This window comes from Phytophthora ramorum (assembly GCF_020800215.1).
Source record: "Phytophthora ramorum isolate Pr-102 chromosome Unknown Phyram_PR-102_s0002, whole genome shotgun sequence".
Lineage (NCBI taxonomy): Eukaryota > Oomycota > Peronosporomycetes > Peronosporales > Peronosporaceae > Phytophthora > Phytophthora ramorum.
The window spans coordinates 4,381,874-4,508,919 of NW_027150648.1; the positions used below are offsets into that span (position 1 = coordinate 4,381,874).

Here is a 127,046-nt window from a genome sequence, read left to right on the forward strand (position 1 = left end):
GGACTACAAAGTGCTACCAGGTGTAATGGGTCTGCTTAGACCCACTACTTAAGCTTACACGTGTGCGCACGTGTAGGAGGAAGCGTAGGAGTAAATTACTTAAGTTCAGTATACTTGTATCCACAAGTATACTTAAACCTAGATAAATGAACCAAACGGAAGCTTTGGTGGTAAATGAGAACTGTATTGATTGTAAATGGGGTTTCCTCCTAAAACTGATATTTCTAATGAGAGGTTCTGCCATTGGATGGCTGGCAGAACCCCTATCTATTGAATGACTCTCATTGGTAGAAAGGTGTTACTTTCTACCAGTCATATGCCTTTTGCTATGAATGTGGACCACCCTGTGGTGGTCACCTGAATGTGTGCCTTAGTGCATGTTGCACTAAGGTAGGAGGTGAACCGAATGTGTAGCCCCGCTACAGCACGACCACGGCGGATCAAGCGACGTTCAAGAGGAAGTCGCGTAAGGCGCTGGCGATCATCTGTCTCGCGATGGAGGACTCGCAGCTGCCGCTGGTTCGCTCGGCCAAGGACGCGCATGATGCATGGTCAAGACTGGAAGGACACTTCGAGAAGAAGAGTTTGGCCAACAAGCTCTTTCTTCGTCGGCGTTTCTTCACGACGATGATGGACGAAGGTGATGATGTGCTGGAGCACATCAACAAGCTCAAGACGCTGGCGGAGCAGCTCGACGCGGTTGGCGCTCCGGTCAGCGAGGACGACTTGGTGATCACGCTTCTGGGCAGTCTGAGCGAGTCGTACCAGTTCCTGATCACGGCGTTGGAGTCGAGAGCCGACTCGCTGTCGTGGGAACTCGTGACATCTCGGCTGCTGCATGAGGACATGAAGCGCAAGGAACAAGGTGGCGGTGGCGTCGACGGAGCCGCGCACGGCCAAGGTCAAGCGTTCATGACGAGAGACAACAAGCGCAAGGGCCGACCGGTGAAGAAGACCGGGGCGTGCCACAACTGCGGCAAACAAGGACATTGGATCGCGGAGTGTCCCTCGCGGGTCCAGAACGACGCTGAGCGATATCGGTCGCAGCGTGCGAACGTCGCGCAGGACGAAGAAGATCCTGGCGACTACCTTTTCTCGGTTGGTCGTACGAGCAGTGCCGCCAAGCCGAGTGACATGTGGCTGGTCGACTCGGGTGCGACGCAGCACATGACGAGTTCCAAGACGTACATGAGGAACTACAAGAAGATGGCTCCGGTGGACGTGCATCTCGCGGACGACGGTGTGGTTCAGGCGGTGGGGACCGGCGACATTGTCATGTCGATGAAGACGCCGCGCGGCATGAAGAAGGGTGTGCTCACGAATGTGTGGCATATCCCGAAGCTGTCGCGCAACCTGTTTTCGGTCGGCCGCTTCACCAAGGACGTCGGGCCAGTGACCTTCGAGAGCGACGGGTGCTTCGCGGACAACAAGGGTCTCAAGTGGCAGCTCGGCGCTCGTGAGGGCAAAGGGCTGTTCAAGCTGTGCATGACTCCGATGATGCCTGACGAGGCCAATGCGGCAAGTTCGAAGGATCGCCAAGGGGACACCACGTCGTACCTCTGGCACCTCCGACTTGGTCACATTGGCCATGGCGGTCTAGACGCCATCGTCAAGAAGAGCTACGGTGTTGGCATCGACATGACGTCGGTGAAGCAGTGGGAGCTGTGCGACGGGTGTGCACTCGGCAAGCAAACGCGAGTGAGCTACATGAAGTCGTCCCCGAACCGTGCGAAGCACGTGCTGGAGGTGGTTCACAGCGATGTGTGCGGCCCCATGCAGACGCCAACGTTTGGAGGCAAGCGCTACTTCGTCACGTTCATCGACGACAAGTCACACTTCTGCGTCGTGTATTTGCTGAGGAACAAGTCCGAGGTGGCTGCCAAGTTCGCGGAGTTTGTGGCGTTTGCTGAAACTCAGACCGGCAAGCGCGTGAAGACACTCCGGAACGACAACGGTGGCGAGTACACTTCCGGCGCGATGGCCAAGTTCTGTGCGGACCGTGGTATCGTGCAGAAGTTCACTCCGCCGTACACGCCTCAGCTGAATGGAGTCGCCGAGCGGATGAACCGGACGTTGGTGGAGTGTGCGCGCTGCATGCTGGAACATGCCGGATTGCCCAAGACGTATTGGGGTGAAGCGGTGATGACGGCTGCGTTCCTCCGTAATCGGTGTCCGACGCGCGCCATCAGCCACGACAAGTCTCCGCACCAAGTTTGGACGGGCAAGAAGCCGCTGCTGGCCAATCTCAAGGTCTTCGGTTGCCACGCGTATGTGCACGTGCCGAAGGCGAAGCGCACCAAGTTCGACGCTCGGTCGGTGCGCTGTCGGTTCCTGGGGTACTCGGAGCACGAGAAAGCGTATCGATTCGAAGAACTGGAGAGCAGTCGCGTGCTGGTGAGCCGCGACGCGCAGTTCATGGAGGACGTCTTCGACAGTGGGAGACGCGACTACCACCAGAGGGAGGTGGTGGTCATCCAAGATGAAGAGACGACGGATCAAGATTCGTCGCAGTCGGATGAAGACGATAACGAAGAAGAGGAAGAAGAGGAAGCTGCGCGGGACGAAGACTTCGGGCCCGGCAACAAGCGACACCCGCGGACACAGTCGCTGGAGGAAGTCACGGAGGTTCCAAGTGCCAAGCGGTATGCGTCGCAGAGTCGACACCAGACTCTGGACGAGATGTCGGCTGCGGCTCAAGAAAGTCAAGACTTCGAAGCTGCGTACGTCGTGGATTCAGTGGGAGAAATGCCGACCACGTTCAAGTCGGCGATGGAATCCAGCGACGCAGTCAAGTGGAAGGAGGCGTGCGACTCGGAGTGTGACTCGCTGCTCAAGAACGACACGTGGGATGTCGTACCACTGCCGAAGGGACGCAAGGCGATCGGCTGCAGATGGGTGTTTCGCGTGAAGGAGAACCAAGCTGGAGAGATTGAGCGGTTCAAGGCGCGACTGGTGGCCAAGGGGTTTTCGCAGAAGTACGGCATCGACTACGACGAGATCTTCGCACCCGTGGCCAAGTTCACGTCCATCCGGATCGTACTGAGTCTAGCTGCCAAGTACAGTCTCAAGCTGCACCAGATGGATGTCAAGACTGCGTTCCTCAACGGTGTGCTGGACGAAGACATCTACATGGCACAGCCGGATGGCTATGTGGACGAAGACCACCCGGACCACGTATGCAAGCTCAAGCGGTCGCTGTACGGACTGAAGCAGTCGCCGCGCATGTGGAACCAGACCATCGACGACTTCATGCTCAAGCTGGGGTTCAAGAAGTGCGAGTCCGATCACTGCGTCTACCTGAAGCGTGACGGCTAAGACATGATCTTCGTGGCGCTCTACGTTGACGACTTGGTCCTCGCCAGCAGCAGCGACAAGATGCTCCTCGACACCAAGCAGGCGCTCAGTCACCGCTTCGAGATGATGGACATGGGTCAGCTCAAGTACTTCCTCGGGATGGAGATCGAGCAAGACGTGGTGACTGGCAAGATGTCGATGCGGCAGACCAAGTTCGCCAAAGACATCCTGCAGAAGTTCAGCATGGACAAGAGCAACCCTGTCAAGACGCCACAGGATCCCGGTCTCAAGCTGACGAAGGCCATGTGCGAGGGCGGCTGCAAGCACGACGAGACCATGGTCAACGTGCCATACCGGAACGCGGTGGGATGCCTCATGTACCTCATGGTAGGCACTCGTCCGGACCTGGCTGCTGCAGTGGGAGTGCTGAGCCAGTTTGCTGCGGACCCGTGCCCGACACACTGGCAGGCGCTCAAGAGGGTGTTCAGGTACATTCAAGGTACCAAGACACACGGCATCGAATTTCAAGCAAGCTGCCACGATGGACTTCAAGGCTATTCGGATGCGGACTGGGCCGGCGACATCGAGTCAAGACGGAGCACAAGCGGCTACGCGTTCATGATGAACGGCGGATGCATCAGCTGGAGGAGCAAGAAACAGCGGACGGTGGCGCTGTCTTCAACGGAAGCAGAGTACATGGCGCTATCGGAGGCAACACAAGAGGCAGTGTGGCTCAAGGTGTTCCTGTGCGAGCTCGGCGAGATGGCAAGCGAAGAAGCGGTCAAGATCTACGAGGACAATCAAGGCTCCATCGCGTTGACCAAGAACCCGCAGTTCCACAAGCGCACCAAGCACATCGACATTCGCTACCACTTCGTGCGCGAGAAGGTGGAAGACGGTCAAGTATATTTCGACAACCGACATGCTGGCAGACATCATGACGAAGGCGATTACTGCGGTGCAGTTCCAAGTTCTTCGGACCAAGCTCGGGATCCAAGGTGCAATCGCTGTCGAGTCGAGTGGGAGTGTTGTCAAGAAGGCGCCTCGGGCAGCTGCCGTATACCGGTAGGATACCGGCATGACCTTCACTCAGTGGGACCGCAATCATTCCTGTGTTGACGGGACGCTGATGATGGGACGCGGGACACTGATGATGGGACGCTGTTTACGCTACGGGGATTACGGGACACGTGGGTACAAGACTGTGGGTACAAGATGGGCATCCACGTGGCAGTCGCTGATTGGCTGAAGCAACTCAGTATCCGGTAAGGAATCCAGTAGAGTGTATCCAGTAGAGAATCCAGTAGGCTTAGAGGTAGCAAGGGAGTTTGCGAACTAAGGACCTAAATCAATCACTTTGCATTTTGCCATCAACCGACCAAAGTCTTTTGGCCATGTGCTGCGTCGCACCCGAGTCGACCAGCCACATGTCACTCGGCTTGGCGGCACTGCTCGTACGACCAACCGAGAAAAGGTAGTCGCCAGGATCTTCTTCGTCCTGCGCGACGTTCGCACGCTGCGACCGATATCGCTCAGCGTCGTTCTGGACCCGCGAGGGACACTCCGCGATCCAATGTCCTTGTTTGCCGCAGTTATGGCACGCCCCGGTCTTCTTCACCGGACGTCCTTTGCGCTTGTTGTCTCTCGTCATGAACGCTTGACCTTGGCCGTGCGCGGCTCCGTCGACGCCGCTGCCACCTTGTTCCTTGCGCTTCATGTCCTCATGCAGCAGCCGAGATGTCACGAGTTCCCACGACAGCGAGTCGGCTCTCGACTCCAACGCCGTGATCAGGAACTGGTACGACTCGCTCAGACTGCCCAGAAGCGTGATCACCAAGTCGTCCTCGCTGACCGGAGCGCCAACCGCGTCGAGCTGCTCCGCCAGCGTCTTGAGCTTGCTGATGTGCTCCAGCACATCATCACCTTCGTCCATCATCGTCGTGAAGAAACGCCGACGAAGAAAGAGCTTGTTGGCCAAACTCTTCTTCTCGAAGTGTCCTTCCAGTCTTGACCATGCATCATGCGCGTCCTTGGCCGAGCGAACCAGCGGCAGCTGCGAGTCCTCCATCGCGAGACAGATGATCGCCAGCGCCTTACGCGACTTCCTCTTGAACGTCGCTTGATCCGCCGTGGTCATGCAGTGCTCCAGCTTCACTTCCCCACTCGTCACTTCCCACAGTTCGCGCTCCTCGAGCACCACCTGCATCTTGAACTTCCACGTGTGGAAATTGGTTCCCCACCAACGATGATGCCAACGTGCGCATCTCTTGTACGTACTCGTACAGCTCGCGCTTCCCTTGCTTACAGGCGAGGAAGCGGGAGCGCTGGCGGAACGCATCGTTCGCCGGGAGAAAAGCAGCGCGAAGCCGCTCGCACAACTGTTCCCAGGATGCAAAGCATCCAGGAGACGTCGTCTCCAGCGTGTACGCCCAATTCTTGGCACGACCGCTTAGGTTGGACAACGCGAACGCAACGCGAAGTCCCTGATCCGAGATGAGACCCGCCCTCATGGCGATCTCAACTTCTCGGATCCAGAAGTGAAGGTTTTCACCTTCCTTCCCTTCGAACGCAGGCACAGCCAGCCGCAAACGCTTCGGCTGGACCGGCTTCGGCTCGGCCACAGAGGCCTGCAGGTTTCCCTGCACGTGAGCAATGAGCTCACGCTCATACGTGTCGAACGCGTTCACGCGTTCGACTTGCTCCGCTGGCATCACCGACGCCAAGCCTCGGAAGACATCCCTCCCAAAGATGCCTCCCATCTTTCGAACGGGCTCGAACTGCGAGTCGTTCAAGTGAGGAAACTCACTTCGTTCCATAGTGGCTCAGGCTTTGAGACCACAGAGGATTCAGGTAGTCCAATCCTACCCGCGTAGGCGTGGATTGACTACAAGTGCTACCAAGTGTGACGGGGCACACAGCACCTTGCACAGAGGAAGTGCTAGAGAGCGTAAGCTCTCGGTGAACAACAAGTTCACGGTTCCCCGACTAAGGGAACCGACTACGACTTAGACGGTAGGTTTAAAGACTGAATATATTTTATAGGTGAGCCAAGCTTGATCCTTACAAACTCTAAGTCAACTATAGTAAAAGCTAAACAAGTGCCCAATGGTTGGCTCACCGCCAACCGGTACCACGTACCATGGGCACAAAAGAGAGACGTCCCGTCACTCTTTAGGTAACACGGGTACACTTCAGTGTACCCCGTTACATCCTCCCCCACTTATCTGAGAATCACACCTTATTCTCCAATCAGAAGGGAGAGAATTGGAACTCCCAAATTGGGAATTCCCGGGCGCAGCCACAGCACGGCTGGCGCGCCCTCTCGACAGTCACGCAGTGACTTGTGTCCGTGGCGGACACTGCGAGGTGCTTCCTTGCACAAAGGACAATGTCGGCCGCGAAGCCGACGTCCTTAGCAACTCGCGTTGCAGCGCTAGCAAGCGCTCAGTGCTTCGGCACGGGATGCTACTGCATCCAAACTTGCGGTGGTTCTCCTTGACTACCTGCAGTTCAGTTGGGAGGAGCCGTGGGCCCTCCCTGACCTTCGTGTGTGTTGTGTCTCCCGTGTGGGTCGACACCATCCCGGGCATCACATAGCCCAAGAGTGGAGGGAGCTCGCAGCTCACCTCCTGTCATGATAGCGGACCCGCATGGGCCACGCTAGTCATGGCTGAGCGCGTGAAGCATCGACGCCGTACACGCGCTCAGGTCATTCGTTGACCAAAGCACTAAGCATCGTGCTTCGTCGTAGTGATACGACGGCTGCCATTAGCAGCCTGCTCATCACTAAGAGCATTTCGGGTAGAGCATCAAGCTCCACCCCGCGTCTAGGTCGTCGTACCATAGACGCTTCGATGTCGGACATCGCCACCGAGGTACCTATCGGTACTTGAAGCATGGTGGGAGCTACATGCACTCTCTACCACCTTCACTCTGGTGCCGGCGATTGCTTCGTGCATCGCCAAGACCAGGGCACGGTCGGAGTGTGTGCAAGCCTGCACGACACTCGGTCTTTTCCAAGACCACGATGGCGTACGGGCCTGTGAGCCCATACGTCAGTGGTTCGCCGTGTACTACGGCTACCACTAGAACATTGAGATGTTCCGAGTGCGTGCAAGCATGCACGGCACTCATCACCACATGTGACCGCGTCGGCGTACGGGGCTGTGCTCAATGTACCACGGCTGCCTCAAGTGCCGCAAGCGTGCAGCACTGATGCTGTACAGTTGTTGGCTCATGCCAACAACAGCTTCCGTGAGGAAGCTAGTCTCTCTAGAGACTTGGGAGGAGAGGTATTTCCGAGCCCCTCCCCCTCTTACGATCGATCCCCTCCGGGGTGACCGAGTCAACCGCGGCTGGAATTCGTCCAGCCCGGGAACAGTTTGAGTCTGTGCGACTTGACGTGGGAACGATGTTACCCACGTCGGGTGAAGCCACCATGGGCCCACCTCTTCCGTGAATGGTGTGTGGAACTATGTTACCCAAGTAACCCGCGTCTTCCTCTTCAGTTAAGGTCTGGGCGACCGGGCACGATATACATTGCGCCAGGCACGACGTCAACCATGTGGCTCGTGCCGCGAATTTAAACACTGGGTTCTTCGGAACACAAGCGCAGCTTGCGCTTCGGCATACAAGGGTCAGCAATGCTGACACCTCGGCCTGTGGTAGCAGCTGATAACCGGCTGCACCATCGAGCCGACCGTGTGTCTAAGGAGCATAGCTCCGAGTCGGTCGTGGCGACTCCGGTCTAGTACGTGCCCAGACCCGACTGTAATGGGTCTGCTTAGACCCACTACTTAAGCTTACACGTGTGCGCACGTGTATGAGGAAGCGTAGGAGTAATTTACTTAAGTTCAGTATACTTGTATCCGCAAGTATACATAAACCTAGATAAATGGACCGAACGATAGCTTTGGTGCCAAATGAGAACTGTATTGATTGTAAATGGGGTTTCCTCCTAAAACTGATATTTCTAATGAGAGGTTCTACCATTGGATGGCTGGCAGAACCCCTATCTATTGAATGACTCTCATTGGTAGAAAGGTGTTACTTTCTACCAGTCATATGCCTTTTGCTATGAATGTGGACCACCCTGTGGAGTGGTCACCTGAATGTATTCCTTAGTGCATGTTGCACTAAGGTAGGAGGTGAACCGAATGTGTAGCCCCGCTACACCATCCCCCCGTTAGGATTTGACGTGCCGGTCTCGACACGTCAATCCGTATTTTCTTCGGGAGAACACGTGCTCATTGGGAATGAGCACGCCAACGACGTCTTCGTCCAAGACGCCGGCCGCTTCGGCAACAGCAAGTGCTGTCGTCGTCTCCAGGGCGACGACGGCCGCTGCCTCAGCCACGACCGCTTCTGGCATCGCCTCGACGGCGATGCCGACAAGCGCGGCAACAGAGAGTCGCCTCTCTGTTGCTGGATACCACTCGAGATGGCATGAGAAACATGCCATCCGAAACAAGACAGGCAAGATCATTGCTGTCGAAACCGGAGTGGGCATCTACTCTCCGGGTGGAGAGGGAGTTCCCCTCGACTACGGAAGCGAAGTCGAGGAGGGGGAACTCGAAGGAGACAAGGATACCTTGTCTCCGGGCCACACAGACCCCAATGTGGGTCTGCGTCGTCCACGCGAGGACGACCCGAACGCTTCGGGCTCGAAGCGTTCGCGCAGCGGCAGTGGAACACCGCTCGCTGCCGCTGGAGCCTTGACGACTCCGCGGGATGGAGATGACTCTGCTCCATCCGCTGTTGTTGCGGCCTCGCGCACTGAGCCAGTGCGCGAGCCGTGGATGCCGTCTCAGTCTGAGATCGGCAGCCGATTCGGTGCGACCGCGCCACCGAATCTGTACGCGCTGTACTCGTGCAACGCCATCGTTGACGATGACGTCGCGAAGCGATTACACTTTGATCCGTTAACGAATCAAAGGCGCGACTACTACATCGGGCTCTTCCATGAGCTTCGATGGTTTGCGAGCAAGAAGACTTCTCGCAGAAGCAAAGTGCCCGAGTGGCAGGCACTTTGTCAAAGTTGGAGTGCCTTTGTTGAAAACTTCAACAAGAACCCCGCTGGCTATCGCGACCGGATTAGCCAGGCGCGGGAGCGCTACGAGAAATTCTCGAAGCGTGGTAAACTTGAACGACTGCACCATGGTGCAGTCGGTATCGAACTTCCTTGCACAGTGCCTTACGACACTGCTTGTGAGTACTGCTACCCAGGAGCAGTACGCATCACCGAGCGGGACATTAACGGGTACACGTCCATGTGTGTACCTGACGACCTCAAGACCCTGCGCGCCAGTTTTCAGGCGCAGGCGTCTTCTAGTGCTGCGGATATTCGCAGCACTTATTCGAATGCTGTAGGCGACTACAGCGCTCGCCCAAGTTTTACGCCCTTCGGCGGAGGTGGCGGTGGCGGCCTTCGTACGCCGTCACCATTTCCGGAATGTCCTCCATCACGACATTCCGTGATTCCCATGTATCGTGTTGGGGAGGAAATCCTCTCCAACGAATTCGAAAATGAACCGGACCTCGGGTCTGGTTCCGATGACCAACAATTCGCTGGACGATCCAGCGAGTTGCCCCGCATGCGTCTCGCAACGGGGGTGGTGTGGTGGTGGTGATGGGGGGGGGGGGGGGGGGGGGGGGAGACGCCCCGGGTTTGGTCAACCAAACCTTGAGTCTCGCTTGGAGGCTGTTGAGCGTCTCCAAGCGTCGCAGTTCGCTGCTCTGCGTCAGGAGCTGAGCTTGTTAAAGGCTCAGCTCGCGGAGGTTGCGCAGACGACCTCGAACGTAAAGGTCGAGGTCGGGACGAGGCTCTCTGGCGCCTTGAAGCGCGTCGCCGCGCTCGAGGGCGCTTTGGCGAGTCACCAGACGTAGGTGACTCGTGCTGCACGTACGGCTTCAGTCGCCCAACGTAAAACGTTGGGTGCAAGCGCATGCTGGACGGTATGTCCAGTGTGTACGCGTTGCCATGCTTCGCCAACACGGTGAATGGCCCAATGAAGCGCGGAGCAAGCTTGCTCGCTCCGAAATCGGAAACTGCATGTTTAGCTAGGTTCTGCGTAGCTAACAGAACTAATGAACCAACTTTAAATTCATTTGTGTTTCCTCTGCTGGTATTATCGGCATTCAGCTTCTGTCGATCGACAGAAGCTGCTATTGCATCTTGGACAAACCGAATTACGGCTTGTCGACGCTGGACAAAGTCCATTGCATCCGAGCTGAACCCCTGGTTCAGTTCGTGCTCCTTGTTCGCAGCAGGCCCGGCCTGCGCGTGTTGTTCGTTGTCGCTTGAAGTGTCTACGCCCGTCGTAGACACTGTGTTGTCGTTGCCATGACTGCGCGCAGTAAATCGTCACAGCTGATACATTGCTCGCATCAGCGTGCTTATCCGGTTGTTTTGAATTAACCGGATATCCTCCCCCACTTACGGAAGGAGCTACCGCACCGAGTACGCTCGGTACGCGTGGGTGCCTCATGGCATTCACGTAGAACGGTGTGTGTCCTGTCGAGACATGCACCGAGTTGTTGATGGCGAACTCCGCCATCGATAAGCAGTCGCTCCATTGACGGAACGAGTGCGCGTAGCTCTTCATGGTGTCAACCAACACGCGGTTGACACGCTCTGTTTGTCCGTCGGTCTGCGGGTGACCCGCAGTCGACATGGACAACTGCGTCCCAAGAAGTGTAAACACTTCTTGCCAGAATCGCGCTGTGAAGCGCGGATCCCGATCCGACACGATGTCGAGTGGCATACCATGGTGTCGAAACACCATGTCGACAAACAGACATGCCGTCTGTTTGGCTGTCACCTCGGCTGGTACTGCAGCAAGATGCACCATCTTGCTGAAGCGGTCAACAAAGACCACAATACCAGTCCTCCGCTTGTTGTCTTGCGGAAGACCAAAACCAAAGTCCATTGAAATGGACTGCCAGCACTCCGACGGAGTCGGTAGTGATTGAAGCGGAGCCTGCGAGTTGGGCGCAGGCTTCACACGCTGGCATACCTCGCAAGCACGAACGTACTTGCGTACCCACTTGTACTGGTGACTCCAATAGAAGTCACGCGTGAGAAGCAAATATGTCTTCTCACGGCCAGGATGTCCCGATGTCGGGGCATCGTGGTACTCATACGTGATCTTGAGCTTCAGCTCATGATCATCCGGCACGACAATGCGATCTGCGTTGTCGTCGACTGCGCTGTAAAGCAGCAGACCATTGTGTACACGATAACGGTGTACACGGGCACGAAGGTGTTTGGCCAGCTTCTGACGAGACTTGTCAGAAGGTGTGGAGAAGTACTCCAACAACTGCTTCGCACCCGCATCATGTGCGTATGCGGCCTTCACGTCATCCAGCAAGGACGACGAGGGTGTAGGCGTCCTGACGACGCCAACTGCGTTGGCGTCGGCCTCTTGCTCCGCATAATCTGGTCGACGCGAAAGCGCGTCGGCCACGACATTCAACCTTCCAGGTTTGTACTCAACCTGGAAGTTGTATTCAGCAAAGAATGACAGCCACCGTGCCATTCTTTGTGATATGTGCGGCGACTTGATCGCCGTACGCAACGATGCGTGGTCGGTGTAGACCACGAATGGTCTACTCCCAAGTAGATACACTCGAAACTTTGCGAGTGCATACTTCATGGCAAGGAGTTCCTTGTCATGTACCGGGTAATTGCGCTCAGCTGGCTTCAGCTGACGCGATTGGTAGTAAACCACACGATCACGACCTTCGTGATCGAGTTGCATCAGTGCGCATCCGATCGCGAAATCGGATGCATCGCACACAACGTGGAATGGGCGATCTTGGTCGGCCACCGCCAAGATCGGCGCCTCAGTCAAGCCCTGCTTGACTGCTTCAAAGGCCTGCTGACAACCAGCAGTCCATTCCCATGCAGCCTCTTTCTTTAAGAGCTGCGACAGCGGGCGAATCTTGCCCGCGTAGTTGCTCACGTACTTGCACAAGTACGTGGCGAGTCCAAGGAACTGCCGCAGTTCCTTTACGTTTGAAGGCGTAGGCCATTCATTGATCACTCTGACCTTTCCTGGGTCAGGGCGTACGCCGTTCTTCCCCACGAGACACCCAAGTACGGGTATCTCGGTCGCCCCGAAGATACACTTCTTCAGGTTCGCGTAGAGCTTGTGCTTTCGCATGAGCTCAAGCAACTTGCGAAGATGCTCTGTATGCATCTCCACATCCGATTTCCCATTCACAGCCCGGCTGTGAATGAATACATCATCGAAATAGCTCGGTGCGAAGTCGCGCACCGAGCGCAACAAGTGCGTGACGCACCTGTTGAACGTCGCTGGGGCGTTCTTCAGCCCCTGCGACATCACGAGCCACTCCCAGAGCATGCCGCTCGGAGTGCTTACCGCTGTGAGAGGGATATTACTCTCAAGCATGAGGATCTGATAGAACCCGTCTCTCAGATCCAGAGTACTGAAGATAGTACTCGAGGTCATCGAATCGATGATCACATCTTTTCGAGGTATCGGCGGCTGCGCCGGTACCGTCGCGTCGTTCAGCTTGTTGTACGCATGAACGATGCGCCACCCGCCCTGTGGTTTCTTGACACAGAACGTAGGCGCGCTGTGCGGGGACTTTGATTCCCGCACTTGTCCTGCTTTGCGACGACTTTCAAAGAAGTCGTCGATTGCCTAGACTTGCTCACGCGGCAGTGGCCACTGTCGCGTGACGCAGTACTTCGTTCCCGGCACGAGATCAATCTCGTGCTGAACACCCTTGTCCTGCGGTAACTCCGCAGGAATGTCGTCCGGGAGTATATCCTTGTAGTCACGCAAGACCTTGTAAAAGGGGCTCGCCTTGAGCGAGTCCCAGCCTTGCTCGTCGAAGCGCTCCTTCTTCGAGGGCGCGAACGCCCTCAGCGATGAGGTGATTCAGCTCTTCTGATTCACACGTCATCCTCTCGACGTCCGAGAGGACGCAGATCCTCTCGATGCGTCCATCGTGCAGTTCGCGAGCGAAACGCTTCCAGCTTGTGACCGGGAGCGACATCAACTCCGACGCTAACGTCGGAGGATTATCCAGCCTCATCTTCTTGTATTGGAGACCAATACTTGTACGCGTCAAGACACTCAATGTCTCGACGGTCGTCTCCAACTCCTGTGTCTGCCCGGCAGACACTGCTTGTAGCGTCTCGGTCCCTGACCGAGACTTGCGCAGCTTTTCTTGCTTGCGCCGTTCACTTCTCGTGCGGAGCCCGGCTCCGCGAGTTTCTTCTTGTCCAGGCCCGGCCGTGGACAGTTGTTCCTTGTATTCGCCGGCGGGTTCTACCCGCGGGCGCACGCGTTCAAGCCCGGCTTGATCGCGCACCGCTTCGTCGTGCAGCCCGGCTGCATGCGAGCTCGCAAGCATTTTCGGTGCGGGACGTTTGCAACCGTTCGCACTGCTTGCAGCGTTGGCTCCCAGAGCCGACGCGCCTTCTTTACCTCTACGCCTAACGGCGGAGTGTCTTTCGACAAATTGTGTATCGACATTATCTGTCGACACGACCGCGTCGCCCCGGACGCTTCGAGACCCTCTCGAATCCGATTGAATCAGGCCCTGATGATTCGTTTCACATCTTCTTCCAACGACTCTCGCAGTCGTTGGCGTTCGCTTGGGGTGATCGGAGACAGCCGCATGCACCACGTGGTGCATGTGCTGCGCCGACAGGGCCATCGCTCTCTGTCGCGCTGCTGCTGCTCCCGAAGCGCACGATCGTGCGCTTCGTCCAGTCGATCACCGGATCATGCCGTGCAAGCCACGGCATGCCCAACACCATATCGTCCAGTTCCAGGACGATAAGCTCGTCGACGAACTCCTTCTCTTGATAAGAGAAGCGTACGCGTACGATACGCTTCTCGGTTCTAACAACGACACCCGTTGCTAGTCTCACTTCCAATAGACTTCGAGGTGTTTCTACCTCCTCGAAGTCAAGCCTTGGAAGGCTCTGCAGTCGAACAAAGTTGTTCGACGCACCACAGTCCACTAGAGCACGAAGAGACCTCTCTCTCTCTTCGAGCTTACCTTCAGGATGACAAGGTTCGGCTTGTCATCTTGCTTCTTGCAGTGAGATTGACTCTCACTGGGGGCAGCGATCTTCATTGCAGCGTGTCCGATGTCGACACGCTCGACCGCATCACCAGCAGGGCGCCCCGCGCCTGCTGGTCCCTTTAGTTTTTTGATTGCCCGTGACGATACCCAGTATCGCCACGACGGCTCCTCGCCGCGTGCACAGGTGCTGTGCATTCGCGGGCATAGTGATCGATGTTTCCGCAGCGGAAACAACGCACATTCGTTGATCCACGACGCTGCTGGGAACCAGCAGCTGTCGCACTCGAGAGGTCCATTGGTTCGGGACCTCCCGACGGCCTTACCACCGGTCGTGGCATCGGCCGTGGGGCGTTCACATGCAGTTTAGCCTGCCGTAGGCTAAACTCTTCTTGCATTGCGAGCGCAATTGCAGCCTCGAGAGTATTTGGATACTCTCGGAAGAGATAGGTCCTCACAGGCCCATCTCTAAGGCCCTTCATGAATGTGACGACCTTTGTCGCCTCGTCAATCGGGTTGGTCACGATGTTCGAGACCAAGTACCGTGCTCTTTGGGCGTAAGCATGCACGTCATGCTTGCCCTGTTGCAGATCGAGGAACTCCGCCCTCGATCGGAACTCGTTTTGCGGGGGCTCAAACGCTAGTTTGAGCTCCTCCTTGAACTCTTCGTACGTGCTAAAGCACGTAGGGTCTGTGAGTCGGCGTCCGTACGCCCAACTCCTCGCTCGTCCGCCAAGACATGACATGGCGAACGCAACCTTCGACAACGGGTCGACGATACGTCGAGCCGCAATGGCAGTGTCGACCTCGACAAGCCAACGGAGGAGAGGTTCGCCCTCTCTTCCAACATAGCTGCTTACGTGGAGTTTCAATGACTCCACGCGCGGTGTGGCCGATGGCGACACCGAAGTTCGAGCAGCGGTTTCACGCTGTTCCTTCACGATGAAACCCAGAGCAACACCGTGTTGCTCCGTCGGTGATAGCGTTCGCAACATCGTTGCTACCGCCGCTTCCCCAATGACTGTTGACAGTCGTTGGAGGGCCTCCCACTCTGGTTCCGACAGGTGGGGGCAGTCTGCACGCGCAACATGCGTTGCAGACGTGTTTGGGCTACCCACGGACATGTTACTGTCCGAGGGCAGGTTCTCAGCCCCGCGTTCGTATTCCATACGAACGTGTTAGTCGGTCGTTGGACGGACTACAAAGTGCTACCAGGTGTAATGGGTCTGCTTAGACCCACTACTTAAGCTTACACGTGTGCGCACGTGTATGAGGAAGCGTAGGAGTAATTTACTTAAGTTCAGTATACTTGTATCCGCAAGTATACTTAAACTAAGACAAAGGGACCGAACGATAGCTTTGGTGCCAAATGAGAACTGTATTGATTGTAAATGGGGTTTCCTCCTAAAACTGATATTTCTAATGAGAGGTTCTACCACTGGATGGCTGGCAGAACCCCTATCTATTGAATGACTCTCATTGGTAGAAAGGTGTTACTTTCTACCAGTCATATGCCTTTTGCTATGAATGTGGACCACCCTGTGGAGTGGTCACCTGAATGTATTCCTTAGTGCATGTTGCACTAAGGTAGGAGGTGAACCGAATGTGTAGCCCCGCTACACCGACTTTCGGCGGCGACGGTGTCGTCGGCGGTCATCAGGACGTGAAACTAAGTTACCCACTTCTTGGTGGCGGTGCCAAGAGTCTCATCGACTCCGTGTGGCACATTGTTACCCACACAGGAGGTGCTTATAGCAACCACAGCCCTGGCCATGGTCTCGACCGTCTTGGCCTCACGTGGGACTTGTTCTACTGGGGAGACTTGCATCCCCTGGCGCCGATTCAGTCGAGGTCTGCATGGCGCCACGATCAGGAGCGGTGGGTGCTGCTGGCGTTGCAGCTCCCCTCGCTGGACTATTAGTCCTGTCCACCGGCATTGCCTGTGGCGGTCCATTGCACGCAGTGTACGGCGTCTTAACATCTGTTGTAGCTGCAACTACTCCGACGACTTCTGTATGTCGGCGGACGCCATTGCGTCCTGGCAATCCTTTCGGATACCGCGTGTTCTGGCAGAGGTGGGGTCATGACTCACCAATGCTCTGCCAGAAGCTGGGTGCCGGTTAGCCTAGATGGCTTTCCGACACCAATTTCTTCAGGGTGCGTCCATGGCACGGCGCACCCAAGCGGACGCCGTACGTGTCCACGACCACGTACGGGTCGCAGCTGTTCAGGTATGTGAACCTGACAGCAAGGTCTATGCAGACCATTGCCGATGCTCCCTCACAGAGAGTTGGCAATCGCTCCGGCGGCGTACGAAAGCATTCGACGCCCCTGGAACTAAACGTTCCTAGGGATATTAACATCCCCGTACACTCACGTGTACTAACGGCAACCCAGCGTTGCCATCACCGATTCGAGACATAAAGTCTCTCGTAGGCTAAGCCTCCATGGTGTGCGCCACCCGCACACCCGTCACGGAGACTCAACTCTCTCCCCTCTGGGGAACCCGCCATTACTGGTGGCCGGAGTTCCCTCAGCACCTGGCCGCGGCTTGCGCCAGCGACCGTTAGGCCCTCGGGGTTTGAGGGATGGGTTCTTCCCCACCCCAGTCGAAGGACACACGCGTTGGTAGTGTCCTAGTCCGCCGCATTTATAGCAGCGGACCGAGCCAAGCTCAGCAGAGCTCAAGTCCATAGGCTCTGGCTCATTGTTCGCAACGACAAGTTGCGCAACAACCGGAGTACCAGCCTGCTTATGGCTGTACGCCTTCTGGAGGGCGATCTTAATCGCCTCCTCCATAGTGGATGCATGCACGTGGAATAACTGTGTGCGTGCGGGACCGACCTTCAGGCCGTCCACGAAGACCGTCGTCTTGACGTCGTCGGGCAGGGGGTTCCCCACCAACGATGATGCCAACGTGCGCATCTCTTGTACGTACTCGTACAGCTCGCGCTTCCCTTGCTTACAGGCGAGGAAGCGGGAGCGCTGGCGGAACGCATCGTTCGCCGGGAGAAAAGCAGCGCGAAGCCGCTCGCACAACTGTTCCCAGGATGCAAAGCATCCAGGAGACATCGTCTCCAGCGTGTACGCCCAATTCTTGGCACGACCGCTTAGGTTGGACAACGCGAACGCAACGCGAAGTCCCTGATCCGAGATGAGACCCGCCCTCATGGCGATCTCAACTTCTCGGATCCAGAAGTGAAGGTTTTCACCTTCCTTCCCTTCGAACGCAGGCACAGCCAGCCGCAAACGCTTCGGCTGGACCGGCTTCGGCTCGGCCACAGAGGCCTGCAGGTTTCCCTGCACGTGAGCAATGAGCTCACGCTCATACGTGTCGAACGCGTTCACGCGTTCGACTTGCTCCGCTGGCATCACCGACGCCAAGCCTCGGAAGACATCCCTCCCAAAGATGCCTCCCATCTTTCGAACGGGCTCGAACTGCGAGTCGTTCAAGTGAGGAAACTCACTTCGTTCCATAGTGGCTCAGGCTTTGAGACCACAGAGGATTCAGGTAGTCCAATCCTACCCGCGTAGGCGTGGATTGACTACAAGTGCTACCAAGTGTGACGGGGCACACAGCACCTTGCACAGAGGAAGTGCTAGAGAGCGTAAGCTCTCGGTGAACAACAAGTTCACGGTTCCCCGACTAAGGGAACCGACTACGACTTAGACGGTAGGTTTAAAGACTGAATATATTTTATAGGTGAGCCAAGCTTGATCCTTACAAACTCTAAGTCAACTATAGTAAAAGCTAAACAAGTGCCCAATGGTTGGCTCACCGCCAACCGGTACCACGTACCATGGGCACAAAAGAGAGACGTCCCGTCACTCTTTAGGTAACACGGGTACACGTCGGTGTACCCCGTTACATGGTAAACGTGATGCATGAGTTCAGGAGCCTCAGTAAGGCCACAAGGTACAGATTCGCGACAGGGGATTCTCAGAACCACAGCCTCTCCAAAGCTTATAATAAAGAAGAAAAGGCATAAATTATGTCGAGCCGACCTCCGATCCTCCACGTTGCTATTTAAATGGCTCGGAAAGTCGCAAAGTGGGCAAGTTATCCTGCAGTGTAGGATAAGTTGCCCACTTTCCGATTTCCGAGCCATTTAATACAGCCAAAAAGAAGATTTGGGCAAAAATTCGGCATCGTTTACCGCCAAAACCTGGATGGTGTGGTGTACGTAAACTAGTTTGGTACTTACTGCCACAGAACAAGGTGGGTTTATAACCGGACGGGAATGATGAAATAGCGGCCCCGAAACAGAGTTATTTTTAAACCCGAAACTGGGAGGCTTCTATGAAAAAGCGTCGCTTAACCCCCCACCTACTCGAACCGTGTTTGCAAAAAATATGACGGCCAACGAGACGGAGGTGCCGCAGGAGTCTGCCTCAACGCGTTCCCACTCCGATGAAGGCGCAAATATTCCCCAAGAATCTTGTAATCCTGCCGCCGAGGATGCCTCTTCGTCGTCTCCAACCTTCGCGTTCGCAGCATGGAAGGCGGGGCTCGAGTTAATGTTACGCCAAGAGAGCGATTCGTTGCACGAGAGCGTCCAGGCTTTACAGGGCGACTTTGACGACCGCTCCCAATTCGTCCGTGGAGATTTTGCGTGGCGAAAGCAGATCGCCGCTTTCCACGACCGACTACAGGACATTCTCACATCCCAACTCGGTGCGATGGTCGCCAACGTTAGCAAACATGCAACCCAGGTTGCTGAGAGCCTCGCGCAGACGCTGGCCAAGACGGAGCGAGACGGACAACGTGCTGTCCAGCAGCAAGAGCAGAAAGGGGAGACGGCGTTGCGTCGAGCGCGTACCGCGTTGGCCAAGGAGGTGGAACGGATAACACGACTAGAGAGGTGCCTGAGACTTGAAGAGGCCCGTCAGGCGGCTGCCACGCTAGCTGAACGAGAACGACAGCTTATAGCTGAGCACCACGCTCGAGAAAGCCATCTGCAAGCATTGTTGGGCGATATGCGGTCATCCAATGAGTCTCTAGATACCCTCAATTCCCAGCTACTTGAAGCACTTCGAACGTCACGCACGGAGCTGGCTCAATTACGTAACACTCTCGTTAGGTCAGTGTCTCGGCCAAAGCAGAGAAGCTCTAGCCTCGCACAGGGAGAAAGCAAGAATGCTGGCTCTGATACCGCAAGAAGGGGAGGGGGGGTCAAGACTGGGAAAAACAGCATTGTTAGCGGCCTGGAGTCGCTTCCATCAACAGCAAACGAGCTGCTACTAGTGCCTACGCTGCAGCAGTCATTGAGTGCAGCAACGCAAAGCGTGGCAAATCTAAAAAATCGTGTGAGTGAGCTCGAAAGCGCTCGTGACTGTGATAAGCTGCGACTGCGTGAGCTTCAACTCTCTCTGGCTCAGGCTGAGAGCGAAAAAGCAAAAGCTACGAAGTTGCTTGGAGAAGCCCGGTCGGCACTCATTGACAACGAAACCAAACTGGCTCAAGCTGCTGGTGAATGCGCGCGGCTACAAGACAAGCTTGACACATTACAAGCACTAGCGGAGGGAAGAGAGCAGACACTTGTTGATTCGCAAAGACTAGAAGATGCTACTCGTGATCGGCTAGCTGTGTTGACGAGTCGGGTCCAGCATATCCGTACCATCGAGGCGCGGCAGCGTGAATTTGAGCATGTAGTGGGTAAATGGAAAGAGGCACGCTATCGGAAGCAGGATAAAGAGGAATATGCCTCAGTATCAGACGATGGCGGAAGGAGTTTGGAGCGCATCGTGGAATGTTTTCTCCGGCAAGACACAAGCGATGGATCTCAAATCGTGGATTTCGTCGAGGCGCCGAAAGAACTCGAGGTTCGTCTGCGATACGAGTTTGAGAGACGATTTGGCGAGCAACTGAACCTGCGGGTGGGCCATGAAAGACGGCGCGTCCTTGAACGGCTGGAGCGCATATGTGCTGCCGAGGCAAAGGAGAGGCATGAAAGAGCACAACGTACACGCCAAAGTGTTGCTCATGTCAATAACCTGGAAAGCGACTTCACTCGTCTTAAGCGGTTGGTGAAAGCTGCCTACAATCAACTAGGCATTTGTGTTGGCGCGTGGTCTGAAACAGATTTGGACAGCCTTCGTGGGCAGCTGGATGCACTACAGAGCCAAGTGCAGGCACTTGAGCAAAAGTTGGAGGCGGCAGATAATAGAGCAGAGTCGCAGCGCGTATTGCTTGTGCGAGCTGAGCTGTCACAGCAGGAGAAGGATCTTCTTTTAGCGGAGCTCACTTCACGCTATCGGCACTTGCAAGCAACTCAACATGCATGGGGTACTCAGCAGCAGCAAAATGAACAGCAAGAACAAGCCCATTCGATGGAGCGCAAGCCTCTTACTGTTTACGGTATCCCGCAGCCACTGACACAAAAACCCAGATTGCACGCATTGATGCAACTCCCTACGAGATCAAGGCCAGCGTCAGCTGCGCCTTGTCTGGGTTCTGTAGAGCATCAGCCTCTTCGTCAAAATTCCCAGCCCCCACCAAGTCGGCTCGGTTCATATCTTGTTGGCAAAGACAAGTTGGAATGGCAGAACAAGCGCGATGGACGTGTTGAAGAAGTTGAAGAGCATGTTCGCAGTGTCCTGAAGTCAGCTTTAATGCGATCTGAGCTCGACGATACTGTGGGCTCCGATGGGGTAAGTTATCTGCTGGGTAATATTGTTAATGCTTTCCATGCTTTTGCTACTCCACTGATTCTTACCGTTTCACATTGGAAGGTCCTCGAAATCCTACATCGCCGTCGCCACCGCAAGTAAAACTCTAGATAGCCAGCGAGTGAAGTTTCTCAGTCAAAGTCATGTACGAGGCCCGCAACAGAATTTCGTGAAGGAGTAAGGCCAACTCAGGTCGGTTTATACGCAACTTGGTGATCTCCTTCCGAGTGAAGGCCGCAGTGAGCGTGTCAGATGCTGTCGACGTTGCGTCTAATACTCGCGGTTGCTCCAGCATGAAGTCCATGTCACCAAAAATGCAGCCCGGTCGAACTCGCCCCACAAGCTCCATTGGAGTGGTTTGCTGGTTTTCGCTCGCGGCTACAGCGATTGCAGGGGGTCGTAAGGTTGTGGGCTGGGCATGCTCCCATTTCGGTGAGTCTGACAATAGTGTTGCTTCACTCGAAATTGTCATCAACTCGACTGTACCTCGAAGAAGTACGTACCACGTGTCTGAGCTGTCCCCGACTCGGAAAAGCTGATTTTGCACATTCCATTCACTCAGCGAGAACAACTGAGCAAGCTCTTCCAAGTAACATAATGTTTCGGGATCGTCCTTTCGAATGTCCGGCAGGTATGCAGCAAATACTTGCGGTAGCGGTAAAGCTGGAGATCTCAGCGGCGAGAAGATCAAGTGCTGTCCCGATCGAATGGATCGCCGTTTTGCTGCTGATAGGATAAGCCGCTGCTCGCACCAGTCCAAAGCAAGATCTAGGTCTGATGTGACGTGACACTCACCATGCGAAGGCTCGTCGTTAGAATGCACCACCTCCTCCTGAGCTAGAGATGCGGGGAGCACGTCATTGGCCCGCAAAAGAAACTCCACGTCGGGCCTCATGCCGCAGTAGACTGCACAAACTTTACCAAAACTGAACGCTAGCTTGAGTGCCAAGAAGCAAGAGCGTGCTGCTGTAGCATCCATCCCGCTTACTTGAGAGAAATCGAGAACAACGAATCGTGTAGGTCGTCGGTCACGTTCAGCACATGGTTGTCCATGGAGATTTAAAAGGGAAGGGGGCATCGGGATATGACTTTCTTGAGTATATGCCGCAGGCCTTTCTTGCCTATTTGAGAGCAAAGGTACTCTTTCTGATTGCTCGTTCACTTCTTCTGGTAGTTGTCCACTGTTCGAGATATCGCTTTTGCCTGCATCTATCGGCAAACGGACGTAAACTGCACTTTTGACACAGTTTTGAATGCGCGTAGCCGACCCGAAGAAGATATGACCTTGTAGTTCGATAGTAACAATGGCATCTTGCTGACGCAAACTGCTGCTATCATCATCCGCTGTCAGCAGGTTTGCTCCATAAAGCAACGCATGCTGGTCAGCATTGCGAATAACATTACTGGTCTTGTGGACAATTCGAACGTTTTGAGCCTTGGCGTATTCCACGAGAAAGCTTGCTGCTGCTAGCATAATGCCTGAAGCTAACCCCAGCTGGACTCCAAAGAAGTTAAGAGAGCAGAATGTCCCGACCACGGTCATGTATTCAGCAAAAAGTAGTTTGTGGTAAACTCCCACCAGCCAAGTCTTGAGCAAGTCAATGCCAATAAATATCATGACAGCCCCGAAGAGGAATTTCGGCACAACTGCCATCAAAGACATGGGAGTCACAACAATGCCAAACTCGCATATTGCAAGGGTAACCCCAACTAGCCGAGTGATCCCAGGGAAGTAAGATTCAGCTGTTGCGCTGGGGCGAAAACGCGAAGTAAACAATGTCTGGCTGAAGATATAGGACCCGGTGTAGCCACCAGTGAGTCCACTCACAAGGTTGGACATACCAACGGTCTGCAGCTGTGCGTTGTAGTTCATGTTGCTGCTAGTTCCCATACAAATAGACGCGATATCCAGCGACGAGGCAAACGCAATCATCACGAACATGCTCAGCATGGTCAAAAACTGACCTGGCATAACACTCCAGTGGATGTGGTAAAAGTCAAACATCGAATACACATCCACTAATGTGACTCCAGCCCCATTGTCCTCAAGGAACCCCGCACCACGTGCATCATCTAAAGTATAGTTTGAAATCCATATCACAAAGAAAAAACTTGCTGGCAGTACCAAAATACAGCACGGGAAAACAGCAAAGTGTCGAAAGTGCGATGTCAGAATTGACAGCACGACTCCACCAAGCAAGCCTGGAGCTAGCAGCATCAATCTGTGTGGTGAGCTCAGAAGCACACCCCAACCATGCACGGTTGCAAGACTCACGCCAGTTGTCAGGGCAACCCCGCCCTTGACCATGAAGAAGCCCACGTAGGCCAAGTATCCGCCGATAACTGGCGTCGGTAGGTACTGCACAAGCGAAGCCAGCCGCGCTTTACCTGTGAGGATCAACCCGACGCCTACCAATATTGTGCTGATGCTCAAATGCACCAGAACAGTGGCGATCCGCTCTGCTAGCGGGACGTCAGGGTCCAACTCGGTCATTATGGACGAGGCCATACTGGCCAGGAAGATCATCCCTGTGTCTTGCACTTGTCCAATGGCGAAGGGGAGAGGGGACAGCGTCGTAATCACGAGTTGGTGCACCGTACTGGAGGCGAAGACGAGCTTGGTGAGCATGGGCAGGGCGTCGGCGAACTCGGGATGGCTGAAGATTATGGCCGCGAAGCCAATCATGACGGGGCACAGCACTACAGAGGGCAAGAGGTGGATCATTAGTGTTGCGTAGCTACCAAATAGGAGCAGGATTAGGGCAGACGTACCGATTGAGACGACGACACCTGCCAGTACGGCGTGGAGGACGCCCTGAAGCAGCAGCTGCATCCGTCCAAGGGCGAGGGGGCGTCTCGTGGCTCCTGGGGAGAAGGACAGTGCGTGCAGTACCGCATCTCCGTCGTCGTCGAAGCGTGGGCGGCCTCTATCCCCGTCAATCGTCACACGTCCGGGCGAGAAGGAAGGCTTCATGGCGCGCAGATTCGGGAATGAACGTCACTTCAACTTGCGACCAGACGCGTTTGTGGACCACACTAACCTTTGCTGTGTAATCTATTGTGTTGGACAGGTGACCCTTTGTAATTGGATATCTTATTTGACAAGTGACCCTTTGGGACACGTGGAGCTTCATTTGGCTTTTGATCCGACCAAGCAGAGATGGCCCCCACGAACCCGCGCATCATCGCCCTCTTCGACGTGGACGGCACGCTCACGGTCGCCCGCAAGACCGCGACACTCGAGATGCTGGCGCGCCTCAAGAAGCTGCGCGAGAGCATCACGATCGGCGTCGTGGGCGGCTCCGATCTGGTGAAGCAGAAGGAGCAGCTCGGCGAGGACGGTGTGTTGACACTCGGAGACTCCGTCGCTGGCCGTAGGACTGATGAGTTGATGTGCTGTTGCTGCAGTGACCGACAACTTTGACTACAGCTTCTCGGAGAATGGCCTGGTGGCGTTCCACAAGGGCAAGAAAGTGGGCGAGACGGTAAGTGGACAAGCAGAAACTTTGGAGATGCAGCGACTGACGGACAAAGCTACTACGCTACTGCTGACGACAGAACCTCAAGAGCCAGTACTCGAACGAGCAGCTCAACCGCCTCGTCAACTTCTCGCTGCACTACATCGCGGACCTGGACATTCCCGTGAAACGCGGCACGTTCGTGGAGTTCCGCATGGGCATGATCAACATCTCGCCCATTGGCCGCAACTGCTCGCAGGAGGAGCGTGACGACTTCGAGAAGTACGACCACATCCACAAGATCCGTGAGACCTTCGTGGAGAAGCTCCGTGCCGAGTTCCCCGAGTACAATCTGACTTTCTCCATTGGCGGACAGGTAAGAGGGAGCCGACTGCTTGGCCAGGAGTGTACTTGCCTGTTGACTAACGTGTCGCTGTGCTGCTGCCTATTTGTGACCACTGTCAACAGATCTCCTTCGACGTGTTCCCCACGGTAAGCAGCGCTACAACAGTATTTGTTTGACCATGAAGACTGACCAAAACAAAAATACGCTTTGCTTCGTGTTTTTCAGGGCTGGGACAAGACGTTCTGCCTGCGCTACCTTGACGCTAAGGACTACGATGAGATTCACTTCTTTGGCGACAAGACTCACAAGGTGACCATGGAGTTGTCAGACCTGTTTACGTTTGCTATTCCCCTATATCTCACTAGTCCTATCTGGCACACAGGGCGGCAACGACTTCGAGATCTACACGAGCGAGCGCACCATCGGCCACTCGGTCAAGAACCCGGAGGAGACCATCCAGATCCTGGACCAGCTCTTCCCCTAGAGGACTGTTTACGAGGCTTATGACGGGCTATGATACCCATATGCACAATTTGGCCATCACGCCGATAAGTTGCGTGTTTAATGCAAAGTATTAGCGCCTTGCCCGTTTCCCTTTACCTTCTTCATCTTCTTCAAGTAGTACGTCGTTGCCGAGAACTTTCGCCATGGGGTCTTCGCCTCGAGACTTGAGCAACTTGTAGGCCTCCATCTGCTCGGCGTTCACCTCGTAATTGCCCATGGAGTTGTACTTGCGCTTCTTGTCGTCCTGCTCCGCCTGCTTCTTCTTCTCCTTGGCCGCCTTTTTGATGGCCTTCTTGAGCTTTTTTTCATCTAGCTCAGGGGCAATATTCTCGCCGTACATTTCGCTGCGCTTGCTGATGACACCACCTGCTTGCGTGTCAGTCTGTCCAGGTTCAAGCTTCTCAGGCGCCTTAAGCATAGGCCGCTCCGCGTTGGCCGACTTGGCCTCTTCAAGTGCCTTCTTTCCGTCGTCGCCTGTGCAGTAGGACTTGCGGACCTTCGAGTGACAGCAGCCGTACCCCCAGGCCATTTCACTGCGGTCAAACCACGAGCCCCAAATGCTTGTATGGTTGTTCTCGAAAGAGTCCTCGACGTACTTGGAGCGCACAGGTGCTCGTTCACGGCCCTTGACGACGCGACCGTCGCGTGAATACTCCACGTAGTGCTCGCTCTGCGCCAGCAGAAGCTCCTTGGGTGGCGCCTCCAGGTGCTCTTGGCCACCATATTTATCTAGAATCTTGCGGCTCTTTTCCTTCTCCAGCGCGGCCTTCCTCTCTTCGTACTGCTTCTTGAGGAACTCGGCTTGCGAAGGGTTTGCAAGCGGATGGATATCTGTGCCCTTGGAGTAGGCCTCCCACGCGAAAAGCTGCGCAGACGCCAACTTCTGCGCGTCACCTGTGAAACGTGCCGTGTTGTCTCCAACGAAAGTCGTATCTTCAGGGTTTAGCTCCGGATTGGGGTTATCACGCATGGATCGCGTCTTGGGGTCGTAGTAGGCCGAGTTCGGGTTTAAGTTGCGCAGGTACTTGGCCGTGTCCTCCCGGATTCGCAAATTCCGCACCGTCGTCTTCATCTGCGCACCGCCCACACCTCCCTGGCGGGCCACACGGTCCGTAAACATGGGACCTTCGTCATGGTCACGGAACTCCTCGTCCTCCGACTCCATGTCCGACTCGTAGTCCGAGTCCGAGTCCGAGCCCGAGTTGCCTTCCCCCCTGTCCTTGGCTTTCCCGCGTGGTTTCTTCTTTTTATCCGCCGACTCCTTGAGCTTCTGGTTGATCTCTTCCGCGCGCTTATTCTTCCGGGCCTCGTCCACCTTCTCGTACCGCTCGATGGTCTTGGCGTGTTCCTTTGGGTCGTAGCCGAGCCATTGGTCGCGCTTGGCGTCGAACGCGAGCTTGCCGAATTTCTCAGAACGCACATCCACAACCACTTCATCACTCTGCAGGTCCTTGTTGGTCTTCCAGGCGCCGACTTTGCGCGGCCGTTCGACGCACTCGTTCGTCTTGTGGCTCATGGCGCCGCAGTTTTTGCATGCCCCTTTGCGCCACTTGCGCTGTCTGGCGGTGGTTGTGAGCTGCTTCCTGCCCTTGATATAGAGCTCGTCCGCTTCCTGGATGGATAGCAGGTGCGCCTGGTGCTGCAGCGTCTGGTGCTTGAGCGACGGCCCCGAGTCGCCCAGATACCACGGCCGTTTGCTGATGAACTCGGGGTTGTGCGGGTTGATGAGGTTGCCGTCCGCATCCTGCTCGGGCGGCAGCGTACCGTTCTTACGCGCTTCCTCGATCTCTTGCTTCTTCTTAAAGTCGCTGCTCGACAAGCGCTCTCCACCGGCCGACGCCATCTCCGCTGGTCCTGCTGCTTCCCCTTTTTGTATTGGAACCCGCCACTTCGTTTCCGATTGGCTGAAGCAAAATATTTCAACCAATCGAATGCCGTTTGACCAGTGCTCAGATTATCTCCACATGCGAATTTGCGTCGAAGAGGGAGAACGAGAGTGATTGTCACGTTCCACCGGCGATGATCTCGGAGGCGGCGCACGCCGAGTGCGTGCGGCTGCTGGAGCTGCTGACGAACCCGCGCGTGCAGGAGAGTTGGTCGTGGGTGTTCATGACGCCCGTGGAGATCCCTGGCTACGAGCGGGTGATCAAGCGCCCCATGGACCTGGGCACCATCAAGAAGAATTTGGGCGTCAAGCCGTCGCGCTGCCGCTTCAAGTCGCACGAGAAGTTCGCGAGGGACGTTCGACTAGTCTTCCAAAACGCGCTAGTTTATAACAAGGCCGACCAGGACGTCAAAGGGTCCGTTTACGCGGCGGCGCAGCATCTGCTGCGGGTCTTCGAGACGGCCTACGCCAAGGCCATCGAGAGCGTCTTCAAGGCGGACGATGAGGCCAAAGCGGCCCACCGAGAGGCTAAGAGGAAGGCCGACGGAGACGCAGAAGGTGCGGGCTCCTCCTCCTCCTCCTCGCATCATCACAACAGCCATCACAGCAGTAACAGTCACCGTCGAGAAGAAGGCGAGGAAGGCAGCAAGCACAGACACAAGCACAGCAAGAAGGAGAAAAAGTCTAAAAAGTCCAAGAAGAAGAGCAAGGACAGAGAGCACAGGCACTCGAGCTCCACCAGTGGCGAGAGCAAGAAGAAATCTCACCGCAGTGAGCACGAGAGCGGTGGCGTGTCTTCCAGTGATCTATTAACAAAGGAGACATCCAAGACTGTCGTGGCGGCCCCTAAGAGCGAGTCGTCCATGCCGACAGCTAGTTATGCAGCTATTCCACAGAGTAATAGTGTGGTTGTGAAGCGAGAGGTGGTGCAGAGCCTCTTGGCTCCTGGAGAAAAGATGTCGGACGCGGAGGTGACAGAATGCCTTTCGCTGTTGATGAAACTGGTCAAGTATAAGGAAGGAGCAATCAGTCCTGCTGCGCCGTTCCTACAGCCAGTGGACCTGACGCATTTCCCGGACTACCGCGTCAAAGTTCCGAACCGAATGCACCTGTATGGCGTCCAGAAGAAACTTCGTAGCGGGAGTTACGGTACCATTGATGCGTTTGCCTACGACATGCGGTTAATTTTTTCGAACTGCCTGGTGTACAACAGCGACGTGATTCTGAGCAAAGTGATGCGGAATCATGCCGTCACCCTTATGAAGCTCTTCGAGACCCAATTTGCTAAGATTGGCGGCACATGGCCAGGTATTTCAGAACGGTGGAAATGCCACCAGATCATCCATGAAATCCTTGCTCACCGCACGGATGGGCAGGAAACAGCGCAGTGGTTCAAATATCCAATTGAGTCGTACTATGATTCACCGGACCAAATTCCGTACAACTACTACAAAACGGTCAAGGATCCAATGGATATCGGCACAGTGTCGAGTAAGCTACATCTGGGGGAGTACAAGCACGTCTCAGAATTTACGGCGGGCATGAAATTGGTTTTTGACAACTGCATCCGGTACTGGAGGCCAGATCCCCAGGGACAGACGTACTGTGAGTCTGCGGAAACTTTGCTTCGCGTTTTGCACACACGAAGCGCTATATTTGCTTCTTCCGTAAGCAGTTCTTCGTCAAGAGAAAAACAACGATCCTTTTCGTCATCGTCGTCGAAGGTCAAGTCTGCCCCTGCTGCTACACACTCTTCCACTACACAACTGTCATCAGTTTCCGTGGCTAGTACATCTGGAGGGGAGCATGAGAAGATCAAGAAGAAGTCGTCGTCGTCGAAGTCATCCAAATCGTCAAAGCCATCAAAGACTCGGGAGGCCAGCGGAGGTTTGCCGGAAAAAGATATCTGCTTGGGTATAATGAAGCAGCTGCGAGGGCACAAGATGAAGGGTTTCCGTGGAATCGAAATCAAAACGGCTGGGCCCTTTTTGACTGCTGTCGATACAACCAAGTACCCGGATTACCTGACAATTGTCTCGGAGCCCATGGATTTCGCTAAAATCGAGCGCAAATTGAAAAGCGATCGGTACGGCAGTGTCGACGAGTTCAGTGCCGACGTCCACTTGATATTCTCGAATTGTCACAAGTACAACAGTGACCCGGTGGAAGGCGCCGACATCCGAGCGATGGCCACAAACCTGCGCAATTACTTTGTAGAGCTTTGCAACGAGAAGCTGGGTCCTTTGGACGGCATGGTAAATGGGCCGATTCAAACGCCAACCCACTCAGCCCAGGTCGCGTCAGCATCATCGTCTCTTGGTGTAACTCAACCCAAACCAGTGGCCCCAACATTAACGCGTGCGCCCGAAGCTAAAGTGCATAGTGCTGGAACGGGGTCTTTATCTCTCCACAAGCCAATGAAAAAATCCCCCGTCCCCTCTCCGACCAAGAGACCGGTGTCGTCTGCATCTGCGGCCGTGTCCAGTAGTGCTGTCTCCTCTCGTGACCTGAAAAGGGAAATGGAATCGTCTCGCAGTAGGGACTCCCTGAAGACAGAGCCTGTGGGCGCTTCAATAGCAATTCCAGTCGCTTCGCTGAAGCCCGTTGGTCAAGTGAAGGCAGTGCCTGTGCCAGTCGCCGCAGTCTCTTCATCTACGATGAGTAAAGAGTTGCCTCCTGCGAGTACTACCAACTTAGCAGGACTTACTCCTGAAGAAGCTAAGAGACTGCGCAAGGAGATGAAGGAAAAACGCAAAAAAGAGAAGAAGGAAAAAAAGGAGAAGAAAAAAAAGCGTGACAAGGATAAAAAGCGCGACAAGAAGGACAAGAAAGACCGGACCAAGGTTTCCGGCTCTGCTACTCAGGTACGCGCAGTGATGACGCCCATTTTGACATTTGGCTAACATTCCCGTGAATTGTGCATATTTTCAGGCTGCTGGATTGGTTGCCCAACCAGCTTCCACCCCATTGACTTCGCCTACCACAGTGTCAGCACACGCGCTGTCCCCAGCTGTCTCTGCTGCGGTTTCAACTCCCGCCACCAAGCCACCAGTACCTGCAAGTACAGCAGCAATCGCCTCGAAAAGAGGATTGGTGGAACCTCATCTTGCATCTAGCTCAATGTCGAGCAAAAAGAGCAAGAAACACAAGAAGTCGGACCTCAACTCCTGGGAGACTGCCTGTGACCGTGTTCTAAACCGTTTGAGCAAGATTGAGCAGGTGGGTAAGCTGCACTTCAACCACCCGCTGTTGGAGGTATTCCCGCATCTCGCAACTGAGTACAGGAGCCTGATTGCTGAGCCAATGGACTTGCGCACATTGCGCGAGCAGCTCCACGCACACTCGCTGAACCAGGCTGAGTTCCTGCGAAAAGGTCGGCTTATCTTCCAGAACGCAGTCAAATTCAATTGTGCTGAAGACCCGGCATCGATTCAGGTGCGCGGAATGTCTGCGCATTTGCTGTGGTACTTTGACTCGCTCTGCGCCGAGCTGCAGATTGTTCCAACGCCGGAAGTCTCAGAAGAGCAGAGTCGCTCAAAGCGCGATCAGTTGAGGCGTGAGCGGGCAGAATTCGTGAGCACAGTGCCAGTGGAGCTCAAGGCAAAGGAGTGCCAAAAACTGCTGCGGGTGCTAAACAGCCAGAAGCATGACAAGAACTGCTGGCCTTTCCGTAAGCCGGTGCGCGTTCTGTTTCCTGCATTGTCGCCGGACTACTTTGACATTATTAAGACGCCGATGGACTTGACAACTATTGCGGAGAAACTGAACGAATACGAGTACAAGATGCATGGCGAATTTATTCGGGACGTGCGGTTGACCTTCGAGAATGCAATGACCTACAACCGTGCGGACAAGGACCGCGAGGGATGGAGCGTGTATTCGGCAGCAGTGCACATGCTGGCTGTAGTGGATGACCTGTGGGGTGATGTAACGCTTGAGGTGACCGAGAAGACTCGGCGTCGTGAGCTGCTACGCAAGGAACGCATGAGCGAGTCGAAGCGGAAGCGCAGCGATACCTCGGAGGTAAGCGGCGAGCGCGAAAAAAAATCCCACAAGCACCACCACCACTCGTCCGCAGACAGCGATTCAGGACACAGGCACCACCACAAGCACCATCACAAGAGCGGCAAACAGCGATCAAGCGAGGGTGTCACTGCAGCTGGTTCGCACGGATCAAGCGGCGCTGCGCCTGCCCCAACTGCAACTGTTGTTACTGCAACCTCCGTGTCCGGGACGGTAGTTGTCGGTGGCGGAAATGGCTCGCGAGAAGATGCTGGTACTTTTGATGCGACGGCTACCCGGGTGAAATTGCAACTCATGCCCAGCAGACCGAACATGGAGCGCATGAACAAGCAAGAGCGCAAGGCTGAAGAGAAGCGGCGGAAGCGTGCACGACGCGAAGAGGAAATGGCGCGTACGGAGAAGAGGCGTCGCACTGCCGTTGCAGCTACGGACGATGCATTGCGTGAGGCTGAGATACGAAGTCGGCGCAAGCTGCAAAAGCTGGAGATGACCGAGGCAGTGCGTCTGCGCGAGGAACGCGAGCGTCGTGCAGCAGAAGAGGAGGCCGAGCATGCTCGTCGGGCACAGATGAAGTTGAACGCTGCTGCGTGGACTGGTGTGCTACTGCCAGCTGCAGGTGCTGCCAGCAAAAGAACAGGCTTTTGGGCGAAAAAGCACTCGAAGCTGCAAATATCCGTTGTTTTCCAGCCACCAGCTATCAACGCCTAAGCTTCGTGGCAGGCCGGCGTTTAATGCAAGAAAAAAATAACTATGTCCTGTCAAAAGAGTACAACTACATTGAATCCCAGCACTGCATTCGAAGCCTGGTAAAACAAGAAGGGGACGAAAGCAATTCCTATTAGTATGCATAGTTGCCGCTTTCTCCCACTGCCAAGCAACAACGAGGGGAAACGTCACATGTGTAAATAAAAAGCTTTAGGCTCGGCAGTCTTGCCACCTTCTCCAGTGCACCTTACCCACATCATCATTTTCGAGTTCTCACCTGAAAATCGAGTGCTCGGTGTTATGATTGCTGTCGTGATAGTATGAAAACGCTCATCATAAAGACGAAGAGACTGAAGCGTGCATCTCGTGAGCGTGGCAAGAATTGCTCTTCAACAACTGCCCAAACCGAGGCTTGGAGCATTGTCGCCTTCGTTGTGTAGTGTAAATTGTTGTGCGCTGTTTGGTTTGCTTCATCAACCAACGTGTTTCCCAGCCGGAATGAAACGAGAAGAGGCTCAGATTGACCCACGTGTTTCTTCTAACGCCCCAGTCGATTGCCATTGTTCGCTCATGTTTTCAGTTGTTTGTTGTCTCGCCCGAGGCTTTTGGCCGGCGGGTTCCTCGTGCGAGGCCTTGCCGGGTCTGTTTTGATTTTTGTGTTATCTTCATCTTCTTTTCCTCAGGAAAAATGCGGCAGCGAGCTAGCGAGAGAGCCATCAGTGTAAATCACTAGCTTGCTCGCCGCCTTGTCTCAATCAAGATCACGAGCCTTGTTTGTTTCCACTCCACTGTCCTTGCATCCCCACCCTTTTTCGTTCGTTTCTCCTCTTGTGCCTCTGTCCCACCGTCGTTTCAGCTAGTGCCGCTTATGGGTACTGCAGTCGTTGCTCTTGTTGGTTCCCGAAGTTCGGCTCGGCCATGAGGCCCGTTTCGATTCCTTGCCAGCCGTACTTGAAGTGGTAGACGTGCGGGCCTGGCGTCTCTTCCCCACCGCAAGTGTGGTAGGTGCCCTTGCACAGGCACGTCGGAGGTGGAGCCACCACTGCATAGTTGTCACTCGGAGAGCACGGCGACGGGCACGTCTCAAAGCCGTAGCTCTTTCCGAGCGGCGTGTTCATGCCAGTGGAATAGAAATCCACCAGATTGTCCGGGCGCAGGAGGCCGCAGACGAGGTGGCTCGGCACCACAACCTGCGACTGAATGAACAGCAGCTCCTCCGCCGGCACCTTGGCCCAGCGGTCCTTGGCCTGCGTGCTCGCGGCCTCCAGGTCGCACACGCCGTACGCCATGGCGTAGAGCCACGACTTGCACTCCCAGAGCACATTGGGGTCCAGCTGCAGGAACTGCGCCACGAACATGAAGTCCAGCGCCGGGTCCACGAGCAGCAGCGCGGCGCCCGCCAGCACACTGGGCCAGTACTCGATGGCCTGGTAGTCGAGCAGCGCGATGTCCACGAGCCGAATGGCGTTCACGAACAGCTCCTTGGTGCCCGACGGGTTGCGCGCCGGGTTGACAAAGTCCCCCATCGTGTCCAGCGGGCGCTGGTCGGCCGACCCGCCGGCCACCATGAACAGCAGCCACGCGTAGGGCGTCGTCGGGTGCAGGTTCCACTGCAGCTCCTGGCAATCATCACAAGACGGATACAAAAATTAGCCATCTGTGCACCATAAGAACACCATACGCTCTCTCCCTACAGCTACAACTACAGGTATAGCTACCTACCACAACGTAATCCACCTCGAGGCGCGCGAGATCGTCCGCCGCCAATTGGGTGCCGCCCCTCTCCGCCAAAAAGGCCACGAGGTCGGCGGCCTTGGGCGGATGCACCTCCTCGATCTTGGCGGCCATGAAGACGCAGGCGAGGCCCAGCACTCGCAGCTGCCGCTGCACGAGACGCGCGTCGTCCCATTGGTCCAGTGACGCGGCGGCGCGGCGCCTCAGCAGCACCTGCGCGTACTGGTGGGCGAAGTGCGCCGTCTGTCGCTGCAGCGCAAAGTGCGTCGAGACTTCGACGACCCAGCGCCACGTGAAGCCAAACTGCTCCAAGGCCGCCGGCTGCAGCCCCAGCACGTCTGCGGACGGGGGCGACGGCGGTTTGAGCGCGAGTTGGTGGTAGGACATCTCCTTCTGACGCATGCTCAGCACCGTCATGAGGTCGGGGTTCATGGCCGCTGGTGGCGGTTGTCTCTCTCCTCTGCGGGGTGATGCAGCGCCTTCCTCCGCTTCCGCTGCTTCCTCTTCGCTTCCTACCCTTGCGCTTCCCCCCGTCACTTCCACACTCTTTCGCCCGAACAAGCGGGAGGCCGACAAGAGAAAAGAAAGCCAGAAAAAAAGGTTAAGTGCGATTTTGGACCGGGTGTCGACCTGATTGCAACACCCAGCGCGATTGCTACTGCCGAGGTTGCTACATTTACTGGCGAGTCCGATGCCATCGACAGCACCTGGAGACTGGACTTGTGCTTGCTCTACGATATTAACGACTTCATTGAAACGTGCTGGTAAAACTGCAATGTGGGACTATTTGGGGTGCAATTTGCAAAGGTTCATCGAAACACAGCAAGCGAAAGCGTCTCTCTTGTATGCGAGGACCTGCATTGGTACACATTGCTGTACCTACACCTGCACACTGTAGGGGCACGCTGCAAGCAAGTCGAAGTCTGCAGCGGCCCGACTACACACATCAAAAATGGCGCCAAGTCTTTTTGGCGGCATGTCTCGAGCGAGCGTGCGATGCCGCCGCTGGACTCCGCGACCGAATGTTATCGCTCGCCTTGAACGAAGAGCTGGCGCTAACTCGATTCCAGCCCAATTCTCGTTGCCGTATTGTCGGCGAGCGACAAATAGACGCTTACCGACATACACTTGCACCCAACGAATTAGATAATCGACCAGAAGATCCAATTTCATGTCCACCACATATCGTATTCAATGTGCACCACACCATCTTCCATGTTGAGGTCTTCACTGCGACCGTAGCCCCCGACCACCAGCATGATCCTGCGGCAGGCACGGCGGCTCGCGCCCTCCGTCTGCGCCTTCGCCCGCGACGGATCCCTGCGTTACTGCAGCTCTTCTATCAAGAGCACCGCTTCCTCCAAACCCAATGACGGACTCGAAGAGCGCATCATCTCAGCGCTGGTGGTCAATCGACCAGGTGCAGTATTGACTTCCTGGACATATCTTCCCAATATATCTTCCCTATACATACGCGTTAACAACCCACGCAATGTATTGCAATATACTGCACAGGTACGCTGGCGCAGATCGCGGACGTGTTCGGCTACGCGGACCAGAACATCACAGGCCTCTGCGTGCGCTCCACCGTCGTGCCCGAGCTCTCACGCGTCACCATCTCGTGCTTCCTGCGCGACCGCGAGCTGCCGGCGCTCAAGAAACGACTGCGCGCGCTTGTGGCCGTCACCTTCTTCCACCTCACGACCGTCAACTTTTGCGTGGCCAACGAACAGCTCCTGCTGCGCTCGCAGCTGCTGCTGCAGATCCGACGAGACTCGCGCCGCCAACCGCAGCTGCTGCGGGTGCTGCATGAATTCGACGCCGATCTGGTCGTCCCGCATGATGAACAGGACGCAGCCAGCGACGATCCGCTCGTGGCCATGGATGACGAACACTTCGACGGGGACGAGGTCCCGCACTCACACAGCAGCGCAGCCTCCGCGACGCAGTTCTTGACGCTCGCCGATGAGCCGGACAAGATCATCCAGTTCTTGGGCGCTCTCACTGAGGCAGGCTTCCAGATCGTCGAGACGCAGACGTGCGGCCCCGTGTTCTTGGACACGTCGCACTCGACCCTGGACCCGGAGAGCATAGACTCGTTCCGCCGCAAGGTCGCGTCGGAAGTCGAGAATTTGCTGGTTGTACCTACAGATAACGAGTCGACCACTGCGGATCCTGCCAAAGTAACGAGTGAGATTCAAGGGGGTAGTGACCACGTGAGTGAAGGCACCGCATCTGTGCTGCGGCAAATGAACAAGAACGCGAACCCAAGCGCGATGAGCTCGGAGGTGGACCCACTAGATGCCGACGTCATGACGCCGCTGCCGCCTACCTCCACATTCCAGCTGCACACGAACGACCAAGGCTACTTTTCATCCAAGCGGTTGCGATTGCATGCCCGCATCGCACAGCAGCTGTACTCGTCCGCGCCGCAGGACTTGACCGTGCCCAAGTTTGTGCTTCTATTGGGCATCCCTGGGTCGGGCAAGTCTACCATGCTGAGCCATCTCGATCTCATGGGGCAGCTGACGCTGCAAGATTTCGTCAACTTCGACGTTGACGATGTCATCGCGCTACTGCCGGAGTTTTACCATGCCATGCTCAACGTGGGGCTGGGCAACGAGCCGGAAAGTCGCAGCGTCACCGACCCTGAAGCCGGTAAAGTCACCTCCAAGCTGCGAGCCAAGCTCTTGCCTGGTCCGCAGACGCGATACCAGCTTTGCCGCGACGAGGCCCGCTTCATCCTCAAGAAAAACCTTCACAGCGCCATCATGTCGCGCAAGAATATTATTCTACACGGCAGCGGCAAGAGCTTCACCAGTTACGCCCGCACCATTGATCAGGTGAAGGCAGCAGGCTTTGACGTTCACGTTGTCTGCTTAGATATCCCGGTAGTGGAGGCTTATAAGCGAGTTGACAAGCGCAGCAGCGGGTACGGCCGCGACGTTCCCCGATCGGTCATTGACGAAGCTTCGTCGTTGATCACACGCAATTTCCGTCGCCTGGCGAGCCGTGTGCCCAACGCACATCTTTTCGACAGCGCCAGGGTCCCACCGCGACTGGTCTGGAGTAAACAGCGCTCGGAGGTCGTCACGGAGCATCCGAAAGACAATGTACAGCGCAAGTATGGCATCGAGTAGACTTGATGGACTTGATGGACAGGGTCGACTATTTAATCAACGAGGCACCAAATAATGAACCTGTCTTGTGGCCGAAGAAGTCAAATCACGAAGCATGCAGCTCTGGCATGTGGTGTACTACTACGGGATTCATCAAGATCCTTACACTTCCAATGCAAACACGACAAGTATACGTTGACTCGTTAACAGATCTAGGTCGAGTACGGCGCAGGAGCAACAGATCCAGGAGCGGAGCCATCTTCCGGGGAAACAAACTGGATGGAGCGCACCTTGTACTGCATGCTCTTCTTCATCCCCGTCGAGCTGTCTTTCTGCCCAGTTTCCAAGTTCTTGCTGTATCCAGTGAAGCGATGGGACATACCCCGAGTGTCCCCCTTAGAGACGGCTATCTGCACTGGGGTCTGCTCAAGGCTGTTGTAGTTGTCGTTCTCGTAGGCGATCACGTCGAAGTCCTTCGCAGCCGACTTGAAGAGCATCAGCTCAGTGATCGCGTTCCGATACTTGTCGTCAACAGCAGGAACGTCCTCCGTGTAGCAGAGACCGTAGTTGTTGATAGGAAGAGTGGCGCCCAGGAGACACGCACGGCCAGCCTCCTCCACGTAGAGTTCTTGAACAGAGTGATCGGAAGAGAGATTGTAGCCCGTGTTCGCTACATCCGACGAGATCACCTCGACGTGTTGGTCGTAGGGCGCGTCGAACACTCGCACATTCACGACGAGATCGCAGCCCTTCCCGAACTTGATGCTTCCGATCGTACCCGGCGCGCTGATGGGATTGGCCTTGGTGCAGCTCTTGTCGCGCTTACCAACGCAGAAATTGGAGCCAGCGAAGTTCTTCTGCTCGTAGAAGCACACGGAGCAGTCCCCTGATACCTTCGGCATCACGTTGATCTTGCTGTAGAACTGCGTTCGCCAAGTCTGGTCGTTCGAGGCGGTAGCTGCAGCCGAGTAAATAGCGAGAACGCAGGTAGTGACGAGGCTGATGAAGCGAACCATGGCGGACGTGGAGCTGGGAAGACGACTGGACGCTCGGTATTTGCTGTGCAGTGCAGAGCAAATATAGTTGTGAATGAACCCACCCTCGCACGAAAACGCATACGCGACTGCCTCTCCCTTTACATGCTAAAGCTGGTCGCTCCCCCTGGAAGACACATGCGTTAATCATATGACCGACTCACGCTGTTCGAACCAGCCACACGTCATTCGATGGCTGAAAAGACAGCAACACCTGGAGCAGTGGCAAAATAATCATCAACATCCGATCGATATTGAGGTACAGCTTAGCGTCTCGGCAGAGGCCGCTGCTCACGTACACATATTCCTCCAAAATGCCTTGCCTCGACAGCTGCAGGGAGGTTGTGGTACGCAGGATTCGTGCTCTCTTTCGTGCAATCACGTTTGCCTCGAGCTGTACTGCTTCTTCAGGTTCTCGTAATGCTGGATCTCTGCGGGTGATACAGATGGTACAACCTGCGAAAGCGCACTCATGAAGTGTTCTTGGCTGACGGGCACTCGTAGCTCCTCAGGTGACAATCGATTAAGAAGGAGGCGGATTGTCATGGGGCTCGACGAGTAGCAGTCCTCCGCGTTGATTTCCTCTGAAACACCGCACACATTTCAGAACAGGTCAGTCAAACCACTTGCCGCCCCAAATTTACAAGTACGAAATTCATACCAAGTTGCTGGTCGAGAGCCTCGACTCGATCCTTGAGTGCAGCGGCTAGTGCGCTAGAGCTAAGCGCGTAGAAGTCAGCACCCGTAAAGTTGGTCGGGCAGTGCTCCACGACAGCTTCCAGGTCAGCGTCCTCTGCCAGCGCGAACTTTCTAGTCTGCGCCTTGAGAACCTTCAGCTGTGCCGATTTCTCGTTGCAAATGCCCAGGTACAGCAATCGGTCAAAGCGGCCCGGACGCAGCAGTCCCGTTTCCAGGAGATCCGGGCGGTTTGTGGCTCCAATCACAAAAACTTGGTCGTTGCCGCCGCCACTAAGTCCATCGATCTCAGTCAGTAGCTGCGAGACCACGCGATCCATGACACCTCCAGAGTCCGAACCACGCCCGCGCATCGGTGCAAGTGAATCGAGTTCATCGAAGAAGAGAATGCAAGGCCGGCAGCTGCGAGCCTTTGCAAAAACCTGCCGTACATTCTTCTCACTCTCTCCGATGTACATGTTCAGCAGTTCCGGTCCCTTTACACTCAGGAAGTTGAGGTTGCACTCGGTTGCAATAGCCTTAGCTAGCAGCGTCTTTCCCGTTCCAGGAGGCCCATACAACAAAATGCCGGATCGCTGACGTACACCACTAGCGAAAAGCTCCGGGTGCTTGATCGGTAACTGTACAACGTCTAGGATTTCGTCCTTCACATCTTCCAGGCCACCCACGTCTGTCCACTTCACATTCGGAATGGAGGCGTTGCCAATATTCGCTGACGATGCCTGTGCTTGCTGACTCTGGGCAGCTTCCTCCATGTCCTTTGCCGACACAGAGCATTGATGAGGGAGGTCATCAGAGTCTGCAAACACCAAGTCTTCTAAGGATTGCTCACTGGTGTCAGTCTCGTCACCGAGAATTCGTTCAATCGCAAGGCTTCCAGCATCTGCCAGCATCGCCGAAAGCTCTCCATACGTCCGACCCGCAGTCAGTTGGGCAACTTCCTTCAAGTCCACATCCTCACTCAATTCAATCGACGCTGCCATGTGCTGCAAGAACTCGAGTCGTTTGGGCTGGTCGGGTGCTTCGAGATGCATTTCATACAGAAAGCACTGGCGGATAAACTTGGGCACTTCATTCACGTCTTCTACACACGCGATCAACGGGATGCTGTGCTGGTTTTGACTGAGTGAGCGAATGCACTCGGAGAGGACGGCACCGATCCGCAACTCCGCCTCCTCGTTATCTTTTTCGACTGGGAAGAGGTGGCTGATATAAAGAAGGCATGGTGATAGTGCTTGGGCCTTGGAAACTTGATTCCGCACGTTCTCCAGCAAGTGAAGCTCCGACTGCCCTGTCAGTTCTGTGAACGGCACCTCCACAGTGACCACACCCAACTGCTTCGCCACTTGGTGGACGAGCGTTTTCTTGCCGACACCTCGAGCACCGCTGAGCAGCACGGATACCGGGATTTCACACATCTGAGCCGGGTACAGCACTTCGTACAGTTTCTGCTGGGTGGTCGATGACAGCGGCGAGTCAAACGGTGCAGCAGCTCCACGATATCTACTCTGCGCCATGAAGTGCTTGATCGTAGCTTCATCCGGGGACGGAGCGGACGTCGACGAGCCTTGCATGAGCTCCGTCGCATCCGACACAGTCAAGGCCAATGCATTTTTGTTGTCTCCGTCAATCTTCTCAACTCGGAAAAACAGGAGCGAAGTGTCGAGGTCCAACGTGGGGGGCATGAACTCCGTCACAGCCTCCGTAGGAACCCCGTCTTCTGGCAGCATACAGGCAGCAGGCACCTCCACGCACTTGTACGGCACGTAGTTGGCCTTGTACCGTTCGTTCTCCTTGGGGACGTGAGACTGCGTTGTCTCGCGCAGCTCCACGGCGAAAACATCTCCGGCTTGCAGCACTTTTGGTGTTGCAAAATAGGCTCGAATGGCGTCCAGCAGCCCATCTCGTTGCTGCATCAGAGCGTGTTGGCGACACGAAAGGCTCGACACCAAAAGGGGTGCAATCATTGCGTACGAAGCGGACGCAGGCTGCTCTTGGCGTTTGCGACGGAACGGCATGGAAGGCTGTACTGCAAGTCCCAGCTCTTGAGGCAACGCAGCACGAATAGACAACTATAACAACAAAACTTACTCCAGTAAGTATCCATGGAAATCACACGTCGTACTTGTCAACGCACCGATACAGCAACATGGCTGCCAGTGACCGAGTGCAACTGGATCCCGAGGTTGAAAGCCAAAAGCGGCGAGAGCGTCACGTCCCCCATCCCCACTTCGTCCAATTTCGCATTAGCGTCGGCAGCGGCAACTTGCTCTTGATCGCTTGAGTTCACTATGGCCTGCGGCAACAAACACAGTCTGGCGACGTGGCTGCGCTCCTGGAACTGGAGCGTCACGAACGAGTCGTGCACCACTCGCAGACGTCGAAGCAGCGACAGGTCGGATGTGACCACGAGCGTGAGCGCGTCGTCCGCAGAGCCCAGAGAAGAACCACCACGCGCACTCCACACATGCCCGTGAACAGTGTGCAGCTGCCTGCTAGAGCCGTCGTCGGCAGCGGAGGAAGCGAAGGACGAGAGCCACATGCGACCGTGGACACGAGTGAGCGAATGATGATACGCAAGCAGTTTGAAGCTCAAGGCGGCGGATGTTGCGCTATACGTGGACCACCTGACGAATGTTGCGCCATCTGTGCACCACTTCGATATTCTCATTTAAGTACGACTCGCCCTCGGTGAGAGATCTTCATACAAAAAATACAGACGACGATGAGCAAGCCGGCGGACAAGAAGACGGGCAAGGCGACGCAGGCGGAGAAGGCGCCGGTGCTCGTGGTAGTAACGGAGGAGGACGACGAGTTTGAGGAGTTCGAGGACGCGGACTGGAGCGCGCAGGCGGAGGAGAAGGAGGCGCACATCAAGCAGCAGTGGCAGGACGACTGGGACGTCGACGAGGCCGACGACGAGTTCTGCAACCAGCTGCGGAAGGAGCTGCAGAAGACCAAGTAGGCGACCGAGAAGCAACAGGACAAACATGGCTGCTGGGAACAGGTTGCAAGACACAAGACACACTACAACGGACGGGCTGCTGCATTGAACTAAGTCTCAGTAATAAAAGGCGCAATTCTCTTGGTCTGTCGTTGAGGTTTCTCTCTATTTCTACCCACACAAAAGCGCCCACGTTGCAGCTGCAACGTGTGCAGCCTATTCCTGCTTGTCCTTGAGGTGCGCAGGCACGTCCGGCTCGAAGAGCGCGTCACGCTTCCACTCGGGCACGTACTGCTTAAACTGGGCGGCCTCCCTTTCGTCATCCAGGTCGAAAAAGTCCTCGGGCTTGACATCGGGCAGGCTGCTGTCGCGCGGGCGGCGCGCGTGTTTGGCCTCCTTGGCGGCCTGCTCGACCTTGGCCTTGGCCGCGGGGTTGAGCAACAGCTGCGCTTGCTCAAGCGTCACGCGCGTATTCATAAGCTTGTCCACGGGGTCGCGCACCTTGAACGTCTGGAAGCGGATGATGGGGAAACTGTTCTTGAGCTTGGCCTCTAGCTCCTGCAACACGGCGGGCGACGTGTTGAACTGCTGCACCACGAGTTTCCCCTCGTAGTGGCGCTGCAGCGCGCCCCACCGACGGTCCTCGATGCCGTAGCCCAACCGCTTCTCACCGCGGTTCTCCGTGGCGCGGATCACGCCGCCCTGGGACGTGATGAGCGCCGCGCAGTCCTGGAACACGCGCGCCACATCCTTGGGCGGAGACTTGAGGTTCGTCAGCAGCACCTGCTTGTACAGCGGCATCTCGGCTTGGTATGTGAGGCGCACATTAGTCGGGCGGCGCCACCGATTACTTTTGGCCAATGGCAGGACAGTTGTGTGGCTAACATAAGCTAGTGTATGACACATCAGACTGATCTTGAAAGGGTGTTTTGAACAGGTTGCTGTCATGGGGCGCCGGGGCGTGCAGCAGCTCTCACCAGCGCAGTGGAGGGACGCGCTGGACCAGCAAATCCGCGAAAAAGAGCAGCAGCAGCGGCGGAGTGAGAGTGGAGAAGGAGATGCGCCGCTTGGAGCGCCGCAGAGGCGGTCGCAGAGCGCGCCGCAGCAGGAAGAAGGCGATGCGCAGCCGATTCGGAGCGTTCCAGAGTTTGAACGAGCTGCCACATGCAACGAAGGAGATGACGACAGTCAAATGGTGAGAGGGAGACGAAGGTTCCAGCAACTGCAGTCGAAGGACGAGTATCTCAAAGGGCTACAGGATCAGATCGAGGAGAAGAAGGTGCGTGGGTCAAAAACGGCGGATAGAGTCCACTGGTAATTGCTGCCGCTGTGTCTTGCTGTTTATGATGCAGCGACTAGCTCAAGAACAACTGGAGATGGAGCGGTCTCGACGACGGCGTGGGTCTAGGAGTGAAGAAGAGGATGCTGGTGGTCGGGGGTATCGTTGGGGAGAAGAGCATGGGGCACACAGCAACACTCGTGAGGAATCTGTGGCGGGTATTGAGCTGCACGATAGACTGGATGATGTGAAGTTGACGGCGGTGTCGAACCAGCATGAAGTCGATCCCCGTCAAGCCCCGGTGCTGAAAAATGAAGTAGCAGTCGACCCTGAGGCCATTTCGAAGATTGCGATTTTTTGCGAAGAGCTCAAGAAGCAGAACGAAGATGTAAAGCGGCAGCTGTTGGAGCAACACGCTGTCCTTGCTAGTCTGCATTCGACGCTTGCAACAGACGCTGACAGAAAGGGGCCTGTAGATGGATCTCGACGACGGAATTCAGCGTTGCCCGGCAGCGTAGAGCTGGATGGGAAACTACAAGCAAGTAATATGCCTGAGGCTTCAAGCATGAAGAAAGCCCAAGCTAAAGGTTTTGAAGTGAAGTCAGTCGCAGCATTGAAGACTGCTCCACGTCCGCGGCCGGCGCGAGGTGAAACTAAAATTCCTCTTCCATCCAAACGACCTCCGTTTTCGCTACGCTCTGCCGGCGTCAATATTGTCAAAGGTTTGATTCCTGAGAGTGCAACCCAGCCAATCTCACCTTTGAAGAGAGCGGAGGCGAAACTTGGTCCTGGTGAGCGTCGAGACAGCACTCGTACTGAGAAAAGTGCGATGCCGCTCGAATCCTCGCGTGAGGGCTTGGCCGAAGAAGAAATTATGAAATCCAGCCAAGTTAAAGCTAATCACTCCGAAAGTGGAGACGCTAGCGAATTTCAAGATCCATTCCCAGAGAGTGAAGCGAAGAGAGAAGTTTCACCGACGAGTTCAGAGAAGGAAATCCGTTCAAAGAGCAGTGGCGACTTGAATGAAGCCCGTGTCCGCGTGAATACGCAAGAGGAATGCAATGGCGTCGGAGATGAACGACCAATGGATGCCGAAAGCAAATTGGTACACAACTGGGAGACTGGCAGCGAGTTGCTGAATTGCACATCGATCTCCATACTCGACGGCCCAAGCTCGTTGATTCCACTCGATCGATCAGTAGCGCAACTTTTCTAGTCCAAAGGTAGTATCAAATGGCCCCTTTTTGACAGCCTTTCAAACTGAAGCCAGGACTTGTGGAAAACAAGCGATTTCGATTCTTCAAGCTTTGTGCAAGCAACGCTTTATCAGCCCTGTTGTTCGACCACAAACGTATCTGTGTGCGCAGCCCGTGCGCTTCCTACCCGCTGCGTGAAGGCATTGAAAATGCTGAGACTCCCGAACGGAAAACCAACATAACAAAGATCATGAAGGACTCACGATTGAAAATGTACACTGTGTCCGGGTCCTGCTCCATTCCTCGCCAGCTCGTTGCGTCAGACATGAGCTAGAATCCGAGTCGCACAGTTGAGTGATCAACTCCCATGTTTCATTAGACCAATTTGGTGCGTGAGTCCCTGTCCTTCATCATCATCAGAATATTTTGCAGCAGCTCGTCGTCGCTTTCAACATCCCAAACCTGAGTACTTGCTTCGGCCATGCGCATTTCGAGAGCAACCAAGTGAAACTCCGTGTTTGCCGTCGCCACAAGTATTTCCTTTGGTTTCCGCCTAGCAGATTGTATCATCTTGCTTTTGTGCGTACCCAACTCGATGGAGAGGCTACGGATGAAGCAACGGTAAATCCAAATTCACTCGGTTTTACCGTGCTGCCCTTACACGAGCACATTGCTTCACTTCAGGGGCCCGTGAATAATGTTTTGTGCGTAGAGAACTTGCAAGCCTGCGGCAAAACTATACGAACATTTGCCAGAACAGCGATTAAGGCCTAAGAAATCCCGTTTACCGCGTCCTCGAGTATATCCTCGAACACATACACGTACATCTGGGAGCTGCCGATTTGGAAGTGCACGGCACCGTACATCCTCAGAATATGCGTCGTGGGGATCACTGGATTCTGCAGCAGACCGTTCCAGAGCTGGGTGAGGCTGGCTTGTCAGCGGACTCACGCTGTCGTGAAGGGCGTGCATTTGTTTACACGCAAGCGTGCAGAGTTGACCGCACTCCGGGTTGTGGTCGTATCGTCGGCGGAGATCTGAGGCTGTTTCGAAGAGGAGGAAGGTCAAGATTTACATGTTAACGAACATGACGAAGTACTCGTGTCCTTAATTTCGCAACTGCCCGCCGGTAGAACGTGATACCATGAGTCGCATCAGCTTCTGTTGCTAGGTTAAGTTTCCCAACACAGTCCATGTACAGATCATGCGGGCTCTGATAGCTTTCAATCGCCATGCAAATTGCGCACGACACCAGAGCATTCCCGCATGCCTTGAATACGAGTGAACCATTTCCATCAAGCACTCGATGCATAATACAACGTTGAACTTGCAGAAGAGCGTATTATCGCCGACCTCGACTTGAACTGCGCGAACTCCTCCTCCTTCTCCTCCTCGCACTTTCACGGTCTCGACTGCTGCCCCGACTGCGACTTCGACTGTCACTGCGGCCCACATGTCGTCGTTTTGACCTGGATCTGTTACTACTTGTGGCTCTCATCTCCGATCTCGACCTTGACCTCGACCGGCGCCTGCTGTGACGGTACTCCCCTCTACTTCTGCTTCTCGATCTCCTGTCACGTCGGACCGACGGTCGGTGCTCTCTCTCACCCAACCGACGTCTTTCCCCGCTCCTGCTTCTAGTATCTCGACGTCGTCCTCTCGACTCCTCCGACCTTCCACGCCGTCTAGAGCTGCAATCCTTCCTCTCCATACATGAACTAACAGTCCGCACTGCATCTGCATCTTCATCCTTCACTGCATGTCTGTCCCCTGCCTGTTCTTGATGCTTGCTGTCCTTGTCCTCCGCCATTTGCACGCGTACGGCCTTGCCCAGGATTTCCATGACCCCATCTTCTCCACAGGCCTCTACGGCTCGCTGCGCCGCGTCACGAGCCGCGAATCGCACGAACGCGAAGCCTGGAGGCTGCACGAAAGCGTCAGAACCGCCCCTCAATCAGGATCCACACTGTCGACCGTACTTTGCGCGCGATCCAGACGCTATGGATCGTCCCGAAGCGTGCGAACTTGCTCGTGAGATGCCGCTCCTTGGCCTTGGGCAGCAGGTTCCCCACGTACACCCTGCAGGCCTCCTCCGTCGCCTCCAGCACCTGCTCCTCGCCGCCCATCCGATCACTGTCCGTGATTACGATACAGTACACTGTTAATACCGTCTTATAAGTCGTTAAAGCCAGGGGAATGTAATCGACCATCATTCCCTGTCTGGCGAGAAAGTCCCTCTTTCACATTCTCGATTCCTCACTGAAAATGGCGGACCTGCAGAAGGACGTGGAGGCGCTGGATCGCGTGCTGTTCCGCCTGGCGAGCGTGGATGACGAGCGCATGTTACAGGTGCTGCAGTCGCTACTGCCGCAGCTGCTTCGGCTCTTCCCGCGCTCGCTGGTCACTCCACTGGAGATTCAGCTGAAGGACAAGGTGCAGATCTTTTCTTATTTGTTTGTATGAGTAAAACGTTTTTTAACATTTTTATGTCAGATTTTACAAGTGGTTTCGCATATCAAGACGCGCCTACAGGCACTGACGTGCCCTGCACTTCCCCTGGACGCGCTGTGCCAAGTGCTGCAGACGCCGGAGCTCTCCGTCTTCTCGTACAACCTCGCGCTGCTCTTCGTGGGTGAGAAACACGTGTTTGTTGTTGCTTTCGACAGGTTTATTCGCTTATTTATTCTTGCTTTTTCCTGCGTGCAGAGCTGGGCTTTGGTGCGGCGTCAACGGAGCAGCAGACGACTGTGCTGGCTGCAGTCGCCAAGAAACTCTCGAGCTTCTCGGCTCCGCAGCAGGATACTTTCTTTAGGCTGCTGGTGTGTGCGCTGCCTGTCAGTGTTGCTGCTGTTTTTCCGAGCAAAAAGGATGCAGCGGAGGGAGAACAAGACACTGAGGGGTCGGCCTTGCTGAGTGGAGATAACCCGGAGAAGGACTACCAGGATGACGCCAATGTGGAAGCGGTGCTGGATTTTTTACTGGACCTGGTGCTGTATGAACTCCCGTCGTCGACAACTTCTGACGCGACGATGTACGGTCTGATGAAAACACGAGTGGAGCGACTGCAAAGAGTGAAGGTATCCGAGTTGAAGCGTGAAGCGCTTTACGAACGCCAGTTGGATGCCTTGAAGCTTGTAAAGGAAATGGAGATTCCGACGAAGTGCAAGATCCCAGTCTACCTCGCGGGCAGTGCGTCTGTTCACCACGCTGTGAAAGCATTTTGTGACGAGCAGTTGTCGCGTGTGATCAAGTATGAGGAAGAAGAGTTGGAGGACCCCGACGTGATGCGCCGAGTGATGACATTGATCCTTGGCAGTCAAGTCGCGCAAAGCTCTGGAGCTTTTGAGGGTGTCGACGTGATTTTGCTGGCTAATCGGTCACGTTTAGCTGATGCAAGTATACTCCAGGCACTAACACTCCTTTCGGCTTCAAAAGCAGCAACGAATGTGCTTCCAATGATGCTCCAACTATTATGCCAGTTGATGTTTGGCACTGAGGCTTCACGACCACCGAATGTTGCGAACAAGATTAAGTTGGCAAGCGTGCGGCTATGTGAGTGGACATTTCACCATTGCCAGCTAGTGTTGCTTGATGGTCTGCTCGGACCTGTACTATTCCCAACACTGCTGCGCTTACTGATGAACCCGCACGCCGAAAGCGAAGCATCCAGCGCAGAGTTTGTTCGCGAGTTCCGCCAGGGTGTGTACGAGTCACTGTCGTTGCTTGCAGCCCGCGCACCCGCACTGGTTGCAGCATCAGAGCAGGCTTTCCAGGTACTGCTTGTGCGTTGTCTTGCGGAAGAAGAGCAACGAACTGGTGCTGGGGCTAACGCTCTCAAGGCGTTTACGTCATTTGCAACCGCGTACGCTACCGCGGCTACTGCTGAAGTTCGTTCGAAAATACACCAAGAGCTTGTCGCATTGCTCAATGGCTCGAAGCTTTTCGATCCCAGTAAAAAGTATATGCGCGTACAAGCTGCAATTGCTGCTTGGTGTGCTGAATTATTGACGACGTCCGTGCCTAATGGAAATGACGATATCACCATGCGTTTTGCTCTGCTCCGCCTGGGGGGAGTTTCTGACGAAGACACCCGGCGCTTGTCGGATAAAGCATTGTTTGCAAAACCTTTGCCATCCACGGGTGCGCTGGCAAACAGCCTGCAATCCAATTTCTCACGCAAGGACCTGAAGAAAAGCATGCATGATATCGGGGCAGCCGAAAGCTGTGTTCGTTTCTGTGCCGAAGTTATGAAGGCTTCTCGAGAGAACAATAACCAAGGTAATGTCAATGATCGAAGATGTGTCGTGGAGTATATACTGCAGACACTGTTGGATCCAATGGGGGGGAAAGAATCTCCTACGGCAAAGACAATGTCGGTCTACGAGGCGGCAGCAAGTGCACTCGTGGAAGTGTGTGCATTTGACGTGGAAAGTGTGAGCACTATGCTGGCTCCTAATGTGAAGAAGCTTTACAGTGCAGTGGCTGTTAGCCAAAGCCGCACCTTTCTGTCCGACATTGCAACGATTGTGCTGTACACATGCAACTCCGGAGTGCTCTCTGCCAGCGAAGTTGTGTCAAACTTCGTCGAGGTTGGGCTGAACAAACTTGATATGATCAACGTATCAGAAAAGGAAGCATTGGGTGCGCAATACATTCTTGGTAGTGCTTTAAGCTACCTTGATGACAATGCAGTCAATGGGAATTCCATCTCGAACGAGGAGATGCAACAGGTTTTGCTGTGTTTTCAGAAGATGACTGCATTTTTCGAGGTCAAGGTGAAGCACGGCTCAAACTTTGCAGCGTATCCCAGAAGTGAAGTTGCTCAAAACGAGCAGGTTGCGCTGCTACGTAGTGTGATGGATGGTATTGGTCTGACTGGCACGCTAAAAAACTTTATGCGAAGCTCTGCGACTACGAGTGCAAGTGAGTGGAGTCGTCTAAAGGTGAAGGCACTTGGAGGTTTGCGACACGTCGTTGAGTGGAAGCTGAAGGCCGACCACTTCGACGATCAACTGAGTCCCAAGTTGGCAACGCTTAAACGAGTGGCGATCGAGAATCTAGGCAGGGCAGTATCTGGTCTACCTGGTAGTGGCTTATCTTCTGAGGTATCAAAAAGCCTTGAAGAGGCTTTGAACACTCTCCTTGAGCTCGGAGATGCAACTGATACCGAACTGCAGTTTGACATTGGTGAAGTGCTTGTCGCACTTGGAAACCACGACTCCGATGAAGAGTTCGCGATTGAACGCGAGATCAAATATTGTGATTTCAATGAGAATCGCGGAGCTGCCATTTTCGAGCGCGTGTTGGCGGATTATGCTGGATCTCGACAGCCTAAAGTGCGTCGTAACGCCACAATATGGCTCCTGTGCATGTGTGCGGCAGGCTTAGCATCATCTTCCGCAGGCGTATCGTCGCCTTTTAAGTCGTGGGCAAGTGTGCTGGGATCTCCTGTCTATTCAAAATCGCTGTTGGAGGTGCACGAGTTTTTCGTGACCATGCTGAATGATGCGGATGAAGTGGCAAAGGAGAGTGCGGTCAAAGGACTCGCTTATCTGCGACTGCGTGCACCGACTGACGAAATGGGCGTCCAGTTTAGCGACAGCTTATTCCGTCGGCTGCGATGCTTTCGTGCTTTCGCGTCTACACCTGATTCCGCCGATGACAACGGAAGTGACCCAAATAACGACGGATCAAGCGAAACAGCGACTACTGCAACTGCATCTTCGTCGTCCTCACCAAGCACTACCGTTGAGAATGCTGCCTATCGTGAGGTCAGTAACGTTGCGGCAGACGTTGGCGATCCAGAGCTCATGTACGCGCTGCTATACCTGAGCACTGCTGACACGATTTGGGGCTCGTTAGCGTCGTCGTGTGCGTCAGTCACAATATCGCCCCAGGCTCGATCACGCGTGTTTTCTTTCGTTGCAATGGATAAACAGTTCCGCGCTTCGATCGTCGACAAAGCCGGTAGCCAATGGATGGCTGAAGACTACTCCAACAAAACGAAGCTGGTACCGTGGCTGTTTCTACTCAAGTTCCATTCTAACAGCAAGGTAGCAGCAGTTATGGGCAACTTGTGGGAGTTTGCCAAAGGGAACTCCGCCGCTGCCGCGACAGCGAAAGGAGAAAAATCTTTGTTACGACAAAATTGGACTCTCCTGTTCGAATTTGCTCTGGCTCGGCTTGAAAACGCTAGAAATTTTAAGTATCGTGAAGCTGCATGCCTTGCGATTCTTGACCTCCTCAATGGCGCCGAGGCTGATGACGTTCGGGAAGATTTCTTACGACTCTGGAAGACGGCATCACGTGCAGTTGACGACGTCATGGAGGCAGTTGCATTGTCAGGAGTGAAGCTTTACCGCTATCTAGGCGAGCTGAGCTTGCGTGTAGCTGCAAACGACGCGGTGTGCCGTTCTCAATTGCTGGAGTTTTTGATTGAGGATGGAATCGTTAGCAAAAACACTATCTGCCGTGCACTGAGCATTGACGTTTTGCTGCGCCTTGTCAAAACATTGAAGGCGGATGACATGCAGGACCGGTTGGCACCGCTGGTACTCAAGCTGCTGGAGTATTTGTCTTCACTGGAAATGCCAGAGTTACAGTACGCGCAATTTCACGTGGAAAAGAAGGATCAACTTGAGCGCTTACGCGTATCAATAAGCCAGACAGGACCTGTGGGTCAGCTTCTGGAGTTGGCAACAGCCCGGCTTAAAGAGCTCGCCGGCTCGGCAGGTTGCGTAACAGTAGTCACTGAGCTCGTTCGCGGTGTAGCCAATCTGTTGAAGTTTGGTGTGGGTCTCAACACACGAGTTGGTACTGCCAATTTCGTGGTAACTCTTGCAGGTGAGCTGCCCTTCGAGCTCCGTAAGTGCAACGGCGCGGAATTGTTACTGCGCCGTGTACTCATTCCTTACGTCGGTGCGAAGACCTCGGCGGAAAATGACCAATACGGCGACGAAGAGAGCCGATACGGTGGTGTGAACGGAAGTACTTCGGCGGAGGGATCTGGTTCAGTTGTAGGAGCGACGTCAGGTTTGGCGGATGGGCTAGTCATTCAGAGCTACTGCCGGGCTGCTGCCTACTTGTGTCCTCTGGTGGATGCACCTACGGTTCGTGAGTATGTCCGGTCTGGCATCTTCGCTTTTAATGCCTTCAGCAAAGCCGCGAGCAAGACTGCTAGCCTTTCTTCTTCTCCCCAGAGCAACAGTGATGAAGAACCCAGCAGTCAAGAGGAAGATGGCTCCCGACCGAAAACACTTCAAATTTATACAAGTCGCTTCTTGCTGATCAGCGCACTGGCAACGAAGGAGTTAGTCAAGAAGGTGCCACCGATTGCAGATGCGGGCACAGTGGTGAGCGATGATCTGCGGAACACCTGGTACTGCACGCACGTTTTCCCTGCAGCATTTATCGGCCAGTTCGCTGCCACTGCTGCCCTCAACAGTTCGTGGACGGCTGTATTGGACGAGTTACCCCCAACGGTGCTGTACGCCTCAAGCTCGTTGGATGCTGTACTCCACGCTATCGCGCTACTGTTGGCACATCCTGCATGGGATACGCGCCACCAGGCAGCGCGTGCTTTGCAAGCCATCTTCGCGAGTGCCACATACCGTTCAAAATTGTCACCGGAGCAGATAGCACGTATCTGGCAGGAACTACTGAATGCTGTACCAGGTCGCCTATGGAAGGGCAAAGGTGTCATTTTGGAGTCTATCGTGGCGCTGGCAACTGTGAAAGTGGAGTCGACGGGTACTAATACCGATGACGAGTGGATGCACAAATTGTCGTTGCTTCTTGTTGACGAATGTGGGCGAGCTTGGAAGAACCAGGATTTAGCGTACCTCGAAAGCGCGATCGTAAATCTGGGGAAGTTTTCAGCTCTCCTGCCAGCCGAGCAAAACGAGTTGCGTGCTTCCAATGTTTGTTCTCTGCGAAGTTCGTTTGCTAAGTGGATGATCCAGAACGAAACCGAGTCACCCGAGGCTTCGAAAGCGACGTTGCCTCCACTGCTCATCAAGTGTATTTTCGAGGCGCTAGCACTAATATGGCCTCCCTTGGCACCAGGCGAAGAAACAGCAAGCGGTGCCAATGATGCGGCAGTGGAAACTATGTTGTGGCTGTGCGCGAGTGTGGATTCGCCGCACTTGGCTGCCTGGAGTATCCGCAAAGCCATTTTCCAGACTCTGGCAGCTGTCGTGGGTCGTGCCCCAGTCCATTCACTCACCGGAAACAGCAGCAGCGGCGTCGTAGAGCGCGTCATTGAGAGCTGCTGTGGCTCGTTTGGTGTGGCTGACGGAAAGTACTCGATGGTCCGAGTGGCTGCAGCTGGAGCTCTTGCAGCGCTGCTTCAGCGAGCAGGGGACGACCCGGACATATCATTGAGGCTGGTCGTGCAGCGTGAACGGGTGTCGGTTGCGATGCAGACACTGTTGGCGAGCGAAGAAGCATCAGAGCAGCAAGCGGCTTTCAATGTGAAGACACAACTGGTGCAGATGCCTTAAGAGGTCGAAGACGTTAGAAAATAAACTACGGGATAGTTTGTACCCGTGCATCATCATGCGCTCGCAGTTAACCTTAGCTGGAGACTCTGGCAGCAGCACAGGATGCATGCCATTCTCGGGATCATGTAAAATGTGCACCTGCGAAGCATCGTTTCACACCGAGATTCAATGCTTTTTCTTCTTCTTCTCCTTCGTCGTGCTCTTTTTCTCCTTCGTTTGCTCAGGCAGACCTGCGTCCGCTTCGCCTATTGGGTAACAAAAGTTTGGTCGTGCCGACCACGGGAACACTTTGAGGAGGTCAGCAACTAAGCTGTGCATCCACAACATACATTATTGTTAGTACTGAGCTGGTTTCCATCCATCCAAGGTTACAGCCCAGGAGCACACATACCTCACGGCTTTTTTACGGAAGCTTTTGTTCTTCCGCATTACCAGTCGAACCAGATGTAGCAATTCCTCGAGCTGTTTGCACTCTTTTCGGGTAATTCCAACACCTTTGACTAGTCCCGATAGCATTCGCAGGTTGTTGTTACACTGACCAGCCCCACAATCTTTAAGAACCGGGGTTTTAGTCACGGCGGCTGCTGCAAAAAACTTTGTGGTCGCCTCGAGCAGGGGCTGAAAGTACCTCTGCTTCTTTTGCCGCGGGTTGGAAGTATCACCCCGTAATTTACTCAAAACCTGAGCCCCCGACTTGGTGAGTGCATGGAGTTCGTGAGCGTTCTCGCATCCTGGGACTGTCGAGGAGGAGTCCAGCATCGGTGGAATTGACGCGAAATCCAATGTCGGAACGAAAGACGACGCAGTCATCTCTTCCAGCCACTCGCCCAGAGCTTTGATCCTCAAGTTCTGCGCCGTGCTTTCTTTAAACGCAGCTATGCGGTTATCCATCTCATCCAGGAGCAGACCGAGCTTCGGGTCATCTCGTGGCTGCCAGTCGTCGAACTTGTCCGTTGTGAAAATTCTCTTCACTAAACTCGCGAATTCTTTATGAGCCGTGACACTATACCCGCCAGTCGGGATGGCTTGAATCTCCCACAACGTCTGCTCCAATTTATCTCGCACAGTTTGTGCGTCTTCCTCTGGAATCTTCCTCCTCACCGCTGGCGTCGGGGACTGCGACAAGTCCAGCGCCGCCGCCTTGCGCTTTTTGCGACTCTTTGGCGGCGACACCTCCACCACTTCTGGCTCGTCGTCATCATCGTCTTCGTCGGATGGCAGTTCGTACTCCGAGGCAGTGGAGGACGCCGCGTCTGGCGATGGTTTCGTCCCCGAATGAGGAACAGCAGCTGCAACTGAAGCGGCTACAGGGCCCGACGTTGCAGATGCCATAGTATGGTGCAGGATCCGCAGCAACGGGCCGATTTGGTTGCAGGAATCGCCCAGGTGGCGGAAAGACGCTTGCACCTGCTCCGACGCGTTGAGCACCAGCGTCTTGTGCAGCTCACGCGACGCCTGCGCCACTTTCACCGCCCGTTGCAGCGCGACCACCACATCTTGGACTCGGCTGTTGGCCTTCTGCAACTCGTCCAGCACGGCGGCCTCGCAATGCTGTCGCAGCTCGGCGTCGTTCAGCCGCGACAGAATGGCGTCCATTGGTTTGGACGATTCTGTAGATGCGTCATTTGCCGAATTTTGGAAATATTTTCCGAATTTCGGGAAAGACCGAATTTCGGGGCTCGAACGGATATTGCGTGTTGAAATCCACCGAGGACGAGAGAATCAAGGCTACTGCTCACGAGGGAAGCAAGGCGAGGCCGATACTCAAGCGATGGAGACTTGATTGTATGAGAGACTATCAAGTTGATCCAAGGGCTTGCCTTTCGCCAAGTGAGTGAGTCAGCCGGGAAAGACCTGCACCTTAGAGGATACTTGTGCTTCAGCAGCTTGAAAAGCTCGCCATGAAAGCGTCAAACTTGGCATGCTGAGAGCAGATTCTATTTCCGAGAATGAATGTCTGGAAGGCGCGTGCTCGTTGCAGACCGCTTCTGGACTTCCTGTTTGTCGGTGCTCCACATGCAGGTTCAAGCGTGCAGCGACACTCTGCAGCACCCTTGCGAATCCACGGTGCTGCTGCTGGTTGCACTGCTTGGAGACTCCATTGAGGCAACACGGCGAGTAAAAGCTCTGCGACCTGGCCCCGGGGTAATCTGCGTTTTGGTGATTACGCCGCGTCGATTCGGCCCGGCTCTGTCCGCGCACCGCAACTGCGTCTTTCTCTGGCGTCCCCACTCATCACGTTGCACACGAACGCCACCGAGACTCTTGGGGAGCGAGCGGCCTGTATTGCAGCTTGCCTTATATCTGCCTTGCACACTGAGGTGCTGCTGGAGGCGGCAAGCACCCAATGCAGCATTACACTGATGGCGCTGATGGCGCCCGCTGTTTTCCGGATCGCTGGCGGCTGTCGAGCTGTCACCACAGCCGACCACACATCATCCTCGCGGCGACCGCTCTTGTTGCATGTACTCCAAGGCGAACCTATTTGACACTTGCGGCCGCGGCCGATGCAACATGTCTCGGTGTTTCACATGGCCGGCGGGCGTGTTTCCTGCGAGCATTCCGTCAAACGCGGCGCAACCGGAGAATCCACGCTGGGAGAATGATGGCGGGCGGCGGTGATCCATCAAGCAAACGCTGCCCGCCGGGAGCAAATCGTCTGCAGTCTCCGCTTGCAGGCCGCGCACGAGACTCGCACACCACGAGTCCGCCCAAGCAAGTCGCCGCTTGGGTTGACACCGCGAGTCATCTTTCGGCGACGCAACTCTAGCGAAAGCGTGATAGCCGGGGCAGCCCATCACCCCGAGCGTCGATTACGTAGCGACCCACCACACGCCGGAGCTCATTCCGCAATTCGCGCCGCCAGGTTCAAGCCCATGAGTCCCGCCTTGAAGCGCAAGCAGCCCAGCTCCGCCGCGCGCAAGCTGCGCAAGTCCTGCTCGTTGCCCACGTGCACGAGTCCGCCTGGAACCTGCATGCACTGCACCTGCGATGGGCGCTGTGGCCGGCACCCCGCGGGCCTGTGCGGGGGCCGCCGAGAGGGCTCCGGCCGCGGTTGCAAGCGCGAGGGCTGCACGCGCGACGATCGCTGCCTGCACAGTAACCGCGCCACTTGCTGCCACTGCCGCAACCTCGTGTCGTCTTCTGGGAGAGCCGCCAAGCGGCCGCGCGTGACGGTGCCGCTCGCGCTCACGCAGTCGCGCGTTCAGCTACTCCCCGTGGCCCCGACTAGCAAACCACAGCCGCAGATGGCGTCGAGCGACGAGATGCTGGAAGCCGAGCTGCGCGCGTTCCTGCAGGATGCCAACCTGGGCGGAGACCTGTCGCTCTGCGAGTTCAAGGAGTGGGCGTCCAGACGCCAATACTGCAACTTAGTGGTGCTCGTGTGTGGCACGCAGTTCAACCTGCACAAACATCCGATGCTGCTCGAGAGTCACAAGCTGCACCAGATGGCGCGCCAGATATCGGCCGACGAGAGCAACTTCGGGGGAGCTGTACCAGTGCTGGAGCTGCCGGCGTTCCCCGGAGGCGCCGAAATGTTCGAGACGCTGGCTATTTACTGCTACACGGGGGAGATCTCCTTCTCACTGGCCAACCTCGCGGCCATGAACTGCGCCATTGAGTTCTTAGAGATGCGCGACGATATCCGACTGAGCGCCAAACGGTTTCTCGACCAGCACTTAAGCGAAGGCTTGAGCGGCTTGCTGCAGGTAGTCAACGCGGCGCAGACGCTCGCGCAGGCACAGCCCGAGCTCTTCCACTCTGCGTGTGGAGCTCTGATAGAAACATGCCTTGCGGCGTTGGTGGAGCGAGGCGAGACGCTGGACGTAGACGCCATGCTGCAGCTATTCACATTACCCAGCGAGCTGTTCGTGGAGCTCACGCAGCGGATGATTTCCGCCAAGCCGCGGATATCCGTCCGAACCACGTCAGAGATCGCAACCGAGCTGTGCGTACAAGCGAAGCTGGCGCAGCTGCACCGAGACGCGCAGCGCAGCCTCAGTCCGAGCCACTGCAACCGCGTTCTGGCGGAACAGTGCGTGCAGCTGCTGCAGGGCGCGTCTGTTGAGGCGGTCGAGTCCATCAAGGCGGAGGAAGCGGAGACCTGCGAGGAGCCGCTGGACCTGACCATGCTGTTTACGAGCGACGTCAAGTCGGACAAGATGATCATCAAGCTCATGGACGACGACCTGCCAGTGCCCACCGGCAGCCCACGAGTCGATGCGTCCATCTGCTTCGCCGAAGACAGCTTTCGCTTCGGTACCCACACACTGCCAGAAACCTTCGTCGTGTAGCTGCCGTCGCCAATTTACCAGCCTTCATATCGTTTTTCGCGTAGTGTCCACAGCCTCGCCCCCCAGTCGAGCGGCGCGGCTCAATAACTCTAAAACTGAACTTTGGTCGTCAACCTGCTTGCACATTCAGCAAGTTGCCTTTTGCATGCGACGAGGGCATAGTGAAAGGCAAAGAGCACGACCGCTTCAACCACCGCGCCAAGTTTGCGACTAGCAAAGTGGAATATCGACCAATCATAATATCGTATTGATTATTTCGGCCAATTGCAGCAGAGATACGCTGCTTCCACTGTTTCTGTCATCTCCGTCTTTCTGGGACGTAATACACACTCACATTTGCCCAGCTGAGCCCTGTCCCACAATAAATACTGCGGTACCTCCATGAGCCCACTTCTCGATTCGCCACGCAAGACTCAAGACGCGATGGCCGCCACTGCAACCTCCGCCAAGGCCACGCCCTCGTCCACGTGGATCGGCTACGTGGCCATGGTGCTGCTGGCCATGCAGTTCGGTCTGCAGCCCATCCTGTACAAGGAGTTCGCTGGCCATGTCAAGAACCGCTCGGTGCTCGTGATCGCCTGCGAGGGGTGCAAACTGCTGCTCTCACTGCTCTCGCTGCTGTCCTCGGGCGCGCTGGGCCGCGTCGTCAAGACGTGGAGTCTGCACGACAGCCTCATGGCCTCGGGTCTGCCCGCTTGCACCTACGCCGTGCAGAACGTGCTCATCCAGGTGGCGTACCAGCACCTGCCGTCCATCGTGTTCAACCTCATCAACCAGACCAAGCTGCTGTCCGCCGCGCTTTTCCTCTACTTCCTCATGGGCACGCGCTTCTCGCTGCAGCAGTGTCTGGCCATGCTGCTGCTGCTGAGCGCCGCCGTGCTGCTCTCGCTCGCCAAAGACGGCGGCGCCGATGACTCAGCCGCTCCCGCCATCTCTGTCGAGCTCGGTCTCGTGCCCGTGCTGTTGGCCTCACTGCTATCAGGCCTCGGCTCTGCGCTCACGCAGCGCTCCATGCAGCAGCACAAACGTGATGCCGCCCTCGTCACCATGGAGCTGTCGGTCTACGGCAGCCTCTTCCTCATGCTGCCGGCCATTTGGTCCACCATCGTCAAGACGCCCGTGTCTGAGTCGCCTGCTGCTAACGCCCTCGCCAACATGGACAAGGTCTTCGAGGGCTGCGACTACTACACGATCATCCCCGTGGTGAGCAATGCTCTGGGCGGCCTGCTCGTCGGCACCGTCACCAAGCACGTGGGCGGCGTGCTCAAGTCGTTTGCGCTCATCTGCGGTATCGCCTTCACGGCCTTCGTCGAGAGCGTCGTGTACGGCGCGGTGCTGCCCAACGAGGTGTTTATCGCCGCTGGCCTCGTAGCCACGAGCATGGCCATCTACTCCAGCTTCCCGTATGTGAACAAGGAGGTCAAGACCAAGACCGAGTAAACTGTAGCAGCAAGTTAATGACGCCGACTGTAGCGACGAGCTTGCCTCCTGTCGGCTGTATAACAATGCAATACATCCTGGTTTGCCTAGATCACGAGATCACGGGCCTGGATCTGTTTTCAGTGGTTGTGTTAGGGTGACGCTGTCATTGTAGACACCTACAACTGCTGGGCACACTTGAGACTAGACAGCAGCTACCCACTGCCTCCACATTCAAACTGACCCCCTGCCTGTACAAGCTAACCTGGAAACCCTTCTACTTGGACAACACGTCGAGCGACACGATCAAACCTCTGGAGCACGTGTCTATCGGCACGATCATCGACACGGGACTGCTTCTAGGTGTGGTGCATGCTTTGACAGGCACAAACCACTTGAGTGCTCTCACTGTACTGAGCGCAGGGTCCTCTTGGCGTTAGTGTCAACTCGGAATGTGCTGGGGCTGCGGCCACTCGACCGGATTGATCGTCGTGACTGTGGTCTTCCTCGCAGCCAGCCAAGAACTGGACGTGGACGACTGCGATTTTCTGCTCGACCAAGCGCAACGTTGGCGATCGCAGTACTGCTCAGCCTCGCCACTCACTACCTGATTGTCCGCAGCATAATTCGGCAGTGCCCTGCTGTGGACCTTGACCACCACCTCCAAAGTTGCGTGCAGCGAGTCATTAGTACCGACCCCGGAATTTGAAATCGTCTCGATCGATTACGGAGAGGTGGCTGCCTATCTCATGCCATTATGCGCCTCCTCCATCGTACTAGTGAGCGTCTTCACGGCGCTTTATGGCAGCGCTATCCAGGTGCTTGTGGCACACCAGGCTCGGGCAGCTTTACCGTTGACCACGGCCTGTGGTTCTCAGGAGAAGTTCTCCTGCACTCAAGGACAAATCGTGATCGGTCCAACTTGAAGCTCGAGAGGCGTCATCGCGTCATTCGCCAATCAGAGGGTGTTAAACAATTACCTCTATGATTACATAACATGTAATTTAAATTAATATCAATATAAACATACCCACATGACTCTTACAACAAATAAATAGTGTAGAGAGCGGAAACGAACAATATCGCTATAATTGTATCTACGCCTATCCACTATCAGATATCATAGCGTACGTGCGTGTCAAAGGGCGAGCGTCCCTCATACCAAGATCCTCCCCCCATGGGCGCCGCAGACACCGTTGCCGCGCTGGAAGGCGCCTCGCTGCCTGGCATCGTGGCCACGGGTCTGCTGCTCGGCCTGGTGCACGTGCTCACGGGGCCCGACCACCTGAGCGCGCTCATCGTGCTGAGCGCCGGGTCTTCGTGGCGCTCGTGTCAGTTGGGCATGCGCTGGGGATGCGGCCACTCGACCGGATTGATCGTCGTGACTGCGTGCTTCCTGGCGCTCAACCAGCGGCTGGACGTGGACACTTTCGGCAGCTACTGCGATTTCATGGTGGGTTTCCTCATGATCGGCCTCGGTCTCTGGAGTCTGCGCTACTACTGGCTGTTAAAGCGCAAGCTGCAACATGTTAAGGGACCGGCTGGAGAGATGACCCCGTTGCAACTGGAAGCAGATGTCCAGGAGGACAGCGACTCAGAAGTGCAAAAGATATTGCAGCACCACCATCTGGACCACAAAGGTCCTACAGCGTCCACCGAGACAATTCCACACAAGAAAACGTGCTGCTTCGGCCTCATCACGGCCGACATCAAGAACCCGCACACGCAGAAGCTAACAGCCTTCGCCTACGGGACGGCCCACGGCCTCGCGGGCACGGGTGGCGTGTTAGGCGTGCTGCCAGCGGTCATCCTGAACGACTGGGCCAAGTCGTCCGCCTACCTCGGTGCCTTCTGCGTCTCCTCCATCTTCACCATGGGCGGTTTCGCGGCGCTGTACGGGGAGGTCACGGGTCGCATGAGTCGCTTCTCCGATTCGTCGCTCGTGCGCGTCGGCATCTTCTCGTCCTGCGTGTCGCTCTGCGTGGGCGTCATGTGGGTCATCCTCGTCTCGACCGGCACCTTAGACGAGGTCTTCGGATGAAGATCAAGGCTGGTTGCAATACTGAACGACGCGGTAATACAGTGAGTGTTCAAGGTTACTACGTGTATCCCTAATCGTCTGCTTTGATCTGCTTATTCATCTCCAAACACGTGATTCAGTACGCCCGTAGCTTGAAGTGTTATCCACGTGATCCCTACGACTATCGAGAGCGTGGACGATGCTATAGCAACATTGAAAGCTGCAGTAGGAGAGCGCGCTCTCCCTCCACGCTGTGTTAATTCCCCGTAAAGTGCAGCGAAGGACCCCATCGACAAGATGGAACTCCCGCAAAAGAATCCGAGATACATCAACGCCCTGAGAGTGTCCTTCTGCATGGCAAGCGTAGGTAGCACTGCCAATAAACAGCCAGGCCCAGCTGCTCCATGCACGATCCCGACGCCTATGCTGGCTGCTGCCGTTGCCGTGAGCGGCATTTTCGCACTTGGATCGCTCGGTGCTTGCAGCAAAACGTAGGAGGCGTCTTGGCACTGCACTTGACTCCAGAGAGATGTAGGCGACGAGGCCAAATGCCGAGGACTAGTAGGCTTTTGGGCCTCATTGTAGTCCTTGTAAGCACTGAGCATCGTCCAGACTCCAAGCAGCACGAGACAAACACCTGTGAGGTATTTGCAAGCGGCACTGAAGCTGCCGTTTGGCGCCAACGCGTGGCCCACCACGAATACACAGATCAGCGCGACCGCCAAAATGCCAAGTGAATGGCCACAACCCCACTGTGCGCCGAGTACAAATGCCTGTCGCCATGTTTTCCCATTGGAAAGAGCCACCAACGCTCCCAGGTGGTCCGGCCCTGCAGTAATCGTCACAACGGGGTTAATCTAGCAGCAGATTGGGAAGTATTATGACCTTGTGCATACCTGAAAGCACGTGAACGATGCCGAGTGAGGTGGCTGTGAGAGCAACTTGCCACATTGAGCGGTGCAGCAGACTCGACGCGTCGTGCTCCATGGTGTTCAGGCCGGAATGAAGATATGCTGGTAAAACGACTCTTCATCAGCGAACATGCTTGCTGGAATTCGTATTGGTTATTTTGTCAGTGTATGTCTGAGGAAGAGGTAACGATTGATACTAACACGCTGATCCTCAAACGGCGCTGGCGAGCAGACTTTGTAGTTGTTGCAGGTATCGTGCCCTTGGTTCGGCGTTGACAATGTCTATTCCCCAAAGATGGCGGACATTTGGCCTGTCGCCTGTAGTCCGATCCAGGCAACGCCGACGATGAACGAGAAGAAGGCCGAGATAATGCCGATTCGGAACTCCATTACCAACGAATTCCCGCCAAGGCGACCTGTGACTTCGCCGTAGAGAGCCGCGAAGACGCCCATGATGAAGATCGAGGCAACACAGAAGGAGCCCAGGTAGGCGACAGACTTCAGCCAGTCGTTCAGCACCACAGCGGGTAGCACACCCAGGATACCACCGGGTCCAGCAAACCCGTGAATGATTCCAACAAGTAGAGCCATGATCTGCGCACACAAGAAACTGCGTTAGTCTAGCCCAGAAGCATCAAGCATACTGGCTCAAGCTGGCACGAACCTTTTGCGTCGCTGGGTTCTCGAAGCTCATGTTTTGGCAACACGTCCAGCTCTTGGGGTGCATTTTCGAGGGGTTTACCGGCTCAACCCCGTGAGATGTCAACATTCTTGCAGCATCTTGCGATGATCCATCGTCGGATTTGAGCAGCAGGTGAAAGGAAGAAGACGGTGAAGCCAACACGTCTCCATGCTCTTTCGTCGACGAATTTGGCGACGTCGTAACCTGTGGTGCAGCATCAGGAGACGCTACACTCGAAAATCTAGTCTGCGAAATCGGCACGAGCTCCACCAAATTGGTGGGCGTGGCACCTGCACTGCTTCCCTCTGCATGTCCACCCTCTCTTCCTTCCCCGCTCTCCAGCGACTGCACGCCTTCCTTCAGCTGCGTCTGGTACTTTTCACGCACGTGAACGCCCGTCCAAACACCCAACGCGATCATGAAAAAGCCCACGACGTAGTTGAGGTAACCGCCCACCGCGTCCAGGTCCACCGTCTGCCCTGCCGCGAAGAAGATGAGCGCCATGACAATGAGGCCAATGGAGTGGCCGCAGCCCCACCGGATGCCCAATGCGAATGCCCTCCACGAGGAGCCTGTGGTCATGGCAGCCAACGCACTCAAGTGGTCCGGCCCTGCAGAAGAAGAGCTCAGTTTACAGCTTTTTAGTCCTTTGCGAGGTTATGCGCTTACCTGTGAGAACATGCACCACACCCAGGAGCAGCCCCGTGGAGATGATTTTGCCCAGCGACGCGCCCGACAGACTGCTGTGCTCCTCACTAAGCCACCGAGTCGTGGACTCCATCGTTGTTATCTCAAAATGGCAGCGGATTTGACTAATTGGTGATTAATTCCTACAAAAGCCAAGACAAGTAATCAGCCAATGAGACGGCGGCAGCGCATCAGTGCTGGCTCTCGAGCCGGTTCATGTTGAAGTGAACGTGTGGTGCATATTCAAGGGCTGAGACGGAGCAAGATCTGTATTGACCATGCGCCATAGTCTTCGGAATGGCAACGAGCTGCAGAGGGGTAAGAACAAGTTGGTGCCCCACTGCATGGACAGTGTTGCTCACAGTGACCGACCACAAGAGCCTAGCAAAGCCTTGCTTCTCCGATTATTAACCGATCTTAAAGACAATCGTACGAGGTAAACGGATACATGGTACTCAGGAATGGAAAAATGCAACACTTACCTCTCTCAGCCAGAACTAGGCTCCGGTGGCAGGCAATAGGACCAGTTTGGCGATCAGGTTGACTGCTTCACCCATATCCGGACGGTCTTCGATGTCCACAGCAATGAGCCGACTGATCACGTTCCATTCCTCGTCATCGAATGTTTTATCGGGCTGCTCGTAGGGCGCTCCACTAAGAACCCTCTCCATCACTTCATCATCATCGTAATATCCAAATGGTGGGACCTGCGTCTTCGCTTCGATCATGCACATTCCCATTGAGTACACATCGGACTTGTACCTGGGCAGCGCGTCGTTCGCTTCAACCAATTTTTCACGGGGTTTCCAACGCACTGATTCTGCTGCAAACTGTTGAGTCTGGTTACTATAGCCCGCAGAGATGGTTCTGATGCGAGAACAGTCAAAGTCCGAGATCTTCGGCGTATTGTTTTCTCCAATCAAGATATTTCCGCTCTTAAGGCCGTCGTGAACGATGTGGTGCTCATGGAGAACCTGAAGACCTTGCGCCACTTGCAGAAACATGCTCCAGAACATATCCTGGTTCTCCAGTTCGCTGAAGAATTGAAAGATGTTGCCACCAGGAGCATTTTCACACACAAAGAACGGTTGTCTAGCACGATGGCAGCCGCCGTGAAGCTGAATTATGTTGGGGTGCCTTGGGAGCTCGTACCAGAGCTGCAGCTGTCTCAGAAACGCCAACTCTGAGTCGATACTCCGATCAAACATTGACTTGATAACGACGTCCTGGATGGTTCCGTCACGACGGCGCCATGTGCCATAGTCTACGGTGCCGTAGGTTCCAGCACCAACGAGCCCACCCTCATTCACTTCCACGTCTCTCTCAGGAATGAACCACCGGAAGATGGACAGGATATTATCTGTCTGTCCTTGAATACCGGCCACCGTTTCTGAGGTGATAACACGAGCCTCGAGGTCAAGAGCGACTCGCAGGCGCTCCAATGTCGCCCGCTTGAGATCTGGCAGTGGTCCGGGTGTGTTTCCTTCCAGCCACGTGTACATCTCCAGCATTGCCGTCGTCACCTTTTGTTCGCTCGCCATATCTCGGATCAACATGCGAGCAGCAGTACCCGTGACCAGGGATTCGAGTTGTTGGGCCTGAACCTCACACCCATGACTCCAATCGGCCATCCATTGGTCGTTTGCAGCATATTCAATACCCACGCAGATGGCGTCCAGCCTCGAGTTGAGCTCTCGAAACGTGTAGGCGATCGTGTCAGCGCCAGCGAGACGCTCCAATAAAGGCTGCCGGCGTAGGAGCTTCATGAACCTTTTGAGGAGCTCACAGTATTTGTTCTTCCACTGGTCATCATGCACTGCGACGGCGTGATGGCAAGCGTTGAGTCGATCGAGGAAGCCTTCGAAAAAGACGCTGCACTCAGGTTTGCGCGGGAACCTCGGGGGGCATGCGGCCAGCACCTGGCGACTCGATGGTGAGCCGGGAATCGTCGTCACGGGGAAGCTTGGGTCATCAATAACAGCGTCTTCCATCTTGACCAGTGAGGACTGGGGGCTTCTTGGAGCAGGTGTGGGGCGCCAGGCAAAAGCGAAAGTGAGGTGAGGAGTCGCTCTGCAAGTGGAAACTGTAGCCATTTCAAGGATCTTGTTGAAGAGCAAGCGGATGGGAACAATACAGACGAGCCTTGGGTTCGCTTTGGAAATCGTCTGGTCTCAAATAGTGACGACACATGGGTGTCTTGCCGCAGGACGCAGGACAACGACCAAGGCCATGAACGTTGACAGCTCGCCTGGTATCACTACGGGAGCTGCATCTTGGATTGTGGTGAGGTGGACGCTGGTGGTGCGCTGGAAATCGTCTGAACGCAAATGATCCACGCGATGGCTACGCAAGGCCTCGTGTCTTGCACTTCCACCATTTTGGTCCCGCACGTACCGCAATGTACCCACCGCACGACCAAACTATAAATCAGGCGATCTTTAGTTCATTCCTGCTTCCTCCAAGCCTCCACTACCAAGACCGCTAGGCCAATGTCGAGTGAAGGCTTCCCCATCGTCGGCCTCAAGGACAGTCCTCCGAGCCTCAAGACGCTCTCGGACCTAACCACCCGCTGCCGCCGCATGCCCGAGAACGAGCAGCTCTGTCGCCAAGTGCTGAAGCGTCTGCAGTTCCTGCACGAGTCCGTGACGCCTCTGGACGCCGCTGACCCACGCAAAGCCAAGTACTGCGACGTGGTCGTGCACTTCGTCAAGCAACTGCGTCGCAAGCCTCTGCTGCTGCGTCTCGCCAGTAGCGAGTCCATCGTCGCCTCCATCCGCGAGCTGCAGCTCAAGCTCAGCGACGTCGCCCAAGGCCTCGGCGTGGCTGAACAGCACGAGATGCTCCAGTGGGAGCAGCAATGGGACAGCGACCGCAAGGAGCAATTGGGCAAACTGGACCAATTGGTCTCGAGCGCGTCCGAGCGGATGCTCGTGAACGAGTTCCGAGGCGACAAGAAGGTGCAGGAGGCGCTCATGACGCTCAACAGCGGCATCAACTGGAAGGGCCAGTCGCCCGAGATGCTCGAGCTCAAGAAGGCCACGTTCAGCCGCGTGCTCCAGCACTCGAACCAGGAAGGGCTGCACATGTTCAGCTGGTTCATCCCCATCGACGACGTGGAGTTTGAAGACGAGGCCATTGGCGCCAGAGGGACCTTTGGAGAGGTGTGCAGAGGCACGTGGCTGCACAATGGGGAACGCACGGAGGTGGTGGTCAAGAGGCTGTTCCCAGAGACGTCCAGCGACTCGGACGACGCGTTCCTGCGCCAACTGGAGCTCTGGGGGAGTCTCCCGGACCACGAGCACATCTTGAAGCTCTACGGAGGCTCCCACGTTAGCAAACCGCAGTTCTACGTGTGCGAGAACGCCCACAATGGCAATTTGTCTGATTTCCTCGAGGAAGACACGCACAGCGTCATGTTCTGGAGACTGTTCGAGCAGGTGGCGCTCGGACTCAAGTTCCTGCACGACCAGAAGACGGTTCATGGCGGTCTCAAGTGTGGCAACATCCTCGTGGGCGCCGACAACACGGCGAAGCTGGCGGACTTTGGGTTTAGCACTGTGCGAACGCTGTCGGCAGGTTTGAGTGGCAATGCAGACAAGGCCAACTCCAAGTCGGTGCGCTGGAAACCGAGGGAGGTGCTGGCGGAGACTGGCGTGAACGCGCCGCGCTTCGCGTCGGATATTTACTCGCTCGCCATGTGTATGATCGAGGCGAAGACGCACGAGGTGCCCTACGGAATGGACGACGACGCGGAGGCTATGGAGAAGATCATGAAGGGCGAGAGCCACCCGCGTCCTGACGAGGTGTCGGAGGCCGAGTGGGCTTTCATTTGCCGTCTGTGCAGTCCGGACTTCACGCAACGCCCAACGCTTGACGAGGTGCTGACGGAGCTGACTGCGTTCGCTGAAGAAGAGGAGCGACAGCACCCGATGGCGAGCCTCGCGTAGACTGGTGTAGTGGTCGGAGATTGTAAGTTCTCAGGATAAAGAGGCTTTGTTTGGTTTTGTGTTAATGCTGGAGGAAGGTACTATGGATCGCCTTCCGCAGAGGCTTACGAAGGCGACGTCGTTGCCTCTCATGAGCCTAACACGGTGGGCAGTCTCGAGGGCAAGTCACTGCGCTGTACGGCACCGGTGGTATCTTCTGCAGCTCATTTATTTCCAGATAGTTTTCCCGTCATTTTGTGTTGTCCATCCGAAGAATCACTTTCAGTTTGGCCTTAATCCGAGATCTTCCGTCCACTCACGGAGAGCTGTCGAACATGGAGGGAGCTCCAGGAGAGTCCCCAAGCTTTCCCGTGACGACGATTCCCGGCTCACCATCGAGTCGCCAGGTGCTGGCCGCATGCCCCCCGAGGTTCCCGCGCAAACCTGAGTGCAGCATCTTTTTCGAAGGCTTCCTCGATCGACTCAACGCTTGCCATGACGCTGTCGCAGTGCACGACGACCAGTGGAAGAACAAATACTGTGAGCTCCTCAAAAGGTTCATGAAGCTCCTACGCCAGCAGCCTTTATTGGAGCGTCTCGCTGGCGCTGACACGATCGCCTACACGGTTCGAGAGCTTAACTCGAGGCTGGACGTCATCTGCGTGGGTATTGAGTATGCTACAACAGACCAATGGATGGCCGATTGGAGCCATGGGTGCGAGGTTCAGGCTCAACAACTCGAATCCCTGGTCACGGGTACTGCTGCTCGCATGTTGATCCGAGACATGGAGAGTGAAGAAAAGGTGACGATGGCCATGCTGAAGATGTACACGTCGCTGGAAGGAAACACACCCGGACCTCTCGCAGATCTCAAGCGGGCGACATTGGAGCGACTTCGAGTCGCTCTTGACCTCGAGGCTCGTGTTATCACCTCAGAAACGGTGGCCGGTATTCAAGGACAGCCAGATAATATCCTGTCCATCTTCCGGTGGTTCATTCCTGAGAGAGACGTGGAAGTGAATGAGGGTGGGCTCATTGGTGCTGGAACCTACGGCACCGTAGACTATGGCACATGGCGCCGTCGTGACGGAACCATCCAGGACGTCGTTGTAAAGTCAATGTTTGATCGGAGTATCGACTCAGAGTTGGCGTTTCTGAGGCAGCTGCAGCTCTTGTACGAGCTCCCAAGGCACCCAAACATAATTCAGCTTCACGGTGGCTGCCATCGTGCTGGGTAGCGGTTCTTTGTTTGTGAAAATGCTCCAGGTGGCAACATCTTTCAATTCTTCAGCAAACCGGAGAACGAAGATATGTTCTGGGGAATGTTTCTGCAAGTGGCGCAGGGTCTTCAGGTTCTCCATGACAACCACATCGTTCACGACGGCCTTACGAGCGGAAATATCTTGATCGGAGAAAATAATACGCCGAAGATCTCGGACTTTGACTGTTCTCGCATCAGAACCATCTCTGCGGGCTATAGTAAGCAGCCTCAACAATCTGCAGCAGAATCCGTACGCTGGAAACCCCGTGAAAGACTGGTTGAATCGAATAACTCGCTGCCCAGGTACAAGTCCGATGTGTACGCACTGGGAATGTGCATGATCGAAGCGAAGACGCAGGCATTACCATTTGGAATGTACGATGATGATGAAGTCATGGAGATGGTTCTTAGTGGAGTGCCCTACGAGCAGCCCTATGAAATATGTGACGACGAGTGGAGTGTGATCAGTCGACTCATTGCTGTGGACATCGAAGATCGCCCAGACATTGGTGAGGTGATTCTGATGATCCGTAAGTTATGTGAACCTGAGCTTAGCTTTCCGATCGAAAAGCTCGTGGGATGTCCACCCAGCCGGAAAGTTCTTGCCAGCTTGTACACGAAGTCTGAACGTGTACCTGAAAGCGAAAAGCTGTGTCTCCAGATGCTAGAACGGCTCCAGTTTTTGCACGATGCAGTATCTCCTCTGCCTGCAACTGATGGGGGAAAGCAGCAGTACGTCGACGTAATTATTCGGTTCTTGGAGCTGATCAGCGTTAAACCGCTATTGGTTCGACTTGGACGCTGTGAAACGTTTTGTGCAACGATTCATCACTTGCACGTGATACTGACAGAGATCGGAGAGGGCCTTGGGTTGGGCAACGAAGCTGCCATGACGAAGTGGAGTAAGGAATGGGATAGTGACTGTGCGGATCAACGTGCCAAACTAGTGCAATTGGTGACCACCGCGTCAGATCGATCACTTGTGCATGAATTGCATGCCCGCGATGAGAAGCAGGTTCACCAAGCACTCATGGTGCTGAAAACCAGCACGAAAGAGACTGGACAGTCGACTGAGATCTCGCAACTCAAGAAGACAACACTAGAGCGTGTATTGGCCTTCACAAACGAAGCCGGCCTCCGCATGTTTGACTGGTTTATTGACGTTGATGATATCAAATACAGCGATACGAGTAACGTCATTGGGACTGGTGGCAGCTTCGGTGATGCGAGTCTTGGCACTTGGTTTCGTGACGGCCAACCCATCAAAGTAGTGGTGAAGCATCTTTTCCCGGAGCTCGCGAGTACGTCTGACAAAGCTTTCTTTGAGCAGTTGGAGCTCTGGTGGCGATTGCCGCGCAACGAACACATTTTGGAGCTATACGGTGGCTCACATGTGAGTAGACCACCGTTATTTGTGAATGAATACGCGCCAAACGGCAACTTGCGGGAGGTTTTGGGCGACGGAAAACACCAGGGACGGTTTTGGCCCTTGTTTCTGCAAGTAGCGAAAGGTTTGAAGTTTCTGCACCAGCATGGCATTGTACACGGAGGTTTAAAGTGCAGCAACATTCTCGTTGACGCAAAACAAAAAGCAAAGATTGGCGACTTTGGCTTCCGTAACGTTCTTGCTGCGAGCGTCAATTGTAAAGGAGGACGCGCGAGTTTGACGTCGGTTCGGTGGAAACCTGTAGAGGTGATCGTGGCGTCTGGCAATGAGCAGCCTAAGGTCGAGTCCGATATCTATTCGCTGGGTATGTGCATAATTGAAGCGATGATCCAAGCGGTGCCGTTTGGTAACCTTGGTGATGACAAGGTTTCAGACCTTATAACTGCTGGGAAACAGCATCCCCGACCTGATGCGGCAACCGACAAAGCTTGGGAACTCATCAGTCGAATGTGCGCCTCAAATATTCGCGATAGACCTACAATTCGAGAGGTGATTGCTGAAATTATTGATCTCAGTTTTGTGCGAGATGAAACTGGAGCTGATAAGAAGCGTGGAGTAGATGTATTGTCGATTGCTAAGCAGTGCGTCGACTGTGGTGAATCTCGCGTTGCCTCTGAACGATTTTGTCGTCAGTGTGGCTTTTATCTCAGCGACCGCAACCAACCACCAGCCCACGAACCCAAACTTTGTTACTTGAGCAGGCCTAAATATCGTCACGATCGAATTGCTCATGCGTGGTGTAAAGCGTTTGAGACTGCTGTGGCATTGCAGAACGTACACGACCTGGGCATTTTTCACGGGAATTTGAAACCGACTAACATTTGGATTGGAAACGATGGAAGGGCTAAGCTTTCTGGATTTGAACTGAGTGGCAGAGTGGATAGAGTGGACTCCTACAAGACCCAGACCATTGATGAAGCGTTTCGATGGCAAGCACCACAAATCCTCTCTGGAGAGAAGGCGTCACTGAGAACTGATCTGTACTCACTTGGGATGTGCATCATTACAATGGTCAGTTTCGGACCTCCTTGGGGTATGACCACGAGTGATTCAGGAATCAAAGAAAAGGTTCTCAGTGAGCAAGAATTACCTCCTCGTGCTGCAGGGTTCACCGATGAACAATGGAAATTGGTCACTGATATGATCTCGCAGGAGGATGTGACAATAGGAGATGTGGTTCGGAAGCTTAAGGCACATGTTCACGAAGGCCCAGCCCCTGAGTGGATCGTTTCGCAGAGTGACGTTGTCGTCACAGATGAAGGTTTTAGTCGATCTTCCTTTTTTCTCGTCACAAGGGTTCACTACTGGGAGCGAGGGTAGCTGTTGAAAAGCTGCAGGCTCCGTTTGATTCTCTCGAGCGAAGCTCTCAGACTGTCGTAGAACTGTGGTTTCGGCTTCGACACCCTAACATACTTCAGCTGTTTGGTGCAGTGGAGGGATCAACCCCGCGGATGTTTGTTTGTGAATACGCAGCTGAAGGCGAACTGACTACGTTTTTAAAACGTCCTACACCCCCTAACGTGGTATGGAGGAAACTTTTGGAGGTAGCGTACGCGCTACGGTATATGCACGTGTGCGGCATCAGTCATGGAGAAGTGACTAGCCAAAACATTTTCGTAACTGCTAAGGGAGTGGCCAAGCTGTCGGGGTTTGCTTTGAGTTGCCCACTACGGAAACCGGAGACAGAACGTGACGAGGATGACTTCGATACTACCTGGGTACCTCCAAGTTATGTTTGTGAGCACCATAGAACATTTGCTTCCGACGTTTTCTGGTTTGGAAAGTTGATTATTGATGCAGTGACTGGACACTTACAATCGACGGATGGACAGAACAACTGTGATATCTGCACAACTATCGATCCAACCCAGAAATCTTCATTTACGAGCGTTGAATGGGAGCTCGTTTCAGACATGTGCTGCTGTGATCCGAAAGTTCGTATCACTATGGCGCAAGTTGTGGATCGCCTCGCTCAACTTGTCGCAGTCAATGAAGTTATCGGTACAAGTCTCACATCCTTCGAGGAAAAGGGTCAACGGCAACAAAAACTACTTGATCACTTACTTGAATTAAAGATGTTCGATATTGAAAGCACGCAACGAGATGAAGATGGCCCATGGTGCACAGTGGAGGACGTGCTCATCCACCAAAAACCTCTGATCTGTGAAAAGCCAATAGAGCATTATGCTATTGCCGCTGCGAAGGAGCTGGAACACGGGAACCCCATTGAACGCTACGATTCGAGCTCAATAGCGAACGATGTGGTAGAGGGTTTTCCAGGATTCCTAAGCGGGTTGGTGCTCAATTCGAGTACGGGCGCTAATCACGGAATGTTTGGAAATGTACAGCAAGGTATGTGGCTTGGCGCCCCAGTTGCAGTCAAAACACTCAACAAGATCGGGCTTGGTGAAGTCCAGGAATTTTTTGAAGAGGTCAATATCTGGAACAGCCTCCGACATCCAAACATTGTCAACCTTTTCGGCGCATGCTTGCATGGATACTTTGTTTTTGTGTCTGACTTCGCCAATGGTGGACAGCTGAATACGTACTTGGAGAAGGCTAGAAACCGCTCTCAAGTGTGGGAACTGCTACATGACGCTGCTCTTGGGCTTCAGTGGCTTCACCTCCGTGGCATTGTGCATGCGAACTTGAAATGTAACAATATCGTTGTGGACGAAGGTGGTCACGCCAAACTGATCGACTTTGGGCTGAGCCTCCTTGCCAGCTGCAAAGCAATGAGGTATGGTGGGGCTGTATCCTGGCGGGCACCCGAGACCCTAACGGCCGCAGTACGTACGTTCGCATCTGATGTGTACTCGTTTGGGATGTGCATTGTTGAAGCCTTGAGTGGTAGGGCTACACCATGGGGAGGTTCAGATGTCAACTTCATCCGGCGTCAAGTAAAGGCTGGTGTGTTGCCCTCAAGACCAACATGTTTTACACTGAGTCAATGGGAACTTGTGAAGCGCATGTGCTGTCTCGAACCAGAAAGTCGACTCAAGATCAACGATGTTGTCAAAGTGTTAAGCTTCTTCGCCAATCGATATCTGCATGCTGACGGCCAAGATCTGAAACACCTCGTAGATGGTTGGGTGCGAGAGGGGGCAATCAAAGACATGAGAGAGCACGAGCAAATGTGTCTACACACTTTCGACCGCCTGCACGAACTTCATCAAACATTTTTCGATACTGATGTAGACCGAGATCAGTTCACCAAAGAGCGTTTCAAGTGCAAGTTCGATGACATCAAGGAGCGTTTCTCGAGGTTTCTGTTAAGCCACACGGGGTTAACTTTCGTCACCAGACTGGCAAACAACCGTACGGTGGTTGAGCAATTCGCCAGCTTTCATAAAGACATTCGTGAACTGAAGGTGGTGATTCTACCTGCTGGAGATGGAGACGAACCAACCGTGCAAGAATGGGAAAATGACCGTCGAACAAGTTTGGACCAGTTCAAGTCTCTCGCTGACAACGATGAGGTTCTGAAGGCGGAGCGGTTTTGCCACGAGGGTTTGGCCAAGCTGAAGATTGAAGTGGACTACCACGCGACCAGATACATAACAGACGAAGTAGCAGAGCAACACTATCAGTTGATGCAAGCAACACTCGATAGACTCACGAGTTGGCCAGGTGTGAAGATTCCTGCGATCCCCCACTGGTTCATCCCGAGAGATGACGTAGACTTTGATGCGGACAAGCCATTTGGGCACGGATCGTACGGCTCAGCTCATCGTAGTACGTGGTCACCGGGAATCACCGGCGACAAAACCAATAGAGTGGTAATCAAGTGTGTGAACGCCAGCAGTAAGGATTTCTGCAAGGAGGTGGACGTTTTGCAGCGCCTCGACCACCCACACGTACTCAAAGTGTATGGTGGGTGCCATGTTGAGTCACCCATTTTCTTCGTGTGTGACGACGCGACCCAAGGCAGCTTCCAAGCGCTCTTCAAGAAGGACAAGAGTCACTTGTGGCGGATGTTCCACCAGGCAGCACTCGGACTCGAATTCCTTCACTCCGAGAAGGTGGTGCATGGAAATCTCAAGTGCAGCAATCTGCTCTTGGGCAGCGACAACAAGGCGAAGCTGTGCGACTTTGGCTTCTCTTACTTGCGTAACCCGTCAGTGGGGTCAAGTGGCAAGCTTCACAGAGAGGCTATTCGCTGGATGGCACCGGAGTGTCTGCCTTCGCCAGATAAGGACTCGAATATGCTAATCAACCCGTGCTTCGCGTCGGATGTGTACTCGCTGGGCATGTGTATCATCGAAGCGTTCCTGGGGGATCCTCCGTACGGAAGTCACGACGTTCACACGATCCGAACGCTGATGCTAGAGCCGTATCCACGTCCTCCTGGTAGGACGGAGGACGAGTGGGAACTAGTCGAGAAGCTTGTGCACCCAGACGCGTCGAAGCGCATGTCGCTGGATGATGCAATTGCGAGCCTGAAGATGTTTGCAGACCGAGAAGAGGTGTCACGAGCTGCAGGAGGAGCAGCTACTGAGGAAAGTAAGGTTGGTGTCTGTGGTGACTGTGATACATCCAAGACCGAGCCAAATGAGCAAGAAATGCAACCAGCGCCGCAGCAGCATAGCTACTCTGGATGCGATGAGAATGATCCACCAAACACTGATCCCCCTTTGCCTGAGGCAGTTCTTCCTTGAAGAAGTTGAAGACAAACTGGAATAGGAACACGGCAAATCTTTCAACAGTCTTAACCCTTAGGACCGATTATTATCGTCAATATTGCTTTCTGTACGATGTCGAATTCGCATGAACATGAGAAATTCATTGCATCTAGACACCTGCAAATTGTGGTGAACGTGCCAAACCTACAGCAACGTGGCGTGTTCAATGCTCTCATCCGTTTCTAGTTTTCCAGCTCCGTCCGTTCGCGGCACCCAGTGGGTCGGCCGTTTCTCGCTAGTTGCCGTTTGTGGACGGTAGGTCGCACCGCTGCATTTGTGCGTCGCCACCGAGCTGCTCGTTCGCATCTCCGTCGGCTTTGGGCTTGGTCCGTCAGTCCCATGGGCAAGAAGCAGACGCCGGGGTCGACGCCCCATTTGCGCACTTTCAACCTTTCCACGGTGGTGACCAACCAGAACGAGACCCCGTGGGCTGCAGACGAGCACCAGCGATTCCTGTTGGCGCTGGAGCAATTCGGAGGCGGCCAATGCCTCAGCGTCGGTGACGCGTGGAGATCCATCGCCACTGCGGTGGGGACTCGAGACACCGCGCAGGTGGTGCACCACGCACGGCTGTACTTCGCCCAGATCCAGCAGGTGAACGCTCACAAGCGACAGGAGCGCCAGTTCATGCAGAGTGTGGACCAACGCTGGACGTCCGAGGAAGACGCCGCGTTCGAGAGCATGTTGGCCGCCTTCAGCACGTCTTCGGTCTGTTACCCGTGGGAAGTGATGGCGTCTCGACTGCCAGGCAAGAGCCCAGTGGACCTGAAAGAGCGGTACCAGAAACTCTGCTACGACGTGGCTCGCATCGAGAGCGGCCAGCATGTCACCATGCATCTAGGACAGTTCCCTCGTCACCCGGGACTCCCCTTGTCGACCAAGGCGGCAGCGATCGGAGAGAGTGGACGGTTGGCATCACAAATGACCTCCCCACGGGTACTCGACAGTGTGGTGACGCTTACACCTGCGGAGGAGCAACTTCTCGTGGACGCGATGGCTGAAGTGTTCGTGCCGCCTGAAGCTCCTGCGGACTTGCTGGCCGGGATTGCGTCGGCTGTGGCTGCTTTCACCAGCTCGAACGGGAGACTGCCACCGCAGCGCACACGCCCGCTTTTCACGAAAGACCAGGCACTCGAGGTGCTGAATGGCTTGCTGGCGGCTCAGCAGACAGACCCGCAGGTCGTTCTGGAGACGCTGGCAGTTGAGCTTCGACTCCATCCACGAGCGCTCAACGTCTCCGCTGGAGTTTCCTTCAGCGCAAGAGCCACGAACGAGACGGCCGAGCCCAACTTGCATCTGCTGGCAACCACCGGTTTGACGTTCGGGATGTTGCCGTCGCCGCTTGGGTCTGAGCTCGGTCTCCCGTTCGAAGGCGCAGGCATAACCCCGAGATACTTGGCTGGACTTGGTCTTTTGTCACCGTCATCTGCACTGGGCCAAGCAAAGAATACAAGGGACGGCGATACTGCGTTGCCATCGCTCACTCCTGGAGGGCAGCGTAAAAGTAACAACGGGAGCTCTTGAGGCTCACGTTCGAAGTGCAAAATGTACAAAGTTACGTGCTAGATTCCTTGTTAACGCTCTGATGGGGACGAGAACCTTATCCCAACAACTAGCAACATGATTTCACCTTCGTGGCCATCTCTGTGTTTATCTTGCTGTTTTGCCAGCCTAACTCCACAGTCCCAGCTTCTTCGCTTGCTGCTGGAACTCCTCGATAGTAGTGAGAGAAATCGACTTCGATTGGGCTTCTAGCAGCTCTGCGTCAGGATCAAAACGCGATTCCTTCTCCTTCTTGGCTCGATTCATCGCAGCCCTCTTCTTCTGCTGCTTGGCATTGAGCGACATTGTGATCTTTGCATCGTCAAGCCAGTGTCGAGGTGGTGCGGCTCCGTACAGTCCAGCTGCAGATACGGCCGCGACGAGTGCAGCACGAGAATTGATGCTACTGTCGTGAACGCCGAGTGATGAAGGCAGCGAACAAGTAGACGTTGAAGCCGTGAGGCTTGTCAACTGCGACGGAGGTTTGGATACTGCTGCTGGTTGAGCGGCTGCTGAATTGTCGATGCTGCGAACATATTCCTGTTGCTCAGTGCCACCAGCAGTTGGGGCAGCCTTTGTTAAACACGGCGATGACTGAGACCCAAGCATCGCAAGCTTCTGCACACTGCCGTCCTTCCCCAACTTTCGGGTCGCCGCGTTTCTGAATTTCCTTGCGGCTTGAACGGCATGCGTCTTTCGTGCGACCACGTGAGAAAGAGGCGAAAGCGTGCAGTTTGGCGCCTTAGAGTGGTGCTCAGTCAAACGCGCCAAGTCACTGTGGGTTTGATTGCTCTTTGACGCGTCAAAAGTATCCGTCTGAGGACCATCCTCTTGATTCCCCGAGTGTTCATCAGCTCGAGTCTCAGCCCAAGCATTCTCCTCGTCTCCTTCCCGCTCGTCTGTCTCGGTCATCAACGCAAGACTCTCCTCCGGGTCGACCTTGTCAAAGAATCGGGTCTCCATATATTCTCGTGCGCCTTCATCAGGTACTGTTGACTTGGTGGGGGCGTTTTCACTGTCACTGCGGACTGGCGCGCCGTTGTTTGAGGGTTTCTCGGCACTCAGCCTGGTCGAGGCGCCAACCAGGTCGGCTGCAATCGTAGGCAAATGCGGAGGCGGGGGCGTACTCGCAGCAAGCTCCGCCTCGAGCTTTTGCTCGTCAATGGAGCTGTCCGTCGTGATCTCGATCGTGTAGTTGGGGAGGACAGCAAATTGTTTGTGTCTTTCGCCAGTCACGAGAGGAGGCCGACCTACTTGGGCAGGTTGCTGCTTACTGCCACGTCTCGATGCCGGTGGCGCGTGCGCCGACCCTGGGCTTGAGAGTGTGAAATCTACTGACAGGTTCAACAAGACCGAAACTGCGCCAGACTCGACTTTCGGCGACGGTCCCGACAAATTGGACAGCGCCAGAGTACAGTGCTCACGAATCATTTCACTCTCGAGTTTGGCGAGCTGAATCAGCGCAGGCATGGCGCCTTCCTCGACCATTTTGACAGAATTCGTCTCTTCCGGTACAGTTGTGAGGTTGCAGAGCGCTCCAGCGCAGCATTGGAGAGTGTTCAACGCGTCGATTTTCGCTGCGCGATACGACTCATTGACCAGCATCGGCGTGACTCCCAGATCGACTAACTGCTTGCGATACTCAGGCACAGAAGAGAGCGCCCACAAACTTGCACAGCAACGCCATCGAGTCTCAGGAAGCTGCTCGTCACTCATAAGCGCTCCGATGGAAGCGAGAGCGCTGCTCTCCACCAGGAATTGCGACGGTATGGGCGTCGGAGTGGACGAACATCTTTTTCCTGGGGTGAGAGCGCCCCTAACGTGCTCCAGCTCGATTGTAGGCACGAATGCGATGCTGCAGAGAGCATCTGCACAATCCAGAGAGGAGTTCACATCGTTGTTTGCAACGACATGGTGCACGAGGTTGCAGAATAACTCAAGGATTGGGGCCGGCTGTTGAGCCACTGCTGAAGCGAAACCCGTGATGTGGCTCAGCTGACGGAACAGAATGCAAACCAGCGCAACAAACTCTTCGTCGCTTGCGAGGTGCGACTCCATCACTGGAAGGCCGTCGCTGCTGGTGCTTTTGCGACTCGAAGTGAGAATTCCGTTCAAGTACACGACAACATTCTCCTTTAGCATGATCTCCAAGAGCTCCTCGCTGTGGGTCAAGCAGCAGAGAGTGAGTACGCAGGTCTTAATGGCTTGAGACGAGTACGATAAGAGGTCGTCCTTCTCATCCTCGCTCACGCTTGCGTGAATTTGTAGCATTTGAGTGAGTGCGCGAGGGATATCGGAGGCCTGCAAGAACCGACGAGTATCTTCATGCCACCCCAACCAGCATAGCGTCGCCGCAGCATACACTGCACATTCAGACGCGTCACAGTCCGCTTTAGCCGCATGAAGGTCTAGGAACTTCAGTAGTGTTGCCAAATTCGAAGAGGCTACCACAGCCATGCGGCTATCCTCGCTCTTTGCCAGAGTAAAGAACACAAGAGCAAGCGTCTTCTCTGAGCAGTGGCTGTGTGAGGGGTGGTGGTGGTGTTCGTGGGATTCAGAGTAGTAATCTTCATACATTGAGATCCGATGAAGCGCGTCCAAGATGCCCGTTTGAACGCTCAGCAGCCGTGAATTCTCATAGAACACGAGTTCTCCGAGTAATTTTTCATGCAAAGAAGCCAATCGCCTCTCCTCCGGGTCCAATTCGTACGTCATGAGCTGGAAAAGCGCTAGAAGTGAGGACCTCTCTGCACACAGCGCGTTCCGCCCAACGGGGTGGTTCAACAGTTTACCAAAGATAATAGTCACGAGTGTTGCCACTTGCTTCGAGGCCAATGCAGCATACGCCGACAGGATCTTCACCAGCCCCTCTTTGACCATGTGCTTCATGGTCTCGGCATTCAGAAGATTCAACACTGCGCGGATGCACGTCTCTTTCGTGGAAACACTGACGGCTCGAACCATGCTGATCATCATCAATACACCCACCGCACCTTCTCCAGCAAGCGCAGCTTCATTCCCACGGATGCACGACAAGTTGCACAGTACCTTAGCGCAGTCACGTTGGCTGTCTTCACTGTACGAGTTACTGAGAACGGAGACAATCGCGACCGTGCCGGCAGATGCCAACGTTTCTCGGATATCTGGTTCGACGGACAAGTTGGCTAGCGTGATAGCACAGCAACGTTGGATGACTGCGTCTTCTTTGATTTTCGCGAGCGTGGCTAGCACGGATATCACGCCCATGCGAACCAGCGCCGTACAGCAGCTCGGGTGGCACGATACACTAGCCAATACATGGCAACAGGACGCTTTGCTCTCTTGGTCATGGGACTCCACACACGTTGTCAGGACCATTTCGATGGCGCCCACTTCAACCATGATGAGTGAGCACTGCTCATCTCGACACAGGAGACTTAGGCAGGAGCAACAAAACCGCTCCACGATGACGTTCGCGTGCTCCAGTACTAGGATCCTCGTCACACACTGCACCACTTCGGCGTTGCAAACGTGAGCTGCGGTGTGTGGGTCTGCGGCCAAGCAAGCAAATGCCGCGGTACATCGAGCGCGAATCTCACTCAGAAGACCCGCGGACTGAAGACTGCCTGGGTCTGTGCTAGCAGCTTCACCCGCGTTGACTTCATCGATGCTGGTCAAGAAGAGAAGCGCTGGGATCACTCCTGCGTCAGACACTGCGACTCGGGTCGAAGCTTTCTCGCAAAGTCCATGCAGTGCCTTTGAGAAGAGGTTTCGCGTCTCGTACGACTGCGCTGGTGCCATACTCAGTTGAATGAGGGCAGTAATTGCCCCAGCCGTGACAATATCCGCTGCTGCCTTCTGCACACTGAGAAGATTGCACAATGCGAGCGTACACATTTGCTTAGCATCGTCCCCAGTGGATCGTCTTGACAGAGTGGACAGGGTATTGACGGCATCTCTCTCGACCAATTTCACGCGTGAGTCCTCGCAGCACGACACGTTGTAGAGTGTACGAGCACACACTTGCAGGAGATCCTCCTCCTTGGCTGCCTCAGAAGTACATGCAGAGCTGTCTCTCAAGGTTTCATCTTGGCCGACGTCACGATACAGTGCGTTGACAAGCAGTAACAGTCCCTCTAATACCATCCGAATCGCATTCCCTGGATCTTTGCTCAGGTTCCAGAGCGTGATTCCAATCAGACACTTGGTCGTGATAGCGCTTGACGCCCCCGCCAGCGCCACTAAGGTGCCCATGCAGCCTTTCGCAACCATTTCATTCCTGCACGTCGGTAGTCTCGACAGATTCAGTAAAATATGCGCTAGCAGCTCCTGTATCAACGGGATATTTGGATGAAGCAATGACGCGATGGCACTGACAATGCCTTCCTCCATAAGACGCAGCCGAGTTCGCTTCAGATTGGATAAGTTGCACAAGGCCTTGGCGGTGATATCGTCGTACTCCTCCTCCGTTCTACCAGGATAACCTGAATTGCTGCTTCCGTTTCGAGTCGTCGTGAGAGCAATGAACGCTTTGAGCACGCTCTCGATCTTGTGGTAGGACTGCGAGACACACGTAAGGTTGAAGAGCGCACAACGGCAAATGTGCGACACCTTCTCGTGCTCATTGATCAGCGTTGTGAGGGCACTCACAGCGCCATCCTCCACAAGAAGATCCTCCACTCCTTGTAACGAGCAGAGGTTGCACAGCGTGATGGCACACGCCGTCCGAATCGTCTTGTCTTCCATGTCGTTTACGATCTCTGCGACTGTCTTGGCTGCTCCCTGCTGCACAATCACACGACGCAGCTCGCAGAGATGAGATAAATTCATCAATGCAGTGACGCAATTCAGTCGAGTCGTGTTGTCTCCATCCTTACACAGCCGTATCAGAGCCTCCACGACATTCTCCTGCACCATCAACCGCGCGTTATCCGGGTTAAAGCTCCAATTGCTCAGCGTTAGGGAGCACCGTTGCTGCTGTTTCCGCTGCACGCTGGTCAGTGTGGATCCTAGGTCGGCATCGTCTTCACTTGGACTTGCGATCACAATCGTCGAGCCTGTACGACGAGAAATACTCATCTTACTACCAAGGTTTCCAGTTGCAACTGCAAATGCATCCGAGACTCCATCTTTCAGCACACTTCGACCTTCGGCTCGACCAAGCTCCCCCCAGGGCAGACTGAATTCAATCTTCTTGCTTCTCAGGTCCTCGCTAGACATCACCGCCTGCAAACTTCGCTTCATGCGGGACATATAGAGCATGCCATCGATGTACTCGCCACGCGTTCCGAACATGTCACCAGCGTACGGTTTGAACGCTTGGGACGAATACTCGGCACCGATACGCTTCCGTCCGTTCTTCCGTATCAGCTGAGCGGTCTTTGTCGTCGCGGAGAACGCCGCAGCAGTTGGCACTGCTGCCTGCGCTGGGGGTGATGGAGTTTGACTGTGGAGACTGAAGACAGAGTTGAGTCTAGCAGACGGATTTCGGTTGGTTCGGCTACTTGGCAAAAGATTGGCAGAGATACTGGTAGACGCAGGAGGAGGAGTGAGAAGCTGCTGCTGTGGAGGCTCCGGGTTTCCAACTAGCCGCTTTGCTGCTTTATCCGCGTACTCCATCGCAAACTCGTTGGTACCATAGAAGTTTGGGATCATCTCGGTTGGTGAAACAGCGATGCTGCTCTCCACTAGCAATCGGAACACTCGATCTCGATCCCGTGCGTAACCTGCTGGTGCATTGGACGATGCCGTGGACTTTTTCTTCGTTGCAGGTGGAGGCTTCATTGGACTCCCAGCGACAGGTGAAGCTTTTACGCGACTTCCATTCTTCCCTGCTAAACCTGTGAACGGGGGCTCGCCGTCTACTGATGATGAAAAACTTGCTCTGCCAACGACGTAGGAAGGTGCAGCAGCTTGAAGGTCTGCAGCAAGACGAGCCTTTTCACGATTCCAGAGCGCCGTGAGGTCCATGGGAGTGCCACCACCGTCTGCTCCTCCACCGCTTGAGGTAAAGGAAAGTGTACGTGCAGCAATAATAGAGACTTGAGACTGGTCACGGCAGCCTTGGGGTAACGGTTGCCCCCACTAGCCGAGCATCAATAAATCCTAGAAATTCGATAGTTGTTCATGACAGCGCGAATTCGTGCTTGGGGTACTTCATGTGGTCTTAAGCTCAGCAAAAGGCACGCTTTTGGTACAAAACAACTCTGACCTCGATCGATTTATTGCTGTGAATCTCGGCGGCTTGCAGAGTTGCCTCACGGAACGAAGAACTTGAGCTTGAGCTGCTCAATTTCTTGTCATCACGGGCTAGTGAACATTCCAGTTATGCAAGTGGTGCAGAGTTTGAAGCGCAAACATGAAAATGAGGAGAAACGTAGCCAGTTGGGTTGGCAGCCCCAACGGTGTCATCCAAGTGCCTCTACAGTTGAAAGTAAGAAAGCGGATCTTCCAGAAGGGAAGTATGCGCGTTGGAGAGAGCAGTGAAGCTGGTCATTTTCGAATTTGACGCCAACCTACACACTGTCCACGGTCGACCAGAATTTGCGAGCCCTCGATCCGAAGGCAGTTGAGCACTACCTCTTGGATGCCTCTCGGCGTGAGGACGACTTGGGCTTTCAGGTATGCGAGGCGTCGGTCGAGGAATGGCTCGAGTACCGCACCAGCCACCTTGGCGGACCGCGTAGCTTGACATGGAATAATGGGGCAAGCTACATGGTGGAACCAGATTCAAGTGCACAATCGGGTGTCATCTCGGTGCTGTGGATGATGATGTTGGTCTTCACAGACACCTTAAGCCGCCATTTTCAGTTTGCTGACGACGACTACCATGACCGCGCTGAGGTTTTGCATCCCGACGAGCCTGGCATCAGATTTCACCACTCCCCACCAATTGTTTTTGATCCCACCGGCTTCTAGCAGCCGGACGTGGTTTTCGATTTGCCGATCATCTTTTCCCACATGTATCAAAGCTTTCGAGTTGGAAGGCGTATTCGCTTGTCCAGTACTAAGCTTGTCGTGCCTTTCGTTAATGTAGTTGTGGCTTGAAGCCACAGCTTTTCTTGTTGTTTTGGCTCACTATCGAAAAGCATTTCGCAGTGTTTCCTTTAGACTTCAAAACGGATTGCGCGCGCGGCATACGCGCCATCCCCTTTCAAAAATTGATTTTAACATTAGCATTCGATAACCAATAACCTTCATTATCGCATACTCTCCTTGAACCCAGCCAACCGTGAAAACACTTCATAATCGATTCCAATATGATAACAAATACAATGAATCTACCCCGATGTCAAAACACTTTCTGTATTACTGTACTACTGTCGCACCAGTGTTAGACCGCCACTATCGCTCTTGCGTCCTAGAGCTCCAGTGCCGATTCCTTCCTAGTCATGTCTTCCCTGACGCCGGAGCCGCTGGGCTCGTCGCTGCCCCCTCGCAACTCGCACGCCATCTCCGTGTCCATGCCCGACTGGGCGCATGTCGTGGGCTACGAAGAGGCGCTCCCGGAGGTGCTGGACGCCATGGCCTGTGGCTATCCGCGCTTCTTCCGCCACCCGCTGGTGGTGGCGCTGTCCGGCGTCATCCAGTCTCAGAGGTTCCCCGAGGACGACGTCGACCTATGGGAAATAGTACCCGTCCCCACTTCCGCCGTGGCTGAGCGCTTGCGCCACTTCCTCGTGGACAGCAACCAAGCAACTGTCACACCTGATCAAGTCTCCGTGCATGTAATCAAAGAGGTCGTGCACGTCGTGCGCTTCCCACGCCGCCTCAGCGCCACGGCCAAGCAGTTCTGGCAGCACTCGGGGGAGATCGTGTCCTCTCGACACGCGGAGAAGCTGCTGCAGTTGCTACAGACCGAGCAAGTGCAGGCGCCCGCTCTGGGGCAGACAAACAACCATTTGGCGCTCAAAAGGCGCGTTTCCGAGCTGTACCTGCCGTCTGCAGACCCTACCAAGGTCGCACTGTACCCTACGGGTATGGGTGCCATCTTCTCTTGTGTGAGAATGCTGCAGAAGCTTCGTGGAGCCGAGTGCAAGAGCATTTTGGTGGGGTTCCCCTATGTGGACACCCTCAAGATTCTGTCCCGGAAAGAGTGGTGTCCTCAGGGGGTGCACTTCTTCCCCGCGTGCGGGGACAAGCAGATGCAGGAGGTGGAGGCCATCGTGGCCCAGGAGAAGGTGCTCGCCATCTTCACCGAGTTCCCGGGCAACCCGCTGCTGTCCATGCCGGACCTCAAGAGGCTGGCCAAGTGTGCCCACGACAATGGCACAGTGCTGGTGGTGGACGACACGGTCGGGTCCTACAATGTCAACACGATGCAGCATGGCTGCGCCGACCTGGTGGCCACGAGCCTGTCCAAGATTTTCGGTGGCAAGGGCGACGTGATGGGCGGCAGCGTGGTGCTGAACCCGGAGGGGCCCAAGGCCAAGGAGCTGGAGGCCCTTTTCGACCCGGAAGAAGACTCGTTCATCGTGGAGGATGACGTTGAAGTTCTGTTGGAGCAGTCGGAGGACCTGGCGGAGCGTCTTGCCAAGACGAACGTGACCACTGCCGATATCGTTCAGAGACTGCTGAAGCACCCGATGGTCAAGGAGGTGTTCTATCCTACGCTTGGCGACGCCAAGAACCTGTACGACCCGTTTCTGAACCCGTCCGAGTCGACTGACCAGCCTCGCTACGGCCCGCTGCTGTCTATTCTGCTGCCTGGTGGACTGGAGCCGGCCAAGGCTTTCTACAACGCGCTGAAGATTGCCAAAGGCCCCAGTCTCGGCACGAACTTCACTCTGAGTTGTCCGTATACGCTGCTTGCACACTACGGCGAGCTGGATTTCGTCGAGTCTTGTGGCGTCGACCGTAACCTGATTCGCATTTCCATCGGCCAGGAGGATCCTGGAGTGATTTGGGCGGACTTTGAACAGGCTTTTGCCGCCGCTAGCGTCTTCATCACGCCTGAAACGTCCGCGTCCAAGTAGGTAGACCAAAACCAAGTCACGAAGCTGCACGGCCTGCGCCGAGCGAACTATTGCTGCCGCCGGTATATCTACTGTCTTTGATGCAGCAAGATGCACTGCCGGTAGACCAAGACCGCTTCCCGCATGGCTCGCATATTTTTAGTGGTATGGGATGAACGCTATTTTGATGTGCTTGGGAGCTAAGTGACTGAATTGTAATTCGTTCTAGACGACTCGAGGTGTTGTGCTGCTAGCGCGGCGAGCTTGGGAGACTGGCAGTGCTCATATTTCATTTCTCGCTCTGGTTTCACCTGTTGATTGTCCAGCGTTCGAGCGTGAGCTATGAGCCCAGCGATCTCGACTGCGTCGTCCTGGTCCTCAATGCAATCGAGAGTCACAACGCCAAGATCGACGTCTCGAGGTCAGGCTGCGTGGTACGAGGATGAGGGGGACGTCAGTGTCAGCGCAAGCAGCAGCCGCTACAGAGTGTTGGATGAAGACCAGAAGAAGCGAGAGGTATGTGCAAACTTTCTAGCGGCATACATTTGAACTAACCTTCCCTGCTCTTGCAGACTGAGGACGTGGACCGTCTTATCAACGACCTCAAGGCTCAGCGCCGATGTCGCTCTACAAACAGCCGAGTAAGGAAATCTTCAAGCAGACAAGAGGCACCAGTGGTCCCGATTCGAAGTGGTTCTCCACGACTGAAGGACAAGTCAGAACGACTGAAGCTTTCTCAGCGTGGCAGTGGTCGACACTCGTTTGAGGATGATGTTGGCGGAGGTGACGAGCTGTTACCTGGGGATGAGCAGAATCCTGATGCTGTCTCGCAGTCTTTCCAGGACCAGGTTTTGAATGAGCTTCGTAAATTGAAGGAAGCTCAGCGTTTCGAGTTCGAAGCTCTTGAAAGACTGCAACGCGAGAAAGATGAGGCTGAGCGGAAAGCTCGTCACCTGGAACAACAGCTACGGCAGCAGCAGCGCCAGCTTTCTCATCGAGAGGGTAAATCTTCTCTCGGATCTGGTACAACGCGCAGGATAAAGACACGCCAAGAGGTTATCCTCGCCAATGATGCTTCTGACGAAGAGAACAACGATGAAATTTACTCAAGCGAGAACAGAAATTCTGGCGACGCGTGTGAGCAGAGCGAGTTAGAAACAGAGCGGGGGGATCATGAGCTCATCGATTGGGACGACGTGACAAAGTCCCCACCGCCGTATTTCACGACAGCGTCACCTGCGGTAAGTCCCTTACTGTGGAATCAGCTGACAGTGAAGAGCTCTGACCTTTAAGGTGCATTTGACCACGTAGACATCACCGTTCAAGCGCAGCTCGGGCTGGCCAGCATGGACAGGTGACGAATCGCTGCCGCCAGGACCTGCATCAGACCCGCTAGGTAGCTTTCGATTGCTTACTTCTCGTTCGACTCGGATATCTCACTCTACTTTTGCAAACAGAATCGGAGCCAGCCGAACCACTTCGTCATCGATCTCGCTCTCGAAGCAAGCTCGAACCGACCTCACTGTCCAGGTCACGGTCCAACAGTGCCATGTCATCTCATGTTCGACGCCTAAGTCAAAGCAGATCACGCAGTCCGTCGGCAACAAGAACGAATCGCAGTGCTCAAGACAGTCAAGAATTGCGACGCTCTTGCGCGTTCTTTGAGGACAAGGCCCGCGCACAAGCTGAGGCTGAACAACGTTCAAAAGAATCAGCCGAACGCCTCGAACGAGCTTGTCGGGCTGCTCCACCCCAAAAACTTTTAGAACGGCAAGCTTTAGCAGATGAGCGGAGGTCGCAGCAGCTAAGAGAGCTGGACAAGACGAACGCTGAGCTAGCACGTGAAAAAAGAGCCAAGCCGCGCGAAGTACCAGTAGCTACGTACCTGTCAGCGGGCGATGCCGAAGCGGCCGAGCAGAAACGCAAAGAGCGGATCCGTCAGCGTGCCCAGGAAATGGTGCAAGCTGCAGAGATGCCATCAAGAATGGCGATGGCGACCAAGAAAGCTACAGCTGACGCTACTCCGGCTGGCGAGGGTTGGTCGGAGGTTGATCACATGTCCGTGAAGCTGAAGAAGAAGCTGAGGCAAGCAGCAGAGGAAGAAGCCAAGAGACGTCAGCACCGACCGAAGCCCGTGCCCAACTTTGACCAGCTTCACTCGCAATGGGATGCTGCCCTGAAGAAGCGGATGGAACTTGCGAGGCGCAACCAGCACGAAGAGGACAGTGTGAACAACGACGACGAGGCCCCGTCGAAGAAGAGAAGCGCCGAGTTTTTCACTTCACGAGCAGACAAACTGGCCGAACTACGTGAACAGAAGGAAGCGCGCAAGCTGCGCCTGCAGGCCAAGGAAGAAGCGATCCAGCAGCATGCAAAACGAGCTCAAGAGAAGCTACTGACGCGCGCTCGTGCCTCCCTCGGAACGGATGTGGGAAGTCAAAGGAAGCCTACCAAGTCGGAAGCACTCCGAGCACAGAAACTCATGGCGGAGACTACCAAACAACAGAAGGAGCGCCTTCGCGAAGAGCGTGACGCTGATGCTCGGGAGCGGCGACGCGAAGAGGCTACTCGTCGTGTCCGCGCGCAGGTTAATCGATCGGAGAATGTCCGTCGTGACAACTTCGCAGGCACCTTCGTGGACTTGAAAGATCTGGATGCCGTCGCCAAGGAAAAGGCTCGCGAGCAGCGGCAGCAGTTCAAGGAGGCGATCGCACGCAACAAAGAGAAACTGTTGGTGGCTGCTGCGGCTCGTCCGAGTCTCATGGAGCGATTCACGACTGGAGTGAAGCGTGAAACCCACCGTCGCGCCGCTCTCGAAGCTGTCGTCAAGACTGTCTTCCAGAAAGACCTGTCTGCTCTGAAAGGCGTCCTCACCGACGATGAACAGGAGCTCGCTCGCGAAATGGTGGCCGCCGACGAAGCCAAGAGCGACAAGAACAGCGAGGACGACTAACGTAGTTACAAATGCATTTATCTCCAGCACGCACCTCTATCGTGAATATGCCCTCAGTCGATCAGACTCTTGAGGAAGTCGTAGGTAGCGAACTGCACGCCCATATTGGGCATGGCTCTCACCAAAGTGGGGGTCAGTCCTCGGTAATACACTGTCCACCCCTCGTTCCTCGCCAGCTTGACATAGCAGTCCCACGCGCTCCTGTACTGTCTAGTGACACCGCCTGCTCCCTGCATCTGCAGCCGCCTCCTGACTGTGTCGTTCGGGTACGTGAAGATGGTGGCGAGCACTCCGGCGCCTCCGCCACATAGAATTTTGCCTGCAAAATCCGCCTTGGGGTCCACATCCTGCGGCAGCAGCGACGTCAACATGTCGTAGGACCCGAACTTGATTCCTTCGTAAGGGAGCGCGCCGAACAACGTGGGGCCGATCCCTCGGAAGAGTGCACGAGGCCCCTCCTCTTTGAAGGTCCTCATAAAGGTGTGGACGATGCCGCTGTACACCAAGTTGTCTCCAATTTGGCCCGAGACCCGCGTGCGGATGAGGTCCAGCGGGTACGTGATGACGGAGGCCGTGAAGCCCGAGAGGGACCCGGCCACGAACGGCCCCCAAGCCGGGAGTTGGTTCTGTCCCTCAGGGTCCATGGAGCGGAAGAGGTCCTTGTAGAAGTCCGAGAAGGCGAAGAGTACAGCTTTGTGGGGCACCACGCGCACACAGGCGGCCATGTTCCCTCGCCAGAAGCCGACAACTCCCTCGCTTACGAAGATGCTGCGCGTGGTCTGCAGCATCCCCACGCTCTCCCCGGTTTGGCACACGATCTTGACGCGCTCGAAGGGAGCCACGACGGTCTTGGCCACGATGCCAGCGCCGCCCCCCGCGGCCATTTGCTTGAGCTGCTTAGAGTTCCATTGCGGCGCGTACGAGGACGACACGGCCATACCGACAATGGGGGAGTGAGCTTTTGTGTACACCACACCGAAGGTCTACAATCGAACGATAATATCGGCTTTGGAAAATCTGGTTTATATAATACCTTCTATTCTGTCTCTATTGTCAAATACGATGAGGAAATAATGCTTCACTCGTGGCGAAGTCGACGTGCGTCCTTGCCGCCGAATGTGCGTTTCCACCACTTTCCGACGCGCTGGACGAGGCCGTTGCCGTCGTACGTGGTCACGGTGACCATTTTGCCTTCGGTAGTCGCGGCTCCGTTGGGCGGCACTGCGTTTCCACCTATTGACCGTACGGCCACTGCAGCCCTTCCACCTCCGATGCGTTCTTCGGGGTGGTTGGACGGCTCGAGTGTGTTGAGGTTGAGTGGCTGCACGGTGCGGATATTCTCCGTCGCGGCGCTCGACGTCTTGACGCCGCATTTACTGGCGGACGAGAAGTTGCTGGTAGCCAGTAGAACCACCGTGATGACCAGAATGAACTGGCAGAATCGCATTTTGCTTGACAAAGTGATGTTGGTCGATGGATGCAATTTGTGGAATGGCATCGTGGACGAAAGCTTTTCGCAGGCATTGACGAGCGATGTGGAGCCATTCGTCTCCTACGTTTTTGGTTCGTCACACAAGAGGGCCTTGATTGGATGGCGGACTGCTACGCTACGTCAAAATACAGCTAAGCAATCGTAAGCAATCCCCGAGTGATTGGCTGCGAGACTCGTTAAACCTGTTCCGCGCACGCAGGACCCGGTTCTGAACCAGGCTTGTCACATTTGATTATCTTATGATTATCCTAGATCAGGTGACGCTCGGCTCGTCGAATTTTGCGAGTTTACAAACGAAAGTCAGCATCAAGTCAAATGAAAGTGTGCTCCAACGCAAGGCGGTGCTGTCATTCCGAGCCAGGGTTCCTTCAGGGGCGGATTTCGATGAGTGAGTACACCAAAGATTTCCGAACACGGGGAAAAGACTATGCAGAAGAGTCTTTTGCGCTTTTGAAGCTGTAAGGAAGTTTCTTCCGAAGTGTATGCATAATAATCCTACTCGCATTGGGAGCCCAGCCACCCCAAACATTGTCATTTTTTGAGAGCTTCCTTATTGACCACGGCTGTTTGACACCACTTTAAGGCAAAAGCAAAACACTTTTATTAATATCTATGCAAATGCTTTTAGAGAGCGATACGTGACAACCTCGGCATCCACACTTACAACAACCTGCTTTGCAATACCGAAGTGGAGCACTATTCCGACATACAAAGTTGAGCAAACTAGGTAACATCAACAGACGAGGATTCCTTAAGTATATCTGGCCTCCTATTGATTGAATTGAAGAGCCTGCAACTCACGGGCGACTCTCCCCCTGCCATTGACCTTTCCTTCAGCAAGGTTCTGTGCCAGCTCCATATCATCAAAGGGTTTCACTAAAATGACATAAGACACCTTTTTCCCGTTTTAGTTATCTTCGCTACTCATTTTTCAATACCAAATACTTCAAATATCGAGGTTTTCGTGATCCATCTTTTTCAGATAGGAGATCCAAGTGTTCCACATTGAGCTCTCGAACACTTTTGTTCCTTTCCTTAATCAGTTTATTAATAAGCCGCAACACATCGCTAGTCGATCACCCATTCTTGAACTGTTGCGCCTCCGATTTTGGACAATCGACCTCTTTTTGTGCCATCAACTTCGAAGCTGTCAATATGGGGCCTTCAGAGCATCGTTCCCGTCTAGTAGTAGTAAGTTTGAAAGCGTTGCCCACAGTTATATCATCACCCTCCCAATTATTCAACTGGCGAAACCACTTTCGCCAGAATTTCCTCGTCGCAGCGTGTCGTCAAATTTACTAGCATGAACTCGATTTTCGATTTCGAAGTGAGGTACTAGATTAATGTCATTTAGTTTCGCCTAACGCCACCTAGTGTCTACTTCTACGGGTACTGATTCAATGATTGTACGTTGGAGACCCAAGTGCTCCTCAACATTGGGTTGATCAAAATAACATCCTTGTTTAGTAGGAGAAAGTTGGCACCATCGCCTGCTGCTTTGCACCCCTTCAAACTGATTTTATTGGCGTCTCTCTCCGTTGTAACCAACATCTTCGCCAAGCCTACCTTATCGTATTCAGAGTCAAAAAGGTTTTGTCTGGGTTCTCCTTTTTTACCTTCGACATGTATGAGATCCACGTCTTCAACACGGGCTCTCAAAAAGTTTGTCTCTCGCCTCGTTCAATATTAGAAGATCAAAACCATCGCCCGCCGGTTGCTTTAACTTTCTCAGTACCTGTAGTTCTTGGAACCTGCCGGCCAAGGTTCTCACGTGAGAGTACTTCTTTGCTGAAGCATATATGATTGCTAATTACGGTTCGTCAGAGTTGAGATGATTGCGAGTTAACCAGCTATGAGTTTGGTTTTGGCCACACAATCTGCGAGTTACGGGAAAAGCTAGCCTTGAGCACTATCAAGTCTACATTTGCAACTGGCTTATCTCAACCGGGCGCGTGTGCTGCTGACTCAGAAGCTAAGAGCCATCTTGGTCTTTGCCGCGTATATTACTTGGAGTAGTAGATTTATAACACTCCACTTCATTGAACCCATTATTCCCCGAAGGGCATCCTACAGGAATGTAGCCTACAGAGTCCGAAAGGGCTAATGCCTGAGCCGGCTATCACCATGTAACCTTCCCCACCTCCAGATAGGCACACGGCGACACTAGAAGGCGTTTCTGCTACGTCTTGTCTTGAAGCAAACTTGGACTGTGCTCAGCCTCGTCATGCAGGTCGCGTGACGTGACATCCGTTGAGCAGCTCTCGAGTCGACGCAGCATTCTCCTCGAGCATCACGTCCACGTTGGGAGGTCCGTCAAGAATAGCATTTTTAAGTGTGGCGGGTAGCTCCTCAGCAGTGAACAACGGGATGTTGGGACTCCTTCAGCGATCTTCTTCTTCTTCTTCTTCCTCCTCCTCCGCCTCCTCGCCTCCGCGGAGGACGGCGCTTACGCGACACTGGAGTTTGGAGACTGGACGAGTGTGCCTGACGGAGCGAAATGAAAAGTGAGAGCTTGCTGGAGCAGTGAAGCGCTGCCAGGGAAGTCTCGGGGAGTACCCAACAACGCCTTCAAGAACACCTTCGAATTGGCTGCAGACGCTGGGTCCATCAGAGCAATGTTGAAGGGCGTATATACTGCTGGACAATGCGTGCGGCCAGCAATGGCTAGATAGCAATGGTTAGACTTGAGAGAGCTGCACGGGCAAACCTTCCCAATGACTGGACTGGGCAGTCCCTCGTTAGTGCTTTATACTTCCCTACACGTTGTGAAACAGACAAAGTTCATCACATGAGAACAATACCCGACGTATCGGATTTCTGCTTCTGTCGTACACTCTGACATCGGGGAATGAGGGGGAGGGGGGTAAAGTCATGCAGTTGAGCATGCATATTTTTATAAAGTCGAAACCTTGCGCTGTCGATAGCAGGGCTGTCACTCTACTAGTACGATGTAGTACTTCGTCGTAGTATCTATTCGTGCTGTTTGAAGTAGAAGTCAACATCAGAGTAAAATGGTAGTTTGCATCTTACGAGTGATGTAATGCCCATATCCCAGATCTACCAAAGCGGTCTCACTTCTCGCTGCACTCCCAGCCAAGCATTTTTATTATTCCACTCGGAGCCATGCCAATACATGTAACCTATTAAAATCAACGTAGTCGAGTATCACTTTTGTGCTCCTCCTATCAAACTAGTTTTCCTTAGACCGACATATCAGTGGGGGTCATTCCAGCAGCGAGCCACTGCTTGAACTGTAGATCCTGCAATTGAGTGATAACCTTCGTTGTGACTTCACTAGTCGCTTTTTGTTTTGCAAAGCCAATCATCCGGGCCAGTTTTATGTCGCCGTCAAAACGCGTCCGGAGTTTTCTTGTCGAGCTTCGTCACGTACGAAAGCCACCCGGACTCTCCAAGAATTTCTGTCCTTCTTTGTCCAGCTTCAGCAGCTTGAAAACGTCGTCTCCATTTTCCCTTAACTTTGCCACAGCTCTTCCTCCAACTTCCTGTCAATCTCCTTCGTACGGTCCTATTTGTTGGCTGCGGTAACCATCTTCGCCACACCTTCATCACCACCGTAGTGCTTTTTCAGCACCACGAACATCAATTTGTCCGCGTTCTCTTTGTCCAGTTTAGTCAAATAGGCCATCCAGACTCTCAGCATTGGATTCTCAAGAACGTTGCCCCCGTCCTTGTTCGATAGCAGAAGCTTGAAAACATCGTCTGCTGTCTTCCCGTCACTCCGCCAATTTATCAACAGTACCTCCTCCAACTTCCGGGCAAGGCGAGACGTTTTATCGTCCTGCTGTGCCGCAATCAAAATCTTCGCTAAGGATGGCTCGTCGTAATATGTCAAGAGCTTGACCAAAATCATGCCATACGGGTCCTTACTCTGCCATCGGACGTAAGAGATCCAAGTCCTCAACATCGGGCTCTGAAGGAGTTTTTCACCATCCTTGTTCAGTTTCAGTAGCGTGAAAATGTCGTCGACTGTCTTGCCTTCCCTCAGCCATCTGTTCAGCAGCAGCAGCTCCAGTTTGTCTGCCATGACAATAGTGCTTGCACTATTCTTCGCACCTACAATCATCTTTGCGAGAACTTCGTTGCTGTACAGTTTCTTGAGGGACGAAAATATAACCTCGCCCGGGTTCTCCTTATTCAGCTGAGTAACGTAAGACATCCAAACAGGAGCCAGCGGGGTTTCAAACAGGTTTTCGCCTTTGCCATTCAGCTTCAGAAGCTTGAAAATATCGTCTCCCGTTTTGCCAGCGCTCTCCCAGTTCTGCAGCTGGGCCTTTTGTAGCTGAATAGCAACAATTCTCGATTTGAGGTCCTGCTTCGCCGTAACAAGCAACGCCGCCAGAGCCTCATCACCGTAATGACCCACCAGCGCGGAAGCCATCGACGTTGGAGCTTTCTCGGGGTTCTTCTTGAAGTTCTTGGCCACCGTGGTCGCCCACTTCTCAAACTGCGCGCTTTGAAAGAGTTTGTCGCCGGTTCCCTCAACCTGGAGGCTCTTGAACAACTTGTTTGTGGTCGCTTGATTGTTCGACGTCAACTTGTTCTTTGCAGCTTGAGCCATCTTCTTCGCAAACTCGTTGAAGACTCTCTCTTCAGAGTCGTCGTCGTCTTTCGTTGCCTCCAAGAAAGTCCTCAAGCTACGATAGCCTTGGAAGCCACGTAGTTGATGCCCTTGGGCACGATCCAACGTTTTTGGTTTGGCGACGTTCGACTCCGATGCCACCGAGACAGCGCCGACGCATGTCAGTAGAGCGAAAATGGCCAAGAGTATCGCGCAGCGACTGCGCGAACAGGGGCTGAACTTGGCCATCATGCTGGAAGCTGGTCCAGCGAAGTTCGAAGCAAATTGAGGAATGAACAGCTACAGTGCCACTAAGCTTCGAGCGCGACTTGCTTGTTAACAATTACGACCAATTTGTTACCGAGGAAATGCGATAAACACCAGCAGAAATCGGACTTTTCACCGCATGAAGGGGGATGGTCATAGTACCAACTAAGGCGAGCTCAGTCTCAACAAAGCTCATCGCGTTTGTCAGGAGGCATTCCGTGTCCATTTGATACATCCACCATGAATGTATCCCGAATGCGTGGAAATACTGAGAAGCTCAGGTCAAAGTACATGTACTTTGACGTACTAGGGTGAGAAATATGGTAGGTTGGCCTGGCTTCACATGTGGCTTCCCAATCTCACAATCCGATCCGGTACAACAGCAATATGTACATGTTAATCACACGTACAGGACATGCATGTAGGTAGGTTACAGGTAACCTACCTACTGGATCGGATTGTGCGATCGGAGTTTCTGGCTTGTTATCTCAGGATCGGACAATGCTCGCAGCTTTGCATACGTGATTCGAAACGAACTGTCAACGTGATTCAAGACGCCACATCACTCCACGTCACGTGAACATTCCCGACTGCGTCTAGATTCTACGGTAATGACTGCTTCGGAGTTGGGGGAGGGGGGTTAAATCACCAATAATCCGTTTTGAGGTAAATTCGCACCAGCAACAGTTTTTTGTTCGCACATACACAAACTGTACTGCAGTCACTACAGTTTGCAAACTGTGTAGTGCATAGCAACATGTATGTGGAGTTAGGAGGCTCTCATCGGTGCATTATAGAGCTTGCCCTCGGCTCGCATGATCCAACCAATGGCGGGCTGACAAGGACTTATGCACTGCTACCAGTCATCTCAATTCAGCTCTGGGTTGCACGCACTCCTTCTTCATTTCCCAATTGTGAAGCTGCCGACAACTTCCCCCATTGCACCACCAGTATTATAGTAGTGATTGCATCGTAGCTGATGTTTAAAATTGTAGGAGGCACAAACAGACTACCACGTTTGCAAGCACCCCTTACTGTTAGTTTAGTGTGTAGTAAAAATCACAAACTGTCTGCGGAGTACACAACCTGTTTGGTTGATGACAAATAAATCCGGATCTCGGATAAACCAGTTCGTCCGTAGCGATAAGTGAACAGAACAAAATCATTGCAAAGCACAATAGTCCCTTCGCAAAGATCTGAATGAAAATTGATTTGTTTAATATAAAAAGCCGAACTCCATGCTCCTCAAACGCTCTCACGTACTGAGATCGCGTCCTAGGTTTTCTTGTTGAGCTTCTTCTCATATCAAATCAATGTATTGGAGTGTACCGTCAATCGTTCTGGGTTGGCGAGGGGCCTCCGCTGGGATCGAAGCTGAGGACGGTTTATTTTGCAGTTTATCTATGATAGGAGCACGGGTAATGGATTGGACGTAATGCTTAGGGAATGAAGATTCAAGAAAGTATACTTCAAATGGATCAGGATAATCGACCCAGCTTCTTAACACCTCTCTGTGGTGATTCCCCATCTGTATTGCGGTTTTAAGCATTGACCTTACCGACATTGAGCGTGTAATATTCACTGTATGCGAGTAAAATCTTTACGTCAGTCGAATCGATGAGAACGAAAGTGAACTCCTTGGTGATAGAATCAGGTGTAACTCCTTGCTTCAGCCATTTCTTGAACTGCAACGCCTGCAACTTGCCAGCAAGTGTCTCCGCGCCTTCAGCCTTTATTAGGGAAGCCTGGTACTTCGCGTCAGCCAGCATTCTTGCGAGCCCCGCACCAGTGAACTGTTTCTCTAATTCCAAGATGACGATAAATTCATCTGGTTTCTTGCTGAACTGGTTCAGCCTAGTCACATACGAGATCCATGTCCTCAAATCCACGGTGCTAAACATCTTTTTGCCGCTGTTGCGTAGTTTGAGCAGCTTGAAAATATCGTCAGCGGTTTTTCCTTGGTTTCGCCAAATCTCTTCTTGTAGCTTGGATGGTGTACTTGCGCTAGACTTCAACATGAAGTAAGATACCCAAGTGTCGAACATCGGGCTCTGAAGGAGTTTTTCACCTTCCTTGTTCAGTTTGAATAACTTGAAAATGTCATCGATAGTTTTGCCTTCACTCATCCATTTGCTCAGCAGCACCTGCTCCAATTTCTTTGCCGTGGCACCAACGTTTGCACTATTCTTCGCCCCTCCAATCATCTTCGCGAGAACGTCGTCGCTGTACAGTTTCTTGAGGGATGAAAATTAACCTCGTCCGAGTTCTGCGCATTCAGCTTGGTCATGTAAGATATCCAAGTGGCAGCCACCGGGCTTTCAAACAGCTTTTCTCCTTTGTCATTCAGCTTCAGAAGATCGAAAACATCGTCTCCAGTTTTGCCAGCGCTCTCCCAGTTCTGCAGTTGTGCATTTTCCAGCTTAGTAGCAACAGTTCTCGATTGGTAGTTCTGCTTCGCCGTAACAAGCAACGCCGCCAGAGCTTCATCGCCGTAATGATTCGCCAACGTGGAAAACATCGACGTTGGAGCTTTCTCGGGGTTCTTCTTGAAGTTCTTGGCCACCGTGGTCGCCCACTTCTCAAACTGCGCGCTTTGAAAGAGTTTGTCGCCGGTTCCCTCAACCTGGAGGCTCTTGAACAACTTGTTTGTGGTCGCTTGGTTGTTCGACGTCAACTTGTTCTTTGCAGCTTGAATCATCTTCTTCGCAAACTCGTTGGAGACTCTCTCCTCAGAGTCGTCGTCTTTCGTTATCTCCACGAAAGTCCTCAAGCTACGATAGCCTTGGAAGCCACGTAGTTGATGCCCTTGGGCACGATCCAACATTTTTGGTTTGATGACGTTCGACTCCGATGCCACCGAGACAGCGCCGACGCATGTCAGTAGAGCGAAAATGGCCAGGAGTATCGCGCAGCGACTGCGCGAACAGGGGCTGAACTTGGCCATCATGCTGGAAGCTGGTCCAGCGAAGTTCGAAGCAAATTGAGGAATGAACAGCTACAGTGCCACTAAGCTTCGAGCGCGACTTGCTTGTTAACAATTACGACCAATTTGTTACCGAGGAAATGCGATAAACACCAGCAGAAATCGAAACGCAACAGCGCATCATGCCTGCCTGACTCAGGCCGACTCAGACCCTGAGGAGGCATTGCGACCATAGCCGATTCACCAACTGATTGCACAAGTTGAGTAGGTACGACTCAACCTACATGTAGGCTGAATTTCACAGTAATTTCATAAAAACTCCAATCCTCCAATCTGGTCTGGTCGGTTGGGTAGGTAGGTTACCTACCAGATCGGATTGAAGCTTCTGGCTTGTTATCGCAGGATTGGACATCGCAATCGGATTGGTGGAACGAACTGGATTCAAGTCACCGTCACACCACATCACACGTGAGCATTGCCAACTGTAGAATACTGTATACCAATAGAGGTTTTTAGTTGTTGGACTACCAACAGGTCTGGAGCAACGAAAAGCCGCAAAGTCCGTGGATAAATTACCACTCGATGTAATGATGCGATCAAATGCTACGCCATTATAAAGGGTGGGGTATTGTTGTTCCAAATGATGGTAAGTGGCCTTCTATTTGCTGTTATTGTGTGTGTTTTCCCCTACAGAAGCCTTTTGATAATATAACAGACGTGACCTGGTGTCATTCGTCTGTCTTGGTGGGGCTGAATCTGGTAGCTACAGCGTTTTTTCGTTGTACAATGGAGCACCAGCAAAACACGACCTGGAAGCAGTTCGGACAACAACGCGCGTTGTTTGGAACAACAATCCAATCCAAAATACCCTCAGTGCAAATCCAGACACAACTTCAACCACTGAAGATGAGCCCTGAATTTGGCGCTAATTGCGAGATAGTTACCACAAGAAACCGGGTCAAATTTCTTATTGGGTCTCGCTTTCGTTTTCCTTGTTGAGTAGGGTACATGTTTTCAACGAACAGTTGCCCATATTATAATTGTATGACTGTGCTCATAAATATCTAGAGCTGTCTAGTTCCTGTTCCTGGACTAACTCGGGACAAAAAACGAGATGATCCAAAATTATACGCCTCCGGATCTAGATCTTTCTTCTCGGCGTGGGGCCCAAATGGAGAGAGGAAGCTCACTTAATTTGAAAGTCATGCAGTTCAATACGAAGACCACGATACGAAGCTCTAGGACTCGTTACTATGCTCTTCGTGACTGTAGATGACGGAGCAGCACGGGTACATATTAATAGGATCAGGAACAAGCAGCACTATCCTGCAGTATAGCTGGATAATTACTCAAGTCGCACCAATTGACAAAAGGTACGAAAGAGGTGCTCCGTCACGACAGCATACCTGCAACACTTCAGATCCGCATCCAAGACGAGCTGTTGAAAACTAGCAGCGACAATGAGCCACAGAAAGGATTATCAATAAGGCAAAGTCTCCAGCGATACCAGGACTCTATAGTTACTTAGATAGAGGGCCTCTTAACCTCCCCCCAGTATCGCTGGCTATAAACGAAAAACATTGCTGGGCTAAAGCGCTTGATAGCTCCATAGCAAAATCGCACACGCACATGTCGAAACAGCAGGCGCTTGTGTGGAATGCACATCTGGGACCTAGAAAGTTGAAGAGAAAAAGAAAGCTGAGAAGCCAGGAAGGGGCTTAGGAGCTGAGATATCAGGTCACTGTACGACAATGGGCTTGAACCCGTTGTCTAGTAAATGTTGGTAGGAGCCGATGAGGTAGGGCTCTAACGTTCAATGCATTTAGTCTTCATTTTGAATCGCCACACGTACGAGTGCGCCTGGAACCGGTACAGGTTCCAACAGGGTTATGAGCCCAAAGCACGGGAGGTCATCGGATTCCATGATGTCGAAGCCGATGAAGTACACCAGCGATGGAGTGCCCAAGAATTGGGACGGCAAGGATTGGCAGACGTACAAGTGGGCCATGTTGACAGTGTTTGAGGAGAACAATCTGGAGGACATCGCGGACGGCTCGTTGACCACGGCAATGCTCCAGACATCTTCTGCAGAGAAGAAGGAGGACTTCAGGCTCAAACAAGTCAAGATTAAGCGCATGATAGGGACGTCGGTGCCTCCGGAGATCCTACAGCAAATCAGCGACAAGAAGACCGGATCGGATATGTGGGCGGAACTTTGCGACCGGTTTGAGGGTAAACAGAGTGAAGCGACTCGAGCCTACACGATTCGTCGCTTGGTGAGTGAGCTTTGGCAAATGAAGCTATCACCTGGAGCAGATGCAAATCTCCACCTGTGCAAGATGTTCAGTGTACGAACAGAGCTGACGAACTTGAAGTATACTATTGAGGATATGGACATGGTCGAGATGATGCTCGAGAGCCTGCCGTACCAGACAGAGTTCGAGAGTTTAAAGTCATCGATCCGCTATGGAGCAGATCCAAGTGTGTACACCCCAATTAAAGTTCGCGAGTTGATTCGTGCAGCTGCAACCTGACAGACTTAATTCCGCGGTAAACGGAGTTGGAAGAGCGGGGACCGGAAGCATGATGGTGGAAAAGGTGGCGATCATGGGAAAGGTGGTGACCACGGAAAAGGTGGCCAGCAAGGCAAGTCAAAGGGCAAGCCAAGGGCATGTTTTGTTTGTGGTAGTGAAGATCACCTCAGGGCAAACTGTCCGAACAAGGACAGCAAGCAGAATGGTGCTACTGGCTATGAGCAAAAGCGCAAACCGAAGAGCAACGTCACGATTCGTCAAATCGATAACGAACCAACAGATGCTCGTGATTATAATTTGGGAGTAGTTGCCGGTGTGGTGACTGAGCAACCGATGGATGAGGCTGCTGACGAACAGCAAGTTGATGCTGAAGTAGCAGAGCTACGTGTACAAGAAGATGCAGAGAGTGCTGGAGCAGAACCAGTTGACGGTGCAGCTGCTGACAATCTGGCGGATGCAAACCAAGGTGCTCCTGCAGAGGCACAAGGTCATTGGTGGTATTTCGATACAGCCTCTAACTCGCATGTCATTGGAGATCGTGCGTACTATGTGTCCTTTACAGGAGACACGACTGAGATGCAGAGCGTGCACGGCATCACGCCAAACTTGGCATCGCGCATCGCTGGAGTTGGGACTGTGGCAATCGTCACTGAGGTGGATGGTGAGCAGACGGTGGTGTACATTGACGACGTGTTTATATACCCGGTGATGAGTTCGGGTTGTTCTCGCCTGGGTTTGCACGTAACCAAGGATTTGAGTTTGCTGTCGACCCTGCGACGATGAACTTCCACGTCTCTATTGAAGGAAGGACGGTGATAGTCGCGACGCAGCATGACGCTACGTGGGGCTTCCGGGTGATGCATCCTTCGATCCCAGGCAACTTGAACATCGGTCCGGAGTGCCGAGCAGTGTGCAACTACACTGTGGCCGAAGGGGTGGCACCGCTGTCACTCTGGCACGAGAGATTGGGCCACACGTGCTCTCAATACCTGAAAACCATGGTTGATAAAGGTTTGGTGCGGGGAATGATGCTCACCCAGCGTCAACTGGACACATGTGATGCCTGTCATCTGGCGAAGCAGAAGAAAAGCAAGCATCGGAAGAAACTTGATCGCGCTCTCAAGCGACCGAACCAAGTTGTGTATGCGGACCTACTGATCCCAAGTAAGTCAAATGGTACTCGATTCGAAGCCGTACTTGTGATAATGGATGGTTATTCGCGTTACGTGACGGTGAAATTGCTGACGTCGAAGTCGAACACTAAGGTAAACCAGCACCTGAAAGAGTACGTTCTTTGGGCGGAGCGGCAAGCTGGTCGGAGTATGGGTGAAATCTCGTTCGAGGTGAAGCAAGTCCTGACAGATAAGGGTGGCGAGTTTGTCAACACCGCCATGGCAGACTGGTACGCGTCGCAAGGGATTGAACACATCCAGGTAGGACCCAAGAGTTCTCAGCTGAACCTTTGCGAGCGCACGCATCAGTCATTGGTGGAGATGACTAAGGCAACGATGTTACAGGCAGGATTTCCGGTTAGCCTGTGGCCTGAGGCACTTCGCAATGCAGCTTACGTAAAGAACCGGGTGTACAATAAGGGAACACAGGGAATCCCGTACGAGAAAATGTTTGGCATCAAGCCGGATGTGCATCAAATTCGCAAGTTCGGAGCGTTGGCATACGTGCACGTCCCTGTGACGCCAGGACGCCGAAAACACCACAACAACGCAAAGATTGGCTACGTGTTGGAGCTATTACGTGGATGTCGCGCCGGCAATCTATCATCGCGCTGTCCACGGCTGAGGCTGAATACGTGGCCGCGTGCGAGGCGACCATGGAAGCTCTTGCGATGAGGAACATCTTGCAGGAGATTATGCCGTACAACTCGATTAAGTTGCAACTCGGCATTGACAATCAGGCTGCATACGTGATGGCTACGAACCCCACGTACAGCCGTCGAACTCGGCACATTGAATTAAGATGGCACTATGTGCGCGACCAAGTGGAGAGAGGAGCCATCAAGTTGCACAAGGTGAAGGGAGAGGCCAATCCCGCCGACACGTTCACGAAGCCTTTGGAGAAGAAACGTCTCAAGCGACTGCTCCTGGACATTGGAGTTGGCGCTGCTGATTAAGTCGAAGAGTGATCTTCGAGGAGGGCGTGTTGGAATACACATCTGGGACCTAGAAAGTTGAAGAGAAAAAGAAAGCTGAGAAGCCAGGAAGGGGCTTAGGAGCTGAGATATCAGGTCACTGTACGACAATGGGCTTGAACCCGTTGTCTAGTAAATGTTGGTAGGAGCCGATGAGGTAGGGCTCTAACGTTCAATGCATTTAGTCTTCATTTTGAATCGCCACACGTACGAGTGCGCCTGGAACCGGTACAGGTTCCAACAGCTTGTGGCACAGCAAGTATAATAATTGCTGCAGTTGCGACCCACGCTACTGGTAGAGCAGGAATAGAGCAAGAAATTAGTGTATTTATATTCCTCGGTCGGGCCATCATTAGGATCCTGAGCATTTCACCCTGTCTGAATGACAATGTTTGACAGTTCTAACTGATAATAATTAATGAAACATAAAGAACTATAGCCCCCACGTGTCGTGCAAATGGAATTGTCGAGGTATCACTATCTCTTTCAGCCATTATTCAGCTTTAACATTAGAGAATATGGCAAGTTGAGATCAGAGAATAAATTGCGAAATGAGATTAACGTTAGAGGTCCTACAGCTCAGCCCACCTACCAAGGACCCATTGGGCAGCTCTTGCGTTTTACCTTCCTTCCTGCGCGCTGCTGCTCCTCAAATAGTTGTTCCTGCTCCACCACTCATGGTTGTCGCCGCGCGCCACTTGCCCAAGGCTGTCGCTGCTTACGTCGAGTTGCTTCGGCGACACATGTCTTGCCTTGCCATTCGCGGGGGCGTCCTGTACACGGAGACCAGCTCTCCGATTGGCGTCGACATCGGCTTCGGAATCAACAGCAGGATCGGTAGATCGCAGTGTCGTCTGGATCCTAGCGCCTTGGGCGCTCAATAGAGAAACACCAGACCAGCCGTTTGTATTTGGATCTTACAAGCAGTGTATCGTAACTGTTTATGGCCACACTCCAGATCTACCAAAGTGACCACACTCCGGCGACGTTCAACTAGTACTCGCTGCGTTGGCCTTAAAAAAGTCGGAGTAGTCGAGAATTACTTTTGTGTTCCTCGTATCAAACTGAGCCAATAAAATGTTAGCCGATACTCTTTCGGGAGTCATTCCAGCAGCGAGCCACTGCTCGAACTGTAGATTCTGCAATTGAGCGATAACCTTTTCCGTGGCTTCACTAGTCGCTTTTTGTTTGCAAAGCCAATCATCCGGGCCAACTCGATGTCGCCTCCAAAACGCTTCTTCACTTGCGAGACCACGGCCGGACTTTTCTTGTCAAGCTTCGTCACATACGAAGTCCACGTGCTAAGTTACTTCCTTCTTCGTCCAGCTTCAACAGTTTAAAAATATCATCTTCATCTTTTCCTTGACTTCGCCACAGCTCTTCCTCCAACTTCCTGCCAATCTACTTCGTACTCACGCCTTTGTTGGCTAGAGTAACCATCTTTGCCACACCTTCATCACCGTAGTGCTTTTTCAGCACCATGAACATCCATTCATCCGGGTGCTCTCTGTTAGCTTGTTCAAATAGGAGATCCAGACGTTCCCAAGTGAACTCCCGAAAATTGTATCTCCCTCCTTGTTCAATTGTAGAAGCTTGAAAACGTCGTCAGCTGATTTCTCAGCGCTCAACCAACTTTTCAACGGCACCTCCTCCAACTTGGCACCGATAGATCCCGTAGCAGAACTCCAGCCGTGGGTGGAGTATACACTTAGTTGTTCTGGGTTGGCAAGAGGTCCTTCACTACTGATTTAGTTAGGGTATATTTTGCTGCTAATCTACGATAGTACCACCAGTAATGTTTCGAAAGTGCAATGTCTAACGGAATGAAGAGTCAAGAAGGTATAGTTCACGTGGATGAACTGTACTGTTCTTTAAGCAAATAACTGCGTAAGCAACCCGGCTTCTTACAATCCCTCTCTCTCTCTCTGGCGATCGGTTATATTGCGGTTAAGCAGTGACCTTACCGAAATTGAGCTTGTAATAGTCGTTGTACGCGACGGAAATCCTTAGGTCGGTTCGAGCGAAAGTGAACGTCGCGGCGATAGAATTAGGTGTAGCTCCTTGCTTCAGCCACTTCTTGAACTGCAACGCCTCCAACTTACCAGCAACTGACCCCGCGGCGCCTTCAGCATTTGTTAGCGAAATCTTGTTTATCTTCTCAGCCAGCATTCTTGCGAGCGTCATACTAGTGAGCTGTTTCTCCAATTCCGAGATGACGACAAACTCATCTGGGTTCTTGCTGAGCTTGTTCAGCTTAGTCACGTACGAGACCCATGTGCTCAACCCCGCGGCATCAACAATGTTTACGCCACTTTTGCGCAGTTTGAGCAGCATGAAAACGTCCTCAGCAGTTTTTCCTTGACTCCGCCAAATCTCTTCCTGTAGCTTCACGGCGATGGATTGTGTGCTTGCGCTAGTCTTGGCCTTGGCAATCATTGACGTCAGCCCAGCTTCACCGTACTGCTCCTGCAGTTTCATAAACATCAACTCGTCTGGGTTTCCCTTGTTCAGGCTGGCCAGATAAGAGCTCCATGTATTCAGCACCGGGCTCGCAAGAATGTCGTCACCTTCCTTGTCCAACTTCAGTAGCTTGAAAATGCCGCCCGGAGTTTTTCCACCGCTCTGCCAATTTTTAAGCTGCACCTCCTCCAACTTCCGGGCGATAAAAGGCGTTTTACCATCCTCTTTTGCCACAACGAGCATCTTCGCAAGGCCTGCCTCGTCATAATGCGCCGAAAGTTTTACCAAAAGCAGGTCATATGGGTTCTTACCCTGAAAATCAACGTAAGAGATCCAAGTCCTCAACATCGGGCTCTGAAGGAGTTTTTCACCTTCCTTGTTCAGTTTGAATAACTTGAAAATGTCATCGATAGTTTTGCCTTCACTCATCCATTTGCTCAGCAGCACCTGCTCCAATTTCTTTGCCGTGGCACCAACGTTTGCACTATTCTTCGCCCCCCAATCATCTTCGCGAGAACGTCGTCGCTGTACAGTTTCTTGAGGGATGAAAATATAACCTCGTCCGAGTTCTGCGCATTCAGCTTGGTCATGTAAGATATCCAAGTGGCAGCCACCGGGCTTTCAAACAGCTTTTCTCCTTTGTCATTCAGCTTCAGAAGATCGAAAACATCGTCTCCAGTTTTGCCAGCGCTCTCCCAGTTCTGCAGTTGTGCATTTTCCAGCTTAGTAGCAACAGTTCTCGATTGGTAGTTCTGCTTCGCCGTAACAAGCAACGCCGCCAGAGCTTCATCGCCGTAATGATTCGCCAACGTGGAAAACATCGACGTTGGAGCTTTCTCGGGGTTCTTCTTGAAGTTCTTGGCCACCGTGGTCGCCCACTTCTCAAACTGCGCGCTTTGAAAGAGTTTGTCGCCGGTTCCCTCAACCTGGAGGCTCTTGAACAACTTGTTTGTGGTCGCTTGGTTGTTCGACGTCAACTTGTTCTTTGCAGCTTGAATCATCTTCTTCGCAAACTCGTTGGAGACTCTCTCCTCAGAGTCGTCGTCGTCTTTCGTTATCTCCACGAAAGTCCTCAAGCTACGATAGCCTTGGAAGCCACGTAGTTGATGCCCTTGGGCACGATCCAACATTTTGGTTTGATGACGTTCGACTCCGATGCCACCGAGACAGCGCCGACGCATGTCAGTAGAGCGAAAATGGCCAGGAGCATCGCACAGCGTCTATGCGAACGAGGACCGAGCTTGGCAATCATGCTGGAAACTGGTTCGAAGCAAATTGAGGAATGAGCAGATACATTGACTAGCGTCTCGATGGTTGTGCCCACCTCCGCATTGGATTGGATTGTAAGATTGGTGTTTCTGGCTTGTTATCACAGGATCTGACAACTGTCACGTGATCCAAGGTAACATCACGTCGTACGCCTTGTTGTCGTTTTCTTCCAATGGCGAGTGCGATATTGGCAACTTACAGTTTAAATTGCTTATATTAGTGTTGCCAGTGAAATTGGTGCCGGTTCGGCCCTCCTACGCACTTGACAACAGCAAACTTGCAGTATGGACGACTGCACACCATTATCTTGTCATTCAGCACCAGTCGTCCGATCATGTTGTCCACTTAGTCATAACTTTATATATGTGCTTTATATATGTGCTATGATGTCAACGATGTATCAATCGGCTTCGTAGACATTTCTGAAACTTTAATGTAGGCACTGCCCCTCATCTAAGCGTACGTACAACTGCCTACGATGAGGCCTGTCAATCAGGTTGCTGTATTGCGCGTCGTTCCGCAGAGGTTACAATAATTGATTGTATTTTGTATTTATTGCACCGTCCTGGAAAAAAATGTCATAATACTTATGTCGTACGGGTATTAATTATTATTTCCGACCCCTGCAACAGACAGACGCAGTTCACCGCACATGGGTATTCCTAAAAGAAATACTACCTGACTAAGCACGCAGAGTGTTAGACTGGTAGGATTAATAAAAACTATACAACACGTTTGCAAACACCAGTTACAGCCAGTTGGTGTGTAGTAAACTTCACAAACATGTCTGCGAAGTATGTTAGTTATAAGAGAAAGCTAGGAATACATGTATTGTTTTTTAAAAAGCTACTCCATCACCACAAGGGGCTGTCTCGATCACTTGAAGAGGCTGATCCTCCTGCACCATCTGTAGCGAAGTCAAGCATTCCAGTACCGGTAGCCTACGCAGCATCAGCTACTGGACTTGGCTCTGGGGATGAGCGGGTCACGCAAGCCCATGATCAAGCACATAAAAGTCGTCGGTGGTCCCGGCCTCCGCGACCGAGGTTTTGCTGTCCGGGTCACTGCTGCACTGCGAGTCCACCACGAACCTGTGCATGGCCTCTTGTAGTTGTAGTGGATGAGTACGTCTGCACCTTCTCGAGCGTGGACCGAACGAGGTGCTCATGCTGAGCGCGCTGCACATTCTTTTAAAGGTCTTTCGGCATGCGCGGCGTGAACACGTTGATGTACTAGTAGACCTGCTGGTACAGACGCGGCCGCAGGTTGTGACCCAAATCGATCAACTCCAGGGAACACGAGCCGCCTAAACGTGAACAGAAACGCTCTCTCTCCTGATACGACTTTCCTGTGGCAAGACGGAGGCGGTTAAGATGATTTTGGAGATGGGCATTTACGAGGTCGCCGTATATACGCTGTCCTGACAAAGGTTGGCTTAGAAATCGACTGTCCGTCTTGACATAGAGAAAGCGGTACCTTAACATACCATTTCAGTACTGTTCTAACAACTGAAAGGAAACTAATCGCTGTGTTGGCCAGAACTTCTCGTATTTAAACTCTTGTTGAATACACGAAATGAATTCTAAACTCAGCGTTGACATGCATCAAGGTGTAGAGTTCTCTCCAAGCGTGGATATTATAAGGACAGCGTTAGAGCGGTTTCTGTATGCCTAGGGAAATTCTGGCTTATCCACGATCCGAGGATATTTTTTACAACTTTACCTACAACTACCTCTATTGCACAGATTGAAATTGTTGTTTGAAAAATATAAATTGGTAGGCTACAGCTGGAGGTACCATATCTCCGAGAGCGCCCTTACCTCTCGAAACAGCGATACATGTGCAGGATTCTATAGTTGGCAATACTTACGTGACGTGTGGCGTGACGGTGACTTAAATCACGCTGGCGATCCGTTCCGCCAGTGATACGAGTAATGTCCGATCCTGTGATAACAAGCCAGAATCTCCAATCCAACATTCCGATCCGTTCCACAGTAATTTCATAAAAATGACCGTAGCAACCTCCTGGCAACTGCAAATTGCACTACATGTATCACTGTGATGCACAGAACTCGTCTATGATCGCCCCACCTCCTGGGGCAACCATGATGTGTGATGCGGTATTCCGTCCGATTTCTGCTAGTGTTTACCACATTTCCACGGCGCCGACGTGGTCGCAACTACAGAGTAACCTGAATTAAATGTTATATGAGACCACTGATACATTGCTATGAGGCTGATATGAAATCTTGGTAGTGAGCGAAATATATGGTGTAAATGTGACTCCTGCCGAAAGCTAAATCTGATTGCCCATTTGGCAGATTTGATACTGTCCAGTGAGGTCGGAAGACGCTCGTGATTGATGTCTGAGTAGCTTTCTCTTCTTTCTCGCGACGTATTTCTTCGCGCCCTCACGACTTCAACTTTCGGAGATTTTTCAGCAGCTTTTTCAGCAAGAACAGGGTGTTCTACAACCAGCACAAAAAATCACCCTGCATGCCATTTGTTCCAGGAAGACAATCTTGACGCACTCTGTAACGGGGTTACATGAAGAGTGCCCGTCACTCTTCCGAGTTGGGTACATGGTGTATCCAACATCACTGACACGCCCAACCACCCATACATAATAACAGAAAGATCAGTGGACAGTGCAAGCTCGACTAGAATGTTTGACTCACGGACTTGGAATTTTGATTGAGAGAGCAACGAATGAAGGGAATACAACCCAAGCTCAATGGATGGACGTAGAACTACAGCAGCAAGCCTCACTCAGCATAGAGCAACTGAACCTCCACTCAACGGAACTCTGGAAGTAGCTGAATCCACTAAATTACGGGGGACTGAAACTCCTAAAAATGTGCAGCAAAAGACGAATGAAATTCCTGACGCGAACTATAGTTGTAGCCCACGTGTACGCGAACGAATTGCTGCAATTAACTGGAGATGTAGGCCAATTCAACCAACAGACGACGACTATCGAGTATTTAAATGTTCTCTTCGCGGTGATGCAAGATAACCCAGGAATCAATGCGGTTATCCACCAGGATGAAACAGTGGGACTTTGGACAAAGCTAGAGGAAATCCTCGCATCAAATTCAAACCAAGGGTTGAGGGAAATGGCCCTGAGAGTGAACCTTCACCCCAACATTAGAAGAATGAATAGTACACGAACAAAGGAAAAGCAGCCGGACGGCGACTACTACAGCGAACTACACAATGTGGTGACTTTATTTGATGTACCACCGATAACTCGGAAAAAAACGACGCGGACCCACAACGAATTTAACGATAATAACGCAAAACCTGAGAGGCAATCCAGAAGACACTGGATGAGCGGGTGGTGTGATGTAGGGAAACTCATATTTTGGGTAAACCACCCATTCTGGCTCAGCTAAGTACGTCGTACCTAATCGAAGTTCGCACCTAAGCGGCGGACTCGGCGAGCACCAAGACTCAGCGAGCAACAGGACTCAGCGAGCGTATTCCAATTGAGAGTTATTCCTAGTGGGAGAGGATAAATCAGGAATCGGAGCGACGGGTTGGCCGAGATCCATAACGACCCGACTCGGCAAAGGTCAACTAGGAAGCTGAGCGAAGGGTCGCAGGGAGATCTATTCACACAGCACCTTGCGCTCGAGGAAGTCCTAGGAGTATACAAACTCCAAGTGAACGACGGTTCACTAGTTCCCGGTCTTGGGAAACGGTTGACTTAGACAACGTAGTTTATAGACTGATATATTTATAGTTAGTTACCTAGAGATCGTCTTGCAATACAATTCCTAAGTCAACTATAGTTTATCCTATATGTTTTATGTATGGGTGGCTGTGAGCCACCACCACGTGTCAGTGGTGTTGGGTACACTATATACCCAACCCGGAAGAGTGACGGGCACTCTTCAGGTAACCCCGTTACATCCTCCCCCACTTAGACTCGATCTTATCGACCAATCGGGGCGAGCGGGAAGCTTCTCTTACTTCCTCGCTCAGTCGATAACCATCGACAAGAGGCCGAGCGTTTCCGCTCGCGCTCTCCGCTCTTCCGGAGCACTGGGGCATTCTCAAACGTGCTCCCTGGCCTCCACGTCGGCCTGGCAAGATGCCTCAGAGGAAGACACCTTGCGACGCGAAAGCGTTCAAGACTAAGCCCGCGAGGGCGAAGTCAAAATCGGCCAAGCCTCGCGGCAAGGCCTCCGCGTTGGGGGAAGCCGTTGATGCGGCTTCCCAGGCGATTTATTCGCCTGGCGACGCGTCCGTATCCGCGTCTGCGAACACGCGCTCGCGACGCCGTGGTTCGACCGATGTACCACCGGACGACCGTCCAAACCCTCGGTTTGTACATCGGGACCGAAGTCCCGGGTCGCTGAGCGACCTTGAGCACTGCTTCTCTCCTGGAGCAGTCTCGCACGACGAAGGTGACGCGCCAAGTCACAAAGGCGCGTCTGAAGACGTGTCCTCGGTCCATGGGGACCTGAAAGGAGATGGGGACAACGTGCCCAAGTCTCCTGCGGACACTGTGTCCACGAATGACAGCGCCGCGGGTGGCCAGAAGGACGGCAACGCTAAGGCAGCGTCGCCAGCCAAGCGCTTGACGCTCGGCGAGGGTCTCCAGCGAGCCCGTGACGCCAAGGCCAAAGAGGCCGGGTCGAAGAAGCGAATCGCTTCTCGGTCCCCTCCCAAGGGCCGGACTAGGGGGCTTGATGTTATCAAATCCCTGTTTGAGTCCTCGGAGTCGAACTCGGAGGATGAAGAGGGATAGGTACATGTCCCGGAGGAGGTCGCTAATGCGCTCGACGAGCAGCAAGAACGCCTCCAGGAGGCCCGGATGCGCCAGCGCCTCCCGCCTCCGGCGCCGCAGTCAACTCCTGGCGGGGGTGCTTCGGGAGAGAGTGGAGTCCACACCCCAGGGCTACTTCCGCCCCCGATGAGAACGGGTTCTCCGTTGTTCCTTGAGAGGCTCGGCGCCCCTCGTGGCCTCATTGGAGGCCCCCCCTCCCGAGGCGCGTATGAGCGCGACTTGATCCAAAAGGTGGACTTGTTCACCGAGGATATTGAGGCCGCTCGGTGCGTCCTCCTGGCTCCGCATCGGATGCCGCTCAAGGAGTTCACCCCCTTCGCAAGAAGGGTGAGAACAGGGGTGGTCTCCACCCGGTGTGGGTTACCCTTGGGTCCAACCCGAGAACACTTACACCGTGGCCCAAGCGGAAGACCTGTTCTGGCGGTGGGTTGGCCTGCGTGGGCATTCCGCCCAGGAGCTCGATGAGCTCAAGGAGGATCGCCTGCTGCATCGAATCCTCGATCAGCGCGACCTCCATTCGGTTTGCCCACCTCGTGAGTAAGCGGAAGCTGTACTCCGAGATGGAAGGACTGAAGCGTAGAGCTCAGTCCGGCGCTCGAAATGAGCGCGGGTACGGTGTTCATGCGTCTGCCACCGTACCCGTCCGTCGGCTAAGAACCGCGGACTACTTACGAAGCTGTCGCTGCTTCTGTTCCCAGATCGCGACAGCCTTCGGGCAGTCAGCCTGGAGCCGCTCGATCGGCTCCCATGAGTTCTGTGACGAGGGATACCCTCGCCACTTCACCAAGAGCTGGCGCTTCCTTTGGCGGCGCCTCTCACGGAGCACACGCTCCACGTGGTAGTGGGTTTCCCATTACGGTCGAGGAGGGCCGGCGGAGGCCTTGCTCGACTATGCGTACGAGGCTCCGCCACAGCGTGAGCTCCGAGATCGTCGGCGCGATCTCCCGATCAGTCCGTGCTGCTTCAGCAGCAGGAGATCCACGATCTCCGTGATCGAGTGTACACTCTGGAGATCGCATTGGGTCTCGGCCCTGGTGGGCAGGCTGCCGCTCAGTCGGGAAAGCCGGGTCTCTTCCCCTCCTTCGTGGGGATGTGGACCGACTGAGCCAGAGTGTGGGGATCTCCACTCCCGGGTCGATCGTCGTGCGTCGTCGTACGACGTCGACTGTCTTCGCGACGAGGTGGCTCACCTCCGTTCTGAGATCCAGAACCGGCCGAGCTATCCGGGCTATCGGGAGCCGCAGTCCTATGCGTACTCCCAGCCGTACTACGGTTCCTACCCGTACGGCGGGGCGTCTTCGAGGTCACAGGCTTACGCCTACGACCAGTCCCCTGCGCCGGCTTCCGCGTGGCGGTCGCCACAGCGGGAGGCGGGCGCTCGGTTCGAGGTGGTGAACTCGCCACCTCAGAATCCCCTTTCGCTTCCTGCGGGGGATCAGAAGCCTGAGGGTCGTGGTAGCGCTTCAGACGACCCACATAAAACGTCGGGTGGGTCGTCATCGACTTAGGCAAGTCGATCGTGTAGGCGGAGCCATGCCTGCTCAGGACCTCAAAGGGTTCGATAAACCTGTGCTTCAGCTTATTGCTGAGCACGGAACTGACCGAGTTTAGTGGTAGGTTCCTAGTGTCGAGTAGGACTAACTCGCCCACTTTAAACACGTTTAAGTTTCCTCTTCCATGTCGGTCAGAGTACTCCTTTTGTTTATCTTGGGCGGCGGCCATTGTGTCGCGCACCCGGCTTATCACATTAAGCCTGTTGTCGACAAAAGTCGACAACTGCTTCTTTAGGGAAGCCGGTGTCACGTCTGACACCTGGGAGGAAAGAGCTTTCCGATCCTCTCCCCCACTTACGACCGAAGCCGCGGTGTCACCACGAGTGAGTGGCACCAGGGGGTTTCGGAGCCCGTTGAGGTAGAACGGGGAGAACCCCGTGGACGCGTGTACCGCGTTGTTGAGTGCAAACTCAACCATCGGCAAACTGGCCGACCATGCCGGGAGATTCGGCACAGACACTGCGTAGAGTGTCTTCGAGGACGCGATGACGCGCTCCGTCTGGCCGTCCGTCTGCGGGTGGTCGGCCGTGGACATGAGCAGCCGTGTTCCAAGCAATTGGAACAGCGTTTTCCAAAACGCAGACGTGAACCGTGGGTCACGGTCAGAGACAATAGTCTCAGGGAGGCCATGATAGCGGAAGACGCCATCCAGGAACAGCCGTGCAGTCTTTCACCGGTGACTGAGTCAGCCACCGGAGCAAGGTGTACCATCTTGCTCAAGCGGCAGACAAACACCAGGACGCCGGTGTTGCCCTGGGCATCAGCCGGCAGTCCGAAGACGAAGTCAAGACTCATCGACTTCCAGCAGTCTTCCGGGACTGGCAGGCTCTGCAAAGGAGCCGAGGCATGACCAGCAGGTTTCACTCGCTGGCATGTCTCGCAGGTCCTTACATACGTGGCGACCCACTTGTACATGTGGGCCCACCAGAAGACCTGGGAGACTGACAAGAAGGTCTTTTCGCGGCCAAGGTGGCCGCTGGAAGGCACATCATGCGCCTCCTGAAGTATGTCATACTTCAGATCCTCGTCGTTGGGGACGACTATCCGCGGAGGATCGGCCGGATCCATGCGGTAGTGGAGGAGGCCATCGACCCACGCATAGCGATGGAGGCGGGCACGATGGCGGGGCGTTAGCCATGCATGCTTGGCCTCCTTGCCAGCGGTGAGGAACCGCACGATGGGGGAGAGATTCTCATCATCTCGATACGCCAGGCGTATCCGATCGTACAGATCTGTCGTAACCCGACTAATGTGCGCGAGCTCATAGTCGGGTCGACGGGATAACGCGTCGGCAAGCACGTTCAGCTTGCCCGGCTTGTATTCGACGCGGAAGTTAGTCGTGTAGGAACACGCAGAAAATCTCACTACCGAACGGTATGAGTCCCACCAACAACACACGCTTCCCTCGCGAAAGGTCAGCGAACGTTGGATCAACACCTGAAGACCAGGAACGATCCCTTACACCGGGTTGGTTGTAAGCGCCTCTGTATACCAAGGTTGAGTTCGGTCAACCTTAAAACCTGCACTACTAGCCACGAGCGAGGGCTAGAATGCAATATTGCGCTTTCGCGCGAACCCCCGCAGTCCCTCAGAAGTAAGGGTACCGGCAGTCACGCCTAATACGGGTTTGCCGAGGGTAACCTCGGCGGGTAGTGAAATACACTTGGGAACACTCGGGTTCCACCAATATATAGGGACCGACACTCCTTGTCGCCCCTAACTCTCGGCCACTCCTATCTCTTGGACTGACCAGCAACAAACTCTCGGTTCAATGTACCTCAAGCTCGCTGACAGGCATCCCACGCAGCCGAGCGTATCCAGACCCTAAGACAAGCTAGCTAGACTTACCGAAGACGGACTTGACCCTTGTGGCTTGTGGGGAAGACTGCTGATTTATTTCTCTTATCCTACAGCTCTGGGAGCCTCTGTAGGTCATCATTTGGCTAGTCCTATATCTCTATACAAATATCAAGTGTAAACAGATCTCTGTGGGAAATCGTATAGCCGGCTCTACACAGCCGAGGGTACGACACGAAATGGGTACAAACGAGGCTTTTAACCTCGGCCGGGGTTTTATTAGACCCAGCCGAGACCTCGGTCACTATTGTTCCTAGGTCACTATAGCGCGGGAAATGAGACCCGCCAATCAAGACGCTCTGTCGCCGTTCACTGAAAGGTGCAACGTCAGCCAAACCGTGACAGTTCGGCACCAAAACCCAACGCCACAACTGCCCCCCCTCGACGCAAGCTTCCGCAAGTAGTGCGCGTCGCGGCGCTCTTGATCGCGCCCTGATGGCTCGCCGCTCGCCGTTGCTCAACCGAGCTACCCGCCGCCCTTCATGCCCTTGATGCATCCGGAGAGGTTCGTTTCCTGCTTCTCTTTTCTTCTTCATGCTCCTTGAACCTTGTGACCATCTTATCCACGTTCACAGGATGCTAGCGGCACTCCATCCGCTGCTTCTGGCTCCGCCGGAGCTTCGGTGACCGTTCCTCGGTCGCCGCTGCCACGCCTATGGCTGCGGGGGGTGCAGAGGGTTCGTCCCCACCCACGCCTCCGTCATCACCGGGGTCTTCCCCGGTGTTGGCGTACCTCCTTGGCGCCACTCCGACGGTTGTTTCGACACCGCCGGGGTCGCCGACGACCCACAGCTCTCGGTTGGGTGTCAACTGACCCCACCGACGGTGATCTGCCCCGTAGTGCTCAAGCCGAGCCTTCGGGCCCTCGTCCATCGAGCGGCAGCTATTGCAGCTGGGTCACCTGGTCGTCGGCGTTGCGCGCCAGCGTCCACGACGCGTCGACTCTGTCCTGGACAGTCGGCTGGAGAGCGCCACAGATCTCGGTGAGATTCTGTCGGCTGCTGTTGCACCTGCTCGGCTCTCGCTCGCCGAGTCCGAGGAGATCATCTCTCTACGGGATGAGATCGCTCGGCTGCAGGCCCAGTGCGCCGACTCAGAGGATCGGTTGCACGCAGAGGTGCAACAACGTGAGAAGATCGAGGTGTTCTGCACCCAGGCGACGAGCGACAGCAACCAGGCTATGGATGCCTGCGTCTGCTCCGCCAAGATCACGTGGCTCTCACCCGGCACCACAACGCCGCTAATGCTGCCCGGGCACCACGCTGACATCGTGGCAGGCTTGTCGGCTCGCGCCAAGCTGCCGAGGCTTCGCGGCAGCTCCCAGCGCTGATCCGAAGGATCGGGAGCGCTTTAAAGCTGGCCTCGTTGCGTACACGGCGCAGCTGCCAAGCTTCGGAGCGACCTCGCCGCGTCTGCTCAAGCTCTGTGGGTACGGTTCCGGCTCAGCTCAGGCTCTGCAGGCGGAAAATGCGAGCCTGAAGCGAGCAACTCCATCCTGCGTCGTCATTCGGCCGCCCACGACTGGACGTGGACACTTGGTCCTTGCCTCTGCTGGTAAGTCTTCATCTCCACTTGTTCGGTCGTCTCTCATCTCTAACTCATCATGCTTCCTCTGTCAGGTATCACCTCAGGAGACATCGACTGGGACTTGCTCGGGCTGTCGCCTCCGAGCATTTGCTCCAAGCGTAGCCGGAGTTCGTCCTCCGAGAGTTCGGAGGACAGCCCATGGCTGCCGTGGACTCTGGCGACGAAGCCAAGGCCCAGCCGAGGTGTCTGCGGCGCCGGGGATGACAGCGAGTCTGACGACTTGCCGCTCATCCCTCGGTCTCCGGCGTCGGCGTGACCGGCGCAAGCGCTCCGACAGCGCAGCTCTTCTCCGAGCTCGCTGTCAAGTCGGCTCTTCCCGCTGGCAAGCGGTTGGGCCGACCGTCGGTCAACCTTCGAGCTCGCGCTCAAGGTGGACCCTCGGGCGCTTCTGGGTCGACTCCAGTGTCATCTCCCGTGCCTGGGTCGACCCCCAACCCTCACCGAGTCTTCGGCGGGGCCGTCACCTGGTTCTCCGGCGCATACGCCTGCCCGGATTCTTCGGTGCCTCCATCTTCGGCCGAAGTCGTTGACTTGTCGGGGGAGGAGGTCGTCACCGAAGCTCCGGTGGCTGCGGTTCCTGCGTCCGGGCCATTTTCGTCGCCGGTGATACTCCACCGCGGCATGACGGTCGCCCGTCGCGCAGTGCTTCGGTGGGCCAATTTGCGCTCGATGAAGGCTCTGGAGACTCTGGAGGCTTCGGACGATTTATCCTTGGCTCTGGCCAGTCGTCCGAGGCTCCCAGGCTCCTTAGACTCCGGTGGCTCCCACCAGTGGTGGTGTCATTGCCCCGGGTCCGGTCAGAGTTGCGCCGTCGCCTGCCGTTCTGGTGACCTCGGTCGCCACCAGTTTCGGCGCCACCCTCGGTCTCGTCGGTTCCATCACCGGCGACTCCGGTTGGGTCGGCTGTGGGTGCCCCCGAGACCTCTGCAGCGTCGGCTAGTCAGCCACGCGCACGTCTTTCGGCGGCTCGGTCTGTGACGCGTCGTGCGCACACCGAGGTCACGGCCACGCTGTCGACCGCCCAGGCACGGACCCGAACTCGTTCGCTCCGGCCGTGCCGACGGTCCCCGGGAGCGTGGATTCCCAGCGTCTTTCGATGCTGGCGAACCCGTTCTTGACCCCTGGGTTCACGGCACCAGGCGCACAAACTGCCTGGTGCCAGATCCAGAACCAGAGCGTGACTCCGCCTATTGCAAAGGGCGTCGAGTCCCCGTGCTCGGTTGCTGGGATCCGGGCCCTGGCGGATTGGACTAATCCGGCTCATCCGTGGCAGCAAGTGCGCCAGAAGATGCCGGAGGTCCCATGCCTATTCGGGCTGGACCAGAATCCGCCGGGGTCCAAGATTTCGATTCGCGCAAGTGGGTTGGCGCGCACAGTGAAAATGTGGCGCCAATTCCAAGGCGTCTCGACCGACCGACGGAGAAAGCAGACCTCGGTCTCGCTTTGTGGGCGGCGCCACTGGGTCCAGGTAGCTGCCGTTGAGACTTTTCTCCGGAGCGAGGCACAGAGGCTTGGAGCGACCGATCCGTCGGTCGTCACCCTCCGTGCCGCCTGGACCGAGTACAACAAGGCCCGTAACCTCCGTGCTGATCGCATTCGCCAACAGATGCTTTACCGCTGTTGGGAATGGTGCATCGAGCGCACCGGCAAGCCTCGGGAGTCGATCACCGAGTTCTTGCTGGAGCCCACGTACCTCCAATATTCGTTCGAGGTAATTGAGTGGGCTCCGGCGTCAGAAGATTGGCTCGGAGAGCTCGCCACGTTGGACGACAGGCAGCCGTGGCGCAATTGTTGGGTCGACGCGCCGGCTAGCCACCCGTTCAACACCACGTTCGCCCCATGCAACCCTCAGGTGCCAATGTTCGTGCCCCGAGGGATGACTCAGGCGGAGGTGGTGTCGGGTTTGATGGTGGATCCTTCGTTGCCGTCGGCGTCGGTGACGGCTCCATGGGCTGCCCAAGCTTCTGTCGGTGGTGCTTCTGGTCGACCGAGCCAGGAGGGAGAAGATGAAGGCGTCTCAGAGTCTTCTCCAAGTCATTCCTCGGTCCCAGCACCGGCCGACGAGCCGGCAACTGCTCAAGGGTCGGATCTGGATGTTTTGGCTAACATCGCGTCGACCACTGAGGTCTAGGCTTCGGTCTGGTCTCACTAATTTTCTCCGTTCGTTCCTCAAGCTGCTAGTGTGCCGTCCGAAGCCCGTAGTCATCCGTAGCGGCAGTTCTTGAGCTCCAAGTAATTCCATTTAATCCAATTCCATTCGAAAATCGTTCACGTCACATGTAAATATGCAAATTCGATGCAGTAGCAGTTTTCGTCTGTCACTGCGGGCTGCATCATCCCCGCAGGCAGTTCATTCGTCAACCGACGTCGCAACCAGGCCTCGTCAGAGGCTTGGTAGCAATCAATAGTCGGTCACTCGCAATTTTGATACAGTAGCAAATTTCATCTGTTGCTACGGGCTGTATCACCCCCGTAGACAGTTCAACTCTCGGTAGCTCTCCAGATTAGTTCTCATCAGCAACTTGAACCATCTGCAATCGTCGTTCGCTGCGCCGAGTCCGCAGATAATCATAAAGTAGCCCGCCACATGATAAATTTGAGGCAGGTCCCACGTGGGTCATCATACCCACCCACTTCACTTGAACTCTCGGACAGCGCGGCTAGTGCCCGTCGACAGCGGGGATCGGTCATCGAGGATGGCTTCTACCTCATATTCGCCAGCGAGCTGGTCTGGCTCCCAGCTATCTTCAGGCAACAACTCCTCGTCGAAGTCCAGTCTCGTATCCTCGGTCACTTCAGGTGCTAACCGACTCTTCGGTCGGTCTCCAAATTCGTTGACGGCCTTGAGTCGGGACACGTGTACCACCGGGTAGAACCTATACCCACTTCGGTCTGGCAATTCCAACTCGTACGCAAACTCTTCGATCTTTTTCTTGATCCTGAATGGTCCATGCCATCGGTGGGCGTTTCTTGGTCAACCCTGGCTTGACTCGTTCCATATACAACCAAACTCTGCTTCCGGGTTGGAACAGAGACCTCGGTCCTTCGACAGTGGGATCAGATGTTGCCCCCGTCTCCACCTGTGACTCGTCAGAAGTCTCGTTTTCGTCGACATTCGGTACTGCAGCTCTCTCACGTCGCTCCAGCGACTCATTGTGTTCTCTCGCCCTCCGAGCTTCTCGACACTTTGGTACTCCATTGCCATTTTCCACGAGATTTCCTGTTGCCGGTTCACTTCTCGGCGCCATGCCAATGCGTCAGTCTGGCCTCCGAATCCTCGTTTGAGTGACGACGACATCGCTCGCAGCGTGGATTGTGCGTCCCACCCATGAACTAGGTAAAACGGAGTGTCCTTCCGGGTGCCATCTTGAGAGTTGTTGATAGCGAAGATCAATCGCTCCGCGATCTCGTCCCAGTCTTGCTGCAGCGGGTCTTCTGCGTACACCCGCACCGATTGCATGACCGTCTTCACCGACCTCTCTTGCTGTCCGTTCGCCTGCGGCCGATAGCTCAGGGTCGCTCTTGACCGAGACTGCATCATTTCTGCAAAGGCCTGGAACACCTCGCTCATGAAGCGAGGGTCTCGGTCATGTCGGATCAGAGTTGGTGCTCCGAATCTTCGGTACACGCATTCCTCGAAAGCCTGTGCGACCCTCAGAGCGGTAGTGTCTGACATAGCTTTACCCATGACGAATCCTGTGAACGCGCACTGGAACAGTAGTAGGGCTGAGTTGCCCCGACGAGACTTCGGTAACGGTATGACGAAATCCATCGACACCATCTGGAACGGTCGCTCTGCTAAGACATTTCCTGGCGAATAGCCTCGGAACTGTGGTCGACTTTTGCTCGAACTACAGTCGGGGCAGGACTTGACGTGTCGTTCGGCGTCTGCATATAGTCCAATCCAAAAATAGTCTGATTTGACTCGGTGGTACGTTCGACCGATACCTTGGTGGCCACCTTCCAACGAGTCGTGGCAACTCCGTAGTACTTCCTGAATCATCGTTGTGGGCACCACTAGACGCATCGTTGTCTCCTCTCGGCGTTCGTTGCCCCACCGACGGTTCGTTCCAAGAAAATACAGTACACCATCCTCGCTAAGCACGAACTTGTCGGCCATCTTCCAAGCGTCTCTGGCTGCTCTGTAGCTGAGGTCTGTTTCCTTGCCTCGGAGGACCGCTTTTAGGTTCGACCATCTCAGCTCTTCATCCTGGGCGGCGGAGATTCGTCTCCGGCGCTCTTCCTGTATAACCACAGGGTCAACGTCTTCTGCGTTTGGAGCGCCAGGGTCTACCTCGTTGCTCGATTGCTCGGCTCTCAGCTCACTCTGAGCTTCGGTGGTCACACCATTCGCTTCGTCTCGCTCAGCTGTACCATTCGGCTCTATCACCGACGTTTCATCTGCAAACTGGACTCGTTTCTTCCTCGCTTTTGCTTGGTGTCTGGTGTTGCAGTTAGGTAGTCGGGTTCGTCCCGCACAAAGTCGAAAAAAGATCTGTCGCGGGAGATCCCACGGGCTACTTGGGCTCGGGCGAAGCTGACTGTCGGTTTCTCTTCGGCCGTGGTCTGTACTGAGGGTTCATAGATGACCTCTCCGATCCGGTTCAGCTCGACCAATTCTAATTTCCTAGCCTCGGTCGAAGCTACGCTGGATTCTTTGCTGCTGAGAGCCTCGCTTGCCAACGAATCTGCTGCAGCGTTGAATTCTCGGACCACGTGCAAGTACTTCACCGACCGCAGCTTGGTCGTGAGTTCTCGGTGACGATTCAGTTGAACCATCAGAGACTCCTTTCGACATGCCATCACCCCTAGGGACTGCTGGATTGCGAGTCTCGAGTCTCCCACGATGACTAAATCCTCGGCTCCATGTTCGAGCGCAGCTGAGACGCCGTTGTTCATTCCAGCATACTCAGCGAGGTTTACCGTGGTGGTCTCGAGATAAGCACTCGCAGCCGTCACTACAGTCCATTCTGGTAATTTCCACAAAATCCACGAGCAACTGCCATATCCACCGTTCTTTTCGGTCTTGGCCGAACCATCGAACGACATCACAAATCCGGTATAGGACCTCGGTAGGCAGGCATAAAGCAAGTGAGGGTCCATACGAGCAGTAGGTGACCCTTTTGTCGGCGGTGTAACTGGGGCCAACGAGTCTTCCAACTCCACGAAGCTTGTGAGGCCAGCTTGGAGAAGCTGAGCAAACGTACAATCGCGTTCCTTGACTCGGTTGACCACCAGGTGCCACGGGGACAACATAACCGCAAAGTGGGTCGCTCGACCGAACAGTGTCTTGGATTTGTGCACCCATTCGAGCGTCGAAAAAACGCGTATAGACGTGGATGGTCCGACCCACCAACTGGGAGTAGCACACTTTCAACACCAGTAGTAGCGCTAAGACCTCCTTCTCGGCCGGGTGGTAGTTCATCTCGGCGTCCTTGAGGACTCGGCCACAAAATCGAACCGGGTGCAGCTTGTCATCATGGTATTGCATCAAAGTGGAGCTCAATGCCCACTCATTCGCGAATAACGTGACATGCACCTCCTTGTCTCGGTCAAAGTGCCGGAGGATCGGTGCCTCTGCAACCTTCTGTTGGAGCGCGGCGAAGCTTCGTTTGGCTGCCGAGAGGCTGCCACTAGGCGTGAAGTCTTCGTCCTTCAACTGGTACAAAGCTGCTCCATACACTGCGAAGTCCTGGATGAATCGACTGTAATAATTCAGCGCACCGAGGAAAGACTGCATCCCTTTTTTGGAAGCAGGGAATGGCAGCTCGGTCACTGCTTTCATCTTCTTGGTGTCGGCTCGAATACCTTCTGCAGAGACTTCGTGTGACAGGAAATCCACCTTCGGCTGGACGAAGATACTCTTCGTAAAGCTCACACTAATGCGACATTCGGTGAACCGTTGGAGCAGACGGTCTAACGTGTCCAGGCACGCGTCGAAAGTCTCGGACCCAAAACAGATATCATCGACAAACGACCGTCGGTCGAACACTGGCACCAACGAGGATTCATCCGGTTCTCCGGTGGAGAACATGTCGGCAACAGGGCTGTTCACTAACTCATTCACTGCGTCAAGCGTGACCGAGGATTCGCGGTCGGCCTCGAATTTGGTCACCCGAGTTGTTGACTCCTCGAGTTGTCGCGATGAAGGGTCGGTCACCCCTGTCCGCGCAACCTCGGCGTGGGCTTCGGCCGTTTGCATAAGCTCCGAAAAGTGGAGCCAGCCGCCTTTGGGTTGAACGAAACCCCACAGAGCATTGTCAATCATTCGTTGGTAAATCATCGGTGCATTCTTCAATCCAAACGGCATACGAAGCCATTCGAAATGTCCGAGTGCACAGACGAATGCCGAGACTTTGCGGGCCCGCATCGTCATCATAATAGCCCAGAATCCACTGGCCGCATCAAGTGAGCAGAACCATAGGTAGGCTTCCAGGTCGGTCAACAAGTCGTCGACTAACGGCATGGCGTACTCCATAATCGCCGTCACTGCATTCACCAGCTTGTAGTCGATGCACAACCGAATATCAACTCCATTCTTCTTGAGCACGATCACGATGGGCGACGCCCATGGGCTGTCCGAAAACGCCACTAGACGAGCTTTCAGCAAGCCTTTCAGAAGCTCGTACAGCTTCCGAAGGTGTCGGAGCGGTGTTCTCCGAGCTCTCTGTTTGATGGGTGGATGCCCCTGTACGTCAATATCGCACACCACGCCGTAGGCCGGTGGTGGCAGAGCATTCCCACTCGCAATCATGATCTTCTCGTGTCATTTCAGCACCGCAACGAGACGTTCTTGTTGACGGGCTGTCGCGCTCGGGTTCAGAACATTCGGTCCTGAATAATCCAGTACCGTTTCCGAGGCTTCGGTCAGGTCCGGTAAGAACGCCAACTCGTGTGCATAGTCCGTCAACTCGATCTCATTCGCTAAATGTTCGGACGTATTGGTATCGGTGTCCCCACTACCTGAACCGTCCCCCGCGGCAATCTCATGCATCATTGCTACGAAGGCAGAGTCCAATCGGGTCTCCGGGTCATCACCGAGGACTGGGATGGAGATCTCTTCATTCGTATACGTGGTATCCGCGCCATCAGAGGTATCGGTTGCCACCGAGTCGTCATCTTCGTCGACCCATCTATCTCCAACGGGTTCGTCAGAGGGTTGCACCGAAGTCGTCAACGGCGTTCGGTCTCGTTCTGTCGGTTCCTCAGTGCCCCTATTCGCGAACGTTATCTGGCCCTCGTCTAGGCCTTCCAAGTCGTCGGATGGTCGAGGTAGGATGCCGCTAGGTGTCGGATAGTCTCGTCGTTCTACAGCTGGTGGCTGATCTGCCAACCATCGTTCGTAGAGTTTGCGTTCCCGCGCGAACAAAGTCTCGTCTCGACACTCCGCGTACGCCAGGACTTGCCACTCCTCATACTTAGCGGAGTTCAACCGAGTGTATCCATCCCCTTGCGGCAGGTCACCCTTTTTCACCCACAGCAGTACCGATTCGTGTCTCGCGCAGTGAGCAATCTTCGGTGACACGTTCGTTAGTCGCACCATCGTCGGCTGCCCTCGTCGAGACCTCGTTACAGTGGGCACCAGGTTTCCAATCCGGCGTGCCCACACGTCGTGAGTAGTCAGAGGCGGCCGTCGTCGTGGTAACCTAAATTCTCGCCACTCACGCCCTGGGACCGACAAATCTTCGGTCGGGCGTCCAGTCACTTGCATGCTGTACGGCTCGGCCTCTGCTGGGTTCTGCGACTTCACCAGGGGCACCATTACCTCGTCCGGTAGTCTCGCAGTACCGTGGAACAGATCCAACCGGACTCCGGCTGGAATCATGAAGTCTGTTCCCAGGACCACGTCCACTCCTGCACTGTGATCCATAACCCATACTTCAAATTCGTACACGCGCTCCCAGCCTAGCGTGACTTTAACGAGTGCTCGTCTGCGGGTCTCCATCACCCCGGGTTAATTCCTCGCACTTCCAGACTCCTACCGTGATCTGGAACTTCGCGCAAGCGCAACCGTTTCGCGTATGACGCGGAAATCACACTGACATTCGCTCCAGTGTCTAGTAGAATCCTCGTTCGCGAGTCGTTTACAGCCCCATTGACGAGGGCTCGCAATCGCTTCCTCTTGTCATAGCGCTGGGATGACCACCACCCCATTCTCTCGCCAGATAACAGTTTAATCGTCTGGCCGAGGTCTCGGGATGGATGGTCGATTTTGGCCATGCTGAGGATCGAAGCATCGGTTAGCTCCACTCCGTCTCCGTCCACACGTCGTCCATTCACTTCACTCTCACCGAGGCTTACGCCTCTCTCCTTTACATTTTCCGTCGTTTTCACATATTCCATATTCAAGTCATCAGGCCGTTTGCTCACACCTGCGAATGCGAACATATAGTCCGCATCCAGCGCAGGTTTGGCTAACTGTGGCAGCCCGATTGGGACCAACCCAGTTTCAGTTGGCGGGCTGCCTAGTTTAAATGACTCCCATAGACGAGTTCTTGCAACTCCGGCGAGAGGTCCTTCTTCTCGACCTTAGCTCGGAGGAGATTCGTGAGTTCTTGGAAGGCTTCACACTTCCCGGCATCATGAACCTGTTTGCACAGCTTGCATCGCTTAAAACAGTAGTGAGCCGAATGGGTGAGCCCTCCACAGGCGGCGCATGGACCATATTGGCGTCGACCATCGCGTCCGGTGGAGTTTCGGCGCTGGTCGTCTCGGTCATACGGGCGTTGGCCGTTACTTGCCCTCGGCCGACGGTTCTCGGCGCGAGCGAACGTTCCTTCAGCCGCATTGCGACGTTCAGAATCGTTTGCGGCAGCCACGTGGCCTCGGTCCTCGGTCGACGCGTATCCGTCGTCCGAGTACCCTTCGGAGTATCGGTCGTCATCGCCAGAGTGAGACTCCGGCCCATACTCCTCGGTGTCATCATATCCGTCGTTGTACGCTTCCGGATATCCTCCACGCGCGTCCACCGAGCGTCCCGCATTCAGTGCTGTCACTATGTTGGTCAGTGCGTCAGTGAGAGTGACCCTCGGTCGATATTGTTGGTCATCCCGGCGGCGGTTATCGTCTCGGTAACGGTCTTCTCGACGACGGTCGTCCTCTCGGTGACGTCGGTCTCGGCGATAGCCGTCCCGCGGATCCTCGGAGCGTCCACCATCGCGTCGGCGTGCTACCTCTTGCCCTCGAGGGCGGCGGACCGAGGACTCGCGTCCAGATTTTCGCTCTCTGCGACGAAGGATATCATTGATCATATCCTCGAGGTCGTGAATGTTCTTAACTCGGACATGGCACAGACGCTCTTCTAGACCTCGGTCTTCGCACGAATCCAAGAAATGCTCGACGTGGTCCTTCGCATCACGACCGCCATGCTCGAACTGCACTCCGGCGTTGCGAGCATATCCGTTTAGTCGATTGAGGTAGTCGCAGACATGCTCCTTCTCCTCTCGCTTGGCCGAGTAGTACCGAGCCTTCGCAGACTGGTTGAACCTCGAACAGTAGTACTTAATGAACGCATCGCTCAACAATTTCCACGTGCGCCTCGTTTTGCGGGGCAACTGTCGGTACCAATGCAGAGCACCATCTTGGAGGCTCAACCCAAACGCCATGCACCATTCGTTGGGCGGCGTGTGCGTCCCTTTCATCTCGTATATGAACGCTCTGAGCCACTGCATGGACTTCTCGCTCTTATCGCGGAGTCCCAAGTACGGCTTGATGTTTCCGAGTGGGAGATGCGTGGCGATCTCTAGCCTCGGTGTCGCACTGTCATTCGCCACAGCGCTCAGCTCACGAATTTGGCGTGCCCATTCTCCCGTCAAGTCACCCCCGGTGTCTCCGACGTCGAACGAATCTTCGTCAGATGAGTCATCGCGGAGGTCGTAACGTCGGCTGGGCGTCCGACTTGCGCTTCGTCCAGCAGTCGGAGCGGTTCGATATCCCTCGGCCTCTCTCGCCAGCCGTTCTGTTCGACTGACCGACCTTGGCGTCACCATGTGAGAGTCTTGGAAGTACGTCGACGTTGCACCTTGGGCCGAAAATATTCCGGCCTCGGTCGACTCTCTGGGGCGTCTCCCAGGGGTCACTGGCAACGGAATCGTGGACGGGTCGACCGGATCCGATGCGTGGCGGACGTTCGGTGGACGGCTAACTCCCGCCTCGGCCACCCCGAAGGCCGACCGAAGCTTCTGCTTCCACTTGCGAAGCGCCGTAGCGGCGTCCTCGGGTGCCCATGCTCGGAGGTCTGCTTCCGACGGGAACACTTGGGGTTCACATCCCATAGCGCGTAGGAGTTGTACCGTGTCCTCGGCCACCTGCCGAGTATTCCACGACTCCACGGGCACAGTCAACTCGCCGCCGAGCTCCATCCAGATGGCTTGGCGAACAACCTCTGGAGCGAAGGATCGCATCCAATTGCTCTTCACCTTCATGAGTTCTAGGTATCGACCCAGAACTCGGTTGGCGGCCGGGGTGTCTCCGTTAAGAGGAGGCCGGCCGCCATTCGGCCGAGAATTCGCATCCTCGGCCATCGCCGACGATCGGTGATCGTCGGACTCATCTTCGTCGTAACCGTTGGCTGGTTCGGGACCAGCCACTTCGTTCAACTCTTCGGTGAGGTTTCGCGCAAGCGACCTCACCCCTCCGCTGCGTCCTGCAGATACTGCAGCGGCTTCCGAAAGCTCGGGCATAGCTGCCTTCTCTTCCAGGTCATCTTCTTCGTCATCTTCCTTGGCGTCAGAATAGTCCATCGGCTCATCAAAACTGTCCGAACGCTCGTTGATCGACGCCAACGTACTCGGCGTCGCAAACGACGAACCGGAACGCCCCGAACCCTCGGTACGCGTTCCACTTGACCTCGCCGGCGTTGCTGGTACCGCTGACTTCGCTTCTTTCGCCATCTTCTTTCTTCTTCTCTTCTTTCTTCTCTCGAATGCTCGTTAAGGTAAGAACCTATATGCAACCAAGACACACAGAAGGTCACACCAATCCCGGGTCGCGGCACCAGTTGTCGTGTAGGAACACGCAGAAAATCTCACTACCGAACGGTATGAGTCCCACCAACAACACACGCTTCCCTCGCGAAAGGTCAGCGAACGTTGGATCAACACCTGAAGACCAGGAACGATCCCTTACACCGGGTTGGTTGTAAGCGCCTCTGTATACCAAGGTTGAGTTCGGTCAACCTTAAAACCTGCACTACTAGCCACGAGCGAGGGCTAGAATGCAATATTGCGCTTTCGCGCGAACCCCCGCAGTCCCTCAGAAGTAAGGGTACCGGCAGTCACGCCTAATACGGGTTTGCCGAGGGTAACCTCGGCGGGTAGTGAAATACACTTGGGAACACTCGGGTTCCACCAATATATGGGGACCGACACTCCTTGTCGCCCCTAACTCTCGGCCACTCCTATCTCTTGGACTGACCAGCAACAAACTCTCGGTTCAATGTACCTCAAGCTCGCTGACAGGCATCCCACGCAGCCGAGCGTATCCAGACCCTAAGACAAGCTAGCTAGACTTACCGAAGACGGACTTGACCCTTGGTGGCTTGTGGGGAAGACTGCTGATTTATTTCTCTTATCCTACAGCTCTGGGAGCCTCTGTAGGTCATCATTTGGCTAGTCCTATATCTCTATACAAATATCAAGTGTAAACAGATCTCTGTGGGAAATCGTATAGCCGGCTCTACACAGCCGAGGGTACGACACGAAATGGGTACAAACGAGGCTTTTAACCTCGGCCGGGGTTTTATTAGACCCAGCCGAGACCTCGGTCACTATTGCTCCTAGGTCACTACAGCGCGGGAAATGAGACCCGCCAATCAAGACGCTCTGTCGCCGTTCACTGAAAGGTGCAACGTCAGCCAAACCGTGACAGTTCGGCACCAAAACCCAACGCCACAGTTATATTCCGCGAAGAATGACAGCCAGCGGGCCATCCTCTGAGACAGATGCGGAGAGTTGGTGGCCGTCCGCAAGGACGCGTGGTCTGTATAGATCACAAAGGGCTCAGAGCCCAGGAGGTGTACCCGGAACTTGACAAGGGCATACTTCATTGCGAGGAGCTCCTTGTCATGGACAGGGTAGTTCCTCTCGGCGGCTTTAAGCTGCCTGGACTGGAACGAGATGACTCGCTCGTGCCCGTCCGCGTCGTGTTGCAGCAGCGCGCAACCGATGGCATAGTCGGAGGCGTCGCAGACAACGCTGAACGGTTTTGTCTCGTCCGGCAAAGCCAGGACCGGCGCGCGCTGCAAGCTCGCCTTGATGCTGTTGAATGCATCCTGATGACGGCTCTCCCAGCGCCAGTCGGCATCCTTCTTAAGGAGATCCGACAGGGGTCGTGCCAGCCCGGCATACCCCGCACTATACTTGTGCAAGTAGTTGG

The 127,046-nt window shown here is 54.4% G+C and overlaps 33 protein-coding genes across 33 annotated transcripts; 16 read left to right on the forward strand and 17 right to left on the reverse strand.

Annotated features, from left to right (window-relative positions):
* Nucleotides 1-18,711: 18,711 nt before the first annotated feature.
* On the forward strand, nucleotides 18,712-21,129 carry KRP23_2809 (uncharacterized protein; the record flags this gene model as incomplete). The annotated part of the gene is made up of 2 exons (XM_067887587.1): nucleotides 18,712-21,009; nucleotides 21,091-21,129. The coding sequence occupies 2 exons, from the start codon at nucleotides 18,712-18,714 to the stop codon at nucleotides 21,127-21,129; spliced, it is 2,337 nt and encodes a 778-aa protein (XP_067750163.1).
* A 2,067-nt stretch (nucleotides 21,130-23,196) lies between these two features.
* KRP23_2810 (putative vacuolar membrane protein) lies at nucleotides 23,197-24,001 on the reverse strand (the record flags this gene model as incomplete). The annotated part of the gene is made up of 3 exons (XM_067887588.1): nucleotides 23,197-23,235; nucleotides 23,303-23,727; nucleotides 23,800-24,001. The coding sequence occupies 3 exons, from the start codon at nucleotides 23,999-24,001 to the stop codon at nucleotides 23,197-23,199; spliced, it is 666 nt and encodes a 221-aa protein (XP_067750164.1).
* Nucleotides 24,002-24,187: 186 nt separating this feature from the next.
* KRP23_2811 (Phosphomannomutase) lies at nucleotides 24,188-25,315 on the forward strand (the record flags this gene model as incomplete). Its single annotated transcript, XM_067887589.1, has 6 exons — nucleotides 24,188-24,368; nucleotides 24,436-24,512; nucleotides 24,586-24,861; nucleotides 24,954-24,977; nucleotides 25,057-25,140; nucleotides 25,214-25,315. The coding sequence occupies 6 exons, from the start codon at nucleotides 24,188-24,190 to the stop codon at nucleotides 25,313-25,315; spliced, it is 744 nt and encodes a 247-aa protein (XP_067750165.1).
* A 90-nt stretch (nucleotides 25,316-25,405) lies between these two features.
* Nucleotides 25,406-27,178, reverse strand: KRP23_2812 (Pre-mRNA-splicing factor SLU7; the record flags this gene model as incomplete). Its single annotated transcript, XM_067887590.1, has 1 exon — nucleotides 25,406-27,178. One exon carries the CDS (start codon nucleotides 27,176-27,178, stop codon nucleotides 25,406-25,408), a length of 1,773 nt encoding a protein of 590 aa, XP_067750166.1.
* Nucleotides 27,179-27,354: 176 nt separating this feature from the next.
* On the forward strand, nucleotides 27,355-31,951 carry KRP23_2813 (SWR1 complex bromodomain subunit bdf1; the record flags this gene model as incomplete). The annotated part of the gene is made up of 2 exons (XM_067887591.1): nucleotides 27,355-30,084; nucleotides 30,152-31,951. The coding sequence occupies 2 exons, from the start codon at nucleotides 27,355-27,357 to the stop codon at nucleotides 31,949-31,951; spliced, it is 4,530 nt and encodes a 1,509-aa protein (XP_067750167.1).
* An 863-nt stretch (nucleotides 31,952-32,814) lies between these two features.
* Nucleotides 32,815-34,114, reverse strand: KRP23_2814 (G1/S-specific cyclin-E1; the record flags this gene model as incomplete). Its single annotated transcript, XM_067887592.1, has 2 exons — nucleotides 32,815-33,567; nucleotides 33,671-34,114. 2 exons carry the CDS (start codon nucleotides 34,112-34,114, stop codon nucleotides 32,815-32,817), a joined length of 1,197 nt encoding a protein of 398 aa, XP_067750168.1.
* An 825-nt stretch (nucleotides 34,115-34,939) lies between these two features.
* Nucleotides 34,940-36,822, forward strand: KRP23_2815 (uncharacterized protein; the record flags this gene model as incomplete). Its single annotated transcript, XM_067887593.1, has 2 exons — nucleotides 34,940-35,102; nucleotides 35,198-36,822. 2 exons carry the CDS (start codon nucleotides 34,940-34,942, stop codon nucleotides 36,820-36,822), a joined length of 1,788 nt encoding a protein of 595 aa, XP_067750169.1.
* Nucleotides 36,823-37,013: 191 nt separating this feature from the next.
* KRP23_2816 (uncharacterized protein) lies at nucleotides 37,014-37,817 on the reverse strand (the record flags this gene model as incomplete). Its single annotated transcript, XM_067887595.1, has 1 exon — nucleotides 37,014-37,817. One exon carries the CDS (start codon nucleotides 37,815-37,817, stop codon nucleotides 37,014-37,016), a length of 804 nt encoding a protein of 267 aa, XP_067750170.1.
* A 396-nt stretch (nucleotides 37,818-38,213) lies between these two features.
* KRP23_2817 (Peroxisomal biogenesis factor 6) lies at nucleotides 38,214-41,073 on the reverse strand (the record flags this gene model as incomplete). Its single annotated transcript, XM_067887596.1, has 3 exons — nucleotides 38,214-38,419; nucleotides 38,497-40,603; nucleotides 40,669-41,073. The coding sequence occupies 3 exons, from the start codon at nucleotides 41,071-41,073 to the stop codon at nucleotides 38,214-38,216; spliced, it is 2,718 nt and encodes a 905-aa protein (XP_067750171.1).
* A 183-nt stretch (nucleotides 41,074-41,256) lies between these two features.
* KRP23_2818 (uncharacterized protein) lies at nucleotides 41,257-41,496 on the forward strand (the record flags this gene model as incomplete). Its single annotated transcript, XM_067887597.1, has 1 exon — nucleotides 41,257-41,496. One exon carries the CDS (start codon nucleotides 41,257-41,259, stop codon nucleotides 41,494-41,496), a length of 240 nt encoding a protein of 79 aa, XP_067750172.1.
* Nucleotides 41,497-41,691: 195 nt separating this feature from the next.
* KRP23_2819 (30S ribosomal protein S6) lies at nucleotides 41,692-42,276 on the reverse strand (the record flags this gene model as incomplete). Its single annotated transcript, XM_067887598.1, has 1 exon — nucleotides 41,692-42,276. One exon carries the CDS (start codon nucleotides 42,274-42,276, stop codon nucleotides 41,692-41,694), a length of 585 nt encoding a protein of 194 aa, XP_067750173.1.
* Nucleotides 42,277-42,421: 145 nt separating this feature from the next.
* KRP23_2820 (uncharacterized protein) lies at nucleotides 42,422-43,970 on the forward strand (the record flags this gene model as incomplete). The annotated part of the gene is made up of 2 exons (XM_067887599.1): nucleotides 42,422-42,754; nucleotides 42,828-43,970. The coding sequence occupies 2 exons, from the start codon at nucleotides 42,422-42,424 to the stop codon at nucleotides 43,968-43,970; spliced, it is 1,476 nt and encodes a 491-aa protein (XP_067750174.1).
* Nucleotides 43,971-44,630: 660 nt separating this feature from the next.
* Nucleotides 44,631-46,076, reverse strand: KRP23_2821 (RNA-binding protein Rsf1; the record flags this gene model as incomplete). Its single annotated transcript, XM_067887600.1, has 3 exons — nucleotides 44,631-44,686; nucleotides 45,664-45,874; nucleotides 45,930-46,076. 3 exons carry the CDS (start codon nucleotides 46,074-46,076, stop codon nucleotides 44,631-44,633), a joined length of 414 nt encoding a protein of 137 aa, XP_067750175.1.
* Nucleotides 46,077-46,215: 139 nt separating this feature from the next.
* On the forward strand, nucleotides 46,216-52,451 carry KRP23_2822 (Proteasome adapter and scaffold protein ECM29; the record flags this gene model as incomplete). Its single annotated transcript, XM_067887601.1, has 3 exons — nucleotides 46,216-46,383; nucleotides 46,444-46,582; nucleotides 46,657-52,451. 3 exons carry the CDS (start codon nucleotides 46,216-46,218, stop codon nucleotides 52,449-52,451), a joined length of 6,102 nt encoding a protein of 2,033 aa, XP_067750176.1.
* A 165-nt stretch (nucleotides 52,452-52,616) lies between these two features.
* KRP23_2823 (uncharacterized protein) lies at nucleotides 52,617-54,047 on the reverse strand (the record flags this gene model as incomplete). The annotated part of the gene is made up of 2 exons (XM_067887602.1): nucleotides 52,617-52,761; nucleotides 52,843-54,047. The coding sequence occupies 2 exons, from the start codon at nucleotides 54,045-54,047 to the stop codon at nucleotides 52,617-52,619; spliced, it is 1,350 nt and encodes a 449-aa protein (XP_067750177.1).
* Nucleotides 54,048-55,327: 1,280 nt separating this feature from the next.
* On the forward strand, nucleotides 55,328-56,746 carry KRP23_2824 (putative BTB/POZ domain-containing protein; the record flags this gene model as incomplete). Its single annotated transcript, XM_067887603.1, has 1 exon — nucleotides 55,328-56,746. The coding sequence occupies one exon, from the start codon at nucleotides 55,328-55,330 to the stop codon at nucleotides 56,744-56,746; it is 1,419 nt and encodes a 472-aa protein (XP_067750178.1).
* Nucleotides 56,747-57,169: 423 nt separating this feature from the next.
* KRP23_2825 (UDP-N-acetylglucosamine transporter ROCK1) lies at nucleotides 57,170-58,186 on the forward strand (the record flags this gene model as incomplete). The annotated part of the gene is made up of 1 exon (XM_067887604.1): nucleotides 57,170-58,186. The coding sequence occupies one exon, from the start codon at nucleotides 57,170-57,172 to the stop codon at nucleotides 58,184-58,186; it is 1,017 nt and encodes a 338-aa protein (XP_067750179.1).
* A 1,156-nt stretch (nucleotides 58,187-59,342) lies between these two features.
* KRP23_2826 (uncharacterized protein) lies at nucleotides 59,343-60,206 on the forward strand (the record flags this gene model as incomplete). Its single annotated transcript, XM_067887606.1, has 1 exon — nucleotides 59,343-60,206. One exon carries the CDS (start codon nucleotides 59,343-59,345, stop codon nucleotides 60,204-60,206), a length of 864 nt encoding a protein of 287 aa, XP_067750180.1.
* Nucleotides 60,207-60,298: 92 nt separating this feature from the next.
* Nucleotides 60,299-61,172, reverse strand: KRP23_2827 (uncharacterized protein; the record flags this gene model as incomplete). The annotated part of the gene is made up of 2 exons (XM_067887607.1): nucleotides 60,299-61,014; nucleotides 61,082-61,172. The coding sequence occupies 2 exons, from the start codon at nucleotides 61,170-61,172 to the stop codon at nucleotides 60,299-60,301; spliced, it is 807 nt and encodes a 268-aa protein (XP_067750181.1).
* Nucleotides 61,173-61,378: 206 nt separating this feature from the next.
* Nucleotides 61,379-62,559, reverse strand: KRP23_2828 (uncharacterized protein; the record flags this gene model as incomplete). Its single annotated transcript, XM_067887608.1, has 3 exons — nucleotides 61,379-61,690; nucleotides 61,761-62,389; nucleotides 62,448-62,559. The coding sequence occupies 3 exons, from the start codon at nucleotides 62,557-62,559 to the stop codon at nucleotides 61,379-61,381; spliced, it is 1,053 nt and encodes a 350-aa protein (XP_067750182.1).
* Nucleotides 62,560-62,962: 403 nt separating this feature from the next.
* Nucleotides 62,963-64,456, reverse strand: KRP23_2829 (Tyrosine-protein kinase Btk29A; the record flags this gene model as incomplete). Its single annotated transcript, XM_067887609.1, has 1 exon — nucleotides 62,963-64,456. One exon carries the CDS (start codon nucleotides 64,454-64,456, stop codon nucleotides 62,963-62,965), a length of 1,494 nt encoding a protein of 497 aa, XP_067750183.1.
* A 498-nt stretch (nucleotides 64,457-64,954) lies between these two features.
* KRP23_2830 (Cell division control protein 15) lies at nucleotides 64,955-66,412 on the forward strand (the record flags this gene model as incomplete). The annotated part of the gene is made up of 1 exon (XM_067887610.1): nucleotides 64,955-66,412. The coding sequence occupies one exon, from the start codon at nucleotides 64,955-64,957 to the stop codon at nucleotides 66,410-66,412; it is 1,458 nt and encodes a 485-aa protein (XP_067750184.1).
* A 314-nt stretch (nucleotides 66,413-66,726) lies between these two features.
* Nucleotides 66,727-70,419, forward strand: KRP23_2831 (Tyrosine-protein kinase Btk29A; the record flags this gene model as incomplete). The annotated part of the gene is made up of 3 exons (XM_067887611.1): nucleotides 66,727-67,606; nucleotides 67,658-69,045; nucleotides 70,000-70,419. 3 exons carry the CDS (start codon nucleotides 66,727-66,729, stop codon nucleotides 70,417-70,419), a joined length of 2,688 nt encoding a protein of 895 aa, XP_067750185.1.
* A 1,796-nt stretch (nucleotides 70,420-72,215) lies between these two features.
* Nucleotides 72,216-73,757, forward strand: KRP23_2832 (Serine/threonine-protein kinase 4; the record flags this gene model as incomplete). The annotated part of the gene is made up of 1 exon (XM_067887612.1): nucleotides 72,216-73,757. The coding sequence occupies one exon, from the start codon at nucleotides 72,216-72,218 to the stop codon at nucleotides 73,755-73,757; it is 1,542 nt and encodes a 513-aa protein (XP_067750186.1).
* A 363-nt stretch (nucleotides 73,758-74,120) lies between these two features.
* On the forward strand, nucleotides 74,121-75,305 carry KRP23_2833 (Myb-like protein H; the record flags this gene model as incomplete). Its single annotated transcript, XM_067887613.1, has 1 exon — nucleotides 74,121-75,305. The coding sequence occupies one exon, from the start codon at nucleotides 74,121-74,123 to the stop codon at nucleotides 75,303-75,305; it is 1,185 nt and encodes a 394-aa protein (XP_067750187.1).
* Nucleotides 75,306-75,452: 147 nt separating this feature from the next.
* Nucleotides 75,453-81,272, reverse strand: KRP23_2834 (uncharacterized protein; the record flags this gene model as incomplete). The annotated part of the gene is made up of 1 exon (XM_067887614.1): nucleotides 75,453-81,272. One exon carries the CDS (start codon nucleotides 81,270-81,272, stop codon nucleotides 75,453-75,455), a length of 5,820 nt encoding a protein of 1,939 aa, XP_067750188.1.
* A 1,421-nt stretch (nucleotides 81,273-82,693) lies between these two features.
* On the forward strand, nucleotides 82,694-84,277 carry KRP23_2835 (putative cystathionine gamma-synthase; the record flags this gene model as incomplete). Its single annotated transcript, XM_067887615.1, has 1 exon — nucleotides 82,694-84,277. One exon carries the CDS (start codon nucleotides 82,694-82,696, stop codon nucleotides 84,275-84,277), a length of 1,584 nt encoding a protein of 527 aa, XP_067750189.1.
* Nucleotides 84,278-84,637: 360 nt separating this feature from the next.
* KRP23_2836 (uncharacterized protein) lies at nucleotides 84,638-87,209 on the forward strand (the record flags this gene model as incomplete). Its single annotated transcript, XM_067887617.1, has 4 exons — nucleotides 84,638-84,772; nucleotides 84,829-85,497; nucleotides 85,568-85,652; nucleotides 85,714-87,209. The coding sequence occupies 4 exons, from the start codon at nucleotides 84,638-84,640 to the stop codon at nucleotides 87,207-87,209; spliced, it is 2,385 nt and encodes a 794-aa protein (XP_067750190.1).
* A 53-nt stretch (nucleotides 87,210-87,262) lies between these two features.
* On the reverse strand, nucleotides 87,263-88,147 carry KRP23_2837 (Mitochondrial carrier protein CoAc2; the record flags this gene model as incomplete). The annotated part of the gene is made up of 1 exon (XM_067887618.1): nucleotides 87,263-88,147. One exon carries the CDS (start codon nucleotides 88,145-88,147, stop codon nucleotides 87,263-87,265), a length of 885 nt encoding a protein of 294 aa, XP_067750191.1.
* Nucleotides 88,148-88,287: 140 nt separating this feature from the next.
* Nucleotides 88,288-88,656, reverse strand: KRP23_2838 (uncharacterized protein; the record flags this gene model as incomplete). The annotated part of the gene is made up of 1 exon (XM_067887619.1): nucleotides 88,288-88,656. The coding sequence occupies one exon, from the start codon at nucleotides 88,654-88,656 to the stop codon at nucleotides 88,288-88,290; it is 369 nt and encodes a 122-aa protein (XP_067750192.1).
* Nucleotides 88,657-92,227: 3,571 nt separating this feature from the next.
* On the reverse strand, nucleotides 92,228-93,532 carry KRP23_2839 (RxLR effector protein; the record flags this gene model as incomplete). The annotated part of the gene is made up of 1 exon (XM_067895821.1): nucleotides 92,228-93,532. One exon carries the CDS (start codon nucleotides 93,530-93,532, stop codon nucleotides 92,228-92,230), a length of 1,305 nt encoding a protein of 434 aa, XP_067750193.1.
* Nucleotides 93,533-95,747: 2,215 nt separating this feature from the next.
* KRP23_2840 (RxLR effector protein) lies at nucleotides 95,748-96,494 on the reverse strand (the record flags this gene model as incomplete). Its single annotated transcript, XM_067895822.1, has 1 exon — nucleotides 95,748-96,494. The coding sequence occupies one exon, from the start codon at nucleotides 96,492-96,494 to the stop codon at nucleotides 95,748-95,750; it is 747 nt and encodes a 248-aa protein (XP_067750194.1).
* Nucleotides 96,495-104,047: 7,553 nt separating this feature from the next.
* KRP23_2841 (RxLR effector protein) lies at nucleotides 104,048-104,791 on the reverse strand (the record flags this gene model as incomplete). Its single annotated transcript, XM_067895823.1, has 1 exon — nucleotides 104,048-104,791. One exon carries the CDS (start codon nucleotides 104,789-104,791, stop codon nucleotides 104,048-104,050), a length of 744 nt encoding a protein of 247 aa, XP_067750195.1.
* Nucleotides 104,792-127,046: the final 22,255 nt, after the last annotated feature.